This window comes from Peromyscus californicus, unplaced genomic scaffold, assembly GCF_007827085.1.
Source record: "Peromyscus californicus insignis strain IS unplaced genomic scaffold, ASM782708v3 Scaffold_9__1_contigs__length_137607984, whole genome shotgun sequence".
Taxonomy (NCBI): domain Eukaryota; kingdom Metazoa; phylum Chordata; class Mammalia; order Rodentia; family Cricetidae; genus Peromyscus; species Peromyscus californicus.
Window position 1 is genome coordinate 61,574,423 of NW_026294617.1, and position 144,179 is coordinate 61,718,601.

Below are 144,179 nucleotides of genomic sequence, written 5' to 3' on the forward strand. Positions count from 1 at the left end.
TGACATTGATATCACAATATAAAACATAAATGGTTTTAAAGATCCCACACGCCTTACAAATTCAAACACATTAAAACTTCAATCTCTTCAAAATATCCAATCTCTTTAAAAATCCAAACTACCTTTAAAAAACTCAGACTTTCTCAGCTGTGGGCTCCCTTAAAAATCAAAATTAAATTAAGTACCTTCTCACTTCAAAAATGAAGAACAAGGACACAGTCACAATCTGAACAAAGCAAAACCAAACTCCGAAAGTGAAAATATCTTGATGTCTGATTATCTGAGATTCACTCAAGATCTTCTGGGCTGCTCCATAGGGCCCGGGTCAGTTTTCTGGCTCCACCCTCTGCAGCCCACACAGCTTGTCTTCTAACCTCAAAGCAGGTTCCACTCCACGGCTGCTGCTGTTCTGGGTAGTCATCCCATGGTGCTGGGATCTCTGTAATGCTGGGGTCTTCTACTGCAGCTGGACTACACTTTCCCCAATAGCTTCTCCTAGGCTTTCTTCACGGTGTCAAGCCTCAATTCTCTGTATGACCACTTCAACACTGGGTCTCCAACTGCTATCGGGCTGCACTTTCACCAATGCCTCTCCTGGCCTCTCACAGTGCCAAGCCTCTGCTGCTTTCCATGACCCCTTCATGCTTGCAAAACCAGTACCATCTGGATGACTCTTACACTACCAAGTTTGGCTGCCATTGCAAGGTACAACCTTGGCTGCCTCTGGAACACAGCTTCTGGAGCTAAAAATTTTAAAGATGTTACACATTGGAATGATAATGTTTTGATTGTGCTGGGTTTAATAAAAATATATTATTCAATTGTTAATCCTGTTTTAATTTTTTGAATAACTACTAGGGATTTTTGAATTTTAAAATTCACATGACCTAGGTGACTGGCTTTTATCACACATTCTATTTCCAGGAGACTTTATTTGTAAGGAATACCCTTGCAGTTTTCTAACTAAACAAAAACATTGTTGTTTGGATAAGAAATACAGTACTTCAAAGCATAATGCCCACTTACTATTTAAATTTTGCTCTATACTTATAATCTAACAAAACCAGTGAATATATGATTTCTTAAAATACTATTGCACACTCAAACTCTGAAAAGGGTTTTACAACTCTCCAAGTTACTAACCCTCTAGTAGATTGTAAACTGATAATGATGATTGTGGTAATGATGATGATGATGGTGATGATGATGGTGATGAAGTGGAGAGAGGACTAAGTGGTTATGAACAAATACTTCTCTTGCAGATTACCTAGGTTTGCTCCCCAGAAAACATGGAGGTCCACATCTGTCTGTCTGTCTGTAACTCCAGGTCTAGGGAATCAGAAACCCTTTTCTGATCTCCATGGCTCCAGACAAGCATTTGGTGTACATATATCTGTCTAGGTAAACACTCATAGCACATTTAAAATGAAATAAGACACACAGTTTGGAAGAAGATATGTTGAGGTGATGTGGGAGCTAGAGGGGGGGAGTGGGAGGGGGGAATATGACCAAGATAAATTGTATACATGTATGAAATTTTTAAACAATAAAAAGAGGCCAGTTAAGTGTGCTGTCAGATTCTGGACTCAAATTTTATACATTTCCTCAGATTTGCATTTTCTCCTGACCTTGTCCACACCTTGTCCCAGAATGTAGGACACATGCTCACCATGGCCCCATGTGTATGCCCCAGCAATGGCAGGAGAACAGAGGACTCAGTAGCAGGCATGGCACATGCTGAGGTGAAAATGGAAGAATTCTCAGTTCTGTGATTTGTACTCACTCATGGCATGTTACATCATCGCAAAGCCAGCTCCGGTACTGCGGTCAAGCACTTTCAGGGCTGTTCTCTTTATGGAGATGGGTGATTCCACTGAGGCTTGTTTATCTGGGATAGAAAACCACAGAGGGAAACTAATGAGTTTTGAGGGATTTGTTTTATATATTAACGTTTTACTTTCATATGACTCTTCTGTTCATCCCTCCAAAACTACCTGGTGGGCAATTGTGATCCCTCCTGCATGAATGGACAAGGAGAACCTGGAAAGATGGCTCCATGGATAACTGCTTGTCTTACAAGAGAGCCAAAAGTAATTTGAATCTTAGCCACAGAGGGAGAACTATCCTTTGATAGCAATTGCATCCTTTCCTTAGGCTCCATGGTCTTGAGGCCCAATAGCATTCTCTGCTGCCCTCTAGAGGTATATCAGCCATTATTGCAGCTGACATGTAAAGAAATATACTTAGGCAAAGCTTGCAAAAAAAAAAGCTATTCTCTTCTTACAAGGACAAAGAAAACAGCACATCATTTGGAGAGTCAATTATAGATTCAAACAAAATGAAATAGTTAAGAAATATAATACACATATATATTTTTATGTATTCATGAAAATGTCTTTTGAATCCAAACTGACAAACTGCTATCTTTTATACTTGATTTTAATTTGTAGGGAATTTTCATTGTGTTTGAATATTCAAACACTATCCAGGTTCTGCTTGTTGACACTGTTGTTTTCTCGTGGCATGTGCTGTCCGTGATTTAGCATTCACAATGTATTACCAATGATTTGTGAATTTGCATGTCTTTGGTTACATCTCTACTATCTTCAAAATGCTGAGCCCATGTTCTAACTCTATGAGTTCTTCATGTCTTAATATATCAACAAACAATTTCAGCAACACTTATTATATTCTCACTTTTAACGGTGGGAGAACCAGGATATAGATTAGGTGAATGCATCATCGTCACAGGCTGCTAACAGACTGTGTGAAATGGAAGCTGTAGAGACCCAAGGTTATTTTTATACTCACTCATCATGCCATCTTGAGAGAACAGTCGTTACTCTCTTAAACGAAGCCATAGGCACTCTACAACCCACGTCTAATATTCTCATTTCCTTTCCCCGAAATTCTTTCTCCCTTATGCACCCTCTGTCCTGTTTAGTGGTTTTGTCATTTATCAACTAACCAGACAAGTAGCCTCTGCTTACCTTTCTCCTCATCCCCTTTGCCCCATATCTTATTACAAACTTTGAGTTATGAACCTTGAGTTCTTAATTGGCCTTTAGCCCTTCCATCACTTTGGATAAGGCTCATGCCAAAGGCTAGCCACTCCCTAAAACCACACACTCTAGTTCTCTGCTGTTCACTCAGCCCACACCAATGAAAGCAGGACTTCCTTCAAGAACCGGTTTAATAATAGCTTAATAACAGCTTTTCTGTAGCCCTTATTTTTCCTCCAACCTCATACATTTCCCACTCTTCCTGAAAATCTAGTTTCTACCTCGTCCACAGACTGCTCCCTCTGTTCCTTCATTCAACAAGCACTTATCAACTGCTTATTTGTGGTGGGCTCAGGTGACACATAGGAAAAGAAGGAGTATTTTGGCTGTAAGATTTACAGTGAACTCAAGAGGTATACAAACAGATAATGTGCTCTGGTAAGTACTGTGTGACCCTGGAGCACACAAGTCCTCTTCTCTTCTCTAACGAAAGGTTTTTGATGGAGGTGACAGGAGAACTCTGCCATTAGAGCATGGACAAAGGCCTTCCAGACAGAGCAGGTACAATCTTGCAAAGGCAGCAGCTATCAGGTGACATTGCCTATGGTGACACTCTGTTCTTTTCTCAGGGATAGAGATAATGGCTAGAAATAGTGAGTTTAGATAGGAAAGAAATCAAGAGTGTGGAATGGAGAGGGGAAAGTGGGAAACAGGTCATTTAAAGGAAGACTTAATAACTTTTCGGACTGGGTGGTTTGTACCTATTTGACATTTCTTAACAACCAAGATGTGAAATTTTGCATGCAAATGCTGTGACGGCAGAAATGTTTTGCTTATTAGCACACCTCATGTTAGAGATCTCTTAATGTAACAGAATGCCTAGGAAAACTAGGGGGGAACTTTTACTTTGGATTGTGGTTGTGATTATAGGAGTGTCAGTCCATGATCGGGATTGTTTTTGTACCTGTTATGAGGCAACACATGGTAGAAGGAGTGATATTACTCATCTTATGACAACAAAGAAGCCAATGGGTATGGATCTCTCAATCTTTTTCAAGGGTGCTACCTCTATAACCTAACTTCCTTCCACTGGAGCTTTTTTCATAAACAGCACCAAGATGAAGACCAAGCAAGCCATCAGCATTGGAGTCTGGGGGAGACAGTCAGATCCAAATTATAGCATGCCCCAAATACCTAAGCCAGTGTACGCCAAAAGGAACCCTCAATAAATGTTTTGAGCATTAGGAAGATGTTAATGTAATTGTTATTTTCTTTAACCTTTTCTCTCAAGTTACTCATTTAGTATCATTTTTATGTTAAACATCTTTGATAGTTATGAATATTAAATGTGTTGAATGCCTATGTACGCCTCTCCCACCTTAAGCAGACTGTTAGCTATTTCAGTTGAGGCCGTTTTCACATTTGTCTGCATATTTCTCTTGTGTTTCATCTTCCATTCTGTTTCTTCCTTGGGATTAAAGAATATTGTTTAGTGTCACATGATCCCAACAATAAAGCAGGAGGGCGGCCTAAGTTCAAGGACAGCCTGGCTAAAGAGCAAACGAACAGAGTAGTAATAAGAGTAACTATTCAAATTTCATGTAACAGCTGGGTGGTGGGTACAGCCCCTTGTTACAGCATTTGTCCAGCATATGTCATGCTCTGGGTTCAGCACCCAGCTCTGAAAACAAATTACAAAAGTAGAAAAATCAGAATTAATTTATAGCTTACAAAGTTGAAAAATGCTTTTAAATATGAAATTAAGAAAAATTTCAAGTTGTGCCAATATCATTTTTTAAATCAAAACTCTCTGTAGACAAGTGAAAAAAATAATTTATTGTAGAGTTTTTTTACACAATTAACATGTAACATTTATATATATATATATTGATGTGCTGATAACGAAATACTAAATTTAAAGACAAACATTTTTACACAAAAGTAGTTTCACTATATTTTATAAAGATGGATATCAATAAATTATCAGAGACTTTTAAAGGATGATAGGTCAAATATTCCAACATAAATGAAGTCCATTCTTTGTTGGAATTAAAATGTGTTCTGAATATTCTGAATATGATGTCCTTGGTCAGTTGATATTCTTCTAAACTAATCAAGGAAGCTCAGGTCTGGAGATAGGCCAAAGTTGGCTCTAACAGCAGTATTCTGGCTGTGTATTCCCAGCTTTGTTTTCGGATACAGTTTGACCCCCAACACTTGCAAATGTAACCTTTCAGTGTGAAATAATGCAATCCCATCACAGCCACCAGTAATCTCTGAAACTCAATACAAGGACTGCAATACGAATTAGGGCATGTCAGATGTTAGGTAAACTATACTTGGCATGAGATTTGAATGAGCAACCAAATCTTACAATAATAGAAATGTATATTTTATATTTCCAGAAGGAAATTAACATATTTCAAAATAGTCACTCTCTTCTTAGTACAGCATATCAATTCCTACTTCAGAAGTCTAGAAATAAATTGCATTTTTCCCAAAACTTAGATTCACTCCTTTAGAAAATGGTTTCTAGAATGACATGCACCAACATGATATAAACTTTGTTTTACGTCATAGTCATTAAAATATACATGTACATATACGTGGAGCATAAAACAAACCTGCTGAGCCATGATATATATATATATATATATCATGGCTCAGCAGGTTTGTATATATATATATACACACACATGGCTAGATACTATTAAGTCTCAGTTTATCTAGTTCAACAAATACATAGTGGGTGTCTACCACTTTTAGATCACCAGTAACACTTGTAGCAGAATTTAATGAATATGAAGTTCAAATCATCCACATCAAAAGCCAAACTTTAGAAACTATACCAAGACCTTAAACATAGTCAAAAGCAGAGCTAACATTGGATAACAGATAGTGTTGGATATTTGTAACTAGGAGAAAGCCTTGGGTCACTGAAAAGGGCAGTAGAAATCGGTATCCACAGGGAAGAAATGCTCCTGGGCTTGACGCTTATGAGGCTGCCACTGGAAGCTAACTTGACAGTGTTCTCTGTCCCACTATCTGAGGTTCAGTTTTCCTCCTGGTTTGTTTCCTTAAATGAATGGAAGAAATATATTATTGACCTTCCAATACAATGAAACTTACAATGCCCCCCCAAACACATTTTCCTGTCTCTGACAGTGGGATATACATTTATATCTATAGTTTCTATAAAGCCATCTCCACTCTAGCTTGAGAAGAAATTATTCTTCGGGTCATCTGACCAAGAAGACTGACACTGGAGAGTTTGCTTCTTCAGAAGGGCACCCATGAGCGTGCCACCCTCAGAAGCAAAGTACTTAAAGGAGTAAAAACTGAAGAAAGAGGCTAAGTATTGAAAAGCTAGCATCCTGTTCCCTTTCGCGTTTGTTGTAGTTTATGAAAACATGTTTAGGGAATGTATACACAGAGGAGAAGATGTGTGGTCGGGTCATCTCACCCCCTCTGAAGAGTTAATTCACCAAAGAGGGAACGGACTGTGCTTGTGCTTCTGACTTGACCGCTTGAACAGGCCAGGCATGGCTGTGACCTTGCTGTCCTGCCTTGGCTTGTGGCTGGAGTGGAATCTCTCAGCACTTGAGAACCCAAACCTCCCCTAAGGAATTGTTTGGATTCTTTAAAATCAGAGACCAGGCATCTCTCCAGGAGAAACTCCAAAGAGACCAGATAATTGAGGGACCCTGCTGTGGGATGGTCTGTATGTCAAGTGTGTTGCTGATTAGTCAATAAATAAATCACTAATTGGCCAGTGGCCAGGCAGGAAGTATAGGCGGGACAAGGAGGAGAATAAAGCTGGGAAGTGGAAGGCTGAGCCAGCCGCCATGATGACAAACAGCATGTGAAGATGCCGGTAAGCCACGAGCCATGTGGCAAGGTATAGATTAATGGAAATGGATTAATTTAAGCTGTAAGAACAGTTAGCAAGAAGCCTGCCATGGCCATACAGTTTGTAAGCAATATAAGTCTCTGTGTTTACTTGGTTGGGTCTGAGCAGCTGTGGGACTGGCAGGTGAGAGAGATTTGTCCTGACTGTGGGCCAGGCAGGAAAACTCTAGCTACAGGTCCCCCCACCAAAACTGCACAAGAACTTCTGGTGGCCTTGGGAGAACCCTGAGCTTCCTGATTGATAAAACTGCCAGGAATTATGGCCGTTGTGTAGATTGCTGAGATCTCGGAGGAAGTAGCAAGGGCTGAGAAGGTCTCATGGGTCCCTGAGGCCCCAGCACCTGGGCTATGTTTGAACTGGACCACAGAGGAAGAAGTACACCTCAGCTCTGCTCAGCCTGAGGCTTTGGTTCCTACCTCCATTACAAGATAAAAACTGTACAGCCCCTTCTAGAGCAAGTCTGGTTCTAACTGGTTCAACGGCACTGCCATGAAGTTGGATTTTATGGAAGAGTCCTCTCTATAAGCAAGAATTCCTTTTTTTTTCTCCAAGTCTGGTGTGTCTGCTTGAACTCCCACTTGATATTCTTTCTCAGAAACAAATGCAACGCCCTGGGGAGCCATACCTCTATGCCTGTGTTTTTTCTGGATAGGAACCAAACTTGCATTGGTTCTTTCTTGCCCTTCATGGACACCGGGCCTCTGTGCTCCAGATAGAACTGTGGATCTGAATTTTCTGGAGACATGAGACACCTGAAAGACAGGGGATGGAGGAGAGAGGGAAGTTGATAGAGGTTGCATAGAGAATGAAGGCAGCCAGACCCCACACTGCAGTTGTAGTTAAAGGCACCTATGGTTTTAGTAAAGGTGTTGATCAGAGACTCCCACTGTGACGTGGAGTGGTTTACCATGGAAACAGTGGTACACACTTTTCGAATAAAAAGTAATTCCAGCAGCAGAGGGGAGGACAGGGGGTAGCAACTCTTTAAAGGAAGTAAAACCACACAGTTCACCCACACACTACCCTGTAAATAGTATGATGGTCCCCTCCTCACCTGTATGTATATTCAGAAACATTTATCTTTCCCTTTTCTCCTGTGGTTTCTGTTCTGCTTGTGAGGTTGACAGTATTTCCGAAAAGACAATACCGAGGCATCCGCTGTCCAATGACACCTGTCACCACTTCCCCAGTGTGGATCCCGATCGTTATCTGTAGAAAGCAAAGTTTTGCTCCAATCGCCTTCATGGTTAACATACATATTATTAACATACTATTTTAAATGCCCTCACACAATATCCCTCTGAGAAGAGAAATATTCTGACCAAAGAGGAAGACCTGAAGATATGAAGTGGGTAACGTCCATGGTGAAACATTAAAACAGAAACAGTGGGAACTCTTCATATCCTCAGGACATTCTGTCCACAGAACAAGTGAACTAATTTATTTCCCATGTCTATGGAAGAGTGTAATACAACAGGCATTTTTCTTTCAAGATGCCTGTCTTTGTACATGTTAACCATTTCCAGATTAGGAATATGAATCGGTTGTTGACCAAGTTCTACTGTTAGTATCCTAATGTCCAGTTTCTTTACTCACCTGAACAGATTCACCATCTACTTGAACTTGGCCAGCGATTTCCATCATGTCCAAGGCAAGGTGGCAAATGGACCGAGCATGGTGGATACAAGGCTCTGGTAAACCACTCACGGTCATATACTTATCACCAACTGTCTCCACCTAAGGTGACACACACATTCACATGCTCAATGGTTGACATAAAGTGACTGTTTTTTACTATTATTGTTATGATACACAGTATTTCCCAGAATTCACAGTGACCTCCCTTTTAAATTCCTTAAAACTAGAGTAGTGTGAGCTCCAGCAGGATGGAAACTTTCAACTATTTGGAATTTACATGGTAGAGCTTCTTAATCATTTCTTCTGAGATCCACTTGTAACTCAGCAGAATATCTGTGTGTGCACGCACATATGTGTAAAAATGCCCTTACCCATGTATGTGCAAGTGTGTGTGGGTGTGTGTGCAGTGTGCCTGCCTGTGCACATGGAGGCTACAGGTTGATGGAAGGTCTCTCTCACCTCTCTCTCTCTCTCTCTCTCTCTCTCTCTCTCTCTCTCTCTCTCTCTTTCTACCTTAATTTTTTGCCATTTTTCCTTTTATGTGTTTGAGTATATACTGCTGGGGATTGAATTTGAATCCAGGTATTACAACATGCGAGGCATGCACTCTGCCACTGAGCTATCTCCCTGGCCTGCTACCTTCATTTTGAGACAGAGTTTCTTACAGAACCTGGAGCCTAGTATTCAGCTGGACTGCCTGGCAAGCAAGCCCTCAGCACTGAGGTTACAAATGTGCACTGCATCTCAGCTTTTCCAAACTTAGCGCCTCATGTGGAATGTTCTATTACTTCATTACTTCCTTGAGCAGCACTGGTTCAATAACACAGGAGCTGTTGGCTGAAGTTCATTGATTGATCCTGGCCTCTAGCCATGTTTTAATATGTCATTTAATTATTCTTTAAGTTTTTAAGTTGAATTGTTGATTTGGTGTATGCATGTTGTACAGGTACATGCCTCTATGAACACGCCTTATGGAGGCCAGGAAATAACCGTGGGTATCATTACTCAGATGCCACCCAGCTTCTTACTTAAAATAAGCAAAGTAGACTGAGTTAAGCCCCGTACTATCGTGATGTGCTCACCCAATGTAACACTGTGCCTCAGAAAAGAACCACAACATAAATAGTTCTTGTGAAGTTATATTACTCCAGGAGCCTAGACACAGTCAGTAACATTCTTGCCTTTATAAAGTAATATTCCACTGACTTCATTTTTCCGATATTGTATTTGTTTCTACTTAAAACAAAGGGCAGAGATGTCTTGTAAATGTTTATCTTCAAGTTGATGGTATCTAAAAGTAAACCTGAGGCCCAGGACCCTTCTCAAAGCTCCACGACTTCTTTACAGTGCAAAGCATTTATGTATTTTAGGAAAAAATGTCTTTGGCTGAGCACAAAAATGAATGCTGTGTTTATATTAAATGTAATAAACAATCTGCACAGACTCGTTAACCTAAGTGCAAAGAAACCGCCGGATACCTCATGTCAGCCAGAGATTGTCTACTCCATGAAACATCATCATGGGTGCAATGAAAAGAAAGTTTCCTAAGTGGTAACTACTCAGCACTGAAGTTTATACCATAGTCTAGTGCTGCCCTCAGCCTTGGGCAGAGAAGCTACATTCTACAGTGAGCCGTAGTTAGTGCAGAGACTCATGACTGATCAAAGGGCTAAAAATGACTATTGAGTGTACAGCACCAAGTACAACATCTGCATCATCTCCTGCAAGTGGACATCTGGGAATATCCATCTATCCATGGCGGGGGGGGGGGGGGGGGGGGGGGGGGGGGGGGGGGCAGAAAAAAATGTAAAAGCCGATGATAAGGAGGAAGGCTGTGAAATGACATCTTCTGGAAATGTCATAGCTATTGTACTCAGAGTCATACAGCAGCTTCAGGTGTCTTCACAAGGTCTTCCCAAGACTCTGGTGAGGCAACATTCAATCGTAGATGGGGGATTCCTTCTGGACAAAGAAGGCACAGTGTCTTCGGTGGTGTAACTACTGTTAAGTTGTCCACACTCCGGTGGAGAACTCCACACCTGTGCCCATGCAGGCAGCCTTGGTTAAACTCAGTGGCTCAGAACACAAACAAATAAACAAACAAAAACATGGAAGTGGGGGGAGGGGTACTTTCTGGGAAGAGAGATAGGAGGGAGGTAAGAGAAGATAGGTATGAATATGATTGGAATGCATTACCCACATGTATGAAATTACCATACATTTTTTACAATGAGGAAATTGTAAGCTAGTGGCCTGCAGAGACTCAATAGACCTTATAACACTAGCAAAGCAGCTACAGTCCTGCTGCCATGACCAGGGGAGTCTCAGAAGCCCAGACTTGTACTGTACTACAACAGGCTCCCAAGAGGACTTGCCTTATAAACAAATGGGTTTTTCCGTGAATCAGTCAGTGTGTCAAATCTGGTGTAGAGGTCATTGAGCAGATTGACAATCTTCATGGCTCCTTCTCCAGATGCATGCTTGCTACAGAAAGCATTGAAGCCCACAATGCCACTGAAGAGGATGGTCACATTGTCGTATCTTTTGGCAGGCACTGGGCGCTTGTGTCTCAGCTCATTGGCAACAGATGGAGGGAGGACTGAATACAGCAACCTATGGGGATTAGGGGAAAGCACTGTAAGACATGCTGGCGAGCCTTTACCACTCAGGCTTTGCCTCTATTCTGCATCAGGCCATTGTGCTGGATCCCTGGTAAGATACCTTTTAAAACCAGCATCAAACATTAGCTACATACAAAACAAAGAAACACAGCAACCATTTGTCTGTTGTGATTACATATATCCCTAATCCTGAACCATTTCAAACCAATTCAAAATAAGCCAAGGAAATAAATAGATAGGAAAAGCAAAAGACCATCACTAGAACCTCACGGTTTTCATTTGCAGTCCTGGCTTCTCACCCTGTTCTTATGACAGTGACAGGCTTGACATTGTCACTATGAGAATCTAAAATACTGCACAAACAGTAAAATAACAGGAACACATTCACTTTACACGAATAAAGTTCATTTCAAATATTGCAAGGTCACAGAAGATAAGGTAGAATTGCTTTCTAGTCTTATTTATACTTCACGCTTTCCTGGAAGAAATTGATAAAAGAGATGAAAAGTGGCCCAGATGGGCAGACATTTTATCTCTGTAGGCAATGCTGAGACCACTACCAAGGCATTGGGAATGAGCTGAGGAGAGAGTGTGGTCAACACACAGCAGGAGGGGAGCTGGTGGATTAGAAGGAAAGCAAAAACCTTTGGGCTCCCAGCCTGAAGAAACAAGAAGAAACCAGGCCTTCTTATCCTTTTCATCCTTTTAGCCAACGGGCGAAGTTCAAATATGAAAAACAGACCTGAACCCTCTATTTTCTCTCTAGCCACAGCAGAATTTCTTCAGTGACTGCTTTTAGCTTGTAAACAGAAATTATTTCATGCAACATTGAAGTGCGCTCTTAATACAGAATGTGAACAGTAAAAGAGCTTAGCTTTAAAGAAAATTAGATGGTTTCTAATGAAATTGTCTTAAAATAAAGTTGAAATTGTCTTAAAATAAAGTCTCTACTATAAAATCAAATCCCGCTCTAGTAATCTAAAAACCAATCATGAAAATTAATGAAGCACAATATCCCCAAATAGTGAAGGTGGTTTTTGAAAATTCATTCAACCTTGGGCAAACTAAAACAAGGAAAATAGTGAAAGTGGTCTTTGAAAATCCATTAAACCTTGGGAAAACCAAAACAAAGAAGGGGGCCCTGTGATGGGTCCTTATTTTCTGGTTCAGAAGTCAAGCTCTAGTGACAGTAATGTCAACTCCAAAGGCTGCTCCATAGACAGTGAGAGAAGTGAACACTCAAGCCAACAATTTAGTGGCAACGTGAACCAACAGCATTTTTAGTACAGAATGTAGACTGTAAGGATATTTCCATCATTTAAAGTCTGCATCTTTGTAGTACTAGATGTCTGTTCCTACTGGTGTAGCTCGGACCTGAGACATCCCCTAAAGGACCACATGTTGAAGCCTTAGTTCCCAGTCTGTGGTGCCATTGCAGACTGATGGAACCTTTAAGAGGCGAGGTCCAGTGGGAGGAAGCTATGTCACTTGGGCACACCCTTTACTGACACACAGATCTCATCCTTCCTTTCAGCGTCCTGGCCAGCATGACGTGAGCAGCCTCCTCTGTCATGCATCCCTGCTACGGTACCTGATCCCATTGCAGCCTAAAGCAACAGGGCCAGCAACTGAAACCTCTGAAGTCACAAACTCAAACTTTCCCGATTTCTTCATGAGTGTATTGTCTCAGCAGTTTTTATAGCAACAGAAAGCTGAGTGACATAACTGTAAGTGTGGATATCAGCATATATGGAACCACAATATAAAAAAAAAAATGAGATCTACATCATTTTCTGATATCACAGCCAATGCAGAATATAGTGTAACTGGAATCAACCAAGCAGTATGACAGTGAATCTGAATCTTTGGTGCATCATGCAAAAATATGTGATATTTTTCATGGGTGAAGTTGCACCATGTACTAATATAACATGTACTCTGAGTTTTTTTTTCAAGCAATGGGAGATGTTAAACTGCCTATCCCCATGTGCTTGATGAAATTTTCGGAACATGTAGCCAATTAAACTAGGTACCCTTACAACCACAGGTGGAGTTAAAACAGTCTCAGAGCAAGTAGACATAGACACATCTTTCTGATGAATAATGTAAAGGTGAAAACAGGTGAATGATAAAGACAGGCATTTACGATGAATCCTCTATTTCATTCATGGTATTACCAATGCTAAGTGTTGTGTTTACTTGTGTGCCCAGCATCTGGGGACGGGCATTTGACACATGCATCAATGCTAAGGAAGACAGGATGTGCTGCAGCTGTCAATCTTCTGGTGCTGAAGTGGAATGAAATAGTTCTGACGGGAAACAAGTCAATTACGTTCAATTCTCCAAAAATAAAACATCCTATTTGGCAAACAAAAAATTTAAAAAAAGAACATTCAAGAACTTGAGGAAAACACCCTATGGGTATCAGGAAAGCACTAATTTTTCTTATCATGTGGAAAGAGGACCCAGACATAAGAGGTCCCAGACCCTTCCAGTAAGAGTCTGAATTGTAACACTACACCAGTGGTAGCAAATGGTGACTAAAAGCCAGCCCGTTTTTTCTCTCCATTCTTACGTGTCTGTCTTCTTCTTCTCATCCTCCAGGGCTCTCAGTGTGAGCTGCAGCCTGTCCGTGAGGATCTCCAGCTCTTGGGTCAGCTTATACTCCTCCCGAAACTGTTCTCCCAAAAGAACCAGGTCTCTAGTGGCATCATGAAGAGGGATGTCACTCAGGTACAGGCCTCTTCTTGTCAGATCATCCAGGTTCATCACACTGTCACACAGAGCGGTGGAGCAAAATCAGCACCATGGGTCCACATGATGGGATCAGCCCTCCCAACAGCAAGAGGCATAAGGTCGCTTTCTCCTTCTCCACCATCACTGTTCAAAAGATCAGCCTGAAGAAACAGCAGGAGGAGCCTAACCAGAAAGGCTTTGTTTTCTGCATATCTAAAACCCCACTAGCAAGTGGCAAACTTGAAGTAGGTGTTAGTCGGGTTGTACTTTTGGGAGGTATCCGCATCTGCTTTCACGGAAAAATAACACAGAAAACTGCCCCACAAAAAATCTCCTCTCGTATTTAATGCAAGGCTAGTACATTTGACGAGATCATCATGTTTTTCCTTATCCCAGAAGAAAAATCTATCCTCATGCATGAGTCAGGAATAAAGATGTTTCTATTGAGAAATCATCTCATTTGCCTTAGGATTCTAAGACTCTTATAACTAATTTCTTTGCTGCCAGAAACAATGATTGAGTTTGCAAGCTTTAGTAAGCCTCCTCAGCATGCCTTTTAAAGCCTCCCTGCCTTGTGCTTTCATGCCATTCTCTCCTCGGGCTTTCTTCTCTTCCTCTAGTCTTATTTCCTTTGGTTGACTTCCCTCATTTTTAAAATGTATCGGACATTGCTGAAGTCTATACATCTTTGTAACTTAAATCTTACCTTTTTATAATATTATTATAACAATCTTGACTGAGTCACTGAAATTCTAGTAAGTAAAAAGTTCAGTTACCAATTACTTATTAGCTAAGCATCTAACGCTTTATTTTGGTTTGAATTAGTTCTTAAAGTGCAAAGTTACTGTTTCTAGATATTTATTCAGGATAGCAATTTTTCTAAAATAATAGATTTTGGGTCATGACTTTACTAAGGAACTTCGGATTAAGAAGAGGTTCCGAAGAAAGTGTTCTCAACAGAAATTTCTAGAAGTCAAAGCAAAGTAGGCAATACCCCAATGCAAACACAGAATAATCAAGGGTGGTATTGACAAATTAGACAGCTGCTTTGTGTATTTTAAAGCCCTCTTGCAAAAATAAACCCATCTAAAAAGATGACAGATAACCAAATGATCCAAACATGAGCAAGCAAGATCTGCCCATGAGGAAAGACAAAATGAGATAATCTTAAAATTGAAATGGATACCCTAGTGCCAGGTGTAATATGCCCTCTCAGTCAGGGAGGCCACAGAGCCTCTTTAGACAGCACCGACTACTGTCACTCTTCTTAGCTGAATACACTTAGTTGCTAAAACCCTGTTGCTGGAGATACCACACACCTTGACTGCAAGGTGTAGAGGAATCAAGCTGGAACCGAGCTGAAAGCTTCCTTCCTGCTGGGTAGCTTTCGTAGTTCCAGAAGGTGTTGGACATTCTGCTGGAGGCGAAAAGGCATCAATGGTCTTACACAACTGAACCCCATATCTACAGGACCAATCTGTGAGGCAAGATTTGCCCACCTATGAAACAGTTCTGCAACTGTAATGTGAAGATCCAACTCTCTCTGATTGGATTTGTAGCCCACTCTTCAAGAGTAGCACTTTCAACCTGCTCGTGGCTGAGGGGGGCCTAACCCGAGGGGAGAATGTAATGCTATTGTTTAACTAAATTGTCATGAAGTCAGGCAGACTTCTAAATAAAATATGTATGTTTATACCTATAGACAAATGCCATTCACAACTTTAATCAGAGACCTTCTCTGCAATGGTGGGGACTGCAGAGACACATAACTACTCAGAGTGCTTAGGAGTGATAGTTGAATATTCAGTCCTAAAGAGAATGCATATATTATTACTGATAAGGCTCAGGAAACATCTTGGAAGAGGGCAGAATAATCGTAAGATCTGGAAGAATGTAGCCCTGGGAAAGGACTGTGAAATGTGTTCTTGGCACCTCAGAGCCAGTGCAGCCATGACCTCACAGCTGCTCTCCTGCCTGCAGTGGGCCTACAGAAGGCTGAGCCTCGACAGTCAGTCATGGCCTGAGGAATTGAAGAGCCTTACCTCTCCCTGATGAATGACCCTTGCTACTGATAGACTCTGTGGGAAAGGCAGCCATCGTCTTCATTTGTATACCCACTGAGGAGCCTGCCAGGCCCTAGTGAGTAGTCCCAATAGTGAACACATCACAGTGATCTTCAATAAACTCAGTGAGTCTCAAAAGAACCCAAATCAAAACAAACAATAACAACAAAGTCATGAATGTAAGAATAGAACTTGTAAGGAGAAGAGGGAGGGAAGAGAAGTGGAAGGGAGATTCAAAGAAGGATGATAAGAATCAGAATGAAATGAATACTAGGCGAAAGATCATTCATACTGAGGTAGAAATCTTAATGAAATTATGAACAGCTTCTTCTTCTGAGTGTTCTGTAGGGGTCCCCTGGTGTGTCTCTTGTTAGAGTGTTTGCCTGGCATACAAGAATGCCTTGTATTCACTCCTCAGCATCATACAAGTGGCTGTGGTGGTCCACTCTTGTTAATGTCAGTCTTCAGAAGATCCAATGCTCACTATTATACAAGTCTATATATCTAGTTTGAGGCCAGCCTGAGCTATATGATATCCTGTTTTAAAATAGAAATCCTTATTCCTTTTTCCTATTTTGAATTAATCATTTTAGAATTATTTATGGGCAAAACTTCCATTTAAATAGATGTCATGGTAATTCATAAATGTATCACTTATAGGACTGATTTCTGTATATGAAAATTAAAATATATGCTATGCAATTTGTGATTCTCCCTCCAAATAAACCTTTCTGTCCTTGAATAGAAACTCTTCCCTAGAGTGAAGCAGTCATTCTCCTGACACCCAATCAGGAAAATGTAGAGCAAGAAGCACTGATGGTATGTCAGGTGTCACTTGGTTCCTGGATCATGCTAGCTTTGAAGATGTTTTATATTTCACAGGTTCATCTCCTTTGCCCGCATGATAAATAATTCTCAGAAAACAAATAATAATTACTGTTATATGATATTATATACAAAATATCATCTAATAATAAGCCCCACAATTACCTTTTCCTATTGCTCTATAGATGCATATTGCAAATCCCCCTGTATCTTCTAGTAAAGTACTAAAACTAGTAAAACATCAAGCTATGCTTTGTCTCTTCTGATGTTTATTATGAATAACATATTTAATGTAAGTTTTAGTTTAATAATCCACTGTGAATGCTACAACCCAATGAAAGTAGTTACATATTTTTAATTTTAAGTGACTTAGACCAAAACAATAGTCTTTTTTATAATTGTTGCTAACTATAGAAAAGTTCTTTTGTCATCATATTCTATGCTTTCCAGAATTGCTCTCTTACGTGATGCTTCTTTTGAAAGTACAAAAATATAGAACTAGCTAACAGCAGATTGCTCATCCCATGACCTAATGTCATAAGAACTTCACAGACGGATTATGATATGACATAAAGAAGATAGACTTTGAGTCTTTAGAAATGCCCAATGCAATCACTCTTGTTATAAAGAATTACATAACGAGGGTTTGAAAATCCAGTTTATACTTCAGCAGAAATAAGCATTGTGAACTAAAATGCTGTTGGATTAAGAGAGGCTGTTTTGATCCATGTAGTCTAAGTGTATGCATTGAAATAGCATGCCAAATTCTATTCATATGTACAACTAATACATATGGATCAAAAATTTTAAAGAAGTTTCATTGAATTTGTTTTTAACTTCTATCAACTACAATTAAGCTAAAAGTTGTTACCTTGGTGAACAGAGGAAGAGGATGCTATCTGCTTCTGGTAAGTAGATCATTTGGCCCTTGAGACGTAAGCAGCTAATCTCCGTCCCAGTCAGTTCATCCTCACATTCAAGTTTCTCAACATCCAGCAATCCTTCCTTGAACAGGGAAGACAAAACATTAGCTTTTGCCTTTCTCCTGCCTGACAAGGCATCAGGAAGGAGTGAAAAATTATCCTTTTCATCAACCCTGAGGGAGTGGAAGGTAGCCCATTAGAACCGGAAGGGTGTTGTCCTAGGTAAAATGGTCAGTGCCTGATGGCCTTCTTTGCACACAGGGTGACGGCACTGGAGCTGCAGCTCCTGCAATCATTGTAAGCACCTGTGATTTTCCATAGGGCCACACACATTTCTGAATTGTACCAAAGCTAAGGCAAGCTAACTCTGTGTTCACATAACAACTGAAGGCAGTCAGCATATAAAGCACATGTGGCCATGCCCTTTGGAACATCATGTGGGGAGTATGAAAGATGTGGATGCTTGGGAAATTGTGTTTGCTACAATTATCCCAGGCACACAAATGAGGAGATCTGGAAACCATCTAAACTACCAACTACATCAGTTTATGGATTCTTAATCCTTTTATTTCCCTACAGAAAAAAAAAATGTTAGCAAGAATTATAAACAATTTACAGAAGGATAAATCACTGGCTTTGGTGACATTATCAAAGACTTCTTGTTAGGTCTTCTGATTTCTTTAAAAAAAAGCGTTGTAAATTCAAGGGAGTAGATGTTGGTTTTATTATGTGAGACTGAGGAGACTTAGATGTTCCCAGCAAGGCACTTTCTCAAACTTTTTTTTCCCCACTGGTTCTGATCAGCTGACAAAGGTCTGCGTTCTTCAACCAAACATTGCTCTCTTGAGATTTGTGTTTTATGTTCTATCTCCATTGTATAGACTACGCTCACAGATGATTTTCCCCTCTCCTTTACTGTTGATTGATAACATGTCTTGTTTACATTCAGTTGGAGTGTCTGATTACCTTGCTTCTCAGTACAAAGACTGTATTGATATGCGAAAGAATCCCATGGAAACTGATGTCAATATGAGGGCGGACCAGAGAGAACACAGACAGAAGGCTGCAGTTCCCAGGCTGGAGCTAAGAGGCAAAAAAAAAAAAAAAAAAAAAAAAAAAACCACAAAGAACACTCAGCAACTTGAAATTGACTTTATGATTAGATATTAATCTTGATATTAAGCCAGATCAATTGCATTTATAAGTGAAAAAAATCTTAAGTATTAGCTGGGAAATTTATCCTGAATATGCAACTGAGTGATTAAGTAAACATCAAATACTTGCACTTGCATATGACAGGAAACCTCATATGGATTTAGGTAACTAATATTCAAATATAAGCTGATGCAAATAAAATAATAATTTCAGGGGACAGAAGGAAAGTAATTTTCTAAGCCGTAGCACCATGTGTTAGATGCCTGTGGCTGAAAAATGAAATTAAATATCAAAACACCAGTAAATAGTTGCTTAACATTCATCAAAAGAGAGATAATGTTAATAGAAGTAATAACATGCAGCAGCTGCTTATGATGGAGCAAATAACTGGATGAAAAGGACCTGGTGTCATGTCAGGACAGAAGGAAACAGGAGTAACACACCCCGAGGGAAAGCCCACATGAAACCCTCTTCTGCTTCTGCTTCCAGAGCTACAGCTTTGCACAAGACCTCTGTACTCCAGGCCTGAATTAGAGCCAAAGGTACCTCCACACGTACATGCCATGGGCAAATCCTTACATGGACTAGAGAGAAAGGGCAAGTATGCTGAACCCTCTGTGGTCCTTCAGTGCTCTGCCATTCCACACATGGTGACTTCCATGCTTTTCATCCTGAGTGTCTGTAGATTCCCTTCCTCCCCTTGTCAACAGCTGACTTTGAAAACTATTTTTGGAAGGCAGATAGGCAGTGAATATTTATTCAATAAACAAAAACATGAGTGAAATCTGACTGCTGTTCCCAAGTCACCCATTTTCTCCCAAGGCAAGTCTGCTGTTCTCATACAATTTCCTCCTCTCCCTGTCAGTGATCAAAGAAGAAACAAGTAAGTCTAATGGAAATATTTTCAAATACGCTTAGGTTATAAGTGCGTGGGATATTTCCTGTAGTGTTGTCAAAGAGGAATGAAACCCGTGACAGGGTCAGGCCCCCCGGGGACCCTGGGGGGTGGAGCTGTGTGGTTTACCTGGGGGAGCACTCTGTAGATGGCATTGCCACACTGAGTGACCACTAGGTCCCGGTCAAATATTATGTGGAAAGGAAATGCTTTGCAGAAGGTGTACGGGCTGATGCGTGATTCCTGGGTACCATTTTCTTCAAACCTGTCCAGATCTTCATAAAAATCCTCTTCTTTGGACTCTTTCTCTTCGATTAAAAATTGAGTGTGGTCACATTCTTCATTTCTTTGCTGAATAACCTGGATGTTGATGGGAGAAAACATGGTTAACTGATGGTGTTTTAGTTTAGCTATGAATCTAAGTGACTGTTTCTGAACATTGCATTTAGAAAATTAGAAAAATTAAAGTATGTGCAAATGCTATACACACGTAAAGCTGAAAAATCTTTCTAGATATTTTCAGATCTGTGCAATGTGAGGGCAGTACTCTTTTGGGACAAGGTCTTATGTATTTTAGACAAGCTTCCATCAGGAAAGTTTCTAGTCAGCTAGGTAGCTGAGAATAACTTTGAACTTCGGAACCTCTTGCCTCTAGCTCCTAAGTACTGAGATCGTGGGTTTGTGCCACTGTGGTAAGTTTATTCCATGCTAGGGATTTAATCCAGAACCTTGTGAATGGTAGGCAAGCATTCTACCAGCTGAACTACCTCCCATAGTTGTTAATACATCATTTTTAATTATAATTCTGGTAAGATTCCCCATTAGCACATATGGCCTTTTGGGTGGCCTAGGAAGAGAGTACACCCTTGACCTTGTAGGGTAGGCCTCCCAAGCAGGCACATTTGTAGAGCAAATCCATGGCTACACTGCCCTTGAGGCTGCACGGGACATGCACACAGAGAACAGCTAACGAGGAGCCACCCAGGTTAGAGACAGAAAAATGGCGATTTTCCTCGTTGCACAGTTTCTCTGTTGGTACCTTGAAATTGTCACTCAAAAATAACAATGGCTGTCATCATACAGCATCAGGAAAGACCAGAGCTGGCTTGGTTATGTTCACCAGCACAACTTGAGTTCAAAAAAAAAAAAAAAAAAAAAAAAGAATGAAAAGAAAAGAAAAAGAAACAGAGAACACGAACACAAACTTTTAGTTGACAAAATAAAATGTTCTAGGTACATTCTGGGAGAGACAAAAGAATTCTCATAGAAAAAGGGATCTGTAAGTCAGCTAATTTAATATGTTCTTTACATTTCATTATCCACAATCTGATATCTTGCTGGCTGAAGCTCTGTCAGTCAGCACCCCTCCCCTTCCCCAGCTGGCGTGTATTCACAGAAAGTAACTGAATTTCCTCTTGCCTTAAGCAATGTATAATTAGAAAGAAAATCTGTTGCAAGGGGAAAATTGCCCAGTATAATGCATTCCCAGGCCAAATAGAGAAGACTGCTGGGGTTCACACCGTTTCTGCTTACAGGTACTGCAGCAATCACTGTAGTATCATTTCAAATGTTCCAGTGTCACTCGTATTTAGTCTCTGATGGTGGACATTACCTTCATGTCTATCTCAGTGCCGTGGATCTGTTGAGCAACAGTCTTGATAATCCCAATGACAATGTCCTGAAGCCCCTCTCTTTCCGAGTAGTAATGCAAAATGAGCCCCTTTCCTTTTTCTGCATCGGTACACCTGAAGGAAGGTGCACGCATCCCTGGGTAGATGGTAGCAAGGTGGTCATGTAGGGCATCGAGGTTCTGTAGGGAAGAGGAAAGCACAGTGACTAGAAACTTCTATGAGGATTTAGCAATACAAGGAGCAGAAACAAGGTTCAAATCTGGATTTACTGGGGGGGGGGTCACTATAGTAAACATTTACATAGGAGATCCTTCGTGGCATCCCTGAGATAGCTCTACATTAAGTACCACAGAGAGAATGAAAAGAGAGCAGAATGATTGAGAAGAATGTTTGTGATTATCAATGGTACATTTCAAGAAATGATAAATAAGTGCCATTCACCAGAAAAAGAGCACACTTAAGGGCAAAAGCAGGCGTCTGAGGTTGCTCTTCACATGCATTGTAGTAAGCAGTAACGAATGTTTAAATCACTCACATCCTTTCTGCTTGCTCTATCATCCCCAACTGAATTTAATAAAAAAAGCAAAACGTCAAGGATAGTGAAACATAAGCATATTACTTTAATTATTGATATTTTAATTAAAGATGTGTTTATTTAAAGTAAAGGGTGTATAATTCCTTGTTCATCAACAGTCTGCAATCGAGATGAGAGCCCATAGCAAGGCACTAGAAAAATGACCATCTCAAACTAAAGTCTTGGAAAATTAAAGCTTTTTGTTTTACTGTAGCTTTGTCACTTAGAACATGCTAAATTTCTTAGCATCTTCCATTAGTCCCTAAAATTCAAGACTGATTTATACACAGATTGACACAAGGACTGTGAAAGCCACAATTGTAAGTCAGCCCAACATCATAGCAGTTGACAACGTGTCTCATGCAGGCTTGTGTGGACTTGGGAGATACACCCAGGCACAGAGGGTCATGAAAGTTAACACTGTTTCAGTCAGCTGGGTAAATCCAGTGTCATTCTGTGTGCCTCAGTCTTCAATGAATTCTGTTTTCTTCCCTCTCATAACCCCCTCATAAAAATCAAGTCAAGCTAGTGTTGAACAAAAATATGGCTTCTTCCTGTTTGCCTCTAGGGGCCACTGTTGCCGTGCAAAAGTTACCAGGCAGTGTTCTAGCCTGCACAGGGCAGTTCCTGGAACCCACCTGTCCCAGAGCTTCTTATTTCTTTCTATTGAGTTGAATAGTACAAGGGGTTCTTCTACAAAACCCTTAAGACCCCTGAAGATCTTTTTGTGTAAAAACAATGGGAGAGAAAAATCTCTTGAGAAGAAAATGTATTGTCAAGAGTTCTTTTATCTCCATTTTCCACAAAGTCTCAACTGAGTTTGTGGCTGCATTAAGGACATTTTTTGTACCTATTCCAGTCCAAGTACTGTCCTGTGCTCCTTAAAATGAAAGAAAACCATGTGAAATAGGCGGCTGAATAAGATTTCATTTTTCTAAACAAAATTTTAATATTCCCTAGTCAATACACCCATGTCATCATCGGCTTACTGTCAACTTCCATTTTGGCTCATGATGTGCCCTTTGTGCGTTCCTACATGTAGTCAACCCAATCACTGGCAGTGACAAAGGTACCGTTTCTGCTAGTGGCTACCTTGATGTTAAGGCAGGTCTGACCCTGGACTTGCTCATCCCCAGGATGGATGAGTCATTCAAGACAGCACCTTTCTCTTTTTGGTGCAACCATTGGAATTTGTGCGCAGGTATGGACAGTCCTAAAGTTTGAATATTGGTAATACAGCAGCATTCAAATGTTTCATGAAAGGCAAGCGGGTTACTACAAACGCTGAGTGACAGTGTTTGTGAGTCAAGGCTTTTTGTGGTAACCAACCCTCCGGTGATTTGCTGTTGTATTGAATTTGCTATTAATTAAAAGGACAAGTAGAGTGCTTTGTTGGAGCATGAAAGATTTACCACTTAATGTAATATTGATTTTCTTTAGATAGTGCCCAGCATAAAATACACTCTTGGGACTTCTTCAGTTACAGCTTTCCTTGCTCAGTTTCACTCCATCAAAATTCAAGTTATTACCACAGCATGTCTCTTCTAAGAAATTGGATTGTGATTAGATTTAAATTATTTTCACTGCATTTATACTGCTAAGAGATGTGCAGTACTCATATTTGAACTACAGTTGTTGCAGTAACCCCAGGAAACCAGAAACAAGGACCCTTCACATGGCCAAGAGAAAAGCTTATTCACATTTGATAGCACTATCTAAACAGACTTGACAATTCATGAACACAGCTATTTTGATACATTCTTGGCAATAAAACTTTCTTCACAAAACTGGAGTTGTTTTATTTCTAAATATAGCCAGGGAGGTAAGTACAGGAAGAGAACAGCTACATGGCTAGTTAGGAGGAGGATGCACATTCGTAAAATAGCCGAAAGTCATGGGAAAATGTAAACATACATGCTTCAGTGTGAACAACCTCCAAAAAACCACAAAGCAACCTCAAGTATGCTTAAACTTCTCATTTTCCTTAGCATCATTTAAAAGGGTGGTGTTTTTGCTCCAATACCTAAAATTCAGTCTGAGGTTTTAATTCAATTTCTTTTGTCTGTTTGTCTGTTTTGGTTTCTCCAGACAGGGTTTCTCTGTGTCGTTTTGGTGCCCGTCCTGGATCTCGCTCTGTAGACCAGGCTGGCCTCCAACTCATAGAAATCCACCTGTCTCTGCCTCCCGAGTGCTGGGATTAAAGGCATGTGCCACCACCGCCCAGCTTAATTTAATTTCTAATTGTGCTGATATCTTGTGGCTCCCCCCACCAACCAACCCCCCCCCCACACACACACACAAAGAAAATGAATGTACGTTTTCTATGCAAGGATTCTGCAACTGTCAGTCAGGTTGACTGGTCTGGTGTTTGTGCTTTTGAGAGGAAGGAAAATGTGTCCTGTTACCCTGGGCCAGTGCGGCAGCTCCAGGTGGGGTGAGCTCAGTACATGTAGGAAACAACTGTTTCCCTGAGAAACATTTTTAAGTTCCATACTTTTTAAGATTTTAGACTATTTCAAAATAATGTATCTTTTCTTCTTGAAATGTACCAGGCATCTATATCAAAAATAAGCTCATACATAATGACAGAGACAAAATATGAAGAAATCCAAGACCTACTTTCTCTGCTCCTAGTACAGCTAATCAAAATGTATACATTGGTCACAGAAATGTAGAGATAAAGACTCTACCTGGAAGATTTTAAGGAAAGAGATTTTGTTTGGTTTTTTTTAGTCTCCATAATCCTTAACCCTGAAGTTGTATTGATGATCCATTGAGGGTCAGCACTGAAAAAACCTTCATGATGTTTTTAAAAGGCCTCCTGGCTACCCAGCACTTTCTCCCTTTCCATTTGCTCACACCACTGAGAGGCAGGGTCAGCATCAACCATGGTCAATATAGACTGCAGACCCTGAAAAACCGCTTTCTGAGGTTAATGAGAAGTAAGCCATTTTGGAAGTTGGAGAAGAAAAGTTTAACCCAGCAACACTGAAATAAATGGTGAGCCTACCCCTAAGTTGGTGGGAAACAATGAAATGATGGGAAATACAGAGCTTCCCCCTTTCCATTTGGGAGTTACTCCTTCAAAAAACGAAAAGAATTAGTATTTTTAAAAGAAAAGCATGGAGTGGGCTGCAGAAATGGTTCAGTTTTCAAGAACACTTGTTTCATTTGCACAGGACCCAGGTTCAGTTCCCAGCACTCACACCACAGCTCACATCTGCCTGTAACTCTCCTTAAAGGAGATCCAATGTCCTCCTCTGGCCTTCCTGAATACTAGGTATCAGTCTGGTGCACAGACATACATGCAGGGACTCACCCTTACACATAAAGATAAAAAGAAATAAATCATAGAATAGAAAAAAGAAAAAAATGGAAAGTTCTATTTGAAAAGAAAATGTATCCGAGCCATCAAAATTATTTAAACAGAAACTGGTGAAAATTGTATGTATTTACCACTGCATTTTCTTAAAAGAAATATCTTAGTTAAGGATAAAAAAATAAATAAAATATACTTTTGTGACTATTACACATATTCCTGTGCTTTAAAACTCATGTTAAAAACAGAATTCTGTCAGATAATACCAAATTTAACAACTGATCTATATTTAGTGAAAGTATGTAAGCAGTTATTCAAAGAAGAATCTTCCAATTTTTAACATTTTTATCTCCCTTCACTTTTGTTTTGTTTTTCTGTTTTAAATAAATGTAAGTCACATTTTAATTGCAGGTTATAGACATTAAAGTTTAGATGTTTCTTTTGAAATCCAAAAGTTAAAATAAAGTGACTAGTGCATTTTCCTCCAAAATATAAATAATTTAGGGAAGTATTAGGGTTTTACAGCTGTTTAGGAAAATCCTAGTATTTCCCAAAATAGCCACTTGCACAAACATTTGAGAAATTGAAATTGGATCTACTGTGAGTGCCAGGTTGCTGCTGGTGGGCTGTATTTTATAAGCCCAAACCAGAGCCAAGCAGAACTGAAGAAAGCAAGTGACTGAACGTGCCACAGACCCAGCTGAGAGAACCAAGTCTCCAGCCAAGAATGAAAGAATATTTAAATTTTTAAATGAGGTCCTTCTGGGTTTTGAAATAAGCTCAGAAATACAAATCTTAACAGGTCTCTAAAATAGCCTTTTCCCTGTGTCATTTTCAAGTCAACCTGGCAGCTTTTGATGCTGATTTTGTCTATAAAATTGCTAGGGCCATAAAGAACAGACAAGGTAATAATGCAGCGTCATTAGGAATGAATGGGTAGTCCTGTATTGGCCTCATTTGGGTCCCATATCAAAGGCCCTACAGCAGCTCACCAAGGACTTACTCAAAGTTCTTGACTCATTGTCCAAGTACACACATACACACATATTAAAAGAAAAAAATCTACAAGGAAAAATAATAAAGCCCTGTTGCAATTTTCCTTGTGGTAGAGCAAGCCACACCAACACTTACTGATTGAAATACTAGTTTGTTGTCATCTTTGATGGTTCTCTGTGCTGTCTGACTGAGTGTGGCAACTCCTGGATTGGAGTCATCAGAACACTGGCAGGATGATGTTCTACAATGGACCCTAGAAACAGCCAGTGAAAAGGCCAGGTCTCTGCAAGTGAATCAGGCAGACTTTTGTTCTGACCATCTCTACAGTCTGTGTGGCTTGAAAATCTCATGTTAGGTGTCTGCATTCTTAGAGATAGCATCTTATGGTGAAATTTTTCTATGATACCTAAGACACACATGAAAATATCTTAAGCTATGGCTTAGGATGCTTCAAATTGTCTCCATTGCCGGAATCTGTTGGTCAAATGATTACTAAAGCCAACCCCTATTCAAAGGAAGCAGAATTGCATCTCGTGATGGAAGCCAGGCACAGGAAAGACAAGGATACTGTCGGAGTGATCTCTGGACAATGTTTTCTGTCGTAATGCAGAGTGGACTGCAGTGGAAACAGCACTGGCTGGACATTCCTTCCCAGTGATGTTCTCAGAGAGCTAGCAAAGTATGCATGCACAGCAGTGTTTCACTTAGTACGCAGAGGCCTCCAATAGAAGTTTATGTAGGCCTCACCTAAGAATATAAAAGTAGAAAATAGCAAAAGAATCTTGCTAAAATACAGCTTTGTCCTTCTAACAACATTTCCAGTTAAATGCAAATGAAATCTAACTATCACAATAAAAATGCTTTTAATTCTTCACCTTATTGTTTATGTTCTCAATTATAAAATCAACTAAGGAATAAATTCCAAAGATGACTTTTATTAACAGCTCCAAAACTGATGGTTTCACAGACTTAAGAAAAATCGGTTGCAAAAAGTATGCAATCCCTACAGACAAATGGAAAAAGCTTCCTCCAGAAGTATTTCTTATTTCTTTTTATTGCTGTGTTCATTGGGAAGTCTCATTTTCAAAGTCACCATAATACAAAATTTTAAACACTGATCACAGAAACACAGGAGAAATTGTATAAGGTTGTAAGTTTGGTGAAGGAAGCAAAGTCTCTCACGTGAGAACACAAGTACCTTCAATTATTTAAACCAAATTATCAAAGGAAATGGCAAGATTTTCTAGAACTAAATTACAGATACTGCCATTACTGTGTGGCCTACAATACACCATTTCTATAAAGGAACAGAGGTATTATCCCAATGAAAGAACCAATTTTTAAAAAAATTACTAATATTCCAGACTTAGGCTGACGAGGCAGCTCAGTGCATAAAAGCACTTGCCACCAAGTGACTCTAGAATTAATTCCTGCAGGACTGATAATTGCTTAATACATGCAGTTTTTGATATTCAGAAATATGTAGAAACAATTTCAAGTTAGATACGTGTTCACATGTGCTTGTGTGTGTGTGTGTGTGTGAGAGAGAGAGAGACATAGCCATTCTTGTGAATATGTCCAGGGAAGAAGTTCCCCAAGTCCTCTTTGGTGTGATGAAAGTGGCAGATGCCCACTCAAAGCCTGGTCTAATAGTTTCCTGACCTATGAGTTCACAACAATGTCATTGTCCTCTGCAGTATTTAAGTGGCAATATCAAAGTTGCCATTCAAAAATATATAAATATGTTTAATGGACAGACACAACAATGTATTTAAATGTACAGATACAGTATTGTAGCCTAAAAATTAAATAATAAATATCAATTTACCTTGTCTATCTAGAAAGAAAATTTATCCAATGTGTCTTCATTTATGGATCAATTTAGGTTTATCTCTATCAACTGAAATTCTCGGGAAAAGAAAAAAAAAACGCAGATAAATTGAAAATTCTATAAGACTGACTGACCAATTAATTAGAGCTTTGTGATTGTAGAGTTGGAATGCTGCAGATCTGGGGCCAGATCACCTTAAGTTGTTATAGTTCCTTTAATAGCCTTTTTTTTTTTTCAATTATGACCTAATATCTTTGTGTAAAACCTCTGGAATGCATCCTTAGCCTGCCACTAATTTGCACCAATCCAAGAGTGAAGCATGTCATCAGATAACATCTAAAACCTGTAGTACAGTTTCCCTGGCTATGTTCGAACCCTTGGTTGATAGGTTTGTTGTGTTGTTTTCCTGTGACTATAAAAGTTTGTATTACCTGTGCCATGATGGAACATGTAATCATATCTGGCAACCTGGATCTGTGTTCCCAGGTCATAGCCACTCATATTTGCCTTAGAATAAACCCTCCTAACTCCTTTAAGATGGGAGATAGAATTTTCTTGAAGAGCTCTGGAAGTTGCACAGCCTCACTTCACATGGATGGTCCTGGATGGAATCATTACTCACTGAGTTCCTGCTGGATCTGCTTATTCTGTGTTTTCCTCCTTGCAGGGAATATTCTTTTGTCCTTAAACCATTGATTCATGCCCAGATTCTGACTGCAGACTGCATCCACTTAGCTACTCCTCGGGGTCTCTGGCCTCTTGCGGTTTACATTCCAGTGGGAGAAACAGGAAATGGTGGTGCAGTCAGTGCTGGGGCTGAGGCTGGGGACAGTGTGCTTTGAAAGCGTGAGAAAAGCCAGCGACCCCATCACAAGTAGGGCAGAGTTTGGAGAGAAGTGGAGTCTTCCTGGAAGAAGAAATGTGACCTGGAGGGCTGACTTTACTGTGTGAACAGGAGCCAAAGCCACGTTCGGGGCACAGGGAAGAGCATGCACAGAACCTCAGACAACAGAGAGAACATGGTTAATAAAAGATTCTACAGAGATTGAGGTTGACTGTATGTACTAAGAGAGACTAGAGATGAAGAGAACAAAGGGAGAAGTAATTTCCATTGTTTAAAATCTGATAAGCTCGACACTCCCTGCGAGCAATAGAGTTTATTTGCATTTTAGAGAAATCATCAGAGTTAAAGAGAGGAGACTGGAAAGGTGAGGAAGATTATCCAGTCTCTAAACCCAGGAAGACCCTTCCTAGAAAGTTTCAGACAAGCATCAAAAAGGCTGAGTTCCCCAGATGTAGCACTTAGGATAGGCTAAATATCTGGTTATTGATTAAAATCGGGGAGTGAAAAAGAAAGAAAAGCCTTTGAATGCTCTTCATGATTGAGCCCAGTTCATCTTACTCTTCCCTGAATGGTAAAAGCACACGCTGAAGAGTGTTTTATTAATATATGCTGGAAGAAAATTATTATATGTAAGCTAGGGTGCTTTACTTTACAATGACAGATACAGGAAAAATGTCCACTGCATTTCTATTTGCCAGCCTAACCATAACAAAACCACCTGCTCTTAAGTATCGTCTTAGCACAGTAAATTTGTCACGATAATAGACAATTTCAAAACCAGAAAGACAAAAATTCACTTGTTCAAAAGTAGGAAAAAATGAAATTTTTACAGTATCCAAAATAGCTACTTTCATTTTCCACAGTCTTACTCAAGGGGACACAAACTAAAAACATATTTAATTTAAAGATGTTAATGCATGTTTAACATTACATTGTAACTGAGCCTTTTTCTATTCTTTTGCATCATCTCTGAGGCTGGGTGACTTACTTCTTCGCTCATTTCCAGTGTGAAAGTTCATACATGGTGCTGTGGTCTGGTGAAAGGCCATGGCTGTGGAGCTCACAGGCTAACAGGCGACCCTACCACTTCTGTTTTGCTAAATCAGCATACTGACAGGCGAAATTGCTAGCTTCCTACGGATAACCAGCTCTATCTTCAGCCTGAGTCGGAGAATCTTCTTTTTGTTGCAAATAGTAGTTAGTGAGGAAACTTGTGACTTTGAAAGTGTGATGTTTGAGTCATTTTGTTCAACCCCTGCTGTGACAACCATACCACCGCTTCCACAGCTCAAGGAACATCAGGGAAGAGGGAGAAAAGGAGTATAAGGGCCACAGGATCGGGAGGATAACCATGAAACATGTCTTCTAAACATGCCATGTCCAATGCACTCATGACCTTGGAGAAGCTGTGGTTGCCTTTTCTAGACTGAACTTGTCAGCTTGGGTTCTGGAGGGAACCATGGGGCTCTGGCTCTCATGAGAGAGATATTGGCTATTGGTAGTTGTGGTTGCTAAGGGAGAGGAGAAAACTGTCTTCAGTGATGTAGCTACTAGCTCATACCCATACCCACAGGGGCAGTCTTGGTTAAACCCAGTGGGTCATAAAACAAAGCAAAACAGAAAGATGGGATAGTGGGGTGAAGACTTGTTACAAGGAGTGGGGAATTGATAGAGATGGAGGCGGCGACAGGAAAGGGTGGGGAGGTGAGTGTTACCATGGCGTACTACATAATGCACAATATTGTCAAACAATAATAAACTTTTATAAAGTGTTGAGGGACCTCCCCAGTTAGAGCATCTACAGCTGGGCAAGGCAGCTTGAGAGCACAGAGAAACACAGCCACAGTGAGGCATGGGCCTTCATTACTCTGCCATGATACATGAAGCAGATGGTCAAGATGAGTACAGGTGGGATAGAGGAGTTAGTAAATCTACTTAAATATGTGGGCTGTTGTATAGACATGGCCATTCAGAGTTTCATAAAAATGGAGCAATGCTGGAAGCTAAAATGTCGTTGGTGGGGCTGAACAGATGGCTCAGCAGTTGTGTGCGTTTACTGTTCCTCTCCTGGCCTCTATGCACATGCACACACACACACACACACACACACACACACACACACACACACACCCCACATATTTTTTAAAAACTTTTCTGGTAAGGCGAAAGTAGCCAGCAAAAATAATTTAAAAATAGACTTTGGCTGGGCGTTGGTGGCGCACGCCTTTAATCCCAGCACTCGGGAGGCAGAGGCACGTGGATCTCTGCGAGTTCGAGGCCAGCCTGGGCTACAGAGTGCGTTCCAGGACAGGCACCAAAACTACACAGAGAAACCCTGTCTCGAAAAAACAAAAAAACAAAAACAAAAACAAAATGGACTTTGTATTAAAAAATAAAATAAAATCCCTCCAATACTTGGAAGTATCAAACTCCAATCCATTTGAAATAATCAATTTAAAGGCCATCAGTTTGACTTTAATTTCAGCAGCTATTTCATTTGGAAGGGACAGCATTCGGTGGACAGCAGGACTTTAGTAAGTCCACAGCTGGAGACTGTAAACCAGCGTTCATCTTGATTTAATGCTGCTTTAAGTTTATAAGAAAAATGTCCCTGTGTAAACAGCAGACATTTTGATTAAACACAAAAGTTCTTATTTTGGCTGTTAAATCAATAATGCAGCTGGCCTTGGAGTCGTTTACATTCTCCCAAAACTGGGCTTCAGTTCAGCTGGTACTGTGCTGACATCATTTTCCAGCAAGACCTAGCTACTTGCAGCAGTCAAGTTAGGAACACTCTTTGCAAACAAGCCCCATGACGCTGGGCATTCACACATTCATCCAGAGGGTCTCACAAACGCCAGAGCTCAAAATAGCACAGGCGGTCCAGAAATAGTATCTCAGCAAATGGGGAATTCACTAGTACAGACTTCTACAGTAATTGTTCAATGCTTAAGATAAAAGCCTTGGGTGGCGGTATTTGTTTTGTTTTGTTACCTGAAAGGGCTTTGGATTTCCTTTTATCAGTGTGTGTGTGTGTGTGTGTGTGTGTGTGTGTGTGTGTGTGTGTGTGACAGTGTGACAGAGAGAGAGAGAGACAGAGACAGAGAGAGAGAGAGAGATGGATCAACTAATTTGTAACTCTAAGGCAAAGAATTAGTTTTCCTAAGTAGAATACCTAAAACAACACCTCCCCCACCCACCCATTCTCCCACCCCCAACCCACCTTTCTCCTAGTAAGGAGGCCCAGCAGCACTTCCTGAATACTGATACACTGTTCAATGGGACCTTAGATTTAGGAGTATATTACAAAGAATAAAGCTATATCATATATAGAAAAGAGAAGACCACACCATTCATATCTGCAGTTCTTATTTAAAGCAATTGAGCAGATTGTAATAGACCATGTGGACTTGAAGAGAATACTAATCAACGGCTTGCATGTTTAGAGTTAACAAGTAGAGACTATGAAACTATGATGGAAAATGCTGAAATATACGCATGATCATCAAATAACGTGATTTCATGTGGGAATGGTCACTAGGGTTCCTCTTCAGGAGCAAGATACTCTTGTCCAGTTAGCTAAACAGAAATACTCAAGAGCTCAAATTGAAGAGTTGACACTGAGAGCCTTCCCTCTCAGGACCTCAGACTTCTCACCTGCAAAAACTCCCTGACATTGGATCCCAGGACACGCAAGATGGTATCATAGCCAGACTCTTGACAAAAGACGAAAAACATCTTCCCAAACATCTGTAGAATTTCGCCAGCATTGAGGTCTGTTTTGTAGGTTAAAGAGGAAAGAACAACAGGCAGAAAAGTGTCAATAAGAGGAGTAAAAACAAGTCTATATGAAAATGACTTAAAATATCCACAATTTTTGTGCAGTATGAACCTAGTTACAGTGTGAACATAGACTGAGAATCTCTGGCCAGCATACTGCAATTGCTGGAGAAGACTATGTGCTAACATGTTAATAGTGTAATTCACAGTATTAGCAATGTGACCATTTGCTCAACTTACACAGTAACACACTTACGTTTAATAGTTTATAAGTATCTATTTAGTGTATTGTTTCTTTTGAGAAACAGTTTATTCAAGTCAAAGATACAGGACCAGAAAAATGGCTTAGCTAGTAAAGGTGCTTTCTGTCAAACTTGGTGACAGAGTTTAATACCCAAGTCCCACATGGTGGAGGAAAGAGGAAAGGACTCCCAGAAGTTCTTCTCTGACCTCCACACATGAACTGTGGGATATAAGCATCTATATACCATACACACACACACACACACACACACACACACACACACACACACACACGCACACACTATAAATAAATATAAGATACTCTGTTACAAAATAACTTTTCTTTATATAAACATAAATATTTAACTACTTCTTTCCAGAGTACATACCTTAATAGCCTGCTTTTTTCTTAATATGTAGTCATTAACATTTTCTAAACTTTAAGTGTTTACTTTTTCTGTATGGATTTTGACTGACATCTTATTCGACTTATGAGTGTAATAATGTGTACTCAATCACTCTTCTCTAATTGAAAATACATACCTTTTGCATTTGATAATATAAATAATTCTAAGAAAACCACTTACACATAAATCTTAGTAAGAAGCAAATATCATATGTCTTCAGTAAAAATTCCTTAACAGGGTGAGGAGGCTGGATGGATGGAGTCTTTGGCAAAGTGCCTGCCTCAGAAGTATGATAAGCTGTGTTTGGATCCCCAGCCCCCATACAATAGCCAGATATAGGGGTGAATGCCTGTAACTACAGCATGGGTGGGTTGGAGACAGGTGGATCACTGGAGCTTGCTTGCCCACGAGTCATCGAGCCAAATCTTGAGCTCTAAGTTCAATGAGAGACCCTATCTTAGAAAACAAGGTGAAGCAATTGACCAAAATGTAGAGTTGTGGAGTCTAGTCCAAACTGATGCATCTACAACACAAATGCTCTACCTAAGGCTCAGGGATCATTTCAGAAGAGGGACCAGAAAGACTGTAAAATCCAGGGGACTAGGGAGTTTGCTGTGAGATTATGTCTCCTAAATATGTCAGAAACTGTACTCATGATATCAAACCATCATGGCTGCTGAAACAGGAGCTGAGCAGGGATGGCACTAATAGACACGCTAATGTGGGTGGGTGCAGGATGCTCATGAGGCTTCAGCCATATAGGAAGAACTACAGACCACTAAGGGATGCTGAGAGCAGAAGAAACTGTCTTTCCCAGGGAAAAGCGCACCAATTGGTTATTTAATAACAAGTGGTCAGCCCTGAAAGCATAGCCATAAAAGTAACATTACATGGACTGAGCAGGTGGTATTCATGCACTTAGGAATACGTGTGTGTGTGTGTGTGTGTGTGTGTGTGTGTGTGTGTGTGTGTGACAATAATAAACAAAAAAGAGGTCATAGATTTGAAAGAGTGGGGGGTATACACAGGAGGGTTTTGAGGACAGAAGAGGAATAGGGAAATGATATAATTACATTATAATCTCAAAACTTTTAAAAATGTATTTTGAAAAAAATAAGAATGATTAACAAAAACATCTGACTCTGATTTCTGGCCTCAAAATACACACATATGCACACATATGCATGTGTGTCCACACACACATGTGACTTGCATGCCCACAGACACAAACACGTACACTTTACACACAAAAAATTAATTTAAAAATACATTAACAGAGTTTAAACATATTTTAAGTGACTTGGATAATATAAAATCAGTTCCCAAATTTGCCTCAATTTATCATTAAATTGAAAACATCTTATTTCCTCTTTAGCTCTACTCTTGACCTGAACAGATATTTCAGTTTCAAAAATTTGAAAATTAGAATTTTAAAAGTTTACTCCATATTTTCTTTCATAATTTCTGTTTTTTTCTCTTATCTAGTAGTTTTATTTCTAATTCATAAATCCTGTCCAGTAAAGCTGAGAGTTTCATGGTCTTCTGTGCAGAATGGAGTCGAGATGCATTTGAGCCCCCCTGGAACATTAATACTCATAACAGCTTTGTTCCATGAAACCTGTTTGAATTACATCTTTTTTAGCCATGGGTCTTATCTATGAATTTCATTTGTCAATGAATTTCCTCTCTCTCCTTGTCAGTGCTTCACATAGCTTATCACTGCAACACACATTTGAGAATAATGCTCTCTGCCCTCTACATTTGAATGCTTACTCTATGGTTGGTGCTGTAACCGAAGTTTTTATGGCTGAAATATTAGTAGTTGTATTTTCTCCATACAAGGACTTGAATGGGAAGGGAGAATTTCTATGTTCCCCTTTCTACTCACTAAACAGCTTATACGGGAAGAATAGGTTTCAGCATAGCCCCAGCTGAGCATCATAGGATTGCTCCACCACGGCTGTTCAGTGAACCGCTTGCATAATCATACACTTGGAGCCTGTATTCCTTTGCAGACCTATGTGTGGTTGATCCAGAGTAGCAAAGATTCGTTGAACCTACTGAGGACTTTGCTTGCTGCAGCCACCAAGTCATATGTCTTGGAATCATCATATATTATTCTGACAAGAAACTGGCCTTCTTCATCCAGTTGTGCCTCTTTTCTGAAAGAAAATGAAAGTGTGATGGAAGCAAAGTTAAAATGAAAGATCTGTCAAAATCATAATGACTCTGTGAATAATAGATCTATTTCTAGAACAGGATTTGTAGAGCAAAATTGCTTAAATTGACACTGTGTACCTAAAAACCTAGTGATTTAGGAAAAAACTGCCACATGCTTCTATCCAAATCAAAAGGATACATTTGTAACATGAATCTTAACAGGTCTTATTAATAAAAACAAACCTAAAGCCAGGTCCTGGGGTCAACGCTGGAAGATCAGAGAAGCAGAACAAGCCACAGCTTCCCCACCTCACAATTCCTCAGCTGATCCTGTTTCCTCAGACTGGAAGTCTCTGTGTCCTTATCCAAATGGATCTCAGCTGAACTGCTTCCCAAAAGCCTGAAAGCTTAACCAGCTCTAGTTCCTGGTCCTCACACCTTATATACCTTTCTGCTTTTTGCCATTACTTCCTGGGATTAAAGGCTCACTTACTGGGATTAAAGGCATGAGTCACCATGCCTGGCTGTTTCCAGTGTGGCTTTAAACTCACAGAGATCCAGATGGATCTCTGCCTCCCAAGTGATAGGAGTAAAGGTGTGTGTGTGCCACCATTTTCTGGCCTCTGTATCTAGTGGCTGTTCTGTTCTCTGACTCCAGATAAGTTTATTAGAGTGCATAATATATTGGGGAACACATACATTCAACTACATTTCAGTACTCTCATGCATAATGCAATATCCAGCACTAAATATAATCATGAATTACGTTTGGATTGGGAAAAATTCAATAACTATTTATTGATTCCCTACAACTGTGGGGCACTGTCCTGGGAACTGAGGATAAAGACTTTAGCAAAACAGACTGGAACCCACTTATCTTGGAACAAATACATTCTGGGGGACAGACATGTTTAGGTGAAAATGTAGTGAGTGGATCAGAAGAGGCAGCAGGGTGTGGGAGCAATGACTTCAATCCAGGTGACTGTTCAGGCAAATGACACACAGCCTGTTGTACTGGACTGAGGGACAGAAAAGCCTCCGGGAGGACAAGATGGTTTCTGGCCTGAGCAACTGCCATCAGCAGCTGGCTTTAAACACATTAGGTTTGAGATGCTGAGTGGACTGGTCAAATCTTCTAATATAGCTCTCAAATATTAAACACAGTAGCTCAAATTATACACAGTTAGTGCAAGGAAATCTCAGTTATCATTTTTAACAGTCATCAGGATTCTATAAATACATTTATTTTGATAGAATTTGGATTGCTTTTCTCAAGTAAGTGTCCAAGCAGAAGAGGAAGTCATCCTTCAAACAGTGCAGGGTAGAGAAGGCACTGACTAGTTCCCAGGCGGCTGTCTCCATGTGAAAGTCACACACACTGCGTGGAGAGCCATCTCTGACTCCACCCACCTCAGCTGAGCCCTCTACCCAGACAGCTGCCATGACACCATCAAGGCCAGCCAAGGGCACGCTTCTCTCAGAAGCTGTCGGTCCCTGCCGCTTCTCACTCTGTTTATTCAAGGAAATCTCCCCATCTGTGTTATGTCTTATGCACGACTTAGCATGGAAATACCCCTGAAGACATCCTATGTTCATCAGAGCCCATAATTTGGATTTTGCTTCAAGAACACAATGGGGACATTGTTTGCCTACTCTTCATAAGGCCTTGAATCCCGTTCTCAGCACCAAGGAAATGTGATTTCAGGGCTCAGAATTTACTAGTTGAGTGAAGTTAGGCAAATAACATATACAGCATGAGCATTACAACCTAGCTTTTCTAAAAAACGTGAAGGAGAATGTAACTCACGTCCCATGATGATAATGACAGATAATGACATGTGAATTTTTGTTCTGAATCATTAAAGCAGCGTATACTAATTAAGATACAGCTTTATATATTTGCATTCCCAATTATTGAGATACATGTCGTGTGCCCTTATTCTGTGTCCCAAACGTACATAGCTATCAAGTGAAAGGAACTTAGTTCTCCAAAGTGCTTACATCTTCTTAATAGCATACACTGGGACAATATGGAAAGGTTCTGAATATATAATGTACAGATGTGTACCCTTTGCTAATGCAGTGGTTTGGGTTAGGTATTCTTATTGCTGATTGTAAGAATTTGTAAAGCACAGGAAAGAAAAAAAAACTGAAAAGAAAATAACAAGCTTCCCTTAGTCCGAAATAACTACTGTCAATATTATATCAAGATTTTCACATTTGAATATATAGCGCTTTTTACTGCCAACAATCTCAATGTCAAATTTGATGGCTATCTTTTCATTTCAACAAATACTCTTGGATACCATGACTGCATACATTTTCATTGTTTAAATATACTGAAGTCTTGGCAGGTAGAGTGCTTTTCTTTTCTACTACAAGTCCAAATAATAATGTTATGATGAGTATATTTGTAGCTAATTGTATTTCTATACAGAAACAGAATGAATTCCTAGGAATAGAATTGCTGGTTAAAAGGGCATGACTATGTTAATTTTGTTATTTTCCCATTAATTTTTTATTGTGAACCAACACTAATGCCCACATGGGAATTTAGAAACATCTGTCCTAAAATATGCATAATTGTCAATCAAGTCTACAAGAAAGTGTATGCTAATTCACCATAGTCACCATGTTCTGTTCTTCCAAATAAATTAAATCGAATCATATATTTTTTATAATAAACTTAGTTTATATGAAACACATACCCAGCCATAGTAACCCTTAAATGAGTGAGAAAAGTCCATACTCTCTATGCATAAAATGGAGAAGTAGCTTTTTTCCAGAGAAATCCACTAGCCAGGGCCAATCACCAACCATTCCAATATCCTCTCTATTTATCGAAACAAGTTCCTTTATCTCTCAAGCATTGCTTCCTACGGTGATCGTGGAACAGGCTCCCTGGAGGGGGCTAAAGTCAAAGGAAGCAGCAGTACAAACCAGAAACTGTCTTCTTGTGGTAATGTCCTGCTGAATTCCATTGAATTATTCAGACACTTAGGACTCCTTATTTGCATTTATCTCAGAAGCCTTGGGGAATATCCAGTTGCTTGTTTTCTTTTTTATTCCCTGCCCCAGAAGTTTTTTTTGTTTTTTGTTTTTTGTTTTTTTTTTTTTTTTCCGACACATATTCAGTGCCTCTTATGCTCCAGGCTCCTTTTCAAAGCATTTTGGTATGTCAATAAAAAAAAAAAAAAAAAAACTATCAAAGATACCAGCTGTCACTGACCCGTATTGTAGCTGGTAGAAAGAGGTGATACGTAAAAAAAATGTTAAATTTCATACTACGTTATAGCATGTTAAGTGCTTCAAGACAAGAAGACAAGGTAGACAGAATACAAGTGGGTAAGGAGGAAATAGTGAGATTCCACGTTCCACAGAGTGAGGCTGGAGTCTTCAGAGATGATGGACTGTGTGAGACTTAAACAGGCACAATTGCTGTCCGCCCTTGGTCACCCAGCCTTCTAGAACCAGTTCTCTCCTCTCTGCAGCTCATTCATCATCTCCCTCCAACATCAGGGGAAATGCTAACTAGGGAACACAGGACACACCCCCACCCCCCCGTTATAGCTGGTTAAAAAATTAACCTGAGCAGGAACAGGCATGAGGAACAATAAGGAAGGGAGGCAGGTAATGCAGCCTGGAGGAGCTACCGGAAATGCCCTGTCAGCATCCAACACCATGCCTACCTTCCTGACAAATTCGTATGGGATCAGGCTTCAGATTGAGTAAAGTCTTAGCTTCCCATGTGGTACAAAGAGGTGATTAACACCCCTACTCCCAGTGCATTAACACCCCTACTCCCAGTGCTCTTCATCATAGACACCCCAACACCATCAGTCAGTGCTCTTCATCACAGACCCCAACACCATCAGTCAGTGCTCTTCATCACAGACCCCAACACCATCAGTCAGTGCTCTTCATCACAGACCCCAACACCATCAGTCAGTGCTCTTCATCACAGACCCCAACACCATCAGTCAGTACTCTTCATCACAGACCCCAACAACATCAGTCAGTGCTCTTCATCACAGACCCCAACACTGTCAGTCAGTGCTCTTCATCACAGACCCCAACAACATCAGTCAGTGCTCTTCATCACAGACCCCAACACCATCAGTCAGTGCTCTTCTTAACCCCAATACGTTCAGTCAGTGCTCTTAAAAACTTGTATGGCTCTCCTGATGTCATTTCTCCTAAACATTCTCTCTCTCCCTAGTTTGGGAAGTTTCTTCCCCCTTCACTTGCTACCTGACTGAAACCATATAAGGCGATTAGCAAATGTAAGAAAATTTAGTAAACAAGCTAGTAGGTAGATGACATAAACAACATACATAATTCAAGTTATAGTGCTTTATAATTCTCCATCTCTTACTTTATTGCCCCATAACGTTTATACATTTTCCTTAAAACCAATACTGAATATCTACATGCCCATATCTACTATATATAGCATTTCTAATAATTTACCATTATGCTACCATTATGTAGCATTTCCTTAGAGCTCGAATCACCTAAATCCAGGTGTATTCACCAACTTTTCTAGACTCATTCAATGTTTCAAAATCAGCTTGAGCATCAACTTTGCTTAACTTCTGCATCACAGGAAGGAGCAGCCCTGGTATCTCTACAGTTTTGGTTTACAGGTAAAGTGAACCATGGATTTCTCTGGGATTTGTAATTTGAAATTTTCTCTAAAATTAAGTACATTGGACATACTTTTATTTACTTATTTATTTTGTTAATCTCTCTTAGTTTCCTCCGAATTGTAAGTCAGTGTCCTTCTTCACAGCATGTGGAAAATAAAAGAACTACAGCACTGCTGTATGCAGCTGTGCTGAGTCCCAGGGAGTCCACTCCTGGGGCTCCATTGCATGTCTTCTTCAGAGCGCAGCATAAGCACTCTCCTGCAGCCACTGGGACAGAGAGCACAATCAGCCTTTGCCTCACACACTCCACACCCAGTGCGTCTGACTGGCAAGGTACAGCAGCGCTGAAGAATTAAACATGAGGAGGCCAGCAGGGAGGAAGCGGCAATGTCCAGGAGAAGAGGTGAAAAGAAGGAAGAGGAAAGGTGCAGGGGAAAAGCGAGCGGAGCAGCAACTCAGAAATCCCTAATCAGCATCAGAGAAAGCAAGTGTGCACGTCGCTGATTTGCTGGTAAAATGTATGAATTATAATAGACAAAAGCAAGCTCTGCTTCCCTGTTGTGACTTAAAATAGTGGTTAAATTCTCAGATGGTAACAAAATGATATAGAATCATATTCTGTGTTCACTGACTCAGTAATGCATTATGGATAGGTGACATATTCTCCCTAGAGCAATTCATTTCCCTCATTTTCACCATTGTTCTGAAATGGGACAGTAGTCATTGGACTGTAAACCCATCTTCATATCTACTAATTACTTCCAAAAATAGGTAATCAGTAGTTATATCAGAACAATATTTTGTGGATTGACTGAAATAATCACCATCTAAATACAGGTGTGCACATTTTAAAACAAAGGAATGAATTAATCATATCTACTTCCTCATAAATTTATATACTCTGTATCAAAAAAAACAAGCTAGTCAGTATAACTGCACAAGTCCATAGTTCATGATTAATATTAAGAACATTTTATATGACTTAAAGAAAAATTATTAGATCTTCAATGTGTCCAACATGGCCAAGTATCATTTTTCATATCTCTGTTTAAGGAGCTACCTCTTATTTCATGTGTGAACACAGAAAGACTGACTTTGCTTCCTACCCTCAGCTACAACTACTGTGCACTTCCCCAGCAAGTGTACTCCGGGGACAGTCTGTGCTGATAGATAAAGACGTTTCCCAAGGAGGTACGAAAAGGGATATTCTCAAATGGGACAGTCTGCAGTCTGTAGAAATGACATCTCAAAACAAAGGTCAGCTCCCAATCAGAAAAGTTCCACACTTAATCAGTCATTTTTCACCCAAGATCCCTGAGAGCTACTGATCCTGAAGTGTTATTAGTGCACACAGGATTTGGTCTTTATAATAAATCCTAGGAATACCCAGAAGAGAGGGAGGGAAGCATATTAAAAACACTGAGCTGTATCTAGTCATTATGAAAATTAAACTGTTCCATTAGAAGCCAAAGATAATAACTGTAGGCAGCATTGAAGCTGCATGTGGCTTTTTTTTTGTTAGTGGCTGGGAAAAATAGTTGCTATATTTTCATTATCTGAGTGCAATGGTTTTAATAAGTCTCTGAACCCCCAACTTGAGACTCCATGTGAAGAATTTGCCCAACTTAAACCTGACTTTAAATCTAAAGTCAACTTCCGTTTTAGACCTTCCTTGAAGGTTGGTTCCTGTAAGTTAGCCTGTCATTCATCTATGCTCTGATGAGTGACTAGGTCTCAGTTTTAAGCAAAACAATGCCTTCACTCTTGGTATATTTTTGTTTTCTCTGTGGCTGTCCTGACATGGGGAACCTGTCACAGCAATGGCTGCAGCTCTGATAGCCACTCACAAATGTCTTTTTTTTTTTTTTGGTTTTTCGAGACAGGGTTTCTCTGTGTAGCTTTGCGCCTTTCCTGGAACTCACTTGGTAGCCCAGGCTGGCCTTGAACTCACAGAGATCCGCCTGGCTCTGCCTCCCGAGTGCTGGGATTAAAGGCGTGTGCCACCACCGCCCGGCAACCACTCACAAATGTCTTAAATGAGTGCTTTCTACAGCCTTATCAAACAGATGGATCTGCTTGACCATCAACACTGCCTGGGGAGCACCTGATAGCTCCCCTCAAAGCAAGCAATCTGCTCAAAATTTTGGAGAATATGACTTTCTCCAACAGATGTGATGGCTGGTAACAGAAATACCTTCAAAACATAATAATCAAAGTCACCTGTACTTATGCTGGAACATTCCAGGAAAGCAAAAACAAATGAAGAAAACACAAAGACACACGTATAGATGGTTAGAATCTTTTCTAAGTCAGTCCTCCCTAGGAAGTAGAGTACAGGTTTTCACTGGGAGAAAGCCCATGGTGGGAGGAACAGCAATCTGTGTCCCAATTCCTACTCTGTGAATAGCTATGTATTTGAGGGAGGTCCTTTAGTGTCTCCTGTTCTCTTACTTATAAAGTGACAATATAGAATGAATGAAGTAGATGTGGCCATTTAGTGATGTCATGAGTAGAAAGCATTAGGACATAGTAGAACTATAAGGCAACTGTCCAATGTAAATGAGATATTGCATTCAAAACAGAATAGAATGTTGCAAATTCCCCCCTCAAACCTAACTTCAGCCTGACATACATTTCCCTACAATCTAGGACATTGGCCTTGGCCTTACCCAGCATCTCACAAATTAAGGGCATAGATATATCCTGAATCATATATATATACATATATATATATGTATATATATATGTATATATGTGTGTGTGTGTGTGTGTATGATGAGTATATGTTATACAAATGCTCTCTATTTTCTGCAATTAAGAGTGTAAAAAATGATTCACATACATATGTACGTATCATTTTCATGGAGAAAGAGAGGAAAATAGAGACATGTGTAGGATGGGAAGAAATGGAGAGGGGGGGGCATCCTTAGATTTCTCCCAAAGAATAGTAAGAAGGCTAGACTCTAGTGAGGCAGGTCAGATATTAGACAAATAATACAAAGCATATTTACCAACTCACTCATGTACTCGGAAGGGAGCACAATGCTGAACATATGAAACAGTTCCTTAAGTAACATTTGCTGTGGTACAGCAAAGCTGAGAAGTAGACATTTATAGAACAAGGAGGGGAGGTGGAATGGAAGGAGGCCGCCTCTAAACCTCAGCATGATTAAGTAACTGAGATCAGTCCACAGGGTTGGATGCTGAGGGTGAAGGGGTTGATGCACATTCTCCTCTGCCCTGTCTAGAAAGCCCATCCTTACACCTTACCATCTTTGACGTAGTTTATAAAGGGAAAAATACCTTCCATTTTTCTGCATACAAATAATAACAGCACCATTTCCCTGCTGTTTATTCTCTAATGCACAAAGAGGCAAAGCAGTAAACGCAAAAGCTGCAAAGCTTCAAGTCTGCACTATCGTCCAGGAACTGGACTGGAGAGATTCCTCTTTATAGTGCTCATTTCCTTAAGTGTACTTTCCTGGAGACATCTGCACAGCATCAACCCCTAACTATCACCTTCCAACAAGTTACAAGGAAACATTTGCCAGGACCCTGATTCTGGAGGACAAAAAGAGAATACAAAGGACATCTCTCTTGCAAACAGCAGCCATGTTTAGTTAATGTTTGCCATCACCCAATTTCGACATAGTGAGAGTGAAAGCATGGGATTTCTGGTCTCTCTTCCAGTCCTCATTGTAACGCACAAAAACACACACCAAGCTAATATGATTCTAGTATATACCTAATGCATAAAAAAGGATGATTATAAGGAAATTAAGACTTCCCAAGACCAGCCTGGAGGTTGCTGAAGATCATAAAAATAAAACAAGCAAAAATGTTATGGCCTCCCTTATACAAGTGCTATGTTGTCCCCATAGCGGTCTGGGTTCTAGAAGACCCCGTGGGACAGCTCACCAGCAGCTGTGTGAGGGGTTTCCTAGTTAGGCATTTAGTTTCCCAGCATAAGCAAACCTACGTAGTGTGCCTTCCTCTGACTTTCAGGCTACCTGGAAGAATTTTCTACAGAAAAGGTCTTATTCATAACATAGAATTAATTTACTTATTTTTTAGATTTTGAAGGAATTTGTTTAATTTTTTCAGAGGTTGTGTTTGCAGAAGAAAATGAATATGTTGTGTTTCTATTAGGTAACTCCTCTTGGGTAAATACATCTAGAAGCATGAAACTTGCTATCAGAGGGACAGCTCCAAAGTCACTTGCAACTTTTCAGCTTCCTACACATAACGCCCCTGACAGATGGTCATTTAATTTCTTCAAAATGCAATTTCATAGTAAGAAAAAGAAAAGACAACAATGACAAACGCATGTAGCTGGAAAGTCATCTCCTGTCATTTGAAAGTCATTTCAAATAGATGCTATAGCACCCAGCTGAAAATGCATAGAGGAAACAGTGTTAGGAAATTCAAACAGCTTTATAATATGAAGTGCCATCCACATTTACAAAACACATAGGCTTTTTCCTACTTCAACTTAGGTATAGAAAGGTATAGAAATGTAACTCATTCCATCAGGAATGTGAAAATCCCACAAAGCATGGCAGATTATGGTGATGCCCTCGTTTGCTTGCTTTAATTTGTTATGATAAAATCAGTATTAAGAGCAAATATAAACTTTTGAAACAGCAAAAGGGATTAGGGACAGGTGAGTGGTTCTTAGAATCCCAGTGTAGATGGCATAGTGAAATAACCATCTTCCTGCAGTCTGCAGAATGCAGAGGGTGAGCACAAGGCAGACACAGAAAACCTGGCAAGGAGGTTGTGTGAGTGTGTGAGTGCAGAGTGAGGGAAGCTGATAAGGACCAAGAGGAAAGAAGAAAGGCCAAGAGATAATCCGAAACAAATTGGAGCAGCCAGTATACGAATAGGATAAAGGAGAAAGAAAATGAGAAATTAATTGAGGACGTACACCAAAGTGAGAGGAAACATTTAGGTCGGAATAGCATGCAGATGCAATGGGCTATTGTTCTTGGTATTTTGTTTGGGTGTAAAGTGCTAGGCAAGCCCTCCAACATTCAGCCACACCCTTAGAACCAAGCTACTGTTATTCGAAAGGAGCTTCCCATCTTTCAGGGGTACTGCAGAAGAAAGATGTTGAAAAACCCAGTTGTCGACAGAGTGAAATGGAAAACAATACAAACCATTACTTTGGCAGCTGCTTAAGAACCATATTAGGGATGTTTTCAGATAATATTGAATGTACTGACTGCAACAACCAGTTATTAATTTTTCCCATATACAACTGAGACTTGCAAAGTTTAGGCAAGTTAAGAAGTCATGTAACTATTTTATTTTTTGTAAAATTGCTCGTTTGGGCCCTAATACCCATTCATAATTAGCAAATTTAACTACACCTATGAGTGTCAAACTGGAAGATCAGTGCATGCTATCCAGCATTCAAGTCATTTCCTTATTTGAGTGACAGACAGGAAAGTTTTTTTTTTTTTTTTTAATGTTTAAGACTAAAAATACCCTGATATCTCTAGACTTTTTCAAGGCAAGAATGACATCATTTGCTTTTCTGTCCTCAGTGCCTGAAAAGTTAAACTATGTTAATTAAAGATAAGCTTAACAATAAACAAAAGAGAAGAAGAGCCAATGCATAAAGAAGTACGCAGGGACTTGAGGAAAGCCATAAAGCACATGGAAGGTGACTGACAGCAAATTGACAACAGTATCTGTTAACTAAAGTAATATTACATAATTATAGAATGTACAGATTTCATACCAACATTTGCATTTAATTGCTTATATCTAATCTCTCAGAAAAATCTGATACGAGGTAACCAGTACTCTGGCCTATTCACCTGTAGACAAGTAAGTACAGTTTTCTGAAAGGTGTTTTGGTTTTGCTTTGTTTTGGTTTGGCTTGGTTTTGTATTTGTGTGTGTGTGTGTGTGTGTGTGTGTGTGTGTGTGTGTGTGTGTGTGTGTTGTTGTATTTTGTAGTGTGTTGGATCCTACCACTGAGCTACATCTTCAGTTATATCTGTCACTTGTTTTCAATAGACTTTTAATCATCTTAGCATTTCCAGCCCTTTGAATCCACCTTTAGAAGCCACATATTTTCCAGGGTAGGCAGAGAATCTCAGAGCTCACTGACAGGATGCAATTGTCAGGCCAACCAGGGCTGACGCCAGTATAACAGAGGCAGACCTATCAAGCATTTACAAGATATTTTAATATGCACAAAGTCTGACTACATTTTCTAAGTGAATTATGGATATTTATTTTTCTCATCACTTAGGAACCATGGCTTCTTAAAGAGGATCATCGGAAAATTCAAAATAAATTTACAAAACAAGATCTGAAGCAGATTTGAGAGCAAGGGGTGTCTCTTACTCTTTTATGTTACTATGTTGATCAGAAGTGGGTAAGGACATTGGATCCAGAACACTGGATGTTCCCTGGGACAGAAGATAACAGTGAAGCTGACATGGTTCCATTCAAGCAGTTACAGATACATCCACAACCACCTGAAGCTGCTTTTGGGTATAAACACTAAACCTTTTCTGTCTGTTGCTTTAAGGGACATTTCCTGGGCTTTGGTCTGGGGTAATTTTTCTTTTTCCTGAAGAGAGGAGGCAAAGTGCTTGTGAAATGGTGATGCTGATGATAAGAGTGTGCATGGACAGTGAGTTTCCAAGGGTTTTTGTTTTTTTTTTGCTCATAACCATCTAGAATTTTCTGTCTAGGATCTGTTACTTAGAATTTTGTCATTAAACATTTGGCTTCTTTTCTCATAAAGATGGATGTCCACTTCCTACTAAAATAAACAAGAACATTAAAAAAACATTTTATAAATATTTATTTAGACAGTTCTTCACAGATCAAAGAAGATAGAAAAGTTTGGTTCTTGTGGGGGCAAAAGGATAACAAGTTCTCTCATGTATTCAGTATTCCACAGACCGTTAAAACGTTCTTGGACAATGGCAGCAGTGAGTGCTCAGGAACGGGGAGGGGGCACCTTCATGGCAACAGTCTTTGGCAGCTACATTCCTCATCACCCTCAGTAAACATCTGCTGATGAGGCAAATGCTCTTCCAGAAAGCCTTCAGCAACATCTGGGGAAACCAGGCAGGGTAGCAAAGAACAGTTTTAGTCCCCTGGGTGCAGAGTCAAGCCAGACTCCCCAGCACATACACAAAACTGCACCCACGTCACCATCAAGGGATATCTTCCTAAAAAGAGAAGACAAGCAACTGGGTGGCCAGCATTGGTTCTATTCCTCTATTCCAAGGGCGCCATCCTTATAGCAATTTCAGAGGAAAACCGTCGATATGACCTGGTTCATATATAACAGAACTGTTTTGGATGAGTGGAATCATTATCATTTGACCAACTTAAGAATATTGTTCAACCATACTTCAAGGTGAGTTATGAAGCACAAAGTAAAAATTTTGATCTCTACATTTACTAGTTACCTACACTGATAACAGTCAGATATGTAGTCTAAGTTTGATTAAATTTCCATAGTGATTACTAACTCATCATAGTCTATTATTGTACTCTTGGAATCCTAAACATATCCATTGTTATAGATTATCTGCCATGACCTTTGGGGACTTCACTTCCAAAGATGAAAGGCTAATATATGGGGATGTGTATGCTGCCTCCATTCATTCACAAAGAAAAGTGGCTTATACTCATCCTCATGTTGGGCTACGCTGTAAGGGCTTATTCTTAGTGTCTGCCCTGGTGTCTATCTCCACAGAAAATCAAAACTATGAAGGAATGAATAAAGTTGAAAGGAAATTACAATCTCAAAGAGGCCTTATTTTTTACAGTTTTGTTTGAGAGAATTATAACTGCCTCATCTGGACCTCTTTTTATAGGATGCAGATGTGCCCTGTGGATAACATAAATGTGGATAACATGAATGGCTTCGGGAACATCAATTAAGGCTCATACCCAAGAGATCTGGAGGAAGGTGTTGTGTCCTAGGGCTTAAATTATAGATGTGGTCATTTCTATGGAAACAGATAATTATAGAAAATTATCATCCTATTACTGAATAATAAAGCCTGTTGGAATTGATTGCTAACAAAAATGTGCCACGAAAAATCGCAAGGGCTCATGTGACATCAGCGAGTACATGAACTTAAAAAATAATAGATATGTGTTCCCCTCTGCCCTTCTTAATCCTCACCACTACCCCAGTTAGAACGTGGCAATGCCTACCTATGATTTTCATATAGTTATTTGGCAGCAACACTCAGCTATTCAAGAGTTAAATGCGAGTTTCAACAAGGGAGAGAGGGAAAGATAATTCTGTTAGACTGCAGTGCTCCACTGGGTACGGTGACGCATTCCTCTAATGCCAGCACTCTGAGAGGCCTGGAAGATTGGCAGTTCCAGGGCAGCCTACGCTGTATATAGGGAGAGCCTGTCTCAAACATCTAAAGGTCAGTCATGAAGCTTAGGGGCATTGTGTTTGCCTGTCACGCACAAGGTTCTGACTTCAGTCACCAGTAACCCGCCCCCCCCCCAAAGACACACAAAAGCTTAAGAGGTGACCAGGGCATTTAAATCTCAGATAAGTGTATTTTCCAGTCCCATCTGAGTACCAGGCTCAAAGCTCTACAGAAACTAGAATGCCATGCTAGGACTCCTAGGAAGACACATAGCAAACCATCATTTCCAAGGATGACTTGGGGGAAGTTATAGGGGAGAGGTCCCTTTATTAAATACGTGCTTCACATGACTTACTGGAGAAATAATTTCGGAGTGTACTGTAGCATTCCCAAATGATTAAACCATATTATATGTACCAGGTGTGTAAATCACAGAGGAGCGCAAGTCTTCCTGTTCATTTCCTGCCTCTGGTCCCAAGACCTTGCCAAGGCCTCTGCATGGGAGCTGACCAACCCTCCGAATCTGACCTGGGAGACACAGGACTCTGGCAGGGTGTTCCCACGCTCAGGCGGGGTGAGGAGGCCGCAGTGACCCCAAGGGGCCACGCCCCGGCCTACCCTCCTCTCCTCTGGTCCGGGCTCCAGAGCGTGGGAGCGGAGACCGGAGGATGCGCACCACGACCCTGCCGGGAGCAGCTAGGGAAGCCGGTGCGGGCGCGGCGCCAATGCTCGGCCCTGGGAGCAGGGCTGCTCACTTACTTGATGTCTTCCCACACCTCGGGACCGTAATTTCGGATCACCAGCAGCTCCAGGGCATGGTTCACGAATCCGTACTGCAGGGTAGGGAAAGACTGAGGTCAGGGGCCTCCTCCTTTCTACCGCGTTGCCCACCCCGCTCCACTGGCCTCTCACTCGTCTTCTGGCTGCGCTTTCGGGGTACCCTATCCTAAAAGGGGGAGATCCGAGGGATCGTTGGATTCTCGGCTCCACCGATCCCCTCCCCCATCTTCTTACCCCTGCTCACCTGTCACCATGGTGCAACAGGGATAGCGAGGGGACCTGAGCCCAGAGTCTCCCACCTGACCCGGCCCGGAGGAAAGAAGAATCTCCAGAAGTCGGAGACTGGGGTTGCGCGGTGGCGACCCACTGTCAGAGCGCTCAGCAGATCATGTGTCCCCACCTCCCACCAAAGGCGCTGTTCCTCGCAGCCTTCCTCTCTGTGGCCCCTGGTCCTGCTCCCGCAGCGCAGTCTGCTCTCCAGTCAGTTAAGGTCCACCTAGCCCAGGTGTGAGATTCCCCCGACCATCCTGACAGCACTCACCATGGTGTCTGCGCTCGGAGCCCGAGAGACAGCCTCGGCGCAAGGGTGCCGCGGAAGAGACCCAGACAGCGACTACAGCGGTGGCGACAGCGCACCCAGACCAGCACAGAGCTGCAGCTAGAGCATCAGGCTGAGCCAGCCCTGATTGCCACCTCTTCCCAGCCAATGGTGAGTAGAGCCACGGGAGGCCGGTCGCTGTTGCTTCCCATATATCAACCAATCGGAGACAGAGGAGGGAATTCAGATGTGCTCAGAGCTACTGGGCTCCAGTCTTTTCCCGCCCTAGTTTGGTTACAAGTTCTTCCTTTGAGGCCTTAAGGAAGATGGAGCAGAGTCAGCTGCACTCATCCAAGTAGTAGATGGGGGCGTTGTGGTCCTAGTACAGTGTTCTAATCCAGAAGTCTGCTCTTTGGCTTTGTGTGTGTGTGTGTGTGTGTGTGTGTGTGTGTGTGTGTGTGTGTGTGTGTGTGTCCTCATGCTTTTTGTAGTTATGCAGATAAACATTTCCTCTGTGGCTTTACTTCACACCAGCTGGCAAACTTACAGCTAATCCTACAGAACTAAGCACATTTTTACTTTTAGCCAATAATTAAATGTACAAACCAAGGATGTTCTGCAATATGTAAGAGGTTTAACAAGTGTATTAGACTTTTTGTCACTGAGACAAAATACCTGGCATTAACCAGCTGAATTCTTTTGGGCCCCCAGTTTCAGTGGTTCATTGTCCTTGGCTACCATTGCTTTGAGGCTTGTGGGGAGGCACAGCTCCATGTTGACTAAGTAAGCGGCAGAGGCTGCTCAGTTCATGACAGAGACACACGGGTAGGCCTGGGAGAAGCTAAAGTTCCCAAGGACACACACGTGGTCTACTTCCTCCACTAGTCTCAAACTCCTAAAACTTCGGGAAGTTTTTTAAACTAATGCTAATACCTGAGAACTAAGCTTCCAGTGTCTGAGCTTCTTGGGGGATACTTCATGTGGGAACATAACTGTGAGCAGAATGTTAAACCATTTCTGTCCTTTCATGAACATCACAGGACACATTGTATTCCAACCCAGCAGTTAAGATTCCAGAAAGTTTAACTCTCTAGAATTGTCCCATATTCCTGTTCTCAAAAATAATATGAAGGGAAATGGGCTGGTACAACTATGTGGGCATTTAATTAGTCTTCCAGTCTACCGTCTAACATGCAGATGAGTTATTTAATTGTGGAAACCTTATTAGGCACAAGGAGCAAGAGTAGAGCAATTTGTGGATTTGAGGCGGCTGTTGTGGGTGCATGGTTTTCAGTCAGCACGGGGAAAGGCCCAAGAGCAGCCATCAGTCTCGGGTAGACCTGAGAACCTTGGTTGGCAATTAAATCTGTGGGAATCACCTCAATTTGGAGATGGGAAATGTCAAACCAAGAACATTCCACTGCCACCAGCGCCCTAACACAGGCTTAAGAATAGGTGATAAGGAAAAGAGACAACCAAAAGGACATCAGGCAACCCAAACGCTTCCATCAAGGATGCTATGACTGAACAAGTGAGTCTTTCCAACAATGGAACATCCAACTGTGTACAGCTATTTAAATATGAAACCATCTTTGAACTTTGAAAACTGCACATTCTACAACTAACTATGAAAAGGCATGAGGAAGATCCGATACCCAGTGATAAAGGCAGGGTAAACAAAAGCCGGGAATGAAATCATTCTCAATTAGTACCTGATTATATAGAGTGGGGAGCAGCATGAGTCAGATGAGCATGGCTGCCACACACACCATACAAACGCAATCTGCCGGGAGAAGCTTTAGAAAGCACTGACGGCATTATGGTCTGATGACTGGAGGGCCCAAACACTCAGCTTTTCTGTTGTGTGCCAGGTTCTTCCAGATCGAAACAGTCCTCCCAGGAGAGAAGGGGAGGCTCATGGGACTCTGAAGGCAAGTAAAACTGACTGAGAAAGCAGGGAAGATTGAAGAAGGCCCAGCCATAGCTTTACTGAAACAATAAATGATACAAGAGGAGCCCAATCTGACCAGGTCACCTATCTATGTAAAATATCCCTCCGATTTACTGTGACTCTTTAAAACTTTTCTTAAGGTGCAAATATTATCTTGAAATTTAAACTTTCTGTTTTGATATTAATGGTCATATAGAGTACTAATTCTAATCTTAGGCTTCATGTAGCTTCCTGTACATGATTTCAGGCTTTTTTATTATTATATCACTGCCTGAATTCCTTGGATATTAAGCATTCTCCCTGTGAGAAACATTCATGAAGGAGAATGATATTCATAGGATTCCTGTTCTTTGGCCCAACTATGAACCTCTCTAAACCTCAGTTTCCTCTTCTAAACATAGGACAATCCAGGGTATTTAATGTAACAATATTTTTAAAGAACATATAGCACTTGACATGTGGTAAACTCATCAAATATGAGCTTTATAATCCATTTAAGCAATATGAGTCTTAAAAATACACATAGTTATTGTTCACACAGGCTACATTTGAGTTAAAACAACTTGCTTAAATCTCATACCAGTATTATAGAGTGTCTATAAGCCAGATTCCTAGTCCCTTCCTTTATTCTCACTTGAGTTCAACGGATAATTGTCAGTCAACAGAATAAAATGGCCTCAGAAGTGTGTTATTACATTAATTCATGTGAAATAAAAATAGTCCCATTCTGGGTTCTGTCTTAATTCATTATCTTTCAAGTTAAATGCATTCAGTACATGGAACTGCTCTTACTTCTTTTTTCTTTGGAATTGATTACTTTCAGTTTTTATTCTTCCCAAAAGACTACCTGAAATGTCCATAAATAATACATCTTTAAGAGCAGAGTTACTCTTTAGGCATACTCCTGTGATCAGTGGTTTCTTCCATCTGAATCAAGGTAGAACTAACTTCAGGGAAGTAAGGAGTTTCTCATGTAGAAAAATGGCATAGCTGACAGAAATGAGTTGGGCAATACTGAGCCAGCACATAGTATGGGAGACAGAATAAAGCTTTCTATCCTGACAAAATGTCCACATCCTCATTTCCACAGCCCTTGGCAGGTCATTTGATTAAGAGGAAGGCGTGAAAGCAGGGCTTGTAAAATGAGGCAAGAGTTTGCACAAGATAAGAGTGGCTGAGCTCTCTCTTCCCTGTGTGTGAGAGATCCATGAACAAGCAGGTGTATTCATTACTTTTCTGTTGCTGTGACAAATATTATAATCAAGACAATTTATAGAAGTAAGAATTTATATGATTGATTGCAGTGAGAGTTCATAAGGGCCGGGGAGGCGTGACAGGAGGCAGCTGGACCAAGAAGCAGACAAATCAATCATAAACTTGCAGCAGGAAGAGTGACCTGAAAATGGGGCAAGGCTGTAAACTCAGCACAAACCTGCCCCCCGTGATGTATTTCCTCCAGCAAGAATACACTACATTATAACCTTCCCAGTCAGTGCCACCAATCAGGGAACCAATTGTTCACAAATGTGAGCCTACGGTGGATATCTCTTAAACCAGCAACACATAGGGTCAGGAAGAGGGCCCTCACCAAGAACTGAACTTGCCAGCATGGTCTTGGACTTCCAGCCTTAAGACTAGTGAGAAATAGGGTGTCTATAGATTATATGATTTTGTAGCTGCAGTCTAAGCTGGCGAAGACCAGGGTCCAGATTATATTTAAACTAAATCTGTCAATAGCAGCAGAAATTCTCCATACATGATTCTATGGTTATATTAAATTCTTGGTCTCTTGTTGGTCTTCTTGTGTTTTCCTGAGGAAAGGACCACACCAATAGAAGCTTGAGTCTACCACAGGCCATTTTTGTCATAGAGAAACAAAGTTTATTTTATTTTATTTTTAAAGTTTGTGTGTCTCTCCAGGATAATCAGAGAAGTTTTTGGTTTCTCCATGATAGTTCTACATGGCAATAGACAGAAACCAGCAGTGGCTAACTTAAACATAAAGAAACCCAAATAAAATATAACAACAACTAGAAATTATTAGCATTATTAGGTAGCTTACAAAATCATCTGGTAGACTGAAAAGACAGTGAGAGAAGCATAAACTGGATATAAATTCTACTTCTCTCAATGAAAATTGTCATAAAAATTAAAAAAAATCAGGTCAACGTGCTGTGTGGATTACAATAGGGAGTGACATTTTATGAGGAGACAGCAATATTTAATAGTTACTTTTTGACTTGGGAACTTAATAAAAAGATCTGTCTTTGTGACAGTAGGTGGATTATAGAGTCTAAAGGCTTTCTCCACCATCTTCTCAAAGCTGGAGAAACATCTTTTATCAGCATCAAAATCACTTGTCTGTTTCCTTAGAACTCATTATTTTTCTCATTACATGTGAACATTAAGAATATAGGAAAATACCTCATCCAGAATTGAGAATTAAGTTTGAACAAACACCAATAATGAAGTGAAAGGTTGGGAGAAAGGGGGCAGTCATGTGTAAGGAGTCTTTTCTAGGACAGGAAATCACCTGGGGAGACAAGGCACGTTTCCAAGATAAACCTGTGAATGAAAATGAGAATTGCCACTTGTTCTGTGTGACACTGAAAGTTTAACAGATTACATAAACATGTATAAATGCAGAAAATGAGCAATCAATTGCCTTTTCTAGATGCCGCTGCTATTATTCCTCTTCAAGTCTACAACTCAGCAATTAGCTAAGCACAGACTCTTTGCCTTTATCCCAGAGTAGCTCTACGGGTCTGGTATGGCATTGGGAGGCATATTGATCTCCTCTACTCTAGCCTCCACATATTGACCTTTGATAATCTTTATCATAACATACAGAGTCTGTGAGCGGGTAAGCAAGATAGAAAGCATCTAAGGAGGCCTGATGTCCCATGCCCCACTTAATACACTCATGCTCTAAGAAGGAGGGATATACTGAAATGGTTTCTGGGCAATACACACAGTTATGGAAATATCAACAGCCAACATGCTTGTCATCCAGTAGGTGAGTGCTCCTCCATGGTAAGAGACACTGAAATGGACTCCTGAGATCTAGAACTGATTTTATAAGCTCCTTTAGAATTTGATTTAAAAGGCAGACTTCTGTGAGCCACTCAGGTTTTCATTATGAGGTAGGTAATGGGTTTTAGGAATTGGTTGCTTTAACAGCCATACCTCTTCTGGCAATGACTTCCAAGCAAACGGATCAAATGTAAGGTAACTGTCTAATTTTCATGTAATGTTCTGTCCTTCACACTCCTGTCTTCCTCTCACTCGACATCAATAATGAAAAGTGAATATCATCCAATACACAGGGAGCTTTTGGTGAGATTCTCTTAGTTCCCTAGGTATGCTGGATCAGCTACAAGAAGATTCTACAGAGTATTTCCAGTTCTTGCATATGAGAGCCTCTTAAAGTGTGCTTGGTCACACTCCCATTCTGTATGCCAAATTCCTCCTGAAAAGAAGTTACTCTCAGTGTGCATTTAGGTAGGTGAGGCAGCCAGACTTCAAGAGCTGGTTGTCTAAAAGCAGGTTTGTTCTCCATTAAGCAGATGGAAGGGGAGGAAGGAAACCCCACAGTCCCTTCTTAAGTCATGCTGAAGCCAATGATAGGTGACAACCCTGTTTACATCTGTTAGAAAGAAATGTGTCCCTGCTTTTGCAAAGAGATAGCATTTTTTTCTGTGTGCCTCTTCAGAGATGCCCTTCCCCCCTCATTGTAAACAACTCAAGTGAATTGGAAGGAGGATACATTTTGCTCTTCACTTGGGTGTGTGTCTTCTTTCCCTGGAGCTAATGGATTCCATGCTGTGTGAAATAAGTGCACCAACTGACAGACACAAACCAGAGAGCATATAAGTTGTTTGCCTGATTTGAAAAGAAAGAACTTCTGTCTCTCTGTGTGGAGGTATAATGTTTAATATTGTATTGTATGAACATGTATGCATATATGTGAATTGTATGTGTGTATTATATATGTATATAAGTAAGACAGTATGTATATATGTATGTATATTATCTTGACTGCAGCTGGACCTAATCTGAACAAAGCCCATCAGTCTCACGATAAGGTGGACCACTGAAATAATGGGAAGTACAAAGTGTAGAACAATGTCTGGCAAAGAGTAAGCTTTCAATAAATACTTATGATGCAGACTGTATAGATCACCCTAATCATTCTCATTTCCTCCTATCATTTTACACAGTAAAGGTGGTGATTTCACTTAGTCCGAGCTTGTAGAATGTGAACAGAAAGGAAGTGTGATAACTTCAGGAATTAAGAGGGATGTTAAATACCCGATGAACAGCAATCAGCCTAGATTTTCCTCCTGCTGATTAAGATAGTCTGTAGTAGACAATATACCATGCTGCTCTGGTAAAGATGCTTTTGACCAAGTGGAATGGTCAATAGATTTAGACCATGTGTAGTTTGGTTTACCTCAAAATGATTCATGTTTTGGACACTTGGTCCTCAGTGTGGTGATGTGAGAGGTGATGGTACTCTTAAGAGGTAGAGACAAGTGGGAGATCCTTAGGGCTTGGGGATAAAGCCTTTGGAAGACAAAGGGTGCCCTTATTGAACTTGTAGCTGATTCTTAGAAAGAGTTGTTTTCAAAAGAGAAATCTTAGGGATTGGAGAGCTAAATTACCTGGGTTCAATTCCTATGAAGGTCATGTCATAGCTGCTCACAACCACTTGTAACTCCAGTCCCACAGAATCTGACACCCTTCTCTGCCCTCCCTAGGCATCAGGCACATATATGGTGTACAGACATAAATGCAGACAAAATACATAAAATTTTACAAAGATCTTCCTAACTTTTGTGTGTCCTCTTGTTCCTAAAAACATTCCATGTTCATCATGAGGCCGAAACACAGTTGGCATTGTGTTCTTTGATCTTCAGCTTTAAACTGAGCTAACTAACTTTTTCTCTTCGTTGTGTCCTCCTTGGTTGTGATGATGACAGGAACCAAGTCTTGGAACAGTTACTTTAAGTGTACCTGGAAATATAGAGGTAATTTAGAGACTGGGATTGGTGAATAAAAGAATTTGGAGGAACAGGTTAGTAGAAGCCTAGAATGTTATATACAGAGCATTCTACAAGAGTATGGTGGGGGTGTGTGAATGATGACTAGGGAAAAGATGGAACATCTTAGAGACTCATCAAGTGATCATGACAGAGTAATGACAGAAATATAGACAAGAAAGGAGAAATTGTGAGGTCTCAGATTCTGCTAGACACAGATACCTCTTGTACACTTGCAACTCAAATGAACTAGCAAAGGTGGCTGACATGTCTGGTTTCTTCTCACAGTGGGCAGCTTCAACATAAACGTTTCTCTCTGTATTGGCCCAAGGATTTGGGACCAATAGTTTGCAAAATTAGTAACAATGTACTGTATACTTGGGAATTGTGGGAAGCTGTTGTGAATAAACACTGCCTGGAACACTGCCTTAGTCACTGGCAATTACTACAATGTTTATATTATATTATATTAATAAAATATTTATAAAGGTGCAGGATCCACAACCACTGTCACCATAACTGTTCTGTGAGCTTCATTTTTTCTTCTTCTACCATGTGGATTGCCCAGCACATTGTTCTGCTCAGTTTCTATTACAGTGAAGTTTTTTGCTTTGTTTTGTTTTAGTTTATTCTGAAGTTACCTCATAATTCTTTCTACCATAGAGAAGGGCTTGGCAGCATTTCAGAGTAAACAAACATCTTAGCAGACTTTTTAGGACTTGGGCACCATGCAGACATTTTCTGCTAAGCAATTTTCTTCAAACTCCGTGAGATTCGCTTACAATTTCTTTTTCTGGCATCATGTGTTTAAAAAAATTTGAAAGCTTGAAAACACTTCTCTCTGCGGTCTTTTTAAGGAATATCTTAGATTAAGTCTTACATCTGCCATTTAAATTTTGCCTTGATTTTAACTGCTATATTTAAAACTAACACAGTAACACATCATGAAAGTAACTTAATTATGATGGCAACAAATCTGCCCTGATAATGGAAGAAATGTGGTTTTGAGATGATCACATTTTCCCTTTTACTGAAGTTTTCAAATTAAAAAAAAAATCTGTCCATTTATGAAGATTTTTCTATTTTTCTTACAGGAACATCAAATTTGAAGAACTGGACATGAACAAGTAAGTAAAGATTTAAACAGAAGTTATGTGGGCCATGTGGACTGCTCACATAGATGTGCATGTGGCTAGGAAATACAAAGATTAATAACATGCACAGTATTTGAAGTGGTCTCAGATCAAAACATCAAATGAGTCACATCATTGGTGTAATAAAAGAAACATTTAAAGGGAACACCACCATCACAAAACCAGATGCTGACTTTCTAAGAGAAGAAAACTAGATACAACAAAGACTACAAGGGACTGATTGCTTCTACGGCAAGTATGATTCTTCCCCACCTCTCTAAAAGACACAAAGACTTTCCAGGACTAGAAAAGCCTCCCAGCCAAAGGCTGTACGTTATGTTCTGACACTATAAATCATGGTTGGAAGTGACTTGTTGGTATTTTTTTTTTCATAATAAAGTGAGCTAAAGTCTCCCCAATTGTTTGCTTGTACCTGGTCCAGTGGATTGTCCTTCCCCTCATCTCTGCCCAGTAGTTTCTGTTTGGGGGAAGATTAACTGCCTTGGCAGCCCTCACAGGTACCATGTATTGGTCCCTCCACCGTTTAATTCTCTATGTCACTGTCCAACTCCCATAAAGGGTGTTATCACCAAAGGGTGTGAATAGTTGAAGTTAAATCTGTTTCACAGTTCACTGAAAAGTAGGACGTTGCAGTAGTTTAAAGCTGTGTGACTGTTCCCTGAAGGCCTGTGTGTTAAAGGTTTCTTTCCCAGCTTGGCACTCTTGGCAGGTGGTGACAATGTCAACAGATGGGGCCTAGTGGGAGATCTGTTAGCAACTGAAGGCATGCCTGAGAGGGCAGTGATTCCCTTTCCTTTCCCCTTTTTACTCTGTGTCACTTCCCAGCTGTGGCACAAGCACTTGGTTCCAACCCTGGGATTGAACAGACGTTATCACACTTGCAAGCAGCACTTCATTGACTCAGTTATTTTGTTCATTCTTCTGGCAAAATCCCCAAGGAATAACATGAACTGTTTTTCACTAAGATAGAAGCAACCGTTCAAGCAGTCACCTGTGCACACGAACATTCCTTGTCATTCACGCGTTTCCTGAAACAGTCTTTGAAAAACATACATCGTCTCTCATCCACATTCTTTAAGGCTCAGCATGCCCCTTGTCTCATGGTTCTAACACTGTTGCAGAGGCAGAAGGCAATGGCTTTTCTTTTTCTATAGTTAATGGCTCCACCTCACAAGCAGGTCTAGGGAACCTCTAAGAGAGAGTTGCTTCAGGAAAATAATTTTTGATAATATTTTTATTTAGATAAATGCCAAAATAATAGAAAAGTTACAGGAACCATACATGGAGCTTCCGTACATCTTTTACTTGGATTATATACAGTAAATCCCTCCATTTGCTCCAGGTGTACACAGGTGGCCGAGGTGAGAGGGATCGTATATCATATACACATGAGAGATCCACGGAGTTTCTTCCCACCGCTTGGGCTGGAACTCAGGACAGCATACATGCTAGGTGGTTGCTCTGCCGCTGAGCTCTATCTCCATCCCTAAAAGGCAGTGTGGAATTCTAATTAATGTACAAGCTTCTGAATCAGATTATTACTAACATAGCAACTTCCTAAATACACAGGTGATGAGAACAATGTCCTGTTTGATGCTTCTAATTGCCTGTAATTCCTATTACTTTCCTTGTAATGAATTTTAATTCCAGAAAGAAGAAATGAGTGAGTGTTTAATAAGACACTACCAACCTTTAAAGAATTCCACTGGAGTGTTTTAGTCGTACCCCTGGGAAACTAGAGCTAGGCAAGTGATGACAATTACTCCCGATGCCTGGAGACTAGTGGAGGTAGTAAAGGACTTTTAAACTGATTTTCTTTTCAAATCCTTTCATAAAAAGTCAGAACATCGATAGTTCCGCTAATACCGGTTCAAAAACCCAACTGTGCATCTGTTTTAAAGTCATATCCTTTTACCAAATTGAACACTGGGACTTAACACTGGGGAGAATATAAACTGACATCATTAGCAATAAAATCCAAGCTCCGTGGTGATGGAGTCACTCAGGAACAGAGCACTTGCCTAGCATTCACAAGCTCTGTGTTCAATCCCCAGAATCACACATCCATGTGCAATGAGAGGGGAAGAAAGGGGGCTGGAGAGGAAGGCATGGGAGGCACAAGAAATGAGTTCAGACTCCAGAAAAACGTATATAAATTCCCAAACCGAAACCACAGTAAGGTTTTCTCCATCGGTGTTCATGCTTTCTTTAGAAAATGCTATTAAGATATTTTAACTAGAATAAAAACTTCACAGATACACACCAAATAATACAAAACTTGATTCTTAACACATACTCTAAAATGGTCAGCAGAAATACTTAAGAAGCTATCAAAAAAGATTAAAATGAGTTCCATTTTCTACTTCTGAGCTAAAACAAATTTTCCCCTTGGGTTTCATGGCTCAACATGGCAGTAGAGGGTCATTTGGACATGTGTGTGTGAGAACACTTTACCACTGTGCTCTACTGCAGGCTCTCTGTATGCAAACATTGCTTTAATTGAATTAGAATATTATATTTTAACTCAGGCTGTAAGTCTTTTTATTCTGAAATGTTTGCTGTTAGTATGTTTTACATGGATTAATAGGAAGTAAATTTTCATTATTAAGTACAACAGGCTTTATTACATATAGAGTCAAAACAAAAAGGCGTTTGTTTTATGATATATTGGGTTACGGAGAATATTTTTAATGTCAAACATGAAAATATTCTTTAATAATTGCAGAACTATTTTATACTACATTTTAATCTAATGTCTAATTGCTTATTTTCTAAAAAAAAAGAAAGAAAGAAAGAAAGAAGGGGGGAAGAAAAGAAAAGAAAACAAAGAAACGGGGAAAGAAAAGAAAAGAAAACAAATACGCAAACACACACACACATACACAAAGATACAGCTGAAAAGTAGGGGCGGGCCTATTGTGTTACATACGCTGCGGTTAAATGACGAAATCTAATCAGAGGCGGAGCTGAAAGCCCAGACTCTCTTACAGAATTAAACACTGTCATTTCTACTCAGAGACTTTAAAGGCGACACTATCACAAACACACTTTAATAACCACAGCGTTGCACTGGGCACAGGCTGCAGAAGAATCCATTGCTTTATACAGTTGAACTTGACTGCAATTGCCTGGGATATGTACAATGTGCTGGATTTTGAGTGCAGGTAGTGATTGTTCTAGAACAAAACCATGTCCCCAAAAGTCACTTTTGAGGTTTGTTTGTTTCTTAAATAGAAGAAAGTTGAAGAGTTGAAGTGAATACTTTTTTTTTTTGTCATGTTAAATGGGAGACAGAGGAGACTAGGACTTTGTCCCTGAACCTTTAACACTGCTTTTCATCTTCTGTAATCCTAAAGTCATTCCAGAGATTCTGCAAGTCCTCAGAGGAGTCAAACACATAAGCATGGGCCTCACTAATCTACTCCTGACGCTTTGCCTAAGAAGTTGGCGTTCCCATCTTCCTCATCTCTCTGCTGGAACCATGGTTTAGAACTAGGCCCTTGCTGTTGATAAGCATCCAGAAAATGGCAGATTCCGGGAATGTCACTAGGGAAGTTTGGTGGAAGCTCCTCCCTTGATCTCGGGGTGAATACAAAACCAGGGCAGTCTTTGAGTAACCTGAAAAAAAATTAAAATAAAATGAAAAGTTAATGCTGACAGAAACATTTGGCAATTCAGGACAAGAAGACAACAAAAATAAACAGATATTACTACAGTAGTCATATTAGGTGTGATTGACGAAAGGATTCCCATGAGTCAATAGACAGTCTCCCCCCCCCCCCCCCCGTCCCCCCGCAACACAAAAAATGCTACAAAGAATCAAAATAATAGAAATTCTGCTTACTTACACATTTGACTCACATTGAAAGGAAAGTTAATTATACAATATTGGGGATGATGTGACTTATATAATAATGAATTCATAAACATAAAATTATAATAGCAAACATCATTTTAATGTGATTGAAAAGGGTTTCCTAAGTTAAAAATGATAAATCATGGTCCATTCACTTGCAACTGAGATGAAAACATGGGCAAGAAGTTGTGAAAAAAAAGGTAAAATGATAAAAGTGATATGAAAATTACTTTTTGAAATATTAGTGGATTTTTTAAAATTAGTTCCATAAAGGTAGGACTAAAGGGCTCTCTTGGGTGGGAGGGGCTTATTAGAGACAGGGCTTCATGCAGTCCGGTTTGACTTCCAACCTTGGACTTCTGAACCTCCTGACACCATCTTCTCAGCACTGGGATTACAGGCAGGCATGCACACCACTCTTCGTTTGTGCAGTGGTGGGGACTCACCCCAGGGCTTCAACATGCTCGGTAAGCTTGGTGTCAATGGAGGAAAGTCTCCAGCCCACAAAGGAGCTTCAGTAGCACATATTGGAACTCTACCTCCTGTTTGGTATCTATATGTATAAAGGAGCATAAATATAAGGGAACAGCAAGAGACTGACTTGGCGATAGGGAAGCTTTTATGTTTTTATAAGATTAAAGAGTACGATATTCTTGTGATCTGTAGGGATCTGGAACACTTTCTGTTACTTTAGGGTTTCCCTTAATGAGTTTATATATATATATATATATATATATATATATATATATATATATATATATATATATATATATTTAAGATAAAATAATAAAAGGTCTATGGACGTAGAATGGCTGTTTATTTTCTGGTTAAATGAGGACAGGTGATACCACAACACAGGAAACTATTGGCTCAGGTTACCAAATGCATGTGCTAGGATTGACCCTACAGCCTCATTCAACCTAGGTCAGCCCTTTACTGCCAAGCTATGTCTCTAGACCTCCTTCAACTTTGTCGTCCTTTTTTAAAATATTTATTTATTCATATTTTATGTGCATGGGTGTTTTGTCTCCATGTATGATACATTGTGTATGTGCCTGGTTCCCCTTGGGGCCAAAAGAGGGTGCTGGATCATCTGGAGTTACAAAAGGTAATAAGCTACCTTGTGGGTGCTAGTACTGAACCTGGAGTCCTCTGCATGAGCAGTAACTGCCCTTAACTGCTGAATCACCTCTCCAGACTCCTCCTTTATGTTTCCATTTTGAGACAGCGTCTAGTAAATTTCCCAGGCTAGCTTTGAACTCACTGTAGTTCAAACTAGCCTTGAACTTGATCTCATCCTGCTTCAGCCTCCTAATCAGCTGGTATTTGAGGCCTGTGCCATAGCTCACCACTCACACTAAAAGTTCCTTTTGATCTTGTCACTTGGCTTCTGCATTACAATGTCACCATTTGCTGTTGGTCCTCAAGAATACAGACTGGCAGGTTTCCTCTGCTGACCCTTTTGTCCCTATGGTTCTGAAGCAGGGGATTTACCCGTTGTTCTTGGTTGTAAAGAGTGACCCTCAAACCCTGGGAAATTTCCTGAATTACAGAGTTACTGTTTTTTGTTTTTGTTTTTGTTTTGTTGTTGTTTTAATGAACCCTTTGGGTCCCACCTGGTTTATGCTAATGAGATGGCTCAGAGTGGAGCCAGGATTCCAGAAACATCTTCCAGGTTAGTAGAGAGCTGGGGTAGCGGACTGGAAACTGTGTTTTATTAACCAAGACCCGTGAGACCGTCCATCCTCCCTCAATAAAGGAAGCAGGGAATGCAGTCATCAACCCTTGAAAGAGCAGAGCCTCCCGGTTATGACTCCACTGGTGTGGCAAGAGCCAGTAATATATCCGTCTGGATTACATGAGGAGAAGCACAGGAACTCTGCATTTGGACCCCAATCAGGCTTCACCCTATATGCCTTTTCATTTGGCTGATTCTGATTTGTATTCTTCACGAATAAGGCATCCTGGATTGCTCAGGCAATACTTACCTGAATCTGATTTAAGTCTAGAAGGCTAACTTGAAGGGGTTAGGGAAACCCTCATATTATCTGTCGGAAAGTGCTACAGTTCAAGCACTCCTAGGGTGTGATTGGTGTCTGATCTTAGTTTTTTTGAGCGCTGACTCCTATAAAATGTTGTAATTCTGTTAACTCTGGGTAGCTACTGCTGGAACTGTACTGCCCGATTCCAGTTGGTGTTAGAATACCCACTGGTATACTAAGAAGGTAAACAGACATTTTGAATGAAAAATTATGGAAGAAGATGTGATATCTGCTAAGAATTAATGCTAAAATTATCTCCCCAGGGCAGTGAAAGCCTTAAAGCACGTTAAAGTAAGAATTCTAAAAGTGATTTCATTTCATTTTCCTGTAAGATTTCCAATGCGAATAAAACAGGTGTGGGAGTCAGATAAAAAGGACAACCGCATCGAAGTGGAAACCATGCCATTAGTACCTGTATGTTGTGGGGCTGACATTGATTTTCCGTGGCACACTGCAGGACTCAAATTTGTTAGCCAGAGTGACGTTGTTTCCGAATAGGCAGTAGCGGGGCATTTTTACGCCAACAACTCCAGCAAACACTGACCCAGAATGCAGTCCAATTCGCATCTGAAAGCAAAACAGCAGTGTTCCAGGTCACTTCCCGCTTGTCAGGATTGTTTGACTGTCTTGTCTAGATGTGTCTAACCTCTGTGACTAACTCCATCACACTCTTATCTTCCAGCGAGTCACCTCTAAGGCTCATGCAAAGCTGCATTACCAGGGCAGAGTCAGCGGTAACACCTGGTAACTCTGCTCTTTGGGTGTTTGGTTTTATTTCACCTGTCTTTAACATCTGGAATAAACTTGTTCTCTGGCCTCTCAGGATCACTGCAGCAGAATAACAAAGAACCTGTGGACGTCTCACACAAAGCTGCTCTGTCCTTTAAATGAGAGAAAGACATCCTTTTTAGACTGTAGCAGGAAACTCTTGAAACAAGGACAGAGAAGGGCCACCTGTAGCTCCAGATACTCAGAAGGCTAAAGCAGGATGAACTCTGAATTCTGGAGTTTCAGCTCAGCTTGGGCAAGCTAGTCAGACTCTAATTTCAAAATAAAAAGCGATAGGATCTAAAACAAAACATTTTGCTTTACAGTAATTTTATGCCAAACACTAGTCCTTTATTTAAATGACTAGCAACTGAGGAAAAAGGAATTATAATATTGAAGTGGAAATGACAGAGGATAGAGAAAATTATAGAATGTCAGGGACCCAGATCCCTGTAGTTACAATCTATACAGTCTAGACTCAGGAACCTAAAATCCAAATCCAAATTCAAACAACATGAAACATAAGGCAATATCTAAATGGAAGACACAGCCTGGAATGGAACTTAGAAATTATGAATGGTCAGAGGAGCCTTTGGATGAAATGCTTTCTCTTTATTTTGAGCCCAAGTCTCACATAGTCCAGGCTGGCCATGAACTGGCTATATAGCAGAGGATAGTTTTGAATGATTCTCTTGCCTCCACCTCCAAATGCTGGAATTGGGATGAAATACTTTTAAATGGGCTACTCTAAAAGATGGAGGTCCTTGATGAAGTGAGAGGGTGCCCACATTCTTAACTGACTGCTACAAGCATGTAACAGATGGTAAGAATATCATATTATGCTCATCATTTTCATATTCTATATCTAGCTGGTCACTTGAAAAGTTTTATTAGCTATATATTCTCTAAAAAAAGGCCAAAGACTCGGTTATCTGATATATTGCTTGCAATTAAAGGACTCTGTATGTTTTATTTTTAAACATGCATTTATTCTTCAGGTGTGGTGGCTCCTGCCTTCAATGCCAACACTCTGGAGGTAGAGGCAGAGGCAGAGCAGAGGCAGGTAGAACTCTGTGATTTGAGACCAGTCTGATTTACATAGTGAGTGCCAGGACAACGAGGGCTATATAAAGAAATTCTGCCTCAAAAAAAAGTGTGATGGGAAGGGAGCATGGTACAGCAAGTTGTGGAGGTCAGAGCAGCTCTGTAGAGTGAGGTCTTGCCTCCTGCCTTTGCTGAGCAGAGACTTCACCAACCCTTCACAATGTCTTTACATATCTGCTGAGGCATCTTTCCAGCTCAAATTTTTCTTAATTTTACAGCTAACTTTGGGCATTTGCTAGAAATGTCCTAGAATCTTTCAAGACATCATAGCACCAATTATTCATCATTTTCAGACCAGAGCATTAGGAGAACAGCCTTCTGAAGATCTGCTTTCTATATCCTTGTTTCCCCCTGCTTATTTCTTCATCTATAAAACAGAGAGGTGCATGATTCTTAAAGCCAGAAGTCTACACTAAGAAGCAAAACTTAGCTGTCTGCTGTACCTAGGTTTTTTCATCTTTAGGATAGTATGGATTTGCACACCTCACAATTGTACAATTGAATCGGCCATAAATAGAACCTTAACACAACTGTGTTAAGGAGGAGGCTGTGTTCTCTTGGGCACAGTACCTTGCTCCAGGTTCTCTCTGTATATTGATATTAGGATTTTTTAAATGATAAGTTTACCATAACATTTTATTGTTTTAGTTCATAAATAATATGTAAGTGTATTCTCCTCACAGACATGGCCAGAGCCTCACATGTTCCTCCCACGTAGCTCTCCCTCTCTCCCCTTCCCCAGTTCTCAATCTTATATTTACCCCAAATTCAAGAACAAAAGTTAATCCATAACATAAGATGAGCAACATGTCTGAGTGGATTTCTTTCCATTGGGAAAAGTGAGTGAAATAATGAAAGGCAAAGAGAATTTTATCTCTCAGTAACTCTTTTTTTCCACTTTATTTTATTTTTCTTTATTAAGAAATTTTCTACCCACTCCTCATGCTATCCATAGACTCCCCCTCCTCCCTCCTCCCACCCCCCCAGCCAAGCCACCTCGCATCCCCACATGGGAGATCTCAGTAACTCTTGAAGGGAACCTTATAATAGGGAAGCCCTCAGTTGGAGGATTGTTTGGGCGTTCCCTATTTCATCTCCTGGGCGGCTAAGCAAGGAAGGTTCCTGATGGGGATTTTCCTCTTTCCTGACACATATTGACTTTCACTGTGAAGTCCAATCCTCAGTTCTCTACCCATAGTCCACTCACAGTTTTCCTGAGTGACTGAGGATGAATGAGGACAGCAGTGAGGAGGAGGGAGTTCATAGCTGATACCAACATGTGACTGCACTAGAGAACATTGCAGAGTTAGAAAGAAAAACAAACAAATTCAAAAACAAAGCAAAACAAAAACCACCAGGGAAATAGTTTTTACTTCTTCATGAGGAAACCAGATGAGAAGTAAGGGAAGTCTGATTGCTGCATCCAAGATTCCAAATCCAGACTCCTGGGGAACTGGGCCAGTCTTCAAATGTTGTCCCCCAAATTAAATGAGGTGATGTCTAAATCACAATGTGCATCCCTTCATACATACTGACATTTTTCTGTCTGCTAAAAACACTCCCCACTCAGCTCTGTTCAGTTCACTGTGACTCTCTAATTCCATCAAGTGTTTCACAGGACTGCCCATGAAGAGACAATGAAAGACCTATTTAATGTCTCACTTCACAGGTCACTAAGGTTAACCTGTTATTACCCTGGTAATTATCTTTAAGGCTAACTATAAATAATTCTCCAAGCCACAAAAATAAGAACAACGACATTGAGACAACTAACAAAACCCCTATAACCTCCTGATATGGATCTGACATACACAAATAATTCATGTGGCAATTGTGGCCTTATTGCCAATAATCTAGATATTTTTAATATTTATTGTGATGTTGTGAACTCTCTTACCAAAATATTAGAAAAAAAACACATGTTTCTTCTTTAAAAGTGCTAGTATAGAGACTAAATCTAACGTGCGATGCCATGAAGCTTTTAAATCACAGCTGCAAAGTATCCCATAGTCATCTGCTTCAGATTTGGGGTCTGTGCTCCCTCGCCTGAGCAGACAAGTGATTGCTCTGAACAATAGAATAGGTGGGAATACCTCTGTGGAAGGCTAAGTCCTAAAAGGCCATACAGCATCTACCAGTCATTCACAAGGATGTTTGCCACCATGGGAAAAATATGATTACTCTTAGCCCACCATGCTGGAGCATGTAGAATGTGAGTAGACAATAGCAGCCGATACCAGAATTTCTATCATCCTACCCAGCAGATGGGTAAAGCTGCTATTTTTGAATGGATCTTCCTGTTCACGCAGTACAACCCTAACTTTTCCATACATCCCCATCTACTTGGTTATTCTTAGCGAGAGTCCCAGATATTTTGCACCTAAAACTTGGCAGCCTTCTAATAACTTATTCAAACTCACGATGTACAAAATCAGTACACAACAAATGTCTGTGAATTTATACTAGTAAATGTTGGCAAGTATAGGATACAGCAATATATGAGTGAGCTGACAAATGAATTTGAAAATGTTGTGAAGGCTTAGACACATGGCTTCTCTAGGTGACAGAAGGCTAAGGCTAAACTTGTCTTTACTATAGCTTCACTTTCACGTTTTTCTTCTTTCTTGAAATTAGATACTGAAAGTTGAATGGATAGAATTCTGTTATTATTTTTAGGGTTCATCTCTGAAAAGTCATCAAGTAAAGAGTGTTAGGATTAAGTGGTAAATTTGCTATAAGACAACTCCTATGATCCATTCAGGTTTTATCTATTGAATCAACACCTGGCATTTTGTTTTTATTTTCTTTTTTGCAATAGGACATTATTCTGAATCTGTCTCCTCTAGAATTCTTACAATGTCACATGTCTAGAGAATACTGTTGGCTCCATAGTCAATATTCTTTCAGTTTTATATTTTTATTAAAACTTTATTATAAAGAACCTACAAAAAATATCCCAACCAGTGAAATTAACCATACCCAATGAACATCTAAACGAACTTCTATACAGTTAGAATAGCCTTTCCACAGCCAATTTTCTAAGATGATATCCTCTGCCATTGCTGAAAAACAAATACTTCATTTTCTAAACTACCTGGTGCTTTCTAGATGCTTATACTGGATGGATGCATTGGCTTTGGAAGGTCAACTTTCCACAGAGACTGTGTCCCTTGCACTTCCAATGGTGAGTACGGTTGTGGGAGCTTTGTGACCGTATGGCATGCTTAGCAGAGAGCCCAATTACCAGTCTCATATCTTGCAACAGTAGTGACACAAGAATTTCCATCTTGCTGGTTCAGTTTCCAGCAGGTTTCAGTCTGTCTTTCAGCAATGAGCATAAGAAGCAACTTTCTGCCTTGTATGGTTTTCTGCCAAAGCTGAAGTGATGTAGGTCTGGCATATGATACCAAACCACAGGCAAAGCACTGGTCTGCTGTAGATTTTAGGAGATTGAAAAACCAACTTGCAAATGGCATTTTCACTTATCTCAATGATCGTAAAGGCCGTGTGTAACAGCGTATGGTGATTTTTTCCCCCTCACCTAACAGATTTGAGAAGACGTTCCTCTTTAAAACCAAGCCCTGGTCGATGCACCAGGTTTTTGACAACCCACTAATACGCAACCTGTCACTGGCTTACCTTGATGGGTTCTCCGTGTGGAGACATGACCTCATTGGAGAGCTCCATCATCTTCAGGGCCATCAGTGCTATCTGGACAGCATGGGTGTCACTCTCCCTGTGCAATCCCCCTGCCACACAGTATGCATCCCCAATGGTTTCCACCTAGATAAAATACAATGTGTCCATTATAAATAAAAGCTCCAAAGGAACCTGCACAGCAGAATCATACCACAGAAACCTGAGTGCCCTGGCCCTGTGGAGAAGCTGAAACAATGTCAGAAGTTACTTTTCATTTCACAAAATGTTCAAGGTGCCGACCCCTGACCTCAGGAGAGTAAACTGAAAGACTCTATGTTCTCTGAAGACATTATCAGATGGTCTCTATTGTAGACTTACTACTAACCACACGTGATCTTTCCTAAAAAACAAACAAACAACAGCAAAAACTATATAAAATGGCTTTTATACAACAAATGGATTTGTTCTTTAGATTTTTTTAGATTTCATTTTTATTCATTATCATATATTTATTTGTGTATATGTGTGTTTGTAAGCCGTGGGGGCGGGGGCAGTGCCTACAGATGTTAGAAGAGGGCATTGGATTTCCCGGAGCTGGAGTTACAGGCTGTTATGAGATGCCCTGTGTGGGTGCTCAGAACTAAGCTCATGTCCTCTGGAAGTACAGAAAGAGTTCTTAATGTCTGAGGCATTTCTTCAGCTCATAGTTTGAAATTCTAGTAAATTTTGATAGTGGGATCAATTTCCCATCATAAAGCTACATTTCACATGAACTCACCCAATAATGTTATATGAATGCAATAAAAAAGTGTGATGTAAAACTGAGACTCTAGTAGCCATAAAAGCAAAAGAGACAGAGTTTTTCTTTTTAAAGGATTTCTGGGAATTTCAGCAATTATTAAGGGCCCTCGTGTATATTAACCACAAAGGATGGACAGAATCCAAATTGTCAAGATGGGGAGGAATAAAAACAATGGCGCTCACAAAGCTGTTGTTTAAATTTGAACTATGCTTAGCATCATTTTCATTGTTGTTTCCACAAACAACTTTGTCTATCTGTCTGTGAGTAGCTACAGAGAGCTAAGCGTTACTTTATCAATTTAAATGCATCTGTAATTCTTCTACTCCCAATGGTTGAACTTGTCCTGTCCTTACATTATGTTATTCTCATCTACAGAGTCCATTATGAATTATAAAAGTAAGATGAGAACAAAGGGAAGGAGGGACAAACATTATGAGCTACTTCAAATAATTTCTATCATCAATGGAAAAGCTACAGTAATACTTGGGATGCCTCCAGAGTAGCTCTGAACTTATCTTTGCTAAGGTATGACTCCCATCTTCTCATTGTACCTCTTTCTCATGTCACTGAAGTTCCATCATCACTCAACCACACTAAGCATAGTCTCTCTTATTCTCCATTTACCTAGAACAAACAGCAGATACCTGTTTGCTTATCATTCATGTCCTTAAAACATCATCTATTAGAAATGTCTGTGTTAAGCCTTGTGTAGAGCTAGGATCTTTTAGTATCTTCGGTTCTACTCCTTAATCAGCTCTATGTTCCTTCCCCCAGATTGGAATTTTATATATAACCACTCCTTCTTCTCCACCACCCTAGGATGTAAAGGTTCTGAATATGTCTGTTGGATTCCCTGCATCACCTGCACCCAGTAATGCATAAACATGCAACAATACCTTGCTTTTCCTCACTAATGGGATCATAAAAAACACCCATCTTAATGCAAAACACATCGTAGCATCCCAACACAACATTTAGGAGGAGCACTATTTCCCATTTGTACTGCCAGTTAGGTGCCTATTCCCTGTGCCGCTGTCACATTTTATGTCTACTAGAATAGTTAGGCATCCAACAGATCATATAGGAAGTGGATATTTGCTAGCTCTCCTCTCCTCCCTATGGTGACTGGGCCAAAAGTATTTATTGTCCACTCATGAAAGCAAATGCTGGATAATCAACAATATTATGCTAGGATAATAGCTTTCATAGTGCTAGTGCTAGAGGGTTCTCTGAAGGCTATTTGAGAAGAAAAGTAATAATTTTACCCAGCCGTGAGCTGCATTAATGGCATACCTGGCAAGATATAGACACTGATGGCATGGATGTTAAGGCAGTAACCAATCACATTAAGATGTTGGATTTAAGGCTCATTCCAAAAGACAGAACCTGTCCTTGATACTGTCAAGGGGACCAAAAACCTGTGGCTAGAGAGGTCATGGTTTGTTGGTGAAAACCTACTATTATCATGTGCTAAATGAATGTAGCATCAAAATCACTTGTAATGATATACTGCTATACCCACACATTAGTACATCTCTCAATCCTCACCGGAGAATCTTCTTGCAATAGATGGTAGTTAACATTGAGACTCACAACTGGTCAATGTGCAGAGAACAAGAAACTTTGGGATGTTCAGCCCTAAACTGGATGTTTATATCGCACCTCTCCCCTCAAGGTGGAGAATCTTCTTGGAGGAGGGGACAGAAACATTGTTAGAACAGGGCTGAAGATGACTTCAAGGAAACTGTGTTTTACACACACAGCAGAGCAGATGCACATATAAACTTGCAGTGATTTCAACAGTATGCATAAATCCTGTGAAAGCTCTACCCAGACAAAATCCCAGCATAGAGGAAGGGGGTGAGGAATGAAGTTTCAGCCCCAGCTGAGAAAGACCTTTTGGCCTTTGGTTGCTACTGGGAGAGGAAAAGTCAGTTTTCTTTAATGATGTGACCTGGTACATTCAGCACACTTCATGGCAGGCCCATTCCCAGGGGTAGTTGGCCAACACAAACTGGCCTTGGTAGGTTTTAACTGAGAGAAAGGTAACACGAAGTTGGGTAGGCAGACAGGTAGGAGGGGTTCAGCAAGGGAAATGAATATGATCAAAATATAATGTATGAAATTCTTAAAGAATTCATGAAAATGTTATAAAAATAGACCCTTCATAAGCTATTTTCAGCTATTTCCATGCAGAATCAGAAGTGAGGAAAAGGTGGAAAGGAGAGTTGGGGGAGCGATGATCGGTAGTGTGCTGTCTGCTTCCATCTGAAGCCAGTTAGTCAAGGAACTCTGTGGACGCCCTCCTTCTTGGAGGGGATATAACTCAGGAATCCTTGACCGAATCATTGCAACTAAAAGCAGGGGGTGACAAGTACCTCTGTGGCACTCACAGCTGTCTGTGTGATGGAAAAAAGATTTGCTTCTCTCAGTTCTGAGGAAGGAGCTGTTCTCCATGGAGAACATAACTAGAAATCAACAGTGAATTCCGCAAGAGGCCATCAAATGTAACTGAACCAGTGCCAATTATTTTATGTGTAATTATACTAGGTCCTCTTCCCTACTTTCCCCCCACCCCAAGAAAATCACAACTCCCTCGCAGATTTCCTGTCAAGAATTTCACAAGATGCTGCTAGCATCTCCTCAGAAACAAGGCTGGGCCTTTGAATTCCCTTAAACAATATTTGCTTCTTCCCAGCGGTTTATTTCTTTTGTGTTGGTTGGGCTGAACTCTGAAGTTACCAACTGCTGGGACAAACTAACCAGATGATTTGAGTGAGACGCAGATGAATGTTTTATTCTTACTGCCACTGTGTAAAATGAGGTAAAATAATTTAAACCAGCAAAACCTTCTCATCAAACAAAATAGGCAGAACTTGAAATTTCATTTCTCTCCACTTTCATAATATTCATTTTCAAGAAATGATGTATTTGGCATCCAGGACATGATAGTGTTATTGAATTCGCAGTATCTAGAAAGACACCTAAGTGATCACCAACACTTCTTAAAGAATCCTCGATCCTGAACCAAAACACATAACATCTACAAAATCTTCATGATGGTCCTGTTCACAAAGCAAGAAAGGTTGTGGGATGTGGTACATTATTCATGGATGTAAGTGCTGGGGAGGGCTAATGCTTTTGCTGTTTTACCATTGGGAAATGACTTGCTCTGTTCACAAAGCAAGAAAAGGAGAGGACAGGATCTGAAAGCAGGGCCTTTTAATTTGAGTATATCTGCCTTTAATGACGATGCACTAAATGTCTTAAGTGACTTTGATTTGCTGAAAATATGAAAAGTATCAAGTAAACTGTGCAATGAATTAATCTATTTTAGGACAATTTGTATAAACCTTTTGTTTCTTCATTTTTAAAGATACAAAGGATAAAGTTCCCCTTTTCTGAGTCATACCTTTAATTAGCTCTTGTTTAACTCAGTTTCCACAGTTAAGTGGCTGGTCCCTGGATGGCTAATGCCTAGTTTTTCACCAGGAGAATCATCCATTCAGCCTATTCTCTCTCTACTCTATGCTCATTTTTAGAAGACAATGTGGCAGACATCTCCGGAAACAATTGGTTCTTATTGAGTTATTTCTGGCTGGAGAACACTCACATAATTAACACACAATACCTGACCCCCAGATATAGCCTGCATGACCCAAATGCAGAGAGCTATTCATCAGCATTGCGGTTCACTCAGGTGCTCAACACTGTGCCTTCTCAAGGTGACCTCTGCCTGCTAACCCATCTTTATCCCACCTCCCCTACCTTGTAGACATCCAGTTCTCCACACTGCTGGTCAAAGCGAGTATAGAGAGCGTTGAGCATGGTGATGACCTGCAGGGGTGAACACTGAGAGCAGATGGCAGTGAACCCTACAATATCTGAGAAGAGCATGGTGACGTTACTGAACTTCTTGGCTTGCACAATTTGTCCTTGCCACAGCTGCTGAGCAACCTCACAGGGAAAGATAGAGCATAGAAGATCCACTGTCTTCTTCTTCTCCTCCTCCAGGGCTTGGTGGGCATGCTCCAGGGTGGCCTTCAGCTTCCCCAACCTCTTCTTAAGGCCATCTTGAGCCCGTGCCTGTTCCCCTATCAAGACAACATCTCTCAGGGCATTATGAATTGGAATGTCAGACAGATAGAGCCCTCGCCCTGTGAAATCTTCCAATCTGTCCACACAGGGTGATCCCAAGAACAAGATGGCACTGGATTCAACAATGTAGATCATTTGGCCTTTGAGATCCATAACCTGTAAAGCAAAGAACAAATTACAGCACATTAGTCAAGTTCCCCAAATCTTTCCGAAACAAGAGAGGGAGTGGATACCGACATAATCTGTTTTGTTTCCAATCTGATATAGAAGAATAATATGATTTTTAATCTCTTCCAGTTTTCTGTCAGTTCTAAAATTTATGCAGAAATTTAAAGAATATATCCAGAATATACTACACAGAAATTATGAGCTGCTGTGAGCAAGAGAAAAGCCTCTTGCCCTGAGACCCTATGAAACAGCACACTGGTGCTGTTGTTGCTGGATTCTTCTGATGTCCTTATGCCGTTAATCTGGAGTTACAGTTCTCACATAACGTGATGCCTATTAAAACCTCGTTTCCGTTCATCCCGCCCTTTCCCCTCATTCTTTTTCTCACTATGGTTTATTCCTTTTTTTCTTTCCTTTTTTGTCTTCCATTTTAGCAAGCTTCTCTTCTCTTCTGCCATGAGTTACTTGTTCCATCTGGCAGGAATTGAAGCTAAAATGTCTCTAAATATGTATCTGAACATTTCTTTCTTTTCTATCTCGAGATAGAGAAACATTTCTTGGAAGTGATTAATTCTCCAGGGATTTCAGCCTAAGATATCTGAGTCTTACAAGAGAAGCCATGTCTGTGTTTGAATTTTGCCTTCAGCACTTAACAAAGGTTATTCTCCAGAACATAAAAGTACAATCCAACCTATAGCCATAAATGTATCCAGAAGGCCTTACAAGAGGTAGGGCTTCAAAGGGTTCTCCTGGGCCACACAATTCACTTGTATACACATAGACAAGTACACATGTGTATTTATACTGTATCAGAGTCTAAGAAATGCAAGGGCTCATCAATGAGAGACTAGACAAATAAAATCAAGCATAACCATGCAATACAATGATCCACAGCTTCCAAAACATAGATATAGACCAATGTCCAACAACAGGGATGGATGACCAAATTCTGTCCTTCAGTGACAAAAGTAGTTTAGGGATTTGTTGTTGCTGTTATAACACGTACTAATACATCACTTCTCCTGTATTTTGACATAGTGGCCATCATTTTCATCATTATAAAATAACTAAGTATATATATATATTTGGTAAAAAAAAAAATAGCAATACAGCCATTTTCACTATGAGGAACAGTCAGTGCTTTGTAGGGGGAGTTATGCTCCTAAGGCCACTCCTTATCTATGTATATAGTCTCTCCAGGCAGTTAGTAGACATTTGTTTCTGAGATTAAATGATTATCAATGCTCTTTGCCATGAGAGTGTGCCCTCCTCTCCACACACATTCAGTGGCAATTAATCAAGCTATTTATTCATCCACATATTTATATATTGATTAAAATTCATTTACTTGCTTCTTTCAGCAAGCAGCTTTGTTCTTATGAAACAATATTTTTATTACTGAAACCAAGTGAGCAATTTGGTAATAATCAAAAGCAAATTTTCATGTGAACACTTCTAGCTTGCTTATAAAGTTCTCCATTGTGATTTTGTATTTGTTAACTTGTCTTTAAATGCCTTTACCTTTACTTTTATGTGTGTGTGTGTGTGTGTGTGTGTGTGTGTGTGTGTGTGTATGTGTGTATGTGTGTGTGTGTGTGTGTGTGTGTGTACACACGTCACAGCACATGTAGAGGTCTAGGAGCTACTTGTAGGAGTTGTGCTTTCCTACCATCCCGTAGTTCCAGAACTCATATTCAGACTCAGTGGCAAGCACCTTTACCCACTGAGCCATCTTGCCCCAAACCTTGTTTTGAGAAAAGGGGTCAATTACCGTGAGGTGGCCTTGAATTGGATATATAATCAAAGATAACCATGAATTTCTGATTCCCCTGCCACTACCTCCTGAATGATGGAGTTAGAAATATGTGGCACAAACCAGTCCAGTTTAATCAAATGCTGGTGATCAAACCCCAGGCCTTCCTACAGGTCAGACAAGCACTCTATGGATGTGAGATACACATTCACACCACCATTTGGATTGGAAGAGGCAAACTAGAGTCAATAAATAGTTGTAGTCAATGAAGTAGACAAGAAAATGAACATAGGAAGACATTTATTTGCTAAAATTACTTTAGAATTTCAGACAGCTTTGTTACCAAAATGGCATGTGCTCCTTTGTTTTGTGATTTGTCTCCCTTAAATATTAAACAACTAGTTTTATTTTGAATAGAATATCATATTTTTCTTACCCTTGATGATTTCTTCACAGAGTTATCCCATCTTCTCACTCGTATGACAAACTGCATATTCAACATTGTCATGATGCCACTAAATGTCTGGTTGATTTTGGGAGTCAGAATTTCAAAGAACTCTTCAAAGTTGGGCTTCCCTTGGAAGTCCCTCTTGTTCACCAGCCTTCTGATGCCATTGCCCAGCTGCAGGATGGCCAGGTCTCGGTCCAGCATGAAGTGGAACGGGAAGGTCTTGCAGAAGAGTGAAACAGGGATGACCAGCGAGGACTGGGGCTTTCCTGGGGACAGCGAAGGCTTGGTGCTCTTCACTTGGACAGAGTAGAGCAGATAGGGCTGATTCACAAACTCGGTGCAGTCACTTCTGAAGCAGGGAGGCATCAGAGACACCTCCACATGGCTTTCGTACAGTATGCGAGCAGCCGCTTTAATGATACCAGGGAGAAGCAGGGCTGTGGTTCTCTTGGGGAAGAAGTAGTAAACATTTAGGAAGTCAGGGTCCTTGTCCAGGCATAAGATGGAGGCATCTTCCAGTCGCCCCCTCTTCTCCGCCTCTTGGCAGTGGCTGCTCTGCTTCAGGAGCGTGCTGAAGCTGTTGAGAAAGTCCTTCAGTGTGCCGCCAACCACGCCCAGGATGTGTTCATCTTCCTCATAACAGATCTTGAACAGCTCCTCACCTAGAGAATCTTTGAGCGCCTCCACTGGGACTCCTGCAAGCACACAACATGGTAGGCTAGCAAGTGTGTCAACTCAGAATTCAGAACGAGTGGCTGTTGCTTCCAAATGCAACCCCTTGATTTGTGGTTAACTTCCTTTACTCTCTTAGGAGTTCGAACTCAAATCAAATGCTCACACTCAACTTACCAACATAGCTAAACTTTTAGAATTCTGGTGACTCTGATTAACAATCTTCAAACTGTTTATTTTAAACCAAGAATGACTAAGTGAGTAGAATGCACTATTTTTATCTTTCTTAACTATAAAACAACGAGAGCTTCAGCTTTAGGGTAAACTCCATTTCAGGCAAAGCCTGTCTGTCTTTTTCTTAACCACACAGCATGGGTCTCTTGAAGTTCCAGAGAGGCTGGAATAGTGAAAGAGTCCCATCTAGAATGAATTTAAAACATGAAACTGTTATGTCTGGAGGTGATTTCAAGATGGTTTGTTATGTGATGTTCCCTAAGTGAGTATTTGCATAAATCGTATTATTCACCTTTACCATCTTCTTCTCAGGCTTCCTTCTTGCCTCCACACACTGGGCACTACATTTTATATTATTTATTTTATTTTTGAGATTATAATATAATTACATCATTTCCTCCTTCCTTCCCTTCCCTCTAGATCCTCCCATATACTCTACCTTGCTCTCTTTCAAATTCATGACCTCTCCTTTACATTAATTGTTGTTACATGCACAAATGCATCTATATATACATATATATTTCTGAATACAACTGCTCAGTCTGTACAATGTTATTCAAATACATGTTTCAGGGCTGAGCATTTGGTATTGGATAATGAATTGGTGTGCTCTTCTCCCAGGGAGACTACAGGGAGGATTCCTCCATTGCATGTAGTTCTTTGTGGAAGGTTGAGGCCTTGTGGGCTTTTCTCCATCCAGTTTGGCAGGCCCATTGGTGATGTCCTTATTCAGCTCATGTTTTGGAAGTCATGTTGGTGAGACTGTGGAAGACCCCAAAACAGCTTGACCACACAGCAGCCATGACAGAATTAGGAGCCTAGACACAGCTTCTGCGACAGGCTTACTGGCAGGTAACACCCAGATCCAAGAAAAGTCTTAAGCTGATACCATCCAGGGATCCACCCAGGGATGAGGAAGTACCCAGCATCACAAGCATTCCAACCATTAGATAAGGTGGCCAGATGTCCTTGAGTCTAACACACACCTATTTTTTGTTTTACAGATACCCTAGACAATTGTCAGCCAATCAGGGTCCTGAACTCTGGAAATTCCCTCACACCAACCTCTGCTATGATAAAAACCCCACCCCACCTGAGCTCTGGGCTCTCTGCTCTCACCACTGTGTTGGACAGACAGAGGGACCAAGACAAGCTCTGGAGCTTGAAATAAAGGCTCTTTGCTTTTAGATGCAGGATTCAGTCTCCATGGTGGTTTTTTTGGGGGGATCCCCGAGCTCTGGGCATAACAAAACTTTATGGGTCCAGCTTCTTATATTACTAGGAGACACGATCTCACAGTAAACTCCCTGGTCCTTTGTCTTTCCATCTTTCTGCCCCCTCTTCTCCAACGTTCCCTTAGTGCTAGGGATAGTCGTGGTTTGTAAATGTGTCCATTGTGACTGGACTCCACAACTCTATGTTTTGCCTGGTTATGGTTTTCTGCAATGGTCTCCATCAGTTGCAGAGAAGCTTCATACATTTTTCTCTTGTAAAGTAGGAAACAATGCTACCCTCTTTGAGGAACGTGGGAACTATGTTTAGAACAGTGTCTATCTTCCAAGAATGGCTCAGTATAAAGTAGCTACAGTTAAGATTATATTTCATAGAAGCAGTACTTTTGTAAGCCAGTAGCCTCTCAGTTCTCACCCCATACTCTGAAAGGGCCCACCAGCAGTCACTCATCTATCTTTTTTCCTGAAGCTAATTATTAATGTGAGAACTCTGCCAGACTATTTTCCCAAGATTACGTCCAACCTTTTAAAATACTCTTTACTGTTGAGCAGAGTTTTTCATATACAAACGAGGAAGACATAGTTTGGTTTAAGACCAAAGCCTGCAAATGTGAATGCCTGTGAATCAGCTTCCCACACAGGCTTATCTACTTCTCGGCAAATAAACAATAAAAAAAAGAGGAAACGTTTGAGGTCACACAAAAACATGTAGTATAGGAAGGGTTACTCTGCATTAACACACACAGAGTTCAGAGACTTTATACTGGGAGTCAATAAGAAATAAGTACAAGGGACTGGAGAGATAGCTCAGAGTTAAGAGTACTGACTGCTCTTCCAGAGGACCAGGGGTTCAATTCCCAGCACCCACGTGGCAGCTCACAACTGTCTGTAATGCCAGTTCCAGGGGACCTGACACCATGACAAAACACCAATGCATGCAAAATAAAAACAAATAAATTTTAAAAAACCTGCAAAAATATGAATATGTTGAGAGAAATATTAGTTATTCAGGGATGTGATATGCTTCCTAATTTCATATACTTAAACAATTTTATTTACCTGCTGCAATTGCTTGTTCTGCAATTATTTTTTCAAGGTCTTCTTTTTCTGAAGATTTTCTGGAAATAATTAAGTATCTTAAATTATAAACTGATAAATGAATGCCTGAAATTCAGATTATATTCAATATACAGATAACAGCATGAGATAATTATTTTCCAGAAGCAAATCTTGACTAGCTGTGTACAAAACAAGCAGTAACCTGAACAACTCAAAACACTGGTGGCAAAACCGCAAAGTATACATAGCATGGAGTGTCTCATAATCTCTCATCAAGCGTATTTGTCTCTGTGGTTCACTTTACATAGGGCATTGAGAAAGAGAATTTACCCTGGCATGATAACCAGGAGTGGGTAAAGTCATGAAGAGGATGGCAAGCCAAAGTTAAATGGCAGAGGAACTGACTTGTATATGGAGGGCCTAGGTTCCACCCCTAGCACCAAAACAAATAAATAAAAAGATGCTAATAAATTCTCAAGGGGTTGGTCATCCAATTGAGAAAAAAATCTACCTACAATGAGCTTCACTATTGTGCTATATTGTCTTTTTCTGAAGCTAACACATGAAATATAGGAGTTCTTGCTGCTGAGATTAGGAATCTTTATAATTATCTCAGACATTATTCCTCCAGGTTTATGCCTGGTCTTATATACAAACTAGTTACAAATCTATTTTTTTTCATCCATCATTGCATTCTAGAAAAAGGAAAGCTTAAAACAATGAGAGCACATATGGGCATCAATGTGCTGAAGGAGGCTGAAATAATTTCAACTGGGCAAACTTTTTAACTGTAGAAAAAACTTTTCAAATGGCATTTTTTTAAATCTTATTTACCAGATGATTAGCTTTAAACCTATGGTTCTCGTTTGGGTTTTAGGTTCTTTTTCTGTCTGTCTGTTTGTTTGTTGTTTTTGTTGTTGTTGTTATTGTTGTTTTGTAGTCACAGGCTAAAAATCAGCATCTTCTGGGTTTTTTTTGTAGTTCCTAATTGATCATTTACATTTTTTACTTTTCTGTGCCTAAGAACAACATTTTCTTCATGATCACTGATGTTCAGCAATATAGAATGCCATCATCTTCATATATCAACTGGACAACTTTGTGAGATATGCTTGCCTAGTTGCTTTTTGAAAACTTCCAAAATAGTGACTGATTATGCCCAACTTTGCCAAACTGTTCAAGCACTTTCAGTGTATCAAAAAACCTATTTAATTGCAAGGTTCAACTTGCCATTAGCTGAGCCAAGTTTAAATGCAGGCATACTTCTCCATTTTAAACAGCCTTTTAATAAAACACGGTATAACATAAGAAGTTTTAGAGGGAAATATTTGTAAGAAGGAAAATTGCCCAGAGCAACACCTTGTTCCATAGAAATATGATCATTGTAAGTGTATAAAATACTAGGTGGAAATATTTTATCTAAATGTACTAAGGATCATAATATAACGTTATACTGAATTTGGATGTGGAGACCCACAAAACCTTTGTTAGCTAATCCACTACCATATCAAATACTTATTTTCCTTCTTCTTCTTCTTCTTTTTTTTTTTTTCATTTAAGCAGAATTTTTTTCCTAAAAAATAAGAGTGAGCCTCCTGGGTCTAATACTGCCATTGGCATTTCCTGACACTCTTGCTGTCAGATAAGAGCAGAGCCTTGCATTGTCATTCCAAAGAGCTTACAGTGACCAGTAAACTAAATATCCCTTGCTTTCCAAACACAGCAGACAGAAGGACTTGTGAGTGGCCAGTAAACCCATTCATTTCACCACACACACACACATGCACACACACACACACACACACACACACACACACACACACACACACACACACACTAGTCATGAGTTTGCCCCTCATCTAGTGAGAGAACAAGGAGGGGGCTGCAACAGTTCCCTGAGAGGTCACAGTGACTGCTTTAGTAAGAACTGGGCTCTGTCCCTTCATCCAAGGAAACTGCACTGCTTAATAGGTTATTTGTGTTTTGCTGATTTGTAAGTCCCAGAAATATGCTGCATGAAACAAGGTTGAGATGTGTTCATCTGCTGGCAGACCAAGGATAACATAAACAGTAATGTGAAGCACCCATAATCAAGTGACAGACAGAAGCGCACAGAGGATGCCCACAGATTAAAGAAAGTGGAAGGAGCCAGCACCACTCCACACACCAGCAAGCAGGAGGGAAAATCCTACTACACCAGTTGGGTCATCATCATGGAAGAAGCACAGGCATTCTCTTTTCCTTAAGAAAAGATTTCCAAATGCTGTGGGCTTCACTTTTGAGGACTCTTGTACAGGGGGCATCACAGAAAACAGATCTCCATCCAGCAGGAGGGTCATTTCAGAGCACAAAGGCCTGAGCATAAATCTCAAGCAAGCTGGCTGCCAAGGACTTGTCCAGACAGCCCCCATAGCTCAACAAGATTGACTTGCGGCTATCTTATCAGCCTGTCTGGGAATTGTGGATAGAGGCAGAGGCGCCTCTGGGATGCTTGTCAGGTCTGTCCTATAAACAAAGCTTCTGTCAGACACAGATTCACACTCTCCTGGGCAGTTCAGGACTCTTGCTTGGCTCAGTCAAGCTGCCTGGGTCAAGTCTGTCTGCAGCTATTCAGCAGGAAAATCCAACCCAGATACTCCATAGAGCAGACTGCATGCTTATAGGGAGGAAACATATGAAGGTGTTTGGATGTTTGTAGATTGTGAGCACCATCGTGTTGGCTTGCAAAACTTCAATGTTCTACTCTGCAAGTTTGCACTCAGTATTTACTATTCACAAGTTAAATACTGAGAACAGGGATAATCAGTTTATCCACAGAAGCACATGTGACCAGGTTTATTTAAACAACAATAACAAACAAACAAACCTAAGGATACAAACCAGATTCTTTAAAAAACACGATGGCCAAACTTCCATCTCTCATGAGCCTTGGAAAGTAAGTGCATTTGTTTCCAAATTTGTAATTGCTAGCATGCTTAGTTCAGTTTTTGGTATATAACAAAAATCCAGCACGAGTCAATATATTCAGTAAGAATTGATCATTTTTAACAACATCTTTGTGATGGGGGTTCATACAACTAAAGTGGTATCGCTTACCTGTTTTCTTGAATCTTATGCTTTGCCAGTGTTCTCTGAAGGGCAAGGTTCAGTCGCTCAAACTGGAAATTTAAAAAAAAAAAAATGCAACAGTTCCTTAAGGTTTCTTGTAAGGGAATGGAAACTTTCACTTGATGACAAGTGTGGTGCGTTTGCCATGATAGGAACTGATACTTCTTTCCCACGTGTTTTTCAATCCTGGGAAGAATCAGTGAGCTCAGACTATTTTGTGTTTGTTTACGTGGGAGTGCCTGGGCTGACCCCAAACAAAAAATGTCAGTTTGTAATATCAGGTCTTCTACAATGCACGAATCCATATCATCTCTTCCTCTGGGCCAAGAAGTCTCCCTGGATACACTGCCAATACTTCAACTGCAGAGCTCAAGTCAGACACATGCTGTTCCCTTCCTAAACGATATCCCCTCCATAGCTCACCAAGGACTATAGTGCTCTTTCCTACATACTCTACTCACTTTTCGGAATTCTACTCAAAAAAACTGTAGTTATCTCTGCTTCCTTTTCAGCCACTCAAATTAATCTGTCACCAGAATTGTTTATATCAAGAGTCATGGAAAGAGTCTTAACTATACTGCTTTCCAAGTTTTGAACTAATAATCCTTATCAAATACTAGTACTTTTACTCTCTTTTATTGATTTCTGAGAGTTTATAAGTTTTCATTTTCTGTGAGACATATATAAGCAATGCTCCCCCCATAAGTGGTTTTTTTAAAATCACTTTTAATGTATCTTTTTTCTACTTGATAAACAAAAAGGGGAACATTGATGAGAAGTGTTCAGTTTTGCAACCTGTATGAAAATTGCACATGTCTATGCATGGAGACCCGATCATTGATTCTTGTTTCCAGTTTACACACAGGAAAGTCAAGAACTTTCTGGATATGATCCAAGTTGGGAAATTCCTTTTGCCTTAATCTATTTATATCTCTCATAGAGTTTCCACTAGTCACAGAAGGCAATGTTGTTAAAAAAAAAAAAGTAGCAAGATCATTTTCAAAAAGGACTTTGAGTTTTAAATATGCAGATCAAGCTTAGAAAATACACAAAAAATTTATTCAAAGAAAATGTAATCACTCAAAAGAAATTCCAAGAAAATGTAAATTTATAGTGAAGAGTACATTTTTTGATGGTTCAGGAATGGAGAAAGGGACAAATCTGGGACAGGATGAAGAAAAACAGGTAGATGTGTCCAAAAGGTAGAATCTGAGCATGTCCTGTTGACTTTGTGAAAGCAAAGAGCTGAAAAAATAATAGATAAGTGACAGGTTCAGAGGGGAACAGGTCGACATATTTCATAGTAGTCTTTCACATCAAGGAAAGAGCAAGGCCCATCCACTTGTGAGCGTGTAGAGTGTAAAGGAGCATCCTAGGACGTGTCTGGGAAACTCATTTTCTCAAGAGCCTTCCACTCAGCAGTTACTCTACATCTCTAGCTATAGATACTAGCTATCTATACTAGATACAAAGCCAAGCAACCGTAGGCTTCTGAGAGTTCTCCCTTCTGAAGAAGTTATTCATGTGAAGAATGGATCATGGGGGCAACGGGTGTTGCCTCTCCTCTGTGTATGAGGTCTTGGTTTTCTTCCAGTGCTGCTACTCAAGTTTGTCTCTTATTATCTATCTCACCTAATGGAGTAGAAGCCCAGAAAGGCAAGAGAAGTCCATTTGCTCATCTCTATCAGCTGCTGGTCAGAAACTGTTGATGGACTATGAAGAAAGAAAATCTACCCAGTCCTGTCAATGGGGAATTTGTTGTTTTTCATGTGTGATTTGGAGAGGCATCTTTCTTTTGCTTTTCAATTACAAGTAGACCCTTAGGTGCACTCTTTTGCCACTTTCTAAGCTCCTTCTTTGTGTTTCTAGTCCTTCCTAGGGTCTCCAGGAGTGCCTTTGTTGGGTCCTTCCTCCTAACATGCACTGGCAGAAGTAAAGTTGATACATTTTCCCAGCACTGCTGGAGATGGTGGAATAGAAGCCTTTTTGGCCTTAAACTGGAATCAGACTTACTTTCCTTAAAAAGAAAGTATTGAATTCTTAGGGAAGCATGAGTAGATTGTTGTAGTGAACTTCTGCAGGACTCTACCTTTGTCTTATAATGGTGTTGTACCTAGTGGTTTCTTCTATGCCAGACAAGACCAGAGCTTGTGATGACCACCAGCCATCACTCACGAGAGGTTGATGTGGTGACCCACAAAATGGCCTTGGCCCCATAGTTATAGCAATGGACTAAAACAATGCAGAGATAACCAACTCTATTGTTATGGTACAGAAATTGTTAACACTCCCTAACAGAAGAACTTGGGGGAGGGATAGTGAGTCCCTCCCATAGGATTCCAGTCATTATTTTCTGCTGCCCCACCAATGTGCTTGATCCTGGGGGATGCAGGAGTCTACAAGAGGTAGAAGATTAACTAAAGAGGAGACTATTTCAGCTTTGTGAAGTCATCACTCACTTGGTGTTTAGGCTTTTGGATGATGTAGCTGTTTTTGGAGTATGTATAGTCTTGTAAGTAGCCTTAATAAGCTTATCAGTTCACAGAGCTGTACTTGGATGGAATACTTACATTGATTTACTGTCACCCTTCCCTATCTGGGGTAAATAGAACTTGTTTTACATATCCCTAGGAAAAATCAGGCAGCATTCATTGTTGTTATGAAAATGTGTAGGTTCAAACAAAATGCACAGGCTTTTCTAGACAAAGTGTTTCCCGGCAAGATCTTGTGCACGGAGTGTCTTTCTTCATGTTGTACTTCTTTTGATTTCTCAGTCTAGACACTGAGATGGTGTGTGTGTGTGTGTGTGTGTGTGTGTGTGTGTGTGTGTTTGTGTGTGTGTGTGTTTGTGTGTGTGTGTGTATGTGTGTGTAGAGGTGTTTGTCTGTATACACGTCCTACCTGTGTGTACAGATGGATTCCAGTGATCAAACACGGATATTATTCCTTTGGGTTTTGCTTTGTTTTCACATTAAAACAAGATGCCTCACTGCATTTACCAATTAAGCTTGTCTGTCTTGCAAGCAAGCCCCAAGGAGACTCCAACTCCACCTCCCTAATGCTGAGATTACAAGTGTATGTCACTATGGCTGGCTTTGTACAAGAGTTCGAGGTACTGAACTCATGCTCTCATGCTTGCATGCACAGCACTTTGCCCACTCAGCTGTCTCTCTAGAAGCTTCTTCAGTGTTCAATGCTTTTCTAAGTCAGTAATATTTTAATTCATAAAGATAAAATATAACGCTATGCGTTATTAATGAGATGTAGAGTTCTCCATCACCAGCTATCTCTTTCACTTTGAAGAAATGATCTAACTCTATATGCCTTAGTTGTTGCTTTTCAAGTAGAAATAGTAATTTTTCATTACGTGATCAAGGAAGCTCCTTTAAACACAACCATTTCACTTTTTTGAAATGAGAGTTCCTGTTGATAATTTGCTCAGGCTAATGGGTTTTCATTCCTACCATCCCCCATGAAAACATAATTGGAGAGTTAAATCTGATTATCTAAAATAAGAACTACTATGCCAAATTGAATTTTAAATATCTTTCATAAGATTATTAAAGTGACTAAAACTAAAATGCAAACATTAAATGTGCCAACTCAAAAAATAACTCATGAAAAGCAGATGTCTCTATAAAAAGACCAAGCAGATATTTGGACAGTTGATAAAGTAGAATAGATTGGTTAATACCCATGTCAAACATATTCAACATTAGGACATTTACTGCCATGAAGCAAATGATCTTAACCCTGGAAGAAGCCAATAAATAGTGTCAAGGGTATTCCTCCCTACAAGAAGTCCTATAGCTTGCAGTAGTCTGCCTGTTTCTTCCAGATTGTGAGAAGGCACACACGTGGCTTCTTTTCCAGGAGATGAGGAGAGAAAAAGAAAGTACATGGCAGAGAAAAGATCCCAGAGACTCCCAGAACTTCTGGCTAGCCAATCGCTCAAGGTATTTCCAATATCAACGTCAGTTAACAGAGGTTGGCAATCCAGCTGCTTCTCTAATACATAGAGAGCAAAGCAAAGTGATGCAAGGAATCAGGAGAACATGACAGAGGGCAGAAGAAGTAACTCTCCAGTCATCAACCCTAGGGAAATGACTAGGAATTTAGAACAATAGTCTTGAGGAAGTTTAATTTGCTGTAAGAGAATGTTGAAAATTATCCATGAGCAAAATGAGGGAGATATCAACAGAGATCATCAAAGAAAATATTGAGCACCATCCATTTGCCACCCTATACTCTGTCCTTGGGTAAAACCTCCCAGACTACAGTGAAAGTCACCTCTATGGGAAGGGCTATGTCTCCCAGTCTCAACAAAGCTGGGTATCTAATGACTAGGACTGGGAAAAAATGATTAAATATTTGCATTTCAGAAGTCATTAAGTGTAACATGCAATAAATACCATCTTTGAAATAAATATCTTCAACTTTCTGCTACCTCAATTCTACTTTCCTTGGAGATCCACTTCTGGTCTCCTGTTCCTCAGGCACCAATATCACCTCACCTCAACCTGTGTTGTTAAAGCAGCATTGTTCTCCCACTGAAAGGTGTTTGATTTGGATCATGCCATCCTGCTTCTCTAGAATTTCTAGGGCAAGAGTGGAGGATGATTTCATTCAGTGTACAGTAACACTCAGAGAAAGGTGCGATACATCTCCATTTTACAGATAAAGGAAGCTGAGGTTGAGAGATGAAGCAAACACACAGAGTTTGTCAGAGTCTAATGATGTTTTGAAAGGAATTCAAGATATGAGACTTTTGAAGATGACTCACAATTCAGAATATGGTTATTTTAAAAAGACAGTTTTCATGTGCTTCAAGGAAATTCTGTTTACCATGCCCTTAAAAGTGAGAAACCCATTTCTAGATATTTTCTTTTGAAAACCTTTTCTTTCCCAATTATGAAATACCATTATCATTGTTAAACAGAGAGCGCTTACCTCTGGGAAGATGAGCTTGCAAATACTTTCTGCTAGAGTGTGTAGGTAGACTCTGTTGCGGCTTGTCTTTCTTTGGGGAAGATTCCCTTGTGCATTCTTCTCAGGAATGTCCTGGCAGATGGGCAGAGTGGCCTGGCAACCCTCAGATCCTCCTGCCACCTCCTCTGTTGGCTCTTTAGGAACCTGACCAGGGGCCAGTAAGGAGAAAGGGCACTCCCCTGTGATCTTGAGATCCTTGAACTTCCTGCAGAACATGGTGTTCCTTGGGCTCTGGTGAGGTTTCCTGCTCACTAGCTGGTGTTGATATGGGCTGATGAATATCTGCTCCTCCTGCCAACTCAAGGACACTGGTGACCGGGTGTCTATGGGCAGCAGGAAGTCAGAACAGAACAAGGAGAGAGGTGAATTTACACGCAACAGAAAACTAGGTGCCTAAAGGAAAAGAGTCATAGAGGGGAAATTGCCAACTGAGTATCAATGAAGAGAAGCACATTGGGAAAGCACTTTAACACATGCACACTTCAGTATACTGGAGTAAAAAAGACTTGCCTAGAATGCATTAAAAATCTTTAAAATAAAATCTCATTTTCTCTAAATGTTCTTAGCATCAACTACAGATTTCCATCCATTTGTTTCTGTCTGATTTCCACAAGAATGAAACAGCCTGGTCTTTGCATCATCAATGCTAGAACTAGTATATCTCATTGTGTGCCCTGTTTAAACATCAGAATAGCACATGCCAACATTTCCCTTAAATCCTTCGATACATGTATTATTGTATATGCATGGAGAAACTATCTGGATGAGGTGAGAATGAAACTTGGGTTCAACTAGACTCTAGTTAGCTGGTATTGGGCCAAAACTTCTGGAATCTGACCCCAAGTGACTTATTTCTTACACATATAAATACAGCAAAACTCTGGGGAAAAAGTTTCCACGTGACAATTATCACAACAAAGCTTTAGGCATGGCTACATCCAAGACTCCTTTGCAAAGCTCACCTCTTTAGCTGAGCACCTGAAATCTTTTATACAGCAATAGGTTCTATCTACTGAGAAACAGTGCCAAGGACAAGGACCTAGGGAGGATGGACTTGCAGTAAGCCTGAGGATGGGTTCTCTTGACTGGGAATGAATGGGGGGATTTGAGAGCACTCAGCGAGGGCTGACTTTCAGAATAGAAAAGATTACGAAGTATTAACACAACCATTCCCAGCCTTCTGGAAGGAAAACAGGTGTCAGTTTCTTCCTTTGAAGAAAAAAAGCTGAGTGCTTAACAACTCAGGATTTTCTAGTACTATCTGTAAGCAGATAGCCCTCGTATCCTTCTAGAGACTTAGGATTAAAAAAAAATGAATATGATCACTAAAAGAAGTTTCTTACTATAAATAGTGAAACAATTTTAAAATGTTATCATAAAAAGCTTCCTCCCCCTCAAAAGCTACAAGTTCTAAGAATACATCATGGTATTTGCAGGGATCTCTGTCTAGAGCTGTAAAGGTGACTCTTAGGTAAACCAAGGAGCCATGCCAGGGGTCCACTGATATCCTGGGTGTTGCCTTCAGCATGTTTCCCTGTGCTTCTTTGTTGATGACATCATTTCACATCCTCACACAAGCCCAATCCACTTATTGCTAGTTATCTGTCACTGGAGGTTCTGTGTACATTTAAATGTGCCTTTAATCATCACAGCACCTTCTAGATACAGGTATTACCACTCCCAGAGGACTAGGAACTCAAAACTTCAGGTCATTTTCCCTTATTTGAATTGCTAGAAACATTTCACTCGGAAGTCCACCTGTTTCTCAAGCTAGCATATTTTCTGTTACTACAAATTCACTCCAGTGGGCCCAGTTCATAAACTAAGATTAGCTCAGCTTGGGAATAGGCTTGACAGGTTTGCATTAAAAATCAGTCATGATCTAAATGCCCTTGCCTCTTGGCTGGTAGTTTCTTAGTCATCTGAGGCTCAACCTTTTGTCTCGATATAAGAAATAGCTATATAGATTCAGAAGGACCTAAACATGAAAGACTTTCACCAGCTGCTTTTTTTTTTTAAATATTGTCTCAGGTCTCAGTCTTTATTTCATTACAATATAAGACAACCATTATTATCTATTGTCTTTGCTTATTAACTTCTTTTTGAAGGCTGGAATCTATGGTCAATAAGTCTTTTCTATAAAGGGCTAGAGATCCTTTCAGCTTTGCAGGCTATATGGTTTCAGTTGCAAATATTCAATTCTACTTTTGCACCACGAAGAGAGTCATAGGCCATAAACAAATGGGCATGAATGCATTCCAATAAAGCATTTGCAAATGAGGCTGTGAATGAAGGAATCTGGCCCACAGGCTTGGCTTTGCTGACTCTAAGCATCTGAGTGAATCAATGGAACTATTTGAATCCAAATGTAAGGACGGTGTTGCCTTTTCATCTTCTCTGCCCACTCCTCTTTTTAAATGAGGTAGATCCAACGTGAGTATGAATGTTTGCAAGGATAATTCAGGCATCACACTTGCTGGGCAAGCACACTACCCTTGAGCCACATCCCAGCACATGGATCAGTTTGGGTGGTGGATGTTTGCAATTCTAGGAAAGAACCTAGCAGGTCACATGTTCTGGACAAGAACTCTCCTCCTTAGCTACATCCCAGAGCAATAATCCAGTTCTGCACAACCTGAAAGTAAGTAGATTAGAAGATAATTTAAAATATACATTTATTTTTAAAATAATAATGATGACACTCTTCTATATGACTACTCAAATGAAATACCTGCAATAACAATGCCACGTTTTTTTTTCAGTTCTCTCAAAGTGTGAACATAATAACTAGAAAAGGGTACTCGAAAGCAAAAGGAAGATAATCATAAATAGGTTATGCATTGAAATCTTTCCAGAAATATACTGCTGCTTTTTACAGTCAGTTATTCATTCTAATACATACCAGAATTTTAGTGTTGGCCTTGGAGGTTTGGCAGAATAGTTTATGACACAGCCTTCCATTATACTTAATCTTTCTTCCACACTGAATTTGAACCCTGATTCCCAAGCCTAATGCTTCCTTGACTACTCAGCCTGCCTACAAATTATACATAAGCTGTCAACTGCCCTTAGAATTCTCCCTTCTTTTGAATTGCACAATGCTCCCATTTCCAGAAAATGTGCTTGGCATGATTTTTATTAACTTAAAAACAGCAATGGGAAATAAGTTGCACTTATTGAAGGTTGGCTGAGTGTTTAGTCTCATTAAATCACACATGTATAAACAAAGTAATCAGCATTCTTCATCTGTGACTGACGACATTACACTAGGAAACAGATGTACAAGGATCAGTACACTTGAAGCCTCTGTGTGTCTTGGGTTTGCCAGGAACACAACAGACATTCTTCCACTAAACTAGCGATTATTTTTATGTGTAATGTCAGCACTCACTTCAGAAATAGTGTGGTCACTTGATGAGGTCAGTATAGAGCTGGCTGGGAGGAGGGTAGATAGGCTAAGGGAAAAACAAATTAAAATAGTAAGTTTAGTGACAAGGGGCTTGGCAAACAGTGAGATAGTATGTTCTCAGAAACTTGGAGAGTTTCTTGCTAGCCTAAAAGCTGACGATTAAACAGCCCCCCAAATTACTAAATATCTCTTATTTTTCCTAGTGAGAAATTAATTTTGCCTTGGTGATAATAATGAGCCCTCCCTGGGCTTATGTCAATAACTGGGATATTTTATTGTTCAGATGAAGGCACTCTTCCTTTAAACTCTAACATTTGATCAATCATGAAAACTTTTTTTGCTGCCATCAACAGTGTCAAGTAGACCTGAGGAGAGAACTTCTTGGCCATATCTAACAACTCTTTCATAACAATAATTGAAAAGCAGATTTCAGACCTAGAGGTTCTGAGGGAAGTGCAGCTTGGGAGCTAAATCTCCACCTGTAGCTGGAGTTATCTCCAGTCCCGCCTGGGGCTAGCAGCCACTCAGACTCAAATAAACACACAGTTGCATATATTAACTTATAAACTGTATGGCAGTGCCCGGCTTCTTGCTATCTGTTCTTACATCTTAAATTAACCCATTTCTATTAATCTATACCTTGCCATGTGGCTCATGGCTTGCCAGTATCTTACATCATACTTCTTATCACAGTGGCTGGCAGCGTCTCTCTCCCTCAGCCTTTCTGTTTCCAGAATTCTCCTCTCTCTTTGTCCCACCTATACTTCCTGCCTGGCTACTGGCCAATCAGCACTTTATTTATTAACCAATCAGAGCAACACATTCACAGCATAGAGAACACCCCACAGCATCCACATGAAGAGCAAGCATCAGCCATGTCCAATGTTGATTACCACATGTAAGGCTTAGATGTGCCTGTGACTACAGCAGTATACCTGTTTAACATTGGAGCACAAAGTTGAGAGTTTTAAGACAAGCTGAAGGGAGAGGGGCTCAAAGAGTCAAACTTCAATATCAGGATAGGACACAGTTTGCATACGTCAATACAAATTGTACCTTTTTTTAAGTAAAAGGAAGGACAACAGTGAATATTTAGGTAGACGGAAAGGATAGAAGTGTTTCAACCTTCAAAACTAGGGAAATAACCCAGGTTTGCCTTAGACAGTGAGCCATTCTTCACTCAGCAGCAGGTAATGCTTAGAGAATTTCCTCTGTGATCAAAGCAAGACAAGTAGAAAAATTACGGAACATGTTCAAGTTTCCCCAGCACTGTTTTTTTTTTGTTGTTTGTTTGTTTTGTTTTTTTAAGGTGATACACTTCAGACTTCTTAGTTGGATCATTTCTCCCAGAGCGACCACTGTCTCTTGTCTACACATTTCCTGAAAGGTCAGGGCTATGGCTGAGTTCACCTTTGCTGACCACATTTATTTCCTGGGCTACAACTTTCTGGCTTTGTTGGTGATGATGATTTATTTATTTGTTTATTTTTGTTTTAACATCCCAATCAAACTCTCCCTTCTCTCCCCTCTTCCCAGTTTCTTCCCCCACCTTCCCCACTACCCCAATCTACCCCCATCCACTCTTCCTCCACTGTTTCTCTTCAGATACAAGTGGACCTCCCATGGATATCAGCCAGCCATCAAGCTGCAGAGAGACTAGGCATCTCCTCTCCTATTAAGGCTGGATGAGGCAATTCGGTAGGAAGGGTCCCAAGAGCAGGCAACAGAGTCAGAGACAGCCCCTGCTCTCACTGTTACTCAGCAACTAATGGACACAGATGCAGAGACCTACAGCCAAACATTAGGCTGAGCTTCAGGAGTCCTGCAGAAGATGGAGAGGAAGGATTGTAGGACCCAGTGGTGTCAAGGGCACCACAAGAAAATCTACAGAACTGACTAACATGGGCTCATAGGGGCTCATAGAGACTGAACTAAGAAGGGAGCCTATGTGGGACTGACCTAGAACCTCTGCATATATGTTATAGTTGTGTAACATGGTCTTTGTGTGAGACTCCTTTCAGGCTTTTGTTTCCAAGATGTGATTGAAACTTCCTTGTTAAGTCAGTCAATGATGCTTGCAGGACAAGATTCTCTTGCCCTTTAAAAAATTTGAATTCTTCATTTATTTGTTTTTCCTTTACATAATTTTGACGCACACCATCTTTAAAATTACTAGATTTCCTTCTACCTCGTTTATTCTGTTCCACAAGTATGGCTGTGTCGCTAAGCAGTCTTCAAGACCCAGTGGCCCAGTGATAGCCAAAGGCACTCTTTGTTCTCACAGAGCATATGCTTTGTAGATACTGACATCTGGGACATCAGTTCCCAGAGACAATGCTCAGTGCTATAAGAATGCAAATAAAGACCCAGCTTCGCCCATGAGCAGCTTAAAGCTCAGCCACGTGAAAATAGTGTCAGGAAAAAATAGCATGCTTGAATATTAAGATATCATGTTTAAGGGCCTGAAGTAATCCCAGACTGGCTCAAGTGGGGTGTTTAAAAAAGAGAAGATGAAAGATTACATGAACATAGGTCACCAATCAGCAGGCTTCTGTAACTAGGTAAAACAAGCAAAAATTCCACAGTACAGGAAGCAGCTGGACAGAAAGTCCGAAGTGTGAATAACTGACTGCATTTCTAGAAGATTGGTGGAGATGCATAATGGAAACTGAGTTAGAGTTGCAAAGATAATAAGACTGAGATGGGCTGAAGGCAGACTCTGAGGATGAAAGTGTTAACGAACTCCACAAGTATTTGATGGAGAAAATCCACAGGACTTGGCCAAACACCACATTCTTGGGACTATACTGTAGCCATAGCCATAGAAAGTTCTCTGTCTTCAGTGCAGTCAATATGGAAAATAATGTGTCTTCATCGACCTTGGTTATTTGATTATAATGACATTCAGAATTAGGTTTCTAGTAATATATTACTCCATGTGATACCTTTTATGAGAGTTGGGGCACTTCAGTTAATCTGACAAACATCTTTCATATTTTTAAACATAAGATAATAATCCTGACACTTGTGAGCCTGAGCCAGGAGGAGCATGAATGAATGCTAGGCTGGGTTACACAATGCAATCTGATCATCGAAGAAAATAAAACAAAAATACATTTTTAACACTCTGAAAATCCAGCTTGTTTTTGTATAATGTTCAGATAGACATTATGCAGCTCTACAATGTGAATTGGCTCAGAAAGATCTGTGGGTAGAGGAGAGTTTCCGTGTGGAGTGGAGCTCACAGGAGGTCACCCCTGATTTTATTTCTCTTACCTGAAACTGACCAGATCCCCCATTTCAAAAGCATCTTGCACACAATTTTCCTTGTTTTTTTTCCCCCATCATCTTTATACTCACAAAACCATTTCATTTAATTTCTTCCCATCAGGGCATTTATTTAAACCTCTTTTCCTTGAAATCAAAGTCTATTGTTGCTGTTGGGTGGTTTGCACTGGAATTCAGTACTTGTCCTTTAACAAAGTTTGAGAATTACCTTTTAGAATTGTTACGGTATTTATTAGGGCTCAGGAATAAGGTGATGTTTCCTCCAAAGTATTTTCTTCCCAGAAATCTTGTATTTGTAGTGTGTGCTTTTGCAGTACTCAGGCAAGTTTTGCCAGATAGAATGCATGATGCTACGTCAGAGGTGCTTCCTCCCTGGTTCATTGTGCTCCACTCCTAGTGAGGAATGCTGGCACTTGACGGCAGCTGTGGGAGAGAGAGAGTCAGTTCTCTTCAGGGATGTTTCCCCAGAGAGGCTACTCATGCTCCAGTAGCTGCTCCTGCATCCATGCGCTGGAAGTGGACTCAGTGGACTAAAGCCAGAGTATATGAAGTTGGCAGTAACCGTAATGGTGGGGATAAAGGAGAACTTTGAGAACAGGGGTGGAAAAGAGTGGATTTCATCAAAATCTTATGCACGTATGAAATTCTTAAACAATAAAAAGTCTTTGCTCTCAAAAATGTGTGACTGAAATTTTCAAGTTAGGTATAAATCAGATTTATTTACGGGCACATATTCTGCTTTTGTTTATGATTTACATAATAAAATTTGATGGAACTTTCAAAATGAAAATCAAACCTTGATTATTAAACAGTTGAACTGACTGGTTTATTAAATAAAATCAAGGTTATTTACTGGTATATTGGATTTTGATATTTATACATCATGTAATATTGATCTATTTAGTTAATTGACGATTGCATGTCTGTCATCATAACATCAACATTTTCTCTTCTTTTAAATTTTCTTCAAGTAGGAAGACCTGGGAATAGACCCTCTATGTCCTTGGCATCATATACACAAACACGCATATACATATACACACATCCACATACATACACACACACACACATACACACACATGTATATGTTCCCCATCTATGACAGTAATATTTCATATGTTGAGGGGACAAGGGGATAAGTATATGGGTTTTAAGAACACTGACAATCAGCATAAGAGGGACTTCATGATTTGGAAATTTTGATTCAAATGTAAGTAAGACAACCTAATTATGCATTGAAGTATCAAAATTAATGTCACAGTTCAGGGCTTAAGTCATAGCAACAGATGTTCCTCTGCCTGCACAAACTCTTGGGCCAAGAGTCAAACTCTAAGTCAAATCTCACCTAAACATTCTCAATCTGGAAAATAAGGCTGCTGATACTAATTAGTGTCTAAGCATGTTGTGAGGATAAACAAGCAAGAAGTGTTAAGTGCTTATCTCTATGTTCAGTAGTGATGGTCATGCTTTGTTTAGCACAACTGCTAGTTGCTGGCAGCGTGGCCCTGGAGACTTCACACTGTTATCAACCCCAGTAACTAGAGAAACGGTGATGCAGTTCAATTGTTCATGAGCCCAGACTCACCAAGTTCACTCTGACCACTCTCCTCAACTTAATGTGGAAGCACTCCTCCTACGGACTCCCTAACCAGAGCCTGGGGCATCACAAGTGCTGGGCAAGTGCTCACTCACTAGTCTACACATGCTTGGTCCTCACTTAATTCTTTTGGGTTCTATACATGGCAAGCTTTTGGCATTAAATCCTTTATCTCAGTTGAATCAGAGGGTTGCACATAATTTTCCACATACCACACAATATTAAGACACTTTTGCTGCCTATAATTTCTTCAACCTTTTCCCAGATTGTTTCATATGATTTTTTCATCATCTTTCATACTTTCTAAATAAAGTAGCCTTAGTTGACTCTGAATTCTTCAGGTGTATTTTTTAAAATAACTTTATTCATTATTCTGTGTCTGTCACTTTACCAAAAATCAGATATGAGTTTAGCCTTCCTCTCACCAGCTGTGTAGATCAGAGTAAATTTATCCAAGGTAGACCAACCAGCACATTATTTTCTCACAGTAAGAGCCAGAGAAAAGGGAATTTGATGTGAGATTGTGTCTTCCAATAAAGTCAGAAGCTATGCCCATAAAGTCTCACCTATATAACTGCCCAAACATGAGCTGAAAAAAACAACAATAGACACACTGAAGCCAAGAGAAATCCCATGAGACTACACACTACACAAAGAACTACAAACAACTAAGAATGCTGAGAGAAAGGAAATAGTCTTCCTTAGTGAACTGGTTATCTAATAGCAAATGGTCAGCATAGAAAATATACATGTCAGCAATATTACACAGACTAAACAGATTGCATTTATGTATTTATGAATATATATGCATATATACGTGTGTGAGTGTGTGTGTGTGTGTGTGTGTGTGTGTTTGAAGCAGCAATAATTGGGGGGAAGTCATAAATTTGAAAGATAACAAGAAGGGATATATGGGAGGATTTGGAGGGAGAAAGGGAAAGGTAGGAATGATGTAACTATATTATAATATAAACAAAGGGGATGGTAGCTTAAATAATTATCAAATTGACACATTTCCCTTAGTTTCCTTAGCACTTAGTATGTGACAATTCAAACATACATGCACAATGGCACATGACTTATGAAAGCAAATTTAAAGGTTCACATACACCTTTTATTTCTCATTTACTGTTTTCTGTAGTTTTTAAGTTTTGTGAAACTAAAATCTTACCACAAACATAGATTTCTGAATTGCACTAAGGTTTGAGGTTGCCAAAGAAGTCAATGGTGCCCATGAAACACCCTATTTTCTCCCCCGTTTCATGGGTACATCGTCTAAGGAACAAACCATATGCTCCCTATGGTTCAGAAGTTTTTGGAAAGCTCTTCGAACAGTTTTCCTCTGTCACTGAACACTCAGTGAATATAACTAGCATTGGTAAATATATTAATCTTAAACTATCAACTCTAAATAATACACAGAACAAGACACCAGCAATAAAAATTATAAAATGTAAGTAAAATGAAGCTAGATCAGAGTGTACAAATTACATTACCTTTCAGAAATAGGGTTGGGCACAGATTGCTATAAATTCACTCACAATTCAGTCAAAATTCAGAGACTATTAAAAAATGATTTTTTTATATTCCTGAAAGACTAATGTGAATGATGCACACTCACACTAACTTCCTTAAAGGGCTATGACAAAGACGGAGTGGAAGAAGAAACAGATAGTTTGCAATGTACATAAGAAACATCACTTTCAGGCAGCAAGCAATGGGATAAGTAAAAAAAAATCTAGGAACATGCAGAATTTGAGCATCAGTGTGAAGGTAATTAGGTGTAGACACAAAGACTTTGGCAAAGGACCACAGAAGGACTGCCCAGCGAATGCAGGGATAAAGGAAGCTGTGGGAAAGAGGCAGGAAAGGATGGCTACTGGAGATAGTGTGAAATTAAAGGGAGCATGAGGAGGCAGCTAAGGAGATCTGAGGACCACAGTGGCTCTGGGGCTCTGTCTGAAGTGATAACAAGGGCATTTATAGGAAGGAGTGACAGAAGGAACTCAGGAGATCCAAATGGCTGTTGAACTGTACTTTTGTTTATGTGACTTTTGATTGTTAGCAGAATATTTAGGGAGAAATGTATTTGAATACAGGAGACTTTCTTTCAAGAATGATATATGGGAGACTTTAACCTGTGGCCCTCCCCCTAAAGGAAGCCAGTGAACATAGAACTTGAATTTAAGGTTCAAATGTGACATAAAGAGAAACAAAAATGGCTAAATTTAGGCTCTTGGACTGATCGTGTTTAAGGATTCAACAAAGATGTTATAATTAAGACATAGAAGTAGTGATAAGCAAAGTATGATGGGAACAAACACAAAAGGGGAGACACACTAAAAAAGAGATAGACGTGGCAAGAGAGCAAGAAGTTTGAAGGCATCGTTAGCATTTCAGATTGGAAAGAAATTCACGGAACTGAAACAAGGAAATTGAGTATTCATGGTGGAGCCGAGTAAAAGGAAATAGCTCAGTGGGGACAGAATGGAATGTGTTTGATTTGAGTGTGAAAAGAATGATATAAGATAAAGATCAACTACATCAGACAAATATACAGACGAAACAGTCCCCAAAACATTATAACTATATTGTCAATGGAAGCTTCTAGGTAATATAATAAGTAAGGTTTTCTTAATAAATAACATAGAAACAATTAGAAATCCACATGAGAAAAAGGATCTTTACTAATACTTTATACCAACAAAAATTAATTGTAATGCACCACACACTTAAATGTTAAAATCATGAAACTACTTGAAGGAAACATAGAAAAAGTACTTTGTGACCATGCACAGGGCAGAGACTCGAGGAGGAAAACTGTGAGATGCAAAGCAAGAGCTGGGTAAACTGGGCCTCATCAAAACTGAATACCAAAAGACACTACTGTTCTCTGAGAGATGGTGTTAAATTAGCTAATAGATAGACACACGCAGCCAGAGAGGACATCAGTAACACATCCATCAGCAAGAGTTGACTCTTGAATATACAAAGCCTTACAACTCAATAAGAAAACTGGCGATTCCCTTCAAAAATGGGCAAGGACTTGATTTACATTTTCCTTAGAAGAGCCATTAACAGCCAATAAATAACTTTCTAATGTAGCATATTGTAAATTAGGCAAAATCCATTAGGGTGCCTCTGTGTGTGTGTGTGTGTGTGTGTGTGTGTGTGTGTGTGTGTGTGTGTGTGTCTATTAATGGCAATCAAACTCAAGGCATCACAAATAGCCTACCATTGACTTATAACCTTTTTTTTTCTTTCTTTTTGAGTCTCACTAAGCTATTCATGCTGGTCTGGAACTCACTCAAAACCCAAAGCAGGCCTTGAGCTTGTGTCCTCCTGCCTCAGCTTCCTCTTCAGCTGTAATTATAGGTCTGTCCCACCAGTTCTAGATGAAGTTTGAAATATCAAAGGTTTTTACAATATGGAACAACTAAAATATCCATATGCTGCTGATGGCCAAATGGTACCATAATACTAATTTGATGTTTTCATAAAATTGTAAGTATTCTCTTCAACATAATGTATCTTTTCAAATTTTACATGTTTATTCAGGAGAAATATAAACATATATTTAAATATAGATTAATATGTAAATGTTCATACCAGCTTTACTTGTATTTTTGGATGAGGCGTCTCTCCATCCCCCCAGTTTTATTTGTAAGAACCAAAACCCGAAAGCACTTTTAATGTCCATCACTGCATAATGGACATAAATAAAATGTTGTATAAATAAAATGTTGTGCAGCCACACATGAATGGGAATAGCACTCAGAGGATGCACACATAACTAAATAGGCAGATTTCAAAGTCATTATTGTGAGTAGATGAGACCATGCATATGAGAGGACAAACTGTAAAGTTATTTTTATATAAAACACGGAAGCTAAAACAAACCTAAAAAACCATAAGGCAGAATGCTAGCTGCCTGGAGACAAAGGGGATGGGAGAGATGGATTGAGAAGCGACTCAAGGAAATTTTCAAGGTGTTAAAGGGCTCTGTTGCCTTATTTCAGCCATTGCTTCACAAGTATATCTGGCCATATGTGCAGTTCCTTGCATACTATTTTTGCATTATCAAGCTACTTACAACAATAACAAATCCCAGAACTTAAGAAATCTGTGTCCCACTGATCATAGGGAAGAAGGCTGCTGTCCTCACGCAACCTCCTACACCCATCAAGGCAGCAGAAAAAAGCCAGCGTGTGAGGGGGCTCTGCAGACTCTAACTTCTCATGCCGGATACTTGCAGCTGCCTGGTCAAAAATATTTTCCTGACCATGCTCTGATCCTAAATGTCTTCTGTACTGACATTTTCTCTGAATACAGGGAAGCTTTCCAGAAGCTATGACATGTGATGGCATCATCATTCTAATGGAATTTATGACTGTCTTAAATTTTCTAAATTAGGTCTAGTATATGCATTGAAGATTGGTACAGTTCACCTTCGAAGGATGTACATATGACCAAATAGACAGATTTCAGAATTGTGAGTGAGTAGGGCCATGCACATGAGACGACAAATTTTTAAGTTCTTTTTATATAAAACATGGAAAGTAAAACATTATTTCTATTCTTCTTAGCTGTGTTTTTACATTTTTTAATTTCTTAATACTCAATTAATGCTTATTAATATTCATGAATTAACATGAGTATTTTGTAATTCTAGATTTCTCTTCTACTTACAGAAGGCAACTACACAGTATTGTTTAGGGGAATATTCAAATCACCTTAACAAGTCTTTCCTTAAAATATTATATTCATGTTTAATATTTATTTGGATTTAAAGGAAATCTCTTCATGCATTTCTTATAATGAAGGTTGCACTTTTGACTTCGAAAGAAGAGAATGGAAATGCCCTCACCCCACAGCTCTCGTAGCTCCATCTGCTATGACTGATGGCTTCAGAACACTTAAAATTCCTCATGAGACAGCAATGGCAAAGTCAACCCAGCTCTTTGGTACTGGGTGATGAATTGTGCTGGCATGTGCAATGTCTGTAACTTTCAGGACATCTAGAGTTTCTAATGGACCAGCATGCAACATGACAGTGATGGGTGACAGCATGCAAGTGGGATGGTTCAGAAAACATGGCGGTTGAGGGTGCTGAGATCTTTAGAGCCCACACTGCACAACAGCTTTTAGAAAATTGGCCGGGCGGTGGTGGCGCACGCCTTTAATCCCAGCACTCGGGAGGCAGAGCCAGGCGGATCTCTGTGAGTTCGAGGCCAGCCTGGTCTCCAAAGCGAGTTCCAGGAAAGGCGCAAAGCTACACAGAGAAACCCTGTCTCGGAAAAAAAAAAAAAAAAAAAAAAAAAAAAAAAAAAGAAAATTGTAATATCTTCATCTGGGTGTCATGCCAGAAACAGCTACAACGTATGACACTGCACACTAAAATACTCTTTTCAAATATGTATACATGGTTTATTTTTCATATATTGCCAAGAACCTTCATTTGTTCAGGGATAAAAAATATTTTTTATTTCAAATAGTCATATAACATGATTGTGGATTTTTTTTACCAAATTTATAGTTGCTGTTTAGAAATTATATTCTTTAAGTGTATATGTCACTAATCTTGTAGATGACACTAACAAGTCCCCTAGGTGCCACAGTCACTCAGAGTCTGTGACTGCATCGTCTTCACACATGATGACTCTTTCCATTTTAAAGATGTTGCTCCCTCAATGGTCTAGACTCCATCATGTCTTCCTTTCTTCAGGACCTTTCTTTGGTAACATCTCTACCTATTCTTCCCTTAGAATTTTCCATCAATTCATTCATTCATGCATTCTTTCGTTATTACCCATTTGTTCATTTATTCATAGATCCAAACAGTATTTCTCAGCTATTGTTACATTTTTGAAAATGGCGTTTTAAAAATTAAGAACAAGACCCAACTCCATACCCTTAAAGCAAAGACTGCATGCAGAAACCAAGGCCACACAAGGTCATTTCAAGGTGAACTGAATGTGTCACAGCAGGTTGTGACGGTGACTTCAGAAGCTTGCAGCAAAACCTGTGTGTCACATTGGTGACCTCTTTCTGAACACATACATAAGCAGAACTTTGTAGAACAAATAGGAAACAGTGGAGTAGAGAAATCCAGAAAGGATTTTCCAGGATAAAATGTAAGTGGGCCAAGTACGAAGATGTAGGAAGAGAGAAGAATGTGATAATAAGCCACAGCTGAGGCAGTTGGCTGATTGCCCTGAAGTACGGGGAAGAACAAGGCAAAGCCGCAGTGACAGCAGTGTGACAGTTATGTCACCAGCCTGGACTTCTAAGCAGGTGGGCTTGAACCCCCCTTTAAGATGGTTCGCAGTGCACGACATGTAATAAAAATCGTTGAGATTTGTATTCACGGAACCAAGTGTCATGTATCAAGGCGGGTTAATGCAACTATAACCACACTAAAAAATGCATTGTGTAAAACTAGACTGGCAACCAACAGCGAGTAATCTTCACTGTGAAATGAATCACCATTGGTGATACAGTAGAAGCAGCTAAACCGGTTTATTCTGGTTTGATTTGGATAATCATAGCTTCAAACTGCTGGTGAGGAAAAATGTCCCAACCATCCCTAATAATGAAGACAACTGATCGGCAACAAAGTGAAGCTATTTTCTTCTGATCATCTTCCTACTGTGTGTGCATCATATTGTTGTCCACTACACCCCATCTAGGCCTGTCTTTCTTTCTTTCATTTTTATTAATAAGAAAGTTTTTATTCATTTTACATACTAATCACAGATCCCCTTCTTCCCTTCTTCCATCCCTCCAGCCTCCCCCTGCAACCCGCCCCCCCCCATTCCCTCTTGTAAGAAGGTGAGGCCTCCCATGGGGAGTCAGCAGAGCCTTGTACATTCAGTTGAGGCAGATCCAAGGCCCTCCCCTTGCCTCAAGACTCTTCAAGGTGTCCCCTCCATAGGTAGTGGCCTCCAAAAAGCCAGCTCATGTGCCAGGGATGGATCCTGATCCTACTGCCCCTTAAGCAGATCAAGCTACACAACTGTCTCACTTATGCAGAGGGCTTTGTCCAGTCCCGTAGAGGCTCCATAGGTGTTGGTCTAAGTTTCATGAGTGCCCACTAGTTTTGGTTTGGCTGTCTCTGTAGGTTTCCCCATCATGATCTTGATGCCCCTTGCTCATATAATTCCTCTTCCCTCTCTCCGACTGCACTCCTGTAGCTCGGCCTGGCGTTTCTCTGCATCTGCTCCCATCAGTTACTAGAGAAAGGCTTTATGATGGCAGTTAGGGTATTCACCTATCTGATTACTGGCGTAAGCCAGTTCATGGCCTGTCTTTCTTATCTATGCCACACATACTGGGTCTTTCTTTCTTTCCTTTTTTTCTTTCCTTAACTTTCCTCTAACTTTAATAGTCTTTGCCCACATGCCATGCTCTTGATTGAAGGCAGTAAGCAATTTAATAAAAGGCACTTTTGATCTTAGGGAAGCAAAGTTATACTGAATAAAAGCTTTTTTGTTGAAGCCTAGAGGCACAATGGAAAAGACCACATCAACCCAAAGGAACTTAAGGATTATGGCAGGACCAGGGGGACAGAAACTTGGGTGAAGGCTAGGCCAGGAATACCCCTATATATGTATGGTCTTGCTCTTGGCTATGCCAACAAGTGAGCCAGAGATACTAAGAGGTTTAAGTGGAAATGAACTCATAGCCCATGGGGAAGGAGGAAAGAGGAAAAGAAGAAACAGGGGCTTCAGTTAGGATGATTTGCTTTCCAAGTAAGTGACAAACTCCATCAGGAAATACCAGGACTCCCTTCCAAGCACTGCAGAATGTTTAGCATAAGGCAGCACAGCATAAGAACTATTCTGAATCCATTCACCAGAAAAAGACTCAGAAATAGATGTTGGGCTTCATACAATCATTTCTAAGGGCACAAGTGGAAGAAGGGGTGCTGCCTATAACTAGCGACTGAAAAGTTTTTAAAACATTTGAAGATGTAGAATTTTATCCAAATTTTCACCCCAAATTCTGTCCTATGCCAATCACAATTACAAACATATACAACCACTCCAGTGTAAATATACCTTGTTTTAAGTCAGCTAGAGTGAAATGTCCTAGCCCTTAGGAAGCTGAGACATGAGAATGGCGAGTTCAAGCCAGCTTGGGTTACAGGGTGAATTGGAGGCTAGCCTGGTCAACTTAGGGATGCACTGTCTCAAATGAGAACAGAACAAAAATAACATCATGCAAATCTTGACATCTCTGGTGTTGATCATTTTATTATGCCTCTCCAAACCTCCTTCCATGTCACAGATGCAACCTTCTAAATAATTCACACATGCCAATGCTGTCATGAACCTTCATGATAACAAATGCACAGCTTAATAGATTACCTCTGGGAATGAAATATTGAAATTATTTTTTCAGTGATTTATTAACTCAACACTACAATCCCCTTGGTAGATATGGACACATTCCAAGAGATTTCTCAGATGCTAGAAAACACAAATAGTATCAAACCCAATTTGTACATGCTATGTTATTTTTACTATGTACACATACATATCTATAATAACCTTCAATTTCAAAATTAAACACACCAAGAGATAGGAAACAATATATTAATATCTATAATAATACATTGTCATAAAAGTTATAGAAAACTTAGGGATTATTTATTTCTGGAATCATCTATTTAATATTTCCATATCACAGTTAGCTGCAGGTAACTGAAAGCACAGAAATCAAAACCATACATAAGAAGACTAGTGGAACATACATGAATCACATTTTGTTCAATTGCTTATAAGAAAGCATATCTGAATTTGCAGTGTGACTTTGGGCAAACGAGACTATGCAGCTAACTCTGTGTGTGTGTGTGTGTGTGTGTGTGTGTGTGTGTGTGTGTGTGTGTGTGTGACTATGCAGCTAACTCTGTGTGTGTGTGTGTGTGTGTGTGACTATGCAGCTAACTCTGTGTGTGTGTGTGTGTGTGTGTGTGTGACTATGCAGCTAACTCTGTGTGTGTGTGTGTGTGTGTGTGACTATGCAGCTAACTCTGTGTGTGTGTGTGTGTGTGTGTGTGTGTGTGTGTGTGTGTGTGTGTGTTTAGACTAGGAAAATAAACATACTTAACAAAAATATGTAGAATTCAAGTAATGCTGTTTTTAGTATTCTTAAGACACACAACATCATGAAAACTTGAATGCTTGCATCCCCACTGCTATGTCATAAGTCAGCCCCAGTGTGATGGTATTTTGACTTGGAGATCTTTGGAATCCCTCATGAACAGAAGCCACCCAGTCTATGACCATCCCTTACAATACTGTGAGTGGACTAATACAGAATTTAAGGATACCAAATAATTTTATGGTTAGGTCCCCGAATAAATTTTGAACTCTGAATGACTAAAATTGATTTGTGAATGCCTAGTTAAAACTGATGCATCTACCTTTCACCCATTCCCCAACTTTAACAAGCATAACAAGCTCCACATTGCCTAATGAAGCAAAGATTCCACATAACATTCTAGTTATGACCTAATCCCTTCTTTTCTTGCACGCCTTACACAAATGGACTCTTAGATAATCTCATTTCTCCAAGCAACACCCCACCATGGCACACCGACTTAATGTGTATTTATGAGTTGTTCAGCATTTCTCCTGGACGTCTGTGAACAGACTGGGTATTTAGACTAAAACCCCTCCCCCCACATACACACAAAACCCTAATGGGGAAAAGATGATCCCAAATACAATTATAATGTAGTGTGAGAATGTACAGGGAAAATATGGGGTGCTGGTCAAATGGGTAACAAGACACTCAATTCAGCACTAGAAGAACAGGAGAGCTGAATCTGCAGTTTGAAGAGTAAATCAGTGTGGGCCTCCCAATATAGGAACAAGAAGAAAAGTAAACACCAGGGCAAAGTAAGCACTTATGTTATCCCCTAAGGAAGAGGCCACACCGGACAGTGGTACACAACTGTAGCTATTCTAAAGATGAGGCAGGAGCCGGGGCTAGGCCAGGCAGAGTAATCTTCACTGTGAAAATAAAAACAAAAACAAAAACAGAATTGTGATTTGCAAAATGCCCATGCTGTGCCCCATGTCCAACACTTTGATCACACCCACTTGCCTGCTCCCTGATGTGACTCTTGCCTTGTCCTCTGCCTGGCACACTCTCCCTACTACTCTAAACCCTGTGGGTCCCACGGGACCCAGTACGCTGGCCTTGTCCTGGACTGTTCCTGGAACTCATTCCTGAGTTTTTCCACTGCAGAACTGTCTCCTTTTCAGTTCTTTAGAACCTATTAAAACTGCCACATGCACATCAAGCTGCTCGTTAAGGGCTGCCATGTATAATTTGGAGACTATTTCTTGCTTTTGCTAGCTGCCATGTGCAGACTTTAAATTCCTTCCAATCAAGGACTGTGTCATCAACTTGGTTGTGTCTCCTCAGTGACAAGTATAATCTGTAATAAACTTTATTGAGAGGAGAACAAAAGAGCGGCTGGTCCTCCGAGAAGGGCACCATAAATTACAAAGCATGAAACAAAACCGAAGCTTTTAAAGCTTACAAGAACAAAAATGTCTTTTGATTCGTGTTACTGATGGCTAGATAAAGCAGTAATGATGGCATTTTCATTAGATGTAGGAAAAGTGTTCTGCCTTTAAGGAGACAAAGAAGGTCAACTGGTACTACATCCTCAGACAGTCTGTATGACTCTAGACTCAGTGTCACTGCTGTTCCTTGCCAAAAAAGAAAAAAAAAAAAAAACCTCAGTAATATTGAGACAGAAAGTAGAATAAGAAATATATGGTCCAGGTTATACCACACTATAAAACCTTCTAAGTGAGTTCAAGTCTGGTGAAAGGAAGAAATTACACTACAGAGTACCAAAAGGATTAGTAAGATAATGGAATTGTCCAAACAATTTTTAAAAATACAATGATGGTTTTGGTTTTGGTCGTGCAGCTGTGATCACAACACTCAGGAGGCTGAGGCAGGGGGATCATGTGTTCTAGGTCACACTGAGCTATATCCGAAGATCATGTCTCAATACAGAAAAGTGAAAGGAGGGCAAGGAAAGAGGGAAGAAGGGAGGAGGAGAGAAGAGAGGGAGGAAGAAAAGCAGAAGGAAACAAACATCAAGCAATGTGTTAACAGGGAACAAGAAATTCGGCCAGTGCCTCCATTTTCAAAATAGAGAGTGTGTTCCACTAACTCTAACCCCCAAAAGCTTGACATTAATACCAGGCCCAAATCCAAAACGAATCTTTAAAGGATACTGTTTAAGTACTGGACATGTAATGTGTTGTTAACAGGTCATTATAAATGAGCCCAGTGTGACTGCTTTTGGTTTTTGATAAAGTAACTTATTATCAGTTCTGCAGAAAGTAGAAACAGATTCCAGTCAGGGATCTGACCAGGTCTGTCTGTCCCAGTAAATGCCAAGAAAAGAAAAGCATGAGCCTAAATAACCTGCAGGACAGCCTTGTAAGAGGATCAACTCAATGATGACCCTGAAACAGAAAGAAAGGTTCTGGGACCATGTTAAGGGTCCTTCCAGCTCATCATTCTGCAGTTACTTGGATAAACTGCATACTGATAAAATCTGTTAGTGCCTCTATGGTGAGAAATGTTTGATTTGTATTATCAAATTGGAATAAAAAATTCTGACCTTCTGGAACAATAAGGTGAAAACAAAGGTTACACATAATTGTAGTAAGTGTATTTTGTAATTCCTAAATTAAGCCAGGTGTGCTAGCACTCACCTCTAATACAAGCCCTGAGTGTTCAGAAGCAGGAAGATTGCAAGTTCAAGGGCAACTTGGAATACATCGTGAGTCCAAATCAGTCAGCCAAATATGAAATTGAGGGAAATTAAGGTATTTGTAGGAAAATATGCAAAAGAGATGTGGGATTCAGCACTGTAGTAAGAATGCAAAATTAAAAAAAAAAGAGAGAAAGAACAAAGGAAAGAAATGAGGAAGGAAGAACGGAAAGGAAAGAGAAGTGGAGAGAGAGATACACTGACTTACAATGCAACATCCAGTGGTGACGACCCAGTGTGTCTGACAGCGTTATGACCGTCTTCACACATGTGTCTACCCAGCTGTGAGGACTACAATCTATGAAGAACCAGCTTATGCAAAAGAGAAAATTCTCAATAGCGAAGAGTCTCTCTCCTCTACCAATATGAATGAATAAAAACCATTGATTATCTCAGAAATTACAAGAGCTGTTATATGCAAAACGTTTTTTTAATCAAAGGGCAAAAGTAAATAAATATTAAAATAGTGTGTCATTTGATACAAGAAAGGGGTCTTTATGTTCAGAACTGGTATACCAAAAAAAGACCAGCTCACAGTAGCCTTACAAAAATTTGTCAAAAGTGATCTCAGTCCTTCTAACTGAAATTAGCAAATATAATCAATCATCTGCTGAGAATAAAGACTGAGGGTGGTCTGCATAGACTACGAAAACTGATAAAATTCTAGAGCATTTGCTACAGATAATTGGTACATAATAAATCAAGAAGAAAAAATAACTTCACAGCCCTGTCAACATAAAAAGGCAATGATGCCCATTAAGTATCCATTGATCTAAAGGTAGAGCAGGTCAATTGGTGGTCAAGCAAATGAGGTAGTTGAGTTACTCTTCTAGTTGAGTCCACCTCAAGGAAGACTTTAAAACAGACGATGTAGTGGGTAGCCATTCCAGCTTTGATCTGGAAGTTCCAACCCCCATTGAGACTTCAGCAACTGTCACGCCTACAAGGCGGGGCCAAGGGAGGCGCTTGGGGACCCCAGATCTGGATCGGCAGCGCTCTCTCCGTTCCGGGACCCTGGATAGTGGAGGTGGACCAAGCAGAGCTCCAGAGAACACCGCTGGACTGTGATACACCTTCCCCAGACCCCGCGACCTACCTATCCCTTAATTTGTAAGTTACGCCATTAAATAAATCTCCTTTTAACTACGTGGAGTGGCCTTAATAATTACACAATAAGACATTCCTGACAGAGTCTGTTGGGTCTTTGGGAAAATATTTGGGAGTTGAGCAGAGTTGAAATTGGACTCTAAAATAGGTTGGTAAAAATAGGAAACTGTTAGAAAAGGATCAAAAAGGAGAGAGAGAGAGAGAGACATCAAGTAGTTGTAAGTTAGTAAAGTATTTGGAAGGACAGATAAATGTGCTAAAAAAAAAAAAGACCATGGGTCTCCAAGATTTTTTAGTTGAGGCTTAAAGTGATGAAAATCACAGGAGAGGATGTACTTGATGTACTTGATGGTTCTTTACATAGCGGAGCAGGTTAAGGTCAAAGCTAAAAATAGACCAATCACATTAGTAGATATTGAAGGAAGCCCAGACCACAGAGGAAGCCTGGAATGTGGTGTGCAAAGCCTCTGTTGGTCTGGGTTGTAAAGAAGGGGAAATGCTCAGAAGGTCAGTGCGTGCTGACAATGGAGATGGGTAAGAAGTATGCCAGCTGAAAGTGCAATTGGTGACAGCAATGCCACATCAGTTGCTTCTGAACAGGCTGAAGAGCCTATATAAAAGGCACAGAAGGACGTCAGCGTGGCCATGCTTCTAACAATCCACAGGAGTGCTCCCCAAACAAGCACTGTGCTTTGCGTGGTGTTCGTGAATAGTATAACCTATGGCATCACACACAAAATGCCTCAACTCAGTACCAGCAAGGTGTAGCTCACTAGACACCTATTGTGAAGCCTGCAAGGCTTTGCAAATCCAACGGCAGAGAACTGAGCTTGGCCAGAGATGCAGACACTGAAACAGACACTCTCAGTGTCATGTGGCAGAATGGAAAGGGATACAAACTACGGTGGCCAGGAGGGTTCATGTGGGAGTTTACCTAGCTTCCTATCAGCCACCCTCTCCTGGTTGACTTCTTGCTAATCCTTACTACGTGGGAGTAGTTGGTACATGAGTTAGCTCTGGCTTCCATTTTATATAAAGAAAGGTTTGCTTTAAGAAAAGATTAATACCAACTGGCAAGCATGCTGGGCAAGGAAATATAGTAACCACGGGCACCAACAGTCGTATTTCTGGGGCAAAAACATCAGGCCCCAGAGCCTCTGCAGTTTTAATAAAAAGTATCTCTCATTGTATGATGAGGGCACACCTGGCCCCAAGCTCTTTTTACACCCCCCCCCCCAACAATTGTATTTGTTTTTTGTAAGCACTCTGGGCTAGAGGAAGTGGATGCCTACTGACCTAGATATACAAAATAGGTAAAGTATTTCAAAAGTATTCTGGAGAAAGATAAAAGAAAAAGGGAGCTCGTGGGATGACTCAATGGGTAAAGTCTCTTGACACAACAACTGAGGTGTTTGTCCTCCTGGACACACACAGTAGGACAGCAGGCATCTGAAAGCTATCCTCTGACCTGCACGTTATGCCATGGCACGTGCATACACACACGTCTCTACACACACCCACAAAATAAATAAGTGAAATCAGAAATTGTAAAGAAAATAAGTAATCAGGTACAATACAGGGTGGACAAGAAAGTATTCTGGCTTCCAGTAAGTCAACTGATTCAAAGGCACTGAATCACCAAAAGCACTCCAGATTATTGAACGCTCATGTGCCAGGGTAAGATGGTGACGGCTAAGGAAACCACTGGCCCGAGGGTAGACCTAGATGGCCTGGAAAGGACAATTGTCATCATTATGGGTGTTACTGAAAGAGACATTTCCTTCTACAAATGTGCAGAAATGTAATGAATAGGATGTCCAGGGAAAGTCTTTCGGGTAAATAGTTCTAATCAAGTAGCATAAAAATAGTTCCATAAAAATGGAATATCCTCTCAAAGCAAAGAAAGCAAACAACTTCCTTGTGAACCTGACTTCGAAAGCAATTCTACTACACCACTTGCTGCAATTTTTTTCCCCATCAATAACAGATTTGGGCTTGTTTGATCGACATATTACTCTGCCTTTCCAGTTCCTCTCACTTCACGAGACTCATTCCTAAAGTTAATTTGGTGTTTGTTTTTTAAAGATTCACTAGAGACATGGGGAACCTATCATGCCATCCTAAAGCAACTTTTAAACAAAATCAATATTCTCCCCTCCCCTATATACACACTCACTAGCAAATAAGAGAATTCATGTTTCTTTCACTGTTTCTGACACAATCCAATGTTACATGGTTTTCAAACATGTTTGAACCAGAAAGGGAAAAAAGCATGCTCCAGGTGAGGCACAGAATCATGTTACATGGTTTTAATTGTTCAGTGAAGGAGTTTTTTCTTTTAAGTCTGAAGATATCTATGACAAATTATTGTAATTTTAATACTCTAAGTATTCTACTGATACATTACTCATAACAGCATAATCTTAGTGTCATTACTTAAGCTTGTTATGAAGTCTACAAATTAAAGCAACTTTCCAGAACGTCTTGAAACAGGATTATCTAATAAGCCATAGTTATGAGACACCAGCACTAAATATTATGAATTCTTTCCTCTTGCTGGATATAAATCATAGCTTCACATTTCTTTCCTCATTCCCAAACGGCAGAAGATAATCACGTATTATACCTGAACATGTATAATGGGGGTCTGTCCGGGGCTGTTGACATGCTGTGCCTCATGGAACATGATACCAAGCAAAACTACATGATATTTCAGTTTGATTTCAATAAGAGAAAAGTATTTGATTTTCTGTAATAAGCTGAAAAGATCCAACCGTGCAAGTAGAAACAAAACCCACCCATCCATGCATCACAGACTTCTACTAAGTAAACTTCACAGAACTCATCTTAGCAAGTGATACCGATAATGATGTATTTGAGTCTATTTTATATGGACCTTTCTTCTTTCGTTAGTGTATTTTGTTTAGGATACAAGGATTTGATTGTGACACTTTCACGTATGTGAATTGCTCTGTTCTGCATTGTGTTGATTTGCTCCCCTGCCTTCCCCACCCTGCTTGTCTTCCTTTTCCCCATGTGTTTTCACATTTTATAGACCCAGTTGCCCTTCTTTGTCCTTATCCCCCCTCTCTTTGGCTCACTTACTCCCTTCTCATAGTTTTTCATATGCAGAGAGCTTCATATATAAATAAATACACACATACATACATACATATAATTCTAGTTTTTATATACTAGAGAAAATGTCTTTTGTCTGTTTTATTTCTTTATGAATGATGTTCAGTTCCACCCATTTCCCTGCAAATGTCGAGATTTTATTCCTCTGTATAGAGGAATAAATGTGTATGTATCCATCATTGATATTTCCACATTGTCTTTATCCATTCACTTGTTGCTGGGCACTAGACTGGTTCCATATCTTGGCTACTGTGTCTACTAAATCTCTCTGAGCAGCTGTCTCTGTGGTGTACTGACACAAAATCTTTCCTGTATATACCTGAAGGAGTGTATATAGCTCAATCGTGAGGCTATTTCTATTTTTAAATATTTTGAGGAACCTCCATCCTGATTTCCATAGTAGCTTCCCAAGTTTACATTTCCCCAGGTAGTGTATACAGATTCCTTCCCCCCGTCCCCCCGCCCCCACCTCACCAGTACTTGAACTGTTTAATTATTGCAGCACTGTTCTGAAATCTGCTGGTCTGTGTCTGCACACTTTATGTACAGAGGCTAGGATTTGGACCAGAAAATGTTCGACTTAACGCCGGTCCTCATTTTCCTATTGGGTCGCAAATTTCTCTGTACAACTGAGGAGTTCATTCTATCTCCCTAAAAATGCAACAACTCAAATACTTCGTTATAACTTCTGAGACCACGAGACCCCTAAAATAGATCATATACCCGACCATTTGATAACTGAACAAAAGCAACATACTGTTGTTGCTTCAGAACTCTAGACAGTTTCATGGTGTCATCTTCTATCTCTTTTGATCACCACAGCTCTTGACAATAAAGTACCCGATGTGATCTTTTCTGAAGAAAAAAACAGTATTGCCAGTTTAGAAAAAAAGCAGCAGATTGTGCTTACATTAGGATGAACTGAGACACAAAACTGCTTATCTTTAAGTGCCTCAACAAGCATGCAACAGGAAGGTGAACGCTGCTCCTACCAAGAATCACTGTTGGAGAGCTGATCCTAAGAAACCACTATGAAAACGTAAATGGAGGCAATCTATATTCCTTTAAACCCAGCCAGGTTTCAATATGTTGGAAGCCAAGATACATCCAGCCACTTAAGTGAGCTGGACAACTCTCCGGCTTACTTCAGAAGATGTAAACTGTTTATCAAATTTAAAACGAAGGGACGACTATGTGAACCCCAGAGGGGGAAAAAAAAAAGGTTCAGGAAACCAGTACCCTAGAATCACGTGAACACACTTAGAGGCAGCCCAACACACACAGAAGTCACTTAAAGGCAACTCTTAGGACCCAGGACAGGCTGTCCACTCAGCTAGGCCCAGGAGACTGTTGTGACGCCTGGATATTGCCTTCCAATGGGTTACAGTCATTATAACAAGAGAAAGGCTGCTAATGAGCAGTCAGTCTCTCGCACCCTGCATGCAGGCACGCTTTGCTGAGGCCCCAGCAGCCTCTGGAAGTTTGCAGTTTGCATTCTCTAGGGATTTGAGCTGCTTTCCCTCCCTGGAGGAGGAAAGCCCAGATGAGGCCACAAGCTGGAGGCTGTAGGTCCTAGCGTCTGTCCCTGTCTTGCTACTGGTTGAGGGAGGCCACACAGCTTCTCAGGACTGGCAGCTCGGCGTGGGAGACAGTCGCCCACGCCTTGCACGGCCCCACTGAGGGCCCCCAGCGCCCAGCCAGAGCTGCTCCAGTGGACCACCATCACGCCCTGGGAGTCCCTTCCTCGCTTCTCCCCAGCGTGGGAACCGTGATCTTGCTTCCCAGGGCTGGGCAGGACTCCGGGAGGGCGTGGGAAAGGATTCGGCCAAGGCTCAGCACAGGGCCGCCTGCCCTGTGAGCCCCCGGGCCCGCGAGGACACCGCGATCACTTACTCAGTGGCTTCCAGACCTGGGGACCGAGGTTCGTGACCTCCCGCAGCTGCAGAGCACACCCGCACACACAACCGCACTGGATCGTAGATGGAGGGCGGCGGCGCTGGCGGTGGACAGAGAGGTGACGCTGGAGTCACACCTGTCGGTCTGGTCTCCGCTCGGGTTCACCATGGGCACTCACCGCCACGCCGAACACAGCAAGTGCCTTCTGTCCACCTACCGTAAGGGCGCGGCGGGACGCACGGAACACCCCCAGCGCCCGTTGCCCACGTTACTCGAAACAGTTACTTCTCGCTTTTGTTTCTCCCTGTCACGACCCAAAGGATTCTCCTGTGTCCCTTCCCTACAGCACAGGACTTCTTTCCACATCTTGGTGCCATGCCCCTTCCCCTTCTCCAGCCCAAAACACTAGAAAAGCGAGTCACAGCGCAAACTCACCATGGTGCGGTCATGCGAGGTCAGGGCCACCGGGGCACCGGGCTGCAGGTGTCCTAGCTCGGCTGAGTCCCCAGGCTGTGCACTGCTGTGCTGTCTTGGGGTCTGGCTGGCAGACACTGGAGGAAGACTGCCTGGAAGGCTGCGGGTGTGAGAAACCCGCTGCTGCTCCGAGTCCCTCCCACTCCTCCCAGGCTCAGCTGGAGAACTGAGTCCTGCTCCCCGCCCAATCGCCAGCCTCCAAACCACTAAAGCCAGACACACACATCAGGGTAGGCTACAAGGAAGAGAAAACAAAGGAGAGACTCTAGGAAAAGTTGGCACATTAAAAACAAAATGAAAACATCTTGTCTACTGCATGCTGGTACAGAACCACTGTAGTTTCCGTAATTCGAAACTCCAACTCTTTTGTGGGAAAGTTTCTCTCTCTTTGGTTGGCTTTGGTGGACAGGTTTTCGGGTTTGAGGCCGATCTACTCCTTGTGAAGATAATTTTGTGGTCACGGAAATGTAATTTCTTTTGACTAAGGTCTTGCCTCTATTTGGTTCACTACACAGTTCTAATTTCTATTAATACACATATATGTACAAAGCTGTTCTTGTATTTTTTTAAAATCATTCACACGCGCGCATGCGCGCGCGCACACACACACACACACACACACACACACACACACACACACACACACATCCCCCACCCCCCCATACACACACTATCCAATTACTCCTGGTGTCTTCTCAATCCTTCAACTCCAAGAAGTCTAAGACAAATAGGTCCTGAGTGTCTCTTGACATTTCTGCTTCCTGACTCATCATCTACTTTGGTCCCACTGAGGCTCTCCGTTTTGGTTTTGCCTACTACATAGTAAACATCAGTAAGAATCGGCATAAAGAAAGGATGAAAGTGGGAAGAAACAGAATTAGACAGAAATGCCAACACAGCTACAGGAACCAGGGAAATTTTAGCCTTAAGATCCAGCTGACCCCGGATGGATAGATGGTTAAGAGCACTGGCTGCTCTTCCAGAGGACCTACGTTCAATCCCAACACCCACATGACAGCTCACTACTGTCTGTAACTCAATTTGCAGGGGATCTGGCATCCTCACATAGACAGACATGCAGGCAAAACACCAATGCATGTAAAATAAAGATAAATAAATTGTTTTTTTTTCCCAAAAGATCCAGCTAACCCTCATAGCTCCTTTGCTGGTTGATGGTTCAGGCTTTATTGTTCTCTTGTCATGTCATAAACTTCTCTTACTCCCAAATTAACCCTCTTAGATCAGTAGAAAAATCTATCCTCAGACTACTTTGAGCTTAAGACCGAGAAGGATACAAAAATAGATCTCATAGTGAAAAGGAGCCAGCCCTATTAGTTTTAAAGTAATCAAATTATGTGATCCTTCAGAGGAAGAGGAACATTGCTGTGGTGGACAAAGTATTTCTGAAAGGATGGTGCCAATGTTGGCTCTTGAAGAGCCCCCTCATGTTTAGAAAAGGATGATGGGGAAGGGCCAACTGGGTACTAGCAGAGGACACTGAACTAAGACTCATGAGCAGGTGGGAAGGTAGGGCTACAGTGGCCAGGGAATAGGACAGACACCACCGGGTAGAAGCTAAACGTGAGTAAAGGAAAAGTGTAGGAAGGGGCAGAGGGCACAGGACAGTGTCTCCACTGTGCTGTGAGGGTCATGTGAAGACTCCTGATGCTACCTTACACTGACATCGCTCTTTCCCATGCCCTCTCCTTTCAGACACACTGCCTGCTGAGCTGAGCCCAGAAGGGACATTTGATTGTTCCTGAACCTTCAGGTCTGTTCTGACACATGGGTGGCAAGTACTAAAATCCACTTCGCTTCATTCTGTGGAGAATAGGGAAGTCACAACCATTAAACAGAAATGCTAGCAAAGACAAGGTCTCAGTGCAAAGCAAGCCCTCTGTAACCTCTTGGGCCCTTGCAGAAAGTATAAATAATGTAAATAGACCCATTACATGCAATGAGTACATGAAGACATATTCAAAGGTGAAAGGTTAAGATCCAGTGTGAAGCTTCAGTTTCAATTGTCTATTCTTACCATAGAGCAGTTTGCTATGAGGACTCTTGGTTTGGTTAATTTTGCTGCATTTTCTTTTGTTTTCAAATTCTTTATAGTGAAATTTTAATGAAAAAACATGAAGATTTAAAAGAAGAAAGATTTATAGAACCCAGCAGTGAATCTATCTGGTCCTGGGCTTTCTTGTAAGAGGAAACTTTATATTAGTTTCAATTTCAATGTCTGGATGGGCCTATTATAATTATTTATATCTTCTGGCTTTGATTTTGATAGATCATATGCATTTAAAAAATCTGCAATTTCTTCTAGGCTTTTTGGAGTTTAAGCTTTCAAAATATCCCCTCATGAGGTTCTGCATTTCGCTGGAGTCCCTTATAAGGACCCTGTTTTCTGCTGTGGGATGTTCTGTATGGCAAATGTTTTGCTCTGATTGGTTAGTAAATAAAACACTGATTGGCCAGTAGTCAGGCAGGAGGAAGTAGAGGTGGGACAAGGAGAAGAAGAATTCTGGGAAGTGGAAGGCTGAGTCAGAGAGACACTGCCAGCCACCGCCATGACAAGTAGCATGTGAAGACGCCGGTAAGCCATGACCCACGTGGCAAGGTATAGATTTATGGAAATGGATTAATTTAAGATATAAGAACAGTTAGCAAGAAGCCTGCTACAGCCATACAGTTTGTAAGCAATATAAGTCTCTGTGTTTACTTGGTTGGGTCTGAGCAGGTGTGGGACTGGCAGGTGACAGAGATTTGTCCTGACCGTGGGCCAGGCAGGAAAACTCCAGCTACAGTTTTCATCTTTAATTTTGATGTTGTGTGTCTTCTTCCTCTTTCTTGTCAGGCTGGCTAACGTTTGCCAAATGTGTTAACTTTTACAAAGAACCAACTCTTGTCTGGTTGATTTCTGGTGTTGTTGTTTTAGTCTCTGTTTCATTAATTTCTCCCCTAATCTGTTATTTTTTGTCATCTTCTGGGTTGGGGGTTGCTTTCTTGTTGCCTTTGAAGAGCCTTGAGCTGTATCATTAGATTGTTTATTTTAAATTTCTAATATTCTCTCTCTCTCTCTCTCTCTCTCTCTCTCTCTCTCTCTCTCTCTCTCTCTCTCTCTCTCTCTCTCGAGCACTTATAGCTATTAAGGTTCCACTCAGTACTGCATTGGCTGTGTCCCAGGGATTCAGTTAGGTTATATTTTCATTTTCATTTGGCTCTGGGATTTTTAAATTTCCTCTCTAATTTCTTGCAATCCACTATTTATTTGAAAATGCACTGTTAAATCTCCCAGGATTTCTATGGTTTCCCTAGTTTCTCTTGTTGAACCACAAAAGACCATGGGAGTGATTTTATTATAAAAATAAAAATAAAATGAAAGGGAAACAAAGGATGCAAATGAAATTATACCACAATATCTGTATGGACCTAGTGTAATTATAAGGACCTTTATAAAAGACAGGCAACAGGAAGGTCAGTGTCAGAGTCAGGCTATTGGAATGAAACCGTGAGAGACAGGCTTTACATGCAGTTTCCAGCCCTGAGGATGGAAGGGACGCAGAATGCTTGCTGCCTCTACAGAGAAATAAGGGGAGATTATTTTACCTTCGATTGCCCAGAAAGGAAAGCAGCCCCTTTGTCACCCTGGTCTCAGTCTAGTCAAATCCAGTTCACATTTCTGTAAGTTAGTAACTCCGGGCTTCTTAAAGCACTATTAGGAGTTCTTTGTTATGGCAACAAACAGGAAATTCACAGAGCATTTTGATAGTGTGGGAAGTGGACAGTAGTGGAACAAATACCTAAAACTGTGTCTTTGGAGCTGTGCAATAGCAAAGGCTGGATGCACTTGGTAAAGTCAGCTTTTGAAAAGCCTTGATTTTGTTACTAACCGTTTCAAAAGAAATACAAATGTAAATATTGGTAGAGATCTCAGGTAAGAATCATGGTGGAATAAAAACCTGTCATGTTTGAGAACATACATAAACCATCAGGAACAGACTGTGGATACAAACATGAGTGTGAACTGTGGATGGAGATGGAAGTGAGTAAAGTGTTATGGGAAAAGTAAGGGAACAACACCCTTTCTGCACAGTGGTAGAAAGCTCAGTCGAGGTGAACAGCATAGGAGTGTGGGAATAGATGTTGCCTGTTTAGCAGCAGAGTTTTGAAGGTACAGCCTGACTTCTTCCTTTGGAGTGTTGAAGTGTATGATAAAGAGGTGGCCTGAAGCAAGGACTGTGCAACATGGAATTAGATAATTTAAAAAATCCTTAGTCTACTGATGTTATCTCTCTCTGTCTCTGTTTCTCTGTCTTTCTCTGTCTCTGTTTCTCTGTCTCTGCCTGTCTGTCTGTCTGTCTGTCTGTCTGTCTCTCTCTCTCTCTCTCTCTCTCTCTCTCTCTCTCTCTCTCTCTGTGTGTGTGTGTGTGTGTGTGTGTGTGTGTGTGTGTGTGTGTGTGTGTGTGTGTGTGTACATGCCCACAAAGGCCAGAGGAGCATATCAGGTACCCTGTCCTGTTGCTGTATACTTTATTCTCCTGAGATAAGGTCTGTCACAGAAACTGATGCTAAGTTAGTGACCAGAAAACTGCAGTGAGAGCCCTGTTTATGCTTTTATATGTGAGTTCTCAGGATTTTTTTTTTTTTTGAGTTCTCAGGATTTTAACTCAGGTCATCATGATCGAAATATTCTTAACTTCCAGCTGTCTCTCAAGCCCTCTAAGCACTTTTATCTGTGGAGGCATTTTTTCAAGTCCCTCTATTCACATTTTAAAAGGAGCACTATATCATTTATCCTGATAAACATAAAGTCTTTTTGACTTTTGTAACTCTGAGGTATCATATCAATTCTGAAATTGGGAGATGAACTAAATATATTAACATGAAAATTCTGTGTATGTTGAATTTATCTTAAAATCATAGTTATATTGGATGTTTTACCAATATTTGAGCCCTGATAGATTACCTAGATACAGACACTAGTTTTCCTCAGTGTGTATGGGTTTGAGAAGAAGTATGTTGTAGACCCTGATAGACTTAATGCTGCTTAAAGCACTCTCCATGAGTAAAACTTAAAGTGCATTGACTTTGGTAATTGAAACTCAAATATAGGCTTTATACACTAATTTACTGAGGAGCAAGGTGAGTGCGTTCATGACTACTATAAAATCCACATTTGTGAAATATATTTCAAGGCACTTGCAATATTTTCACATAAGATATTCCTCACAAATAAAAGTTGCTAAGAATTCAGCAAAACAAGGCTATGAATCAAAAAGAATCTATAAGAGGATAGCTTTAATTAGGGTCTTATTTTTAGTAGGCTCCCCATACACTGCTTTTTCAATGATACTTTTTCACCGTCTAGCTTGGTCCCTCTTACACAAGATTTACATTTTCATAGGGACTCTACGCTCCCAAAAACAACTGAACAGTTGAAGATAGATTTTGTTTTATGTTTGTTTAGATCTATCTATCTATCTATCTATCTATCTATCTATCTATCTATCTATCTATCTCCCCACACTCATACTTTAGTTTTTTCCACTCCAGTTTTATTTTATGTATTTATTCGTAATTATATTTATTTATTTATTACATTTTTGTGAGTGTTTTACCTGCACATTCATATGTGTATCACATGCATGCTTAATGCCCTCAGAGGTCAGAAGATGGCATTGAATCTCCTAGAACTGGAGCTACAGATAGCTGTGAACCATCATGTGATTATTGGGAATAGAATCCAGTCCTCTGCAATAGCAATGATTATATATATATATATCCTCTAAAAGGTCCTGGGGTCAGGCCTGGTCTCCAGTGTGATACTGTTGAGAAGTGGTAGAATCATCAACAGGAGGGGCCTAAGGGGAAGTATTCATTTAGGTCACTGTGTGGGTACCCTCCAAGAGGATAGTGGGAAACCCAGCCCTTTCACTTCCCTCTCACTTCCTGGACATGAGGTGAAGAGTTTTGTTCTGTCACATGTTCCTACTATTATGACCACCCTCATCCAAAGCAACATGACCAACAAATCTTGGAATGACACCTCCAATCTGTGAGCCAAACGGAGTGTTTTCTTTAATGGAATGAAGGAGGAAGGGAGGGAAGGAGAAAGTAGTTTCTGAAGCAACTAGACAAATCATTGTAAATGTATGCAACAGACTACTTGTAGAAAAAGTATTAAGGTGCAGAAGCTCAGAATACTTTAGCCCAGTTTTCAAATTTCATAAAAGTTGTCATTCCCACTTCCTTTCTGGGAAAGACTTATTTTAAAAATCGTTGATTAAATAAATGTCTGTTTAGATAGCTGAACATTCTTTGCATCCTCTATTTCTAGACATCGGATACATAATCATCCCCAAACATTCTGAGACTGAATCTCCCACGAATCTTCTTAGTGGTAGAGCTGGCTGCTATTTGAAGAGTTTCTTGAATAGCTAGATTGAAATCTAGTTTAAAGCCACAGCTTTAAGTGGAGGCTAGAGCTCAGGAGCAGATCACTTATCTAGCAGGTGTAAAAAAGGTCTTGGGATTTAGCACTTTCTAAAGGAAAACAAAAGACTAATAAAAATTTACAGGTTTAACAGAATATCACTTCTTAGAAAGATACATTTCCTAAGGGATACATTTGATATTTACATATGGATGTCTCTGAGCACTGATAATTCTCTTTGGGGGATTAAATTCAAGGCATTACACTTTCTAGGCAAATGCTTTATTACTGAGTTATAACTATTCTTTAAAGATTTATTTTTATTTATGTGTTTGTGCTGGATGTAAGTGTCTCTGTAAATGTTACACACATGTGAGTGCCTGTAGAGGACAGAAGTGGGTGTTGGATCCTTTGGAGCTGTAGTTACAGGAGGCTGAGAGCTAACTGATGTGGACCCTTTGTTGGAGACTTTTAACCATTGAATCATCCTATAGCCCCTCCTTACTCTTAAAGGAAATATCCCAAAGTCACAAAAGCCCCTTCCTTCTAGCAAAGAAAGACGATTTTGTAACTGTTCAAAGGGTGGTAGGAACAGTTAAATCATATGTTAGTCAGTTAAATGTCCTCTCATTTTAATAAGGTAGCAAGGGAAGCTTTTTCTCTCTCTTGTATTATAATTTTATAGTGATAATATATGATCTAAGAAAAATAATGTAGCTGTTATAAGCACTCTGTAGGAGTAAGGGATGGTGATTTCCATTATTCCTACAAAGTGCTCACTAACCTACAATATTTTTATTAATGAGATTATTGGAATCTTTCGGAAACATAGAATGAGTAGGTGTTGCTTCTGCTTTGAGTCACACTTTCCTTTAGAAATCAGGGTGTTTGATCTTCACCTATGTTTCAGGGGTGTTGCTTCCTATGGGTCTCAGACTGAATAAGGATCCAAGATGAGTCAGGGACTTCCAACAACAGTCTTATCATTAGGACCAAAATGTATATCATACACCATGGTTTTAAAAAAAAAGAAAGTAATTCAAGCATCACAGTAAAGAGAACTCTATTTTGACATTTTAAAAAAAGGCAAATTGTGCAATGGCAGACTTGTTTGAATCTCATTTTATTAAAATGACAGTTATGACTGCTGTGCTCCTATTTATGAAATGCTTAGTTTAAACAGCAGACAATATTACCTAAGGGAAATAGCATCTCACCAAATCTCTTCCCTAGTATTTCTTAGAAAGGTCTACTTTACTGTGACTTTTAAGCTGAAGATTCTTTGCTTTGCTACGTGGCAGAAGATAATAAAATAAAACCCTTCCCCAAACCAAATACTCAGAAAGTCAGATGAAATATGCTTTAGAGGTTTAACCTGGCTATGTGTCTAGAAGCCAGAAGAGACTAGAGTCCACGAGAAGGGAGGGTACCACTGGAGAGCCAGCAGTCCAGCTGACAAGGTCCGTTGAGTCACTACCTGGGCCTGGTTGGCTAAGGCCTGAAGATTGACCAGAAGAGACAGTGCAAACAATTAGCCACTCCCAGGTAACAACAGAACACCAGTAGAAGCCACATGGAGTGGGGAGATGGGGAAGTATTTTCGCACAAAATGCCTTATCTTTGTGGCTTAAGAAGAACAGGAGAGAAACAGCTCTTTCTTGAGAGTTTCAGACCTCAAGTCTGTACTTCAACAGTGCTGGATTAACACCAATTCTGTAGCTTGGAAATGTCAGGCAGAACCTTTATTTTTAAGGTGAGGATGTATTGGGAAAGCTCCAGGAGTTCTGCAGAGGCACACACAAATCTTCACTGAAGGAATCCACTTTAAAGATAAGCCTCAAATAATCTTTATAGCTTGAGTCTCAAGAAAATGAGCTTCAATAAGAAAGTGTCCTAGTTCCATTGGTATTTCTGCGATAAAGTTCCCTGACAAAATGCAATTTAAGGGACAAAAGAGCTTACAATTATTACAATTACAATTCCAAGGTAAGGGTCTAGAGAGATGGCTTAGCAGATAAGAACTCTTGCTGATCTCCCAGAGGACCTGAGTTCAATTCCCATGACCATCAGTGGGTGCCTCACAACCTGTAACTCCTGCTCCAGTGAATTCAACACAAACCCACACATATGTATCAGACATATAGATGCATAAATAAAAACAAAATAAAAAATTTAGAGTAATGCCTATCTTTGTGGTCAAGTCAAGTCAGGGAGAGCTAATCACAACACATCTATAGTTAGGAGCAGAAAGGAATGAGTGCACACTCTTAGTCATCTCTTTCTTTCAGGAGGCCCTATGAACTAAAAGTCTCACTATTTCCAGGTAGCACTACAAGCCAGAGACCCAGCTTTAACATTTGTAGAACTTTGGGGGCATCAAAGAGTCAAACAAGATCACTATTCAAAATAGAATAAAAAATAATCATTTTAATACGTTAAAAATAAAGTATATTAGCTATATAGGGAAAATAATAAAATATGAAAATTAACCAGTTTGAAACCAGAATCAAAGAGAATTTCCAAGAAAGAAAAGTACAATAATTGAAAAAAAAAATCTTATGAGTTGAATTGCCAAATAGAGAAAATTGAAGATGGCATCCATTTATAACTCAGAAATAGATCTAAAGAAATAGTCCAGACTAAAACAAAGAACAAGATAAAAATAGAAATAATGGGGTAAAATATAAAAGAGTACTGCAAGGAGAGAATAGAGATTAAGAGAAAGGCAATATACTCTGTTACACAACACTTGGGATTTTTCAGAATGTAGGTCAATAATATATCTTCTGGTTGGCACAACAATTCCTAATAATGTTTTTTTAAGGATTTATTAAGACAGGCTTTCATGTAGTCCAGGCTGTCCTCAAAAATCAACTTATTAGGTCGTCAAAAATGTCCTTGAATTCCTGATCCTGTTTATGCCTCCCAAGTCCTGGAATCCTATGACACCCATGCCCAGGAAATAAGAAAGGTTTTAAAAGTATACTCATAAGTTTTTTGTTAAAATGACTAAACCAGAGATAATGAAATGTTAGATTCACCAAGATGCAGGCATATGATGCACAACAGTACATCAGTAACCAACTGCTAACTTTGCTGCTGACTTCTTAAAAGGTGCAAAGAGAGGCAACAGAAAACAGACAGAATAGAATTTTCTACACAGCCAACTGGCCTTCAAGAATTGGAAGTCAGATGTCAGGACAGGGTGCTCTTAGACATCATGGAATCAAAACACCTTCAATACTTCTGACAGTAATAAAGAAAAGCCATGAAGATGAGAGGGAGGAAGGAGCACATGGAAGGAGCTCGAGGGGCCAGAGTGTGGGGGTCGAAGGGATACAGTACTCATGTATGACATCCTCAAAAATATTATTAAGTTAAATTACGAAAAATAAAATACAACCACAATAATTGTTAAAGGCTTTATAGAACCTGCACTACAGAAAGAGAATTTCTGTTTCTAAAAAAAAAAAAATCATAGTACAGGAGGACAGTGAGCAAAGGGAATAGCAAACAGGACTCTAAGCTTTTGTTTAGTTTAAAGTAGTTTTATGATCATACAAAGAATTGTGTTCCATTATGACACTTTTTCAAATAAATTTGTGTTGCTATTTCTTCGCCCTCACCTTTGTACTCTCCTATCCCCAGCATCCTCTTTTCTGATTTCATGCCACATATAACCTCTAGCCCACCACCACATCTCCTTTCTCAACACCTCTTATAATTTTATAACTTTACTCAATGTCATTTACTCAATTTTTATACACATACTGTGGTGGTTCAAATATGAATGGCCCTTCATATATTTGAATGCTTGGTCTCCAGTTGGTGGAACTTTTGGGGAAGGATTGGGAGGTGTGGCCTTGTTAGAGGAAGTATGTCACTGGGAGGTGGGCTTTGAGAGGTAACTAAAGCCAACACTTTTTCCAGTCTCCCTCTTACTGTCCCTATCCACCTCACCCTTTCTACAAAGCCATGCCTGCCTGCCTGCTGCCATACTCTCCACCATGGACTCACCCTCTGAACCTCTAAGTCCAATAACTCTTTCTTCTGTAAGTTTACTTGGTCATAGTATCTCTTCATGTAATAGAAAAGTAACTAAGACACAAATATTAGAAGTTAGGATTTGCATATATGAGAAAATACTGTCTTTATCTTTATGGGTCTGGGTGACCTCACTTAGTGCAATGCTTTCCAGATCCATCCACTTTATTGCAAATTTCATAAGTTCATTTCTCTTTATAGCCAAATGAAAGTCCATTGTGTTATAGCACATTTTCAATTTTCTGAGTAAAGAGGAACTTTCTTATAGGCAAGGGAAAAACTGATGAGCTGTGTCAATTTTTAATTTTAGAACTTCTGTTTATTAAAGACAATCTAAGACAAGCTAAAAACTAAATTAAATATGACATACAACACACAATTACAAACAGATGAAAAGTTTGTCATGGTTTTCTCCTGCATGCCTTTTAATTCCCTTTGATCCATTTTCAAGAACTTTGATTTCAGAAAATAAGTTATTTTGTAGAGACTAACGTCATTGGCTAGATGTCTTGGTAAGTCTTGTCAAAGGGTGTAATTACATCAGTTTCATGTAAAGGATAAATTGCATGCTTCTTTTATTTATTAAATACTTATGTGAAGTAGTTTTTATTAAACATAAATGCTGAATTCTGTTTCTTTTATGAGTAATGTTAACTACTTACTGAGTTTTTGTTATCATTATTATCACAACTCTATATAATTTAAGTTTTTGTAACTACCCTGGCATTAAAAGAGAGGCCCTTATGTCTCTGCCTTCAGCTATCGGATCATTGAAATAATGGACAGAAAATAATTAGAATTTTCTCAGAAATGCCATGGTGGGAAAGGGACCTGATGAAGGTGGCAACCAGAAAAACACTTGTATTTTAGGAAGAGATGCCACAGAGTTCTGAGAATTTAGGAGATTATCTTGAAGGAGAGACTGGAGCTGTGCACATGATGGGTTGATGATGAACCACACCTGGACAAGGACTGCTTAGTTATGAATTACCTCTTGTCCTCTCTCTAACAAAACCATATTTCAACACTGTTAGCGTCACCAAGAACAAACAGAGCTTCCTCTTTCTGGTGTGGCCAATTGACTAACCTCCTTTCTCTGCTTTCACTATTTCTTGTCTCTTTAGTGGTATCGAAGATGGTAGCTGAGCCTAGCTTGTTACTAAGGAGCTGCCAGAGACCAGGCTTTTACCCTAACGTCTCTGGTCCACTTTATGTTTATGTTCTTTGCTTTTGGTTGACATTTAACAGTGTTTCTCATTCATTTGGAATTTGTTTGTATGTTGAGAGTCGTTGCCCACTGTGTTAACATTTTGATCTTCATTATCAAATGCATCTTAAGATAACATGGAGTGTAGGTCACAAGGAAATTTACAGAGAAACAATGGAAGAAAATAGCACTGATCTCCAGGCTAATCATTCTGCTTTTCAGTCCAAACACTCCCTGTAGTATGCTGACTCCAAGAGAACAATGAACCGACGTGTCCATCCTTCTTTCCACACTTGTAAGTTCTCAGCCCTCTTTCTTATTAATCCATTCACTGAACCTAGAAGACAAGAGAAACCTTGCCCACGATCAGTTAGTTAAGTTTTTCTCATGCTTTTATTGAATGACTATATCTGAGCAGTGTTCCAGAAGCTTAGGAACAACGCAAATAAGGACCACTGCTGCAATGATTCTCCCAATGTGGTATGATAGACAGTTTAAAATTTTCATGAAGTATGTGCAATGTCAGTAACACGTATGGAGGAAAGATAAAGCTGAGAGAGAGGGTTGGTGGGTAATAGTAAATAAGGGAGGAGTATGAAAGAAAACAGCAGCTTTTCAGCCAGCTTCAGCTGTTTAGTACATTGTTTCTTTAAATCTCTAAGTTACATAACTTTTGTGACAATCACTCATCAGACTTCTTTTCAACAGGAAAACAGAACCCACCTTATGTGATTTGGACAGGAAAGGTACTAACACGAAGACCTGAGGGTGGAATTCAGGGAAGAGAAGAAAACATTATTGGCGATATGAGCTTCCTGCAGCAGGAGTGATGATAAAAATCTCAAGACTCTTTGTCCCTGCAGCTCACCGCTCTGGCCAGGAGACAGTTACTTCCCCTTTGGTCTGCTGTCTAAGTCTCCCATGAAATCAGAAGCCAAATCCAACCTGTGGTTGGCAAGGGATTCTGGGAACATTTATTTCACTCTGCATTGTCAGTGTGGCACTGAATTGATGGCAGAATCACAGACAGCTGCAAAGCTTCTGAGCAAATTTATTGTCATAAACACTGCAAATGCTTGTTTTTATCCAACTAGTCTACACAGCATGTTTGTTACAGGGTGTTGAACTTGTTCATTTAAACTCATTGAAGTTATGAATAAATTGACCAGGCTTGAACTAATTAAGACATTTAGACCATAAAGAAATGGCCTTGGTCGGCAAACAGCCTACAAGGTGGAGTAGAGGCTGTGGAGAAAGCTCTGTTCAGTGCTTTTTATGAGTTCCTAAGTAGATCAAGAATAAGAATCAAGAGTTGTCTAAACACTAATTTATTCAATCATATTTCATATCCGTTTATTAACTTTACACATTCAAACATTTATCCTATTTGCAATGAGATAAACTTACACCATCAATGGTATGCGTCAATCATTTAACATTATGTTTTACTTTGATTTAATTGAGAAAAAAAGAGACATAGTCTAGTCACTGTTCCACAAAAACTCAGTCTAGAGAAGAAAGAGAAATTGGAAAGTAATTACAATACAATGATACAAATGATGAAAATGAGATCATCACTAGGTTCTTTGAGGACCCATGAGGGGCCAAGAATCATTTAAATGAATTTAGATCTTTGAACTGTAAATTCAAGACTTCCTAGAAATAAATTCTTATCATAAAGGAGGAAATTAGGAATTTGAAAGCTGGATTGGTGAAGAGTGTTTTGAAGTAGTACAGTGCTCAGTAAAGTGCCAGATTCAGACTAGAGGTTGCTAACACCAACTTGTGCTGAGTATATGGACAGGCAAGTCATGCTTTGGTGTCACAACAAAAGATTGTATTTGCTGAATTTTTTTTTTTTTTTTTTTGTTTTGTTTTTTTGTTTTTTTGAGACAGGGCTTCTCTGTGTAGCTTTGCGCCCTTCCTGGAACTCCCTCTGTAGACCAGGCTGGTCTCGAACTCACAGAGATCCACCTGGCTCTGCCTCCCGAGTGCTGTATTTGCTGAATTTTATAAAGGCTTATGTTTCCAAATTTCAGAAAACCAGATGCTGTATGCTAAGCTTGGGTTCCTTTTAAAATCTCAAGTTATATCTTAAGAGAAAAAGATAGAATTCTTATTGTGACAATAATTTGGAAAATAATACGGACAATACAAAACTTAGAAATAAAAACTAGAAGATGTGTTAAAGCTAGGCAGAGATGGATGACCAGAGGAACAAGAGGGAAGCTTAAAAGAAAACACAGTTATATTTAAGTTTTAACTGCCACTTTGTATTTACTAATGCCACAACTGCTACTTGAAATCACTAAATGCTTTATATCGGCTTTCCTCAGAAATTTGTGAGATAAATTTGAAGTGAAGAAATGACTGAGATTCTCAAACTTTTATTCCTTATAACAAATAATTTTAGTCTTCAGGCCACAGAAAGTGGTTAGTTTCCAAAGCTCTTAAGGAGCTACCTAGTGGCTTAGTCTATTTCATTCACAGTATAGCAATGAGGACATTTTTCTGTTATTATGTACATTCTCTCTCCTTTAAAATAAGCTTTGATTAACTATAGGAGCAAAATGCTAGGTTGAAGTAAACAACTAATTTGTAATTTTAAAGAACAATCTCTACTAGAGAGCAAGACACAGTACCAGCAGCAAAGTCTGTTGTGTCTTACTGTTCTTCTCCATATAAAGAGAGTGTGGTGGTTTGAATGAGAATGGCCCCAATGGGTTCATACATTTGAATATAAGTATCTAGTTGGTGGAACTGTTTGGGAAGGATGTGGAGGTGTGGCCTTACTGGAAGAGGAGTGCATCTGATGGCTGGCTTTGAGGTTTCAAAAGCCAGCTATCCTCTTCTGGCCCTCATGAGAATTACACACACACAAAAAATGCACAAATGCAGCCAAAATGCCCACATACATAAAAAAAAAAAAAGAAAGAAGTCTGTCCACCAACTTTATGACAATTAGCATTGACTGTTAACTGACTGCTCTCATCTTAGTGAACTGAATCAGCATAAAAGACTCTTCATCATCCTTTAAAATTATTAAAACATGTAATAGTAATTACTTTATTAAATGGATATTATAACAGAGGATAGGACCTGAAATTCCTTTAGCTCTTGGGAACTGTTGGGAAATTGTTAAAGACTGTTGAAATAAAAATCACAATATAATTGAATCTTTTCAAATACAGGTTAAAACTTTTTTTTTTCTCTGTGTAGCTTTGCGCCTTTCCTGGAACTTGCTTTGGAGACCAGGCTGGCCTCGAACTCACAGAGATCCACCTGCCTCTGCCTCCCAAATGCTGGGATTAAAGGCATGTGCCACCACCGCCCGGCTAAATACGGGTTAAAACTTAATACATGTTGTTTAATACTTTCCTTTTAGAAGGAGAAAGAAAAGTTGAAATAACAATTGTTATGACAACTATAACCTATTCAAGAAGCAAGTTTAAAATTCACTCTTATTTTATAAATATAATCTATCAGTAAAGGACCAGGAACAGCTATTAACTAGAATTAGGTGAGGACTAAAGTGAAATTTATAATTCAGTATTGGTTTTATCATCCTTTCAACATAACTTTTATTTTTAACTCTTTAATTAACACTAGTTTTATCTCATTACAAAGTGGAATGAGAGAGAAGATTGCTCTCTCCCATATTGTACAAAATTCTATTAGTTCTGTTTCTGTCGAAAGCCTGGTTAATATAAAACATTACGTAAGTAAAAATGTGTCAGTGGTTATGTTTTTTTCTTGAAAAAACAAGATATTAATTATTAAATTTTACTTCTTATTTAAGGAGTCAATAAACCAGGTGAAAATACACAATAAAATTTTTAATAACTTTATTGAAGCAACCTTCTGCTTACAGAGGACACAGAGTCATAACTAGTCAATATGCTGGTAACAAGTGACTGTGGAGTCCTCTTCCCTAAATAGAACATCTATACCTCCAAAGCTCAGTGCATCAAGAAGAAGGGTGGGGAGAGTATAAGGGCTGGAGGATGGGAATATGCCGTAAAATGTTGTCTGCAGGACATGACATGGCTGATGCACACAGAAATCACAGCAACAGTGGCTACCTACACCGACCTGCAGAAAACCAGGTCTGCCAGCATTTATAATGGATAGGGGAGGAGTCCATAAGACCTCAACGCCTCCCAAAGCAGTTATTGACAGCTAAAGGTGGCAAGGAGAGGGGTAGGGATATACCATAGTGATGTATCAGGGGTATACTGCCCCTACTCAGTGAAATAACCCCCTACCCATGCTCACACGTGATACGCTAATTAAATGCAGTTGATCACAAATGATGATGATGATGATAATATCAAATCTAAGCCTACTTTTTAAAGGCATATTTATTTTAAAAATAAGTGATTTCTTTATATGTTTCTTTCAGGCATAAATATATTTGTTTTAAAAATCCCTGAAATTCTGATTGAATTCAGTTGAACCAGAAAAGTCTTGGAAGAAGCAATTTTCTATAAGAAAGTTATATTTAGGGCTATAGCTTAGTGGTAGACAACCTGCTCAGCATGCTTGAGGCCCTGGCTTCCAAACCTGGCACTAAAATCAACAAAATAATTTTCTTAAAGTTTGTTTAATTTATTCTCATTTTCCCACTTACATTGATATGCTCCTCTTTTCGTGAACACTATATATATATATATATATATATATATATATATATATATATATATATTTCATGATCAATATTTTATTGGTGTAAACTTACTGGTAATATAGTGTTTATTATAAGGCAATCAGTATTTCTTTTACAACTAGAACATCAGAAAATCTTTTTTCTCATAGAAGTCTTTCTCCATGTTTAGACACACATGCTACATATATACTATATATTGTATATTATGCGTAATTTAGTATATGTGCATACACAATCCTTTTCATTCCATGTATGAACATGTTATACATAAAATATATGAAGTACACAGAGTACAAATAATATTGCATGTCAAATATTAATACATGTATGTCTCTTGATCCTCATTCATTTATTGACATCTGTAATAAAATATTAATTTTTACCAAAGCTTTATCAGAGTGGTCTTCAGCCACCTATGTTTTAATGTTCATTACCAGGAAACCAAAACAATGTTTATTTCATCAGTGTAATTTCTTTCCAGACATTCAACATTCCTCAGAACTTAAAACAGTGGTCTGAAATCAAGTATACATTTTGTAGTGAGAGTTATGGTGATTTGGCTATTTCTATTAAGTGGTTTTTTTTTTTAGATTCACCACTGTCTAACTTGTATGCAGTTACATCAACTCTTTCAGGTATCCAGTGAGTTTTATACACTCGAGAGAGAAAATTTGTTATTACCAAAGTGGGATAATAAAATTGGTTTGGGATTGGGATCTGGAAGGATCAGGTGTTAAAGGTTAGGCTCATAACTAAAAATTATCATTGATAAATTTAATATCTTTTTGTCTAGATGAAAATATATTGTTTTAAATTTTATACATTTTCTTTCTTGTCAGTTTTAAGATTTACTTAATGTTCTATAGCAATTTCTTCCCAATGAAATGTTTCCTCCAGAGATAATGGGAAGCTCACAAAACTCTAGAGATAGAACATAACATGTGAGGGCTTGGTGCACAGGCCTTTAATCCCCTCACTCTGGAAGGCCGATGTCTGTGGGTTCTAGGCCAGTCTTCTTCATAGAGAATTCTAGGAGAGCCAGAGCAATACAGTGAGACTCTGTCTTGGGGAAAGGGAAAACATCATGTGTTTGGGGGAAAGTTTCAGGACTCTCAAAGCCCTCCACCCTGCTTTGAATATTAGTGAACAACTGCTGGGGAGGGAGACCGACAAGCTAGCTGCCTGCAGGTTGTACAGAGAGCTCCAAGGCTGCAGCTTTGTGAGTGGTCATCCATGGTGAGCTCATCATGTTAGGGTGACATAGTTTGGAATCATTCTTGCTCCTGTAAGTAACCTCTCATCCATACTTCTGTTAATAACCCCAGTAAAACTCATTGGTTCACTAAGTTGGATTTTGATGTAATCATTACTTTACTCTGTTATAGATTCACTTTCTGTGATAAATAGACATGTGTGTTATGATCCCAAGAAAAGGCTCTCACAGAACACTTAGGCAAGGGGTACTTATTGGTGTGAAATATCTCTAGTATTGTCAGAAGCTGGTGCACTAATCTAGGGAAGGATTTCTCTGCAACAAAACCTTTAGGCTCTTACTCAGGCATGGGATGCTGAGCCATGGTGGGAAAAAACTCAGGAAAGTGACTGGAGAAAACTAGTTACTCTAATGGAATCCCATGGAACTTAAATCTCTCCTGAACACAAGCTGTCATGGGGACCCAGGGCCTGGGACGGAGTGCTGTGAATATTGCTCTGTATGCTGTGAATGTGTTGCTCTGATTGGTTGATAAATAAAATGTTGATTGGCCAGTAGCCAGGCAGGAAGTATAGGTGGGATAAGCAGACAAGGAGAATTCTGGGAAGAGGAAGGCTGAGTCAGGAGATGCCAGCTCACCATCCAGGGAACAGCATGTCATGGTACATAGGTAAAGCCATGGAAAATGTGGCAACATATAGATTAACAGAAATGGGCTGAGTTTAAATGTAAGAGCTAGTCAGTGGTAGGCCTGAGCTAATGACCAAGCAGTTATAAATAATATTAAGCCTCTGTGTGATTATTTTATGAGCAGGCCATGGGACTGCAGGGCCCAGGCAGGACTGGAGAAAATTCTAGCTACAATAGAGTGCTAAGGTGTTGAAATGTAGAACCACTGGATGGGAAGACCACCCTGAAGTACTTGCAGGATCATCACATAAAGAGAAGATTTTCATTTACCCTCCCCTGTACTAGCCCAGTAAAAGAAAGTGTCCTTAACTGGGAAAAAGATAACATAAGGGGTCAGGACCTATTAGTTTAACTCTGTGACCAGAAGAGCTGCAGAAGTATAGGCCATGAATGTTCAAGAGATGTGAGTAGTAAATAGAAAGTGACCTTAACAGTATTTTCATCACTGCCCACATCTGTATGTGAACTTTAATTATCCTACAAAGAAGATATCATTGTAACATCTGTGGATTTTGAAACTCTGAATCAGGGATACAAAAAAATGTTTTATAGCGGGGCTACTTCTCAAAAAGATTGAGTTTATGTTTGCCTAACTAAAAAGCAGCATAACAGTATAACAGACTGTGCATAATCCATGCCACTAAAATATAATTCTTGCCATAAGACTCAGAAAGTATTTTAAGAGGTTGAATGGAAAGAAAAAAATTCTACAAAACACTTATTTTCCTGGAGGTTAATTTTACTCAGTTAGTATGAGCATTCCAAAGCTGACTGTTTTTTGTGCTCTTGGAAGAACTTTTAAGTAGGCCAGAGACAACTCTCTTAAGAATTAGTAGGCATTTCTATATAAAAATTGGAACTCAGAATTGGGAGTGATGGGCCAAGCCTGTAATGCTATGGCAGGAGGATTTTGAATTGGAACTCTGTCCCCAACACCCAAACAAAAACAACAAACACCCAAGCATGTGGTCCAAAGACCTTCTCAAAATCAGCAGCCCTTAAAATAGGAATCACTTTGTTTCAGAAGTGATGAACTCTTTCCTTTCACAGAAATCATTTTGACTGAGAGTTTAGAGGCCTTCATGTATAGCAGCGTTACCTAGCTTGTACTAGTTTTATCAGCTGTATGATCTTTTCTGAAAAGGCTATTATTTTAGAATTGAGTGTGATAGACTGTTGATTAAATGCTTATTTCAAAGGTGTCCTACACTGACGCTTGGCCTGACAAAACACACTAAAATGTACTATGCTAGTTTTTCAGGGATTCGACTGACAGTGAAATAGATGTATTATAGTTTTCAGCATCAAAATTTCTATAACCTTCTAAATTAGTCTATTAGTATTGGAGAATGGAAGAACTCTTCTGTAACAAATCGTAACAAGATTCCAAGTATATCCAACATATTTTACTAGCAATACTCCAAAATGCAAAATGGATGCTCTAGTTTGGTTTTCTGTGGTTGTGATTAAACACCATGACCAAAAGCAACTTGAGGAAAAAATGGTTTATTTCATCTTAAGGCCATAGTCTGTCACCAAAAGAAGCTGATTATGGCAGGAGCCTGGGACATAAACTGAAATGGAGACCATGGAAGAGCATTGTATAATGGTTTGCTTCCTGTAGATTGTAAGACTATCTCTTACACACATAGCCCAGACACACCTGCTCAGGGATGGCGTTACCCACAGTGAGCTGGGCTCTTCTTCTTCTTCTTTTTTTTTTTTTTAATTTAAGCAAGCTTTTGTTAAAAATACTAAATACAGACCAAGATGGAGTTTTGATCAGGACCATCACCTGGAGATTTTCCAAATAAGTGGCTCCCCGAGACACGTGTTTGTTGCTAGAGTTTTCCTGCCTGGCCCACAGTCAGGACAAATCTCTCTCACCCACCAGTCCCAAGCCGCTCAAACCCGATCAAGTAAACACAGACACTTATATTGATTACAAACTGTATGGCCGTGGCAGGCTTTTTGTTAACTGTTCTTACAGCTTAAATTAATCCATTTCTATTAATCTATACCTTGCCACGTGGCTTGTGGCTTACCAGTACTTTACATCTTCCTTGTCCTGATGGCGGCTGGCAGTGTCTCCCCTCCAGCTTCCTGTTCTCTCAATTTTCCTCTCTGTTAGTCCCGCCTATACTTCCTGCCTGGCCACTGCCAATCAGTGATTTATTTACTGACCAATTAGCAACACATTTGACATACAGACCATCCCACAGCACCTCCCCTTTTCTTTTCTTAAAAAGGAAGGTTTTAACCTTTACACATCTCCAAAGTCAGCTTGGTATATTTGGGAATTTGGGCGTAGCTTCTCTTACTACTTCCTGCTGGAGGGGGGCGCTGTATCTTTTGGGGAAACAAAGAAAATTTTAGGATCATGGAGTAGTCTGTGAGGCTGTATCATCTGAGCCAGTTGCCTTGAAACGGTTCTGGATGTTGGATCATCTGGGCCATGGTGTCATCGGAGACCTTTCAGGTGGTCTTGGCTGGTCAAACCTGATGTGTCTTAATCTGGAACAAATCCATAGCCTCTGGCTTTCTGTGGGAACAAAAGCAGAATCTCCTTTCCAAAGCAACATATCCTTATATCCAAATTTTGAAGTCAAGGTACCTTTAAAATATGCATATTGGTTTAACTCAGCTTCCTTTACAATCAAATATCTCTCTGTAGTTAAGAATCCCAAAGACAACACAATCCAGATTCTCTGTGTAATATTCATCTTCACGTGGCTTATTTTTTATATTAATTTTACTGTCTCTTTAAAGACTTTATTTTTTAAAACTATGTATTTGTTTCTATACTGTATATATCACCTTTTTTTGTCTCTTTCAAGCCTACGTATATTTTACACACATTTTAAACTATTACATCTGAATCTGTCTTATTGTGAATCTATTGCTTTAAGCTGCAGCAGCTGTGGCTGCTGGCTCCGCCCACCTCAGCTTCCCAACATGGCGGCAGTACTGTAGTTTTCCGCCAGCTCTGGGAGCTATCGTGGGTCTATGCTTTTATCCAAGCAGCGTGTAGCCCAGAAACCTCTTTTTTTGTTTTGTACTAGCAAAGGCTAAATTCACCAAGCAGCTTAATGTGCCACTTGCAGAGACCTCATTCCCGCCATACGGCGGCAGGTCGAGCAAGCACGCACGCTAGGAACCCGCCAGTAGCTCAAACCGCAGGCTGCCGCTCATTTGAGAGAGACAATTAGGAAGCTGTTTTTAGCTCCGTTTTAGAATCTTTTTTCTCAGTTTTTAGGTGGAAACTCTTGCCCCACGTTGGGCGCCATTTGTTGCTAGAGTTTTCCTGCCTGGCCCACAGTCAGGACAAATCTCTCTCACCCACCAGTCCCAAGCCGCTCAAACCCGATCAAGTAAACACAGACACTTATATTGATTACAAACTGTATGGCCGTGGCAGGCTTTTTGTTAACTGTTCTTACAGCTTAAATTAATCCATTTCTATTAATCTATACCTTGCCACGTGGCTTGTGGCTTACCAGTACTTTACATCTTCCTTGTCCTGATGGCGGCTGGCAGTGTCTCCCCTCCAGCTTCCTGTTCTCTCAATTTTCCTCTCTGTTAGTCCCGCCTATACTTCCTGCCTGGCCACTGCCAATCAGTGATTTATTTACTGACCAATTAGCAACACATTTGACATACAGACCATCCCACAGCACGTGTTGTTAGAGCTTATAGGGTTAAAACCCATGAGGCTTTGTTGTTAGTTTCTAAGAACGCCAACTCCCAGAATCCCAGGAAGTTACTTGGTCCCTGGGTAGGTGGGGATTATAGGTTAACTTTAGGTCTAACATTTCCCCTTGAAGTTGTATCCTGAGTCAAGTCTTTGACTCTATGATGGGTACTGGTTTACATTTGAATATAATAACCATTAGCTTAATGATACCCAAGGAATTATCATTTAGTTATTGTATTAATGATGTAAGAGCCAACAGTAATTAATAGAGGCAGAAGGGCCAAAAGCCTTGTGATTGATAATCTCTTTGCTTTGTATAAAGCAGGCCAAATGTTTTATCATATTGTAGAATCATTTTACTTAATGAATCTGCCTGTTGATAAATCAGAGCCCATTTTTCTGGTAAATCAATTAGCATTGTAAGTAGCCATTTTTGTTCCCTATGTCCCTGAGTTTGCTTTTGCCTTGGCCTTTATCAGACTGTTGTGGGGTCAGGAATGATATACTATCTTCTGTAGCTGTGGACAATTCATGGGGTATCGATTGTCATGGCCAGAAGGCTGAAAGGCTAGTAAAAGGCTGGGCAATGGGGCACTTATCAGAAGCATCTGATTAGCTGATCCAGGTGAAGGGACAGGGAACAATCACATGGGCTGGACTGGTTCACATACCTTTCAGTGTAAGTCTAGAGCTCAGCAGTTTGCACTTTACAGGCGCTCTGTGGATGGTGTGTCTGTCAGCCAAGGAGGAATCTGCTAAGATATAGACTAGGGACAGAAGTTAAGACTCAGGAATTTAAGGAAAACCTTACTACGGAATTTTATTGTTTGACCTGTCAACAGGTGAATCCAAGCCTTATGACTTTGATTTCTTGAAGCTTACGTGAATTTTAGTTTACCAAAGAAGATAAAAGTTTATATATATATATATATATATATATATATATATATATGCATTACTATCATACTGAAACCCATATTGCAGAAGAAGCAGTTAACAGGCATCTGTAAAAAAGCTGGAACAGATTTACATATTAATATCATAGCAAAGGATACAGGTTTGGGTTAAAAAGCATGAACATTTCTCCTATGTCTAGCGAGCCTGATATATGTTTCAACCCACTAAAAAAGCACCTTTAAGTCTATATTTAGAAAACAATCAAAGGGAATTTAAAATCTTGAGCTTGTGACTAAATAGTAAGTAGTTAGTGTTTCACCAGTTTATCAGAACGTTAATTCATTATGTTAAAACTTTGAACCCTCAAAATCTCATTGCAACAATATATCTTTACAGTTCGCATTTATTTATCTTAAAATATTTATGAGGACTTTAGAATTCACTTAAATTTTTACATCCTCAGACCCTTATATACCCTAGAACATTTTTAGAACATCAGAACTTAGACCTTGTATGAACTTTAATCATTTACCAGAGACATAAATAATTATTAGAGAAGAATCATTGTAAAGCACGTTCTTTTGCTGAGAAGTTACACCTAAAACCTGTTTACCCTTTAATATGAAGCCCGTGAACAAGGAAAACCTGTCTTTTTTTTTTTAACAAGAGGCCTAGCAGCTTTAACTGACTAATGAACTAACAAGGTGGCTGTAGCCTTGGGAGAAGGAGCTGTGAAACCAGTGCAGCTATCACCAGCCTAGTTGTCAAACACCATCAGAGATTTGAAAAGACCAACCAAAATGATAGAGACTTACTGGCTGCAGCTACCCCAGGTTCCTCTGTGGTCATTGGGGTCAGAGGTCTCAGGACTGCTAGGTCCAGAAGATCTGATAGACTTTCATGTGGATTAGGAACTTGGGGGGACTGGCCCACCTTGTCTAGGCAAAGTAGGGTGATCAATTCCCCAGTGTCCTGGTTGTCCACTGTCTGGACAGAGTCCTGGCAGCAGTTGAAGTAAAGGGCAGTCTTTTACCCAATGGCCAGCTTTGCCACATTTAAAGCAAGCTCCAGATGGAGGTTCTTCTGTGCCCTTCATCTTTGGAGGAGATAAGGGTGCTTTCAGGAGCCAACATGTCTCTCTATCATGAAAAGCTTTTTTATTAAACATTTTAAATACCATATGTTCAGATCTCTGAAGTGTTTGAGGACTATTATCTGATAAGTATATCTAAACTAGACAAAGCCGGGCGGTGGTGGCGCACGCCTTTAATCCCAGCACTCGGGAGGCAGAGCCAGGCGGATCTCTGTGAGTTCGAGGCCAGCCTGGGCTACCAAGTGAGTTCCAGGAAAGGCGCAAAGCTACACAGAGAAACCCTGTCTCGAAAAACCAAAAAAAAAATAAAATAAACTAGACAAACATTGTTTTAGGTTTAACTTCGAAAATGTATGTAAGAAGCTAATTTGAACATATAGCAATTTCAGAATTGAAGGTCTTTTAATATCAACATAAGACTTTTTATTAATATTCACAGTTCATAAAGAGACTGGGAACTCTCCTTATCTTTACATATCTATACATACATTATGGAACATAACAGTTCCCTGTATGACTCATTTTACCAAAATAGCTACATCATAACAATGCTAACAGAAAGCCAAGCATCATGGCACATGCCTTTAATCACAGCTTTCAGGAAGCAGAGGCAAGCAGATCTCTGTGAATTAAATGATATTCTGGCCTACAGAGGGAGATCCAGGACACCCAGGACTAAACAGAGAAACCCTGTTTCAAAAAATAAAACAAAACAAAACAGAACAAACAATGCTAGTAGAATCAAGGAGGTTAGATATATATCTTTAAAGCAGTTTCTGTTAGCCTGTATAGACCTTAATAAAGGAGAGACATTCTCTAAGCCAGTGGTTCTAAGTTCTTTTTCAGACTGCTTAGGTCACCATCTTACCACATAAAATAGGAATATCTTAGTCTCTGGTGTTTAGCTGTTGTCCTATTTTTTTAACCTTTTATTTATCTGTTTATCAAGACCATATATTAACAAAGACATTTAGTAAAATACCCTATAAATTTAAAAATGTCCCATAGCCTTATAAACTTAAGCTTTTTTTTTTGGTTTTTGGAACAGGGTTTCTCTGTAGCTTGGGAGCCTGTCCTGGAACTCACTCTGTAGATCAGGCTGGCCTCAAACTCACAGAAATAAGCCTGTCTCTGCCTCCCAAGTGCTTCGTTTAAAGGCTTGCAATCACCACTGACCAGGAAACTTAGACATTTTTAAAAGCTATTTTTTTTTAATATCCAGCTTTTAAAATTTTCTGTAAAACTCTAAAATTTCTTTTTAAAGAAGTTCAAAATCTCAACTGTGTTTTCTAGTAATTTCAAAACAAAGTGCCATTTTCATTTCAAGAGTGAAGCTATAGAGCATAACAGTACTCTGCATAAGACAAAACCAAGTTCCAACAGTATAAACAATTGAGTGTCTCTAAAATCAATACAAAGTGGATTATTTTTATTACAAAGAACGGCACTAGCAAGATATGTTCTTGTATATGAATGCATGGAGGTGGAACTTTAATACCTCATTAAATAAGCGTTGTTTTAAATCTTATCTTTTATAAACCTGGTTCTTAAGACAGGACAGGAACTATGTAAAAGTCTTATTCCAGTTTAAAGTATCTTTTGAGACCTGTTGAATCTTTGGCTGGCTTATGTCAAAGGGTTGCCCTCAGTCAAGATGGCACTGAAGCCATGACATCTGGCTTCTTTTCAACCCTGGTCAAAATGGCGACCATCCATGTGGATGCCTTGAGTTAAGATGATGGTGAGCCACTGGTTGTTTCTTAGAATGGCTCCAATCCCGGGTTCCAAGTTTTAAGTTATCTTTTGTTGCAGATGTTAGAGACGTTTAACCATACCCAATAAGTTATTAATCTATAATGAAGACATGCAGTACATAGTACATTCATATACTTAAGACCAGTCAGAAACAAACATGAAGTGGCCACACACATTTACATATTTAGTTGTGCCTGAGGCAATTTTGCTCAACTCCACGTTTTGCAACAAAACTTACAGGCGTGGGTCCATTTATACATACAAAACAACCAAAACTTTTCCTGGGAAGGAGTACCTGGTAAGCTTCTAAATTCAATGTTCTTGGGCAAGAAGCAGAGTTATATCAGTGGAGCTTGGTTGTGGGGCCTGTGGCTACACATTGCACTTTGGCTCCACATTGCCTGCCCCAAGTCATAGTACTAAAAGACCAGACATATAAAACAAGACATAAATGTTGCACGAATCCTAAATGGTCTTATAATACAGGGCAGGATAAGGTTAGGTGGTACATTCAAACTGGAGATGAGACAAAGAAGAATGGAGTCGAGAGAGATGGAAGCTCGCCACTCAAGGAGCAACAAGATGTCACCACAGCCATGTGGCAACATACAGATTTATAGAAATGGACTAATTTAAGAAGACAGAGCTAGCTAACAAGAAGCTGAAGCCATAGGACATATCGTTTGTAATTAATATAAGCCTCTGTGTAATTATTTTATAAGTGGCTGTGGGACCATGGGTGGGAGAGATTTGCCCGGACCTTGGGGCTGGGTGGGATTGAGAAACTTCTGCCTATGCATAAACAACAGAAAAACAAAGAGCCAACAACAGAAAACACGGGACAAAGACGTTAAACAACTGGAGTTCTCTGTTCCAGAGCTCTATTAGTTTTTTTCTGTACAACCCAAACACTAGTTATCCTCTAAGCTGAGCATCACTTGGAGCTTCCGCAGGCCCCAAATCCATGCTGGGCCCGTCCTTCAATACCACAGGACTACCATGACAGACAGAAGTCTGTTTTAGTTGCCTCTTTGCACAGCCTCTGGACTGAATGACATCCCACACTGGACTCCTCTAAACTCTAAGTCTGGTCCCCAGTGTCCTGAGGCATCCTTAACTCCATTGTACAGCCTAAGCGTTGGAACTCTGTTGGCAAAGTCAAGGTGCTGGGCCTCCTTGACTTTGACCGGTCCCCTGGCTAGGCTCTTCTATATTAATTAGCAATTAAGAAAATGGCCACTGACCTGTTCACAAGACATTCTGATCCGGAGAAGTCTTCAGCTGAAGTTTCCTCTGCTCAGCTAATTCTAGGTTTGTTGTGCAATTTACTTTACACTCCGTGAAGATGTGTCACTGTTATCAGTTTAATAAAGAGTTGAATGGCCATTAGCTAGGCAGGAAGAGGTTAGGTGGGACTTCTGGGGACAGAGAGAGCACTGGGAAGAAGGAAGGCCAGAGTCGCCAGCCAGATGGAACAGAAGCAGGAAGAACAATACAGAGTAAAAGTTATCGACCTACATCGAAAAATGTAGATTAAAAGATATGATCGAGTGGTGGTGACACGTCTTTAATCTCAGCACTCGAGAGGCAGAGCCAGGTGGATCTCTGTGAGTTCCAGGCCAGCCTGGTCTACAGAGTGAGACCCAGGACAGGCACCAAAAGCTACACAGAGAAACTCTGTCTCGAAAAACAAAACAAAACAAAAACAAAAAACAACAACAACAAAAAACAAAAATGCAGAAGCTTATATTAGTTATAACTGCTTTGCCATTAACTCAGGCTTATTACTGACTAGCTCTTACACTTTTAGTCCATTTCTGTTAATCTATATGTTGCCACATGTCCCATGGCTTTAACTGTGTGCCATTACATGCTGCTCCCTGGACAACAGGCTGGCATCTCCTGACTCAGCCTTCCTCTTCCCAGAATTCTCCTTGTCTGCTTGTCCCACCTATACTTTCTGCCTTGCTACTGGCCAATCAGTGTTTTATTAAACCAGTGTACAAAAGCATTGTCCTGAAGCACTGGCCTATGGAAATGTCTGCAAGTCATAACTTGATTGTAAAGTGATGTAGGAGGGTCCCACCCAATATGAGAAGCACTGGTCCCAAGGCAGATGATCCTGGGCCATATAAAAAAGCTAGCACAGCATGTGACTGTGAGTGAATCAATAAGAAGCCTTCCTCAGTGTTTTCTGCTCCTCTCTCATCCTGAGTTCCTGATGGACTTCCTCATTGAGGGACTATGACCTGACATGTATGGCAAATAAACCTTTCTCCTCCTAAGTTGTTTTGGGAAACGGCATTTATTATAGCAACAGAAAATAAATCCCATTCTCAAAGAAAACAGAACGAAATAAAACAAAACTGGGTTTTTGTTTGTTTGTTTGTTTGTTTCCTTTTTGAGACAGGGTTTCTCTGTGTAGCTTTGGAGTCTGTCCTGGAACTCACTCTGTAGACCAGGCTGGCCTTGAATTCACAGAGAGCCGAGCCTGACCTGAGGGCCATGGACTCTGCCCTGGACTCTGTCTTAGACAGGAACTCCAGCTGATGGCTTCAACTGGACCTTTCTCATAGTCTATTTATACTGAATGTTTGTAAGCCCCCAATCCGAGATCTGATGTGGGTTCTCTCTCTCAGATACTGACTAGTAGATCTTTTACTTTTGTTTGCCATACACTTAATAAAGTCTCTTACACAAATCCAACACAGAACATAATTGTAGTCAGCATGAGCATGAGTCAGGATGACAGTTTTGTTTCTTTTTTTCTCTTTATTTTTACTTTTTAAAATATTTTGATCATATTCTTTTCCTTCCCCAAGTCCTTCCCCTCCCCCAACCACCCACCCAACTTTAAGTTCTTTCTCAAAAAAAAAAAAAAATCCCAATACAACAGTGAAATGCCCCATGAAACCAAGAAAACAAAATAAAAGGACACACAAGATGAAAAATTACCACGAAATTGTAACCAAATAACAGCAGACACACAAAAATAAAAAGCTGTGGAGTCTGTGACATGTCGGTCAGCTGCTCCTCATGAGGCCTGTCCTGCAGTGGTTGATAGACTCAGTGTCACTCTATTGGAGAAAACTGATTTTTCCTTTCCCAGCAGGTATAAGTGACAGTTTAGTTGTTAACTTTTATCCTAGTAGCTAGGTTTTCATTCATTCATTCATTCATTCATTCATTCATTCATGCATTTAAAAAATACAACAAAATAAAATATAATAAGATAAAACAAAAACTATCACATCAAAGTTAGACAGGACAAACCACTAGAAAGAAAATAGCCCAAGAGAAAGCACAAGAATCAGAGAACCACTCATTCACACACTCAGTGGTCCCCTAAAAAACACAAAATAGAAGCCATAGTGTATACACTGAGAACCAGGTGAAGACCAGTGCAGGCCCTGTGCATGCTGCTCCAGTCCCTGTGAGTTTGTAAGAGCTTTGCTCATGTTGATTTAGAAGCTTGGTTTTCTTGGTGTCCTCTGTTCCCTCTGGCTCTTACACTCTTTCCAATTCCCCTTGGGGAATAACCTTGAACTTGTTGGCACAGGAAAAGACTTTATGAACAGAACGCTGTTAGCACAGGAACTGAGATCAACAATTAATAAATGGGACCTCATGAAACTGAGACATTTTTGTTTCAAAGGAGTAAATATTCCAAGGTTGCTGAGGAAATTTCTGGCTGAGAAGACTTCCCTTTTTGCAGTTTGGCTCAGACACAGGTAAGGCAGATTGGTCTTTGTG

The 144,179-nt window shown here is 40.0% G+C and overlaps 2 protein-coding genes and 1 long non-coding RNA gene across 5 annotated transcripts; 1 reads left to right on the top strand and 2 right to left on the bottom strand.

Moving 5' to 3' along the window:
* Window positions 1-4,817: 4,817 nt before the first annotated feature.
* Gucy1b1 (guanylate cyclase 1 soluble subunit beta 1) lies at window positions 4,818-50,009 on the bottom strand. Its single transcript, XM_052731402.1, has 14 exons — window positions 49,895-50,009; window positions 49,333-49,406; window positions 35,455-35,555; window positions 32,621-32,739; window positions 21,381-21,578; window positions 19,898-20,128; window positions 18,685-18,801; window positions 17,667-17,800; window positions 13,747-13,944; window positions 10,926-11,163; window positions 8,509-8,649; window positions 7,967-8,121; window positions 7,538-7,664; window positions 4,818-6,078 (listed from the first exon to the last, which is right to left on the bottom strand). Exons 1-14 carry the CDS (start codon window positions 49,895-49,897, stop codon window positions 6,055-6,057), a joined length of 1,860 nt encoding a protein of 619 aa, XP_052587362.1. The 5' UTR covers window positions 49,898-50,009; the 3' UTR covers window positions 4,818-6,054.
* Window positions 49,952-60,701, top strand: LOC128106086 (uncharacterized). The gene is made up of 2 exons (XR_008216593.1): window positions 49,952-50,062; window positions 57,979-60,701. It is a non-coding gene; the product is annotated as an uncharacterized LOC128106086 (long non-coding RNA).
* Window positions 59,255-115,067, bottom strand: Gucy1a1 (guanylate cyclase 1 soluble subunit alpha 1). Of its 3 annotated transcripts, XM_052731401.1 has the most exons (10): window positions 114,696-115,067; window positions 91,405-91,468; window positions 87,975-88,336; window positions 83,013-83,074; window positions 79,917-79,975; window positions 76,705-77,414; window positions 74,018-74,503; window positions 69,448-69,591; window positions 64,349-64,503; window positions 59,255-61,656 (listed from the first exon to the last, which is right to left on the bottom strand). In XM_052731401.1, the coding sequence occupies exons 3-10, from the start codon at window positions 88,227-88,229 to the stop codon at window positions 61,452-61,454; spliced, it is 2,076 nt and encodes a 691-aa protein (XP_052587361.1). In that variant the 5' UTR covers window positions 88,230-88,336; window positions 91,405-91,468; window positions 114,696-115,067; the 3' UTR covers window positions 59,255-61,451. The 3 variants fall into 3 exon arrangements, with proteins under 3 accessions (XP_052587361.1, XP_052587359.1, XP_052587360.1); XM_052731399.1 differs by lacking the exon at window positions 91,405-91,468 and having other exon boundaries at window positions 114,696-115,066; XM_052731400.1 differs by lacking the exons at window positions 91,405-91,468; window positions 114,696-115,067 and adding an exon at window positions 114,258-114,532.
* Between the last annotated feature and the right edge of the window lie 29,112 nt (window positions 115,068-144,179).

Coding starts and splice junctions, on each gene's coding strand:
- Gucy1a1 (XM_052731401.1), bottom strand. CDS start 88,229: ATGTTCTGCAGGAAGTTCAAGGATCTCAAGATCACAGGGGAGTGCCCT. Junction 83,075..87,974: donor GCAAGCTCATCTTCCCAGAG/GTAAGCGCTCTC, acceptor TTAAATTTCCAG/TTTGAGCGACTGAACCTTGC. Junction 74,504..76,704: donor CTGTGAAGAAATCATCAAGG/GTAAGAAAAATA, acceptor TTTGCTTTACAG/GTTATGGATCTCAAAGGCCA.
- Gucy1b1 (XM_052731402.1), bottom strand. Junction 21,579..32,620: donor ATGTCAGGGAGTTTTTGCAG/GTGAGAAGTCTG, acceptor TCTTCCCTACAG/AACCTCGATGCCCTACATGA. Junction 20,129..21,380: donor GCACTGAGATAGACATGAAG/GTAATGTCCACC, acceptor ATCAACATCCAG/GTTATTCAGCAAAGAAATGA.